Genomic DNA, 144,179 nt, shown 5'->3' on the forward strand with positions numbered 1-144,179 from the left:
GCGTGCCAATGCTGCTGTCATACGTGGATGGAGGCTCCCCGCGAGGCAGGAGCGCAGAGATGGTGGGCCTCGCTCTTCTGGTACCTGGCCACTCAGCTCTTGAGGTTATCGCGGGAGCTCTTGCGCCATCTTGTACCTTCTTGGAGGGTTCCAGAAAGCTTCCTGCGTCACCTCTTCTCACAGTGATCTAGACATCCATTCATGAGTTCAAGGAGATTACCAGAAATCAGCCAGCCAAAACCCTGGCTCGGGGATCCTTGCACCTTGAACATCGGGGGCTATGAATACAAGCAAAAAGAAAGCAGGTCCCTGCTGCTCAGGAGCTAGCGTTCTGCTGGGGGAAGATAACACAGAAAAGGGAGCTAAAAGTGTGTGGGGAAGGGAGGAGGAAGATTCCTGGTGTGGGTGTGTTTTTTTTTGTTTGTTTGTTTTGTTTTTAATCCCTACCTCCTGTCTTAGAGCCAAAACCGTGTATTGGCTCCAAGGCAGAAGAGTGGTAAGGGCTGGGCAATGGGGGTCAAGTGACTTGCCCAGGGTCACACAGCTGGGAAGTGTCTGAGGCCAGATTTGAACCTAGGACCTCCCATCTCAGGGCCTGACTCTCCATCCACTGAGCCACCCAGCTGCCCCCCACAGGTATGTTTTTAAAGTTTCAAGCTAGGAAGGGAATGAAGGCAGGATGGGTCCTTCCCTTAAGATGGAGGGGAACTTCCCAAAGGGGAAAGGAAATGGGGAGGCTTACAGAGGGATATTTCAGCGTGAGCAGGCTGCAGGAATAACAGGAACTACATGAACGTCTAGGATGAGCCAACAGCAGAGGAGGTATGATTTTGAAGTCCTGAAATTCGGGAACAGGGCTGGGGGGAGGAGGGGAATAAGAAGTTCCTTAGAGAGGGGTGAGTAAAAGAATATCTGAGGTCTACAAAGGCCATTACTACACATTACTATGCAGGGGATCAGAAAAGGCTTCTTGGAGTTGGCATTTTTTTAAAAAATGAGAATCATCTGGTTTCATAATGACATGCAAGCAGAAGTCTAGGAGGAGAGGGAGCTGGGTAATTCAGTGGCTAGAGGCCCAGGCCAAGACCTGGGAGGTCCTGGGTTCAAATCTAATCTCAGATACTTCCTAGCTGTGTGACCCTGGGCAAGTCACAATCCTAAATACCTAGCCCTTACTGCTCTTCTACCTTGGAACTAATACTTCATATCAATTCTAAGACAAAAGATAAGGGTTAAGGAAAAAAAGAAGTCTAAGAGAATTCATGAGATCATAGATTAAAAGCTGGAAAGGATTTTGTTGTTGTTCAATTTTTTCAGTCCTGTCTGCCTCTCCATGACCTCATTTGGGGGTTTTCTTGGCAGAGATACTTGGAGCGGTTTGCCATTTTCTTCCTCAGCTCATTTTCCAGATAAAGAATTGGAACAAATAGGTTTAAGTGACCTGTCCAGGGTCATACAGCTGGTAAATGTCCAAGGTTGAATTTTAACTTTCAGACTCAGTGTTCTATTCACTGCTCTACCCCAACTGCCCAGGAAATGACTTTAGAGGCCATCTAATCAATCAGGACAGCTAGAGCACTGACTGTGGAATCAAGAAGCCTCAGCTTCATGAGTTCAAATCCAGCTTCAGACATCTCTTGGCTATGTGACCCTGGGCAAATCACTTAACCTTGTTTGCTTCAGTTTCCTCATCTGTAAAATGATCTGAAGAAGGAAATGGCAAATCTTTGAATCTTTTCCAAGAAAACCCTTAAATGGGGTCACTCGTGCCTGAAAAATGACTGAGCAACCACATGTCATAAACAATTTTTAATTGCCTACGATGTGGCAGGTGCCATGCTAGGGCTGGAGATACAAATAAGAAAGCCGGTCCCTGCCTTCAAGGAGCTTATGCTCTAATGGGGAAAGACAATTAACAAAGGGAAGCTGAGAAGGCAGGAAGGTGCCAGAAGGATGTTCCTGGAGTCCAAAGCAAGCAGAAAATTGATGGGAAATGAAGAGCTATTGGGAATATTCCATGCCCTTGATAAAAGGAGGCTTTGGGAGGAATTTTTTGCTTCTCCCCCCAGTTCTTTAATCAGAGAAGAGAAGCAATTGAAGAGAGGTACTGAAGAGTTGTTGAATATTAGGCCAGCTAGGTGGCTCAGTGGCTAAAGGCCAGGTTGCAAGGACCTGTGTTCAAATCTGACCTCAGACACTTCCTAGCTATGTGATCCTGGGCTTAGACCTTACCATTCTTCTGCCTTGGAATCATACTGAGTATCTATTCTAAGATAGAAGACATAGGGGCTTTGTTTTCTCTTTATTTTATTTTATTTTAATAAAATTTATTTTAATAAATTTACACACAAGTTTTCCAAAGTATAGGTTTCAAAAAGGAAAAATAAAGTTGTTGAATATGAAAGTTGAATCAGTTTCCTTGAAAATGAAATTTCAAAGGATGAGTGAGCTTTTCCTGGGGGAAGCCTGATCTTGAAATCAAGCAGGACTAGCTGATGGGAAATGAAGATCGACTTTCTTATTTTACAAATGAGGAAACTGAAGCTCAAAGTGTTACAAATGACTTATCTTACAGCAATCTTACAGCAAGTGCCAGAAGCGATATTTGAACATAAATCTTCCCGAATCCAAGTCAGTACTTGGACTGCTTCTTAAGGGTACCGATACCCTGGAAGGAAGAGATTAGTCAGAATTCAGGGAACAGGGTGCCCACCTTGTTGATGTGAGCATTTCTCATTTCCTTGCCAAGTACCTACATTCCTGCCCAGGAATTGGGCAACTTCTCTGTACACCCAGCTTTGAGGGCCATACGCTTTCAGCTCATCTTGCGGTCAGGTACGATGTGGTACGATGGGAAGAGACTTTGGCTGGAACCCAGGAGACTTTGGTTCTTCTAGTTCTGCCTCTAGTACTGAGCCACTCCATCATCCTCCTTAAGGCAGTTAGGGGGCACCTTGGATAGAGTGCCAGACCTGGAGTCAGGAATATTCCTCTACCTGAGTTCGAATCTGGCCTCAGACACTTCCTATAGCTGTGTGGCACTGGGTAATTTATTTAACGTTGTTGACCTTAGTTTCCTTATATGCAAAAAGGAGCTGGAGGAGGATATGGCAAACCAATCCAGTATCTTTGCCAAGAAAGCACCAAATGTGTGACCCTGGGCAAGTCACTTGACCCCCATTGCCTAGCCCTTACCACTCTTCTGCCTTGGAGCCAATACACAGTATTGACTCCAAGACTGAAGGTAAGGGTTTTAAAATAAAAAAGAAAGGAAGGAAGGAAGGAAGGAAGGAAGGAAGGAAGGAAGGAAGGAAGGAAGGAAGGAAGGAAGGAAGGAAGGAAGGAAGGAAGGAAGAAAAAGAAAGAAAGAAAGAACCAAATGAGGGGGCAACTGGATGGCTCAGTGGATTAAGATCCAGGCCTAGAGATGGGAGGTCCTAGGTTCAAATCTGGCCTCAGATACTTCCTAACTGTGTGACCCTGAGAAAGTCATTTAACCCCATTGCCTAGCCCTTACCACTCTTCTGCCTTGGAACCAATGCACAATATTGATTCCAAGACAGAAGGTAAGGGTTTAAAAAAATTTTTTTAAAGAAAGAACCCAATGGGGTCAGGAAGAATCTGACATGACTGAATAATAATAACCATCACCCTCCACAACTTTGTGTAAGTCACCAAACTCCTCAAAGAAAACAGGCCAAACAGAACATTAGAGCTGGATGGGACCTCAGAGATCATCTAAGACTGAGGAGAACACTGAAGACAAGAAAGAGGATGTGGCTTGCCCAAAGTCAGTTGCAACTGTTGGCATAGTTGGTGGAGCACTGAGCTTAGGAAGACCTGAGTTCAAATCCAGCTTCTGACTCTGGGTAGATGAATGATTCTGTGTAAGTCACTTTAATCTCTATTTGCCTCAGTTTCCTCATCTACAAAATAGGGATTAATATGAATACCTTCCTCCCAGAGTTTTTGTGAGAATCAAATGAGAGAATTGCAAAAATGCTTGGCACAATATATAAATGTATGTAAATATATATATGTAAATATCCATAAAATTATCCCCTTCCCAAAGTCACACAATAAGCTTTGAGAAAGCCAAGGCTAGTACCTGGAGATGGATGTGAGATCTGAAATCACATTTAGAACATCGAATCTCAGAGCTCAGAGGGACGTTGGAGGAAGCCCAATCCAATTCTCTCATATGGCAGATGAAGAACTGGCTGAAGTCCAGAGAAGGGAAGCCACAGCCTCCTAATTTAGAGAGACAGGATTTCCTGATCCCACTTATTTTTTTCACTGTAAAACGAGGGAGCTGGCAGACTGGTTCACTCCGAGTGGTGGAAAGAGCACTGGATTTGTAATTAGAAAACCGAGTCAGGATTCTGCCTCTCTCTGCCTTTACTAACCACCTAACATTTACAGAGTACTTTAAGGCTTCTAGACGACTTTATGTATAAGTTATCAGTTGATCCTGGTAATCCAGGTGTGACAGTTATTGTTATCTCCATTTTACAGATGATAAAACCGAGGCAGAGAGAAGTTAAGTGACTTTCCCAGAATCACACAGCTATTTTTCAGAGGACGATTAAAAACTGAGGACTTCCCGACTCCATTCAAAGTGACAAAAAGGCAAACCATTTAATCTCTCCAGGCCTCAGTTTTCTCGTCTGTAAAATGAGGCAGGGATTGAGGGGGAGGAAGGAAGGTCAGCCTGAATGATCACTGAGGTTCGTCTCTGCTCTGAACCAAAGCTGGTTAATATTCCTTCTGCCAGTGTGAGTTTCCTTGGAAAGTGTCCAGAGGGAAAGTTACCAGCAGCGCACAATGACCTCCCTCTCCAGGGCTCGCTATCAAGCAGGCCCACCTCTCCCTTAACCCTCCCTCCCTGGCAGGGCCGCCAACAGCAGTCCTGGAACAGGGATACCTCAGGGCCGACATCACTCTTTCCATCCCAAGGTGCCAAAGCTGCTGTCACGGGCTGCCGGGGTCCACCGTGCGCAGAAACAAGAGGCTGAGCTGAGGACACTGAGACTGTCTCCCTCCCAGGGCCCTCCTGCTCAGACCCACTCAGAGGGGGCAAAGGTCAGTGGCCCAAGGCAGACTGACCAAGGCCAGAGGTCGATCCTAGCAACTGCAGCATGTCTAAAGCTGGAAGGGACCTCAAAAACCTTCCAGTCCAATCTCCTCATTTTATAAATAAACCAGCTGGGACTCGGGAAGAGGACGTGATTTGCCCAAGATTAGTCCATCCATCAAAAAGCATTTATTAAGCTACTATTTGCAAGGCATTATGCTGGGTACTGGGGCAGCTAGGTGACACGGTGGCTAGAGCAAAGACATGAGTCCCAAATCTGCCCCCGACATTTACTAGATGTGACCCTAGGAAAGTCCCTTAGCTCTATTTGCCTCAGTTTCCTCAGCTGTCAAATGGGCTGGAGAAGGAAATGGCAAACCATTTCAGTATCTCTGCCAAGAAAACCTCACATGGACTCACAAAGAGTCAGACAGAACTGGAATGACTGAAAGGCAACAACGTTTGCCAGGTATGCAGGCTGTGGTGAGGATAAAGTGAAATGATCTCTGTAAAAATGCATGCAAATCTCAAAGTGCTATGTAGATGCTGGCTGTTGTTATTAGAGGTGAGGAGGTAGTGCATTCTAGGCAGGCAAAGGCTTGGAGGGGAGAGGTGGCAAGCCACGTATCCTCAGAGATCAGTAAGAGATGGAGTGTCATCAGAGAGAGGGCCAATTTGGCTGCACCAAAGAATGCCTAGTGGGGACAAAAAGCTAGGATGGGCCACGTTATGAGGGGATTTAAAAGCTAAACAGAGGAGTTGATAGTTTATTTTAGAGGCACAAGGCTGGGTTATGAACCACCTAAACCCAGCTGCAGGACCTAAAGGCTCAGCCCCAAATGCTCAAGTCTGAAGGAGTGGCCAAGATCACTTTATCCATTACCCATTAGTCATTCCAAGCACAATGGCCCCAGGACAAATAAGCACAGGAACCAGGCCTTCAAGCTCCCAAACCTTCTCCCTGGAAGGTAACAATCTGTGCTTCATTCTCAGGTTCTAGGATCGTGCCCGGTAAGAAGGCATTCAGGAGGGGCAGGGAGGTGGCACAGTGGATAGAGTGTCAGGTCTAGAATCAGGAGGACCTGGGTTCAAATTTGACTTCAAGCTCCAGTTGCCTAGCCCCAGACCAATCTTCCATCACTGAATTAATGCTAAGGTAGAAGGTAAGGGATTTAAAATTTTAAAAAGGCATTTATGAGCCCAAAGACTTGAAAAATTAGGCAGGATGCTTTGGTTTTTCCTTTCATTTTGCATTTTTTTAAACCCTTACTTTCTATCCTAGTAGCAGCCCTAAGACAGAAGGAGGAGGACAAATGAGATTTGAGGGACTTGCCCAGCTTCACACAGCTAGGAAGTACCAGAGGTCACATTTGAACTCAGGTCTTCCCAACTGCAGACCAGGTGCTCTATCCAACGTTACACTTAGTTGCTTCCTGAATGCTTTGCTGATCAGAGAAAAGTGTTCACAAAATCTTGCCCTGTTCCTTCCTGGCAAATGAGCTTCCCGGGAGGTTGTTCATTTGCCTTGTCTGATTAATCTGAGTAACTGTGTCAGGGCCTGGAGAACCATTTTACTAGGCTGATGGATTATTTAATGGATCTGGGAAATCCCAGCCAGTAGCATCCCAAGGAGTATGCAGCTTGGACACAGGAAAAGTCATCAGAGACCGGCCCTGCAGGACCTAAGGGCTCCTTCTCAAATGCTCAAGTCAGAAGGTGTGGTCACTTCATCCATTTTCCCTTTAGCCATTCCCAGCATGCTGGCCCCAGAACTTTTTCTGCTTGTGAGATTCTTTCTGTCCAGTGGGAAAGCTTTCTTCCTTCTCCACTGCTGGTTTTGCCAAAAGGTCCCAGGACTTATCTTCTGGTTTCTTGGAACTGTTTTTTTGCATTTGTGATGAGGAAGAAAATGCTGGAAATAAGCACACTAGGGTGGGAGCTTGTGGGAAGGAGCTCCATTCCCCTGCTCATTGTCTAACTAGCCACTGACAAATGCTTATTGCACATTTACTAGAGACAAATACATACATGGAATGTCAGAGCTGGAAGGACCTTAGAGATCATCTAGTCCAAAGTCCTTAATTTTAGATGGAGGAAACCATGGCCCCTAAAGGAGCAGTGACTTAACCCTAGGCCACACCTTGACTTAGTGGTGGAGCTGTAATTAGATTCCAAGTCTCCTGGTTCCTAGCTCTTAACCATTTTTGTGTCACTGACCCCTCTGGTTGATGTTCTAAGACTTTTATAAAATATCACCTCTCATCTTTCCAGTCACCTTACAGCTCCACCTAACCTACTTACTCTTTGATCCAGTGACATTGTGCTCCTTGCTGATGCTCAAACAAGACACCCCATCTCCTAACTCCCAGCATTTTCTCTGGCTGTCCTCCATGCTTGAAATTCTCCCCTTTCTCAATTTGATCTCCTGGCTTCTCCCACTTCCATCAAGTCCCAAGGCTCAGATAAAATCTCAGTTTCCTGTAATTTTAGTGTCTTCCCTCTATTGATTATCTCCATTTAATACAGTATAAAGCTTGTCCATCTGGCAGCTATGTGGCCCAGTGGATGGGGCAACAGGCTTGGAGTCAGAAAGACCAAAGTTCAAATCAGACCTTAGACACTCACTAGCTTTGTAAGCTAGTTGCAGTTCACTTAACCCTGTTTGCCTCAGTTTCCTCATCTATAAAATGAGCTGGAGAAGGAAATGACAAAATACACCAGTATCTTTGTGAGAAAACCCCAAATGAGGTGTAAACCTCAAATTTCCTTAGACTTATAAATGTTGGAAATTTCACCATTGGGATATTTCATACTTGGAAAATTTCTTACTGATAGTCTATTGGAATGGGAACCCCATTGGCATGGGAGGTTCTTTCTCTTCCCTTCTTAAGATTACTTTAGGACAGAAACCCTTTGCTGAACAATGGAAAGGACTTTGACCTATGCTTAAGCATAGAACAGGAAAAAAAAAATGTAAAAAATAGACTCGAATACAGGACTACAATCCCCATGAGCCTTTGCTCCACTTCCCCAGAATGCCTTGTAATCTCACCTGGGCCGAGATCGAGAAGGGATTTAAGTGGATTCAAAGGCTTTTGAAGGGGTCTTGGCTTTTCTTGGCTCTTTTGGACTTCCGTTTTGGAGCAGAGGCGTCTCTTCCATGATGTGAGGTTATTTTGTCTAGGCCTCTGGCCTAGGCACATGTTTCTTACTTGTATATTCTTAATCTTTAACCTTTAATAAACCTCTAAAAAATATAACACTCCTTGCAGAGAGAAACTAATTTCAGATGCCTCAGTCTCCCCATCTCCTCTATATTTTAATCTTTACAGTTGGCGACCTAATGGAAAAAAGAACTTTCAGTCTTCTGATTTCTTTTCTGATCTTAAATTCAGTTTTAATATCTAGTACCTAGAAAAAAAAATTTTTTTTTGAGCCATATCTCTCTGGCCAAGGTTTTCTACCCTCGCAAAGCTGCTACAGGCTCCGGACCTGCCCCGCCGCTTCCTGCCTGCAGCCTGCAGCCCTGATCATCCTCACCTGGTACCTGGTCCCGGCCTTGACCACCCCCGCAGCCACTCCTGCTCCTGGCCTCTCACCAGCCGCTGCCTGCCTATTTCTGCGCCCCAGACCCACGAGCGTGACCCCAGCCGGCTCATCACCCAGATCCTTGGAGCAGATCGCTCAGGACTCATTGCAACCAGCTGGTAACAGTATTGGCCACGTGGGCGGAGGGGAGAGACCAGAGGGAAAGGAGACCGGGCAATTTTCCCTTAGGCTAAGCCTCCACGTGGCTGAGGTATTGGCCGCAGGGGTATCAGAGAGGGGAAAGAGAGAAAAGACTAGAGAGAAGAAACAGACTTTTCAAACAGAAACTTAATAGCAATGGGCTGTTTAAAAGGATTTTTGACTCTTCTGGCAATTTCATTGATTTTGCCTGCCTATCTGGGAGCAGACTCAGCCCAAAGATTCAACTTTAACTTTGGGGAGGAAAATGGGTGGCCCAGGGAACTGGAAGCCAGGCCCAGAGACGGGAGGTCTCTAGTTAAAATCTGGCCTCCGATGCTTCCCAGCTATGGGGCCCTGGATGGATCCCTTGAACCCCATAGCCTAGCCTTTACTACTCTACCTTCGGACAATAGACATTTAAATGGATAATTAAAAACAAACAAACAAACCAAAAAAAAAAAAAAACCCAAGGAACTTTGAAGAGACTAAAGGCTATATTCTAAGGCATTTCAGACTCCAATGTTTATAAAAAAAAAATCTCTGTATTCTATTGCATTTTTTGTTATGGTTTAACTTTGTGATTTTAAGTTCATATATTACTGGATTCAATATTATTCTGCTTGAACTGAAGGTTGATTGAATTTATTTTGAATGTACTGAGTTTTGAAAATCTGTTGTTTTTCCCCTATAACTATTGAACAAATATTATTGTGAATAAGCCCATATATGAAAAAACAGCTTTTTTCTATTTTGCTGAGGATAGATGGACTTCAGAACTGGTTATAATTGTATTAACAACCTTTGGAAAATTTAATGTGCTAAATACCTCAAATTATTTGATTTTAAGGGTTTTTTAAATATGATTTTTGGAATTTTTTTTTTAACAATCTGGTTATTTTTGCCTGCCTCTACCACGAGGTAAGGCCAATAGTAGCTGAAGTGAAATACATTTTATAACCCCCAACCTTCCCACATGTGAATGGAAGTTGGGCAGTTAATCTCAGGGCATTTGTATCCCTATATATAAAGCCTCCAAGAAAAAGGAGCACCCCTTTATTTATGCTCTTCAGCTCACTATTTTACTTCTACCAGAATGATATATAGATTTATTGATTATCTTCTAAACCCAAGATGAGTTTTACTTTGTTTTAAAAAATATGGTTAAATACCAAGGTTGAAGGATTGCTATGTTTGTAAAAATTGTGACAAATGTCCATCAATTCATAGGTTTTAAAAATGTCATACAGCAACTTATGTGAAATATGAAAGTGTGTTTGTTTGCTATTGTAATTAATTGGGCTATTGAGAATTTTGGGGATTTTGATATCTACATATTTGTACTACTGTATTTTTAAAAATGAAAAATTGTTAACCTTGTTCAATTCATTTGCCTTCTACTCACAGTGATCATGGCCAGATACAAAGAGGAAATGGATCTCATTTTTTGTGAGAAAGCCTTGTATTTTCTGATGTCTTTTTAATATCTCTTGCCAATTGATTCATATACCTCATACCTCAGCCATGCATCACTAAGTGATCCCTTTTTTTTAATATATATATATCACCCTCTTAACGGGGGGGGGGGGGAATGTAAAAAATTATCATTATTTAAATTGCTAAGTTTAAATTCCTTTTGAGAAGAATTTTAGGTAAAGAAGATGCTACTTCCCTGAATTCAGAAACTGAACTGTTGGAGAAGCCATCATGAAGAAGCCTCCAGACCACGAAATGCACAAAAATGAACTTTGGGTGTGGTTAATGAACATTTATTTGCATGCATACTTTCATGCCAAAGGGGACTGCCCCCTAACTGGCTTTCTGTCAATGCGTCCAGTAATTATTGGTTTTATTCTTTTCTCTCTCTTATCCTCAATTATTGTAATCTTTAAATTGATTATGTTTTCATGATCCTTTGAAAAAAAATTAATTTTTTGCAAATGATCAAAGGGGGGAAATGTAAAAAATAGACTCGAATACAGGACTACAATCCCCATGAGCCTTTGCTCCACTTCCCCAGAATGCCTTGTAATCTCACCTGGGCCGAGATCGAGAAGGGATTTAAGTGGATTCAAAGGCTTTTGAAGGGGTCTTGGCTTTTCTTGGCTCTTTTGGACTTCCGTTTTGGAGCAGAGGCGTCTCTTCCATGATGTGAGGTTATTTTGTCTAGGCCTCTGGCCTAGGCACATGTTTCTTACTTGTATATTCTTAATCTTTAACCTTTAATAAACCTCTAAAAAATATAACACTCCTTGCAGAGAGAAACTAATTTCAGATGCCTCAGTCTCCCCATCTCCCCTATATTTTAATCTTTACAGAGGTCATGAAGAGTTGTACACAACTGAAATCACTGAACAACAACAAAAAATAACTTATTTGTACATGGTTCTTTGCATTTTTTGGGGGGGATTTTATTTAATTAATGAAATTTAGAATATTTTTCTATGGTTACATGATTCATGTTCTCTCCCTCCTCTCTTCCCACCCCCTTCCTGTAGGCAATGCACAATTCCACTGGGTTTTACATGTGTCATTGTCCAAAATCTATTTCCATATTATTGATATTTGCACTAGGGTGATAGTTTAGAGTTTAATTCCCCAATTCTGGGGATTGAAGTCCTGGATTCAAGTCTCCATTTTTACTTTCTCCCGTTTGATCCTCTGGGAAGAAGGACTTCCCCAAAGGATCATAAAAACATAATCAATTTAAAGATTACAATAATTTGAGGATAAGAGAAAAAAAAGAACAAAACCAATAATTGATGGATACATTGACAAAAAGTCAGTTAGGGGGCAGTCCCCTTTGGCATGAAAGTATACATACAAATAAATGTTCAATCCACCATACCCAAAGTTCAATTTGGATTTCTTTTTTGTGCAGCTTGTGATCTGGAGGCATCTTCATGGTGTCTTCTCCAATAGTTCAGTTTCTGGATTCAGAGAGGTATCTTTCTTTACCTAAAATTCTTCTAAAAGGAATTTAAACTTTGCCATTTAAATAATGATATTTTTTACATTCCCCATCAACCCGTGTGATCAAGCAGTTGTTTTTCTTCTGTATTTCTATTCCCACAGTTCTTCCTCTGGACGTGGATAGTATTCTTTCTCATAAATCCCTCAGAATTGTTCAGGATCACTGCATTACCACTAATAGAGAAGTCCATTACATTCTATTGTACCACGGTATATCAGTCTCTGTGTACAATGTTCTCCTGGTTCTGTTCCTTTTACTCTGAATCAGTACCTGGAGGTCATTCCAGTTCACATGGAATTCTTCCAGTTCATTATTACTTTTAGCACAATAGTGTTCCATCACCAACAGATACCACAATTTATTCAACCATTCCCCAATCAAAGCCATTCCCAGAAATAAAAAATCATAATCCCTCATTTTCCAATTTTTTTTTGCCACCACAAAGAGCACAGCTATGAATATTTTTGTATAAGTCTTTTTCCTTATGATCTCTTTGGGATATAAACCCAGCAGTGGTATGGCTAGATCAAAGGGCAGACAGTCATTTAGTGCCTTTTGGGAATAGTTCCAAATTGCCATCCAGAATGGTTGGACCAATTCACAACTCAATCTTTGCATTTTTTTAAACCCTTACGTTCTGCCTTAGAATTACTATTATGTATTGGTTCCAGGGCAGAAGAGTGGTAAGGGATAGGCAATGGGGGTTAAGTAACTTACCTAGGATCACACAGCTAGGAAGTATCTGAGACCAGATTTGAACCTTGGACCTCCCATCTCTAGGCCTGGCTCTTAATACACTGGGCTACTGCGAATTCTATATTACATGTGTGGTGTGGATAGGTTATTATTGGAATGAATACCCAGCTGCCCCAAGGTTCTTTGCATCTTGTCTCTCCCATTAGACCTCCATCTCTTTGAGAGTTGCATCCGTCTTTTGCTTTTCCTTATATATCCAAGCATTTTGCATAGTGGGTGACACATAGTAGATGCTTAAAAATTTAAAGTAATTCAATTCAATAATGAATTGAATGAAAATAAATCAAATGACTGACCTTTGTCAGTGTGATAAAGTTCAAAGACCCCTTCTCAGATTATTGTTTTAGAATGCATGAGAGAGAGTGAGGAATTGAGGATGACACTGAAATTCAGTGTCTGGGTGGTTAGTAGCACCCTCAGTGGCAAATAGGATGTTCAGATGAGTGGTGAGTTTGGGGTAAAACAATTTTATTTGGGGGCATATTGGTCTTTGAGATGCCTCTAGGAGATCTATTTGGAAATAGACAGTAGGCAACTGGGAATACAAGCCTAGTCATCATGTCTTGAAGATGACCCTGGATTCTCAAAGGCTGTATCAGCAGAGCTCAACCTCTGATAGGTCCTATCAAGCTAAAAAGTTTTTAAAGTAGCAGCTTGAGGCAGCAAGGCAGGTGCTACAGTGAATTCAGTATTGGACCAAGAATCCGGAATACCTGATTTCAAATTTAACTATAGACATTCACTAGTTGTGTGATCTTGGACAATCATTTAGCCTTGAGAGCAATGAAACCAAGAGTCTCCCCTCACCCCCAATTTGATGACAGACAAATTAGTCAGAAGTACTTGGAAGGGGACTTACCAAGCAGGTTGAGTCCCACAAGTTCATTGAAAGTTCTTTATATACATCTTGTCCTGGGTGTAGATCATGGAGTGAGAAGTTCCAGGGTCCTTCCTGTCTGGCTGCCCCAGATTTGGGTAGTTCATGTAATTTGATCTGTAATTACTATATATAAGAAGTAATTAGAGATGTCTCCACCCCCTCTAATAATGCTTTATATGCAGGGCAGAAAGATTTAACCTGAAAAGGGAGATGTCCAAAAAGCATTTCAAATGGTGAGACATAAATTTCCCCTAGGTCTGCTGTGTAGGTAAAATAAGGCTAAGGGGAGACTATTGGGTCACTTCAAATGAGTCTCAAATGGATAGTTTTCCAATTACAGTTTTAAGGTCTCTGTTCATACGTTCAACTTGTTCTGATTTCTGGGGATGGTAGGACATATGGGATTTAGGAGTAATTCCCAAATAAGAATAAACTTTGATAAAACAGAATCAATAAAATGATTCTCCTTTCTGAATCAATGCATGTAGGTGGGCTAAACTGGGGAACAATCTCCCTCAATAGCATTTTAGCAACAAAAGTAACAAAAGTCTCTGTGGCATGAGTACTAGAGAAAGTTTCTATCCATCTAATGAAATGGTCCATTATAACAAGACAAACTTTATAGTTTTTAGGAATATTGATGAAATCAATTTGCAAATATTCAAATGGTATGTAAGTATATGGATGCCCACCAAAAGCCTTGGCAGGGAAAGCATGCCTGGAAGGTAGGGCACATACATAGGAGGCTATATTAGTAATTCCTAGGGCCACCCAGACTATTTTAATGAAGTCCACAATCCCCTAAATACCAAAGTGGCCACTCCTGTGAATAGATAAACATATCTGATGGTAGAAACTTCTGGGAAGTAAGAGTTTTTCTTCTGAAGACAACCAAACACCATTACTCTGCCATGCTTTAAACCTCTGCTTCTATTTCTTCACTTCCTGTTCATTATAAGAGAGAGAAATTTGGTTCCTTGTTAGATATCAGAGTCAAAATTAACTCAGGTCCTCCTAAGACCACAAGCTTAGCTGTAGGGTCTGTCTGCTGATTTCTCCCCAGAGACAGGGTCAATCCCTCCTGTGTGGGCAAAAAATGAACAATAACCAAGGCTATGGGTAGCTGAAGAGCAGCAAAGAATTCTTTAATACTCTGCATTTTTAATTACCTTGCCAGCAGAAGTCTGAAAACTCCTTTGCATCCAAAAGCATCCCAACAGCATGACAGTCCTCAAAAGTGTACCTAGAGTCTATGTAAATTGTCCCTTTCCTCCCTTTAGGTCATGTAATTCACAATGACATCAATTCAGTGATTGGGGTACTAAAATTTGAACATAATGAAGCTGCCCAGATGGATTTATGTTTTCATACAACTGTAGGGCCAGCATAACATAAAAGAAGTCAGCATAGAGAACTAAATAAGAGTTTTCTAAAGGTGATTCAGAGAGATTATTGTGGGACTTCTTTGCCATGTGCATTACAGTTATTCAGTGGTTCCCTGGACACTGGCAGAGCAGGAAGAAATGTTTCAGAATTAAGAATTAGGCAATGTTTAAGAGTGATATTTTCATTCCTTAACAAAGTTAACTCATACCTAATAAGCCTTTGATCTGAAAATGTCTATGTTCTATGTCAGGGCAGTAATGCTTTGGCCTCATGAGAGCAGAGATCAGTTAAAGGAGAAGCCAGCACTATGTCAGAGGCCTTCTCCATTAAGAGAGCATCATGCCCCACAGTCAGCAGCCACTACATCTAGCTGTACAGAATAGTAGGATCCTCAGCATTGTGTGGGTCTTAAGTCATGAGTCAAGACCCCAGAAGCCACTCTCCTCTGTTCATCTACATATGATGTAAAGGACTTTTTGTAGTCTGGAATTCCTAGAGCAGAAAAGGGCAGAATAGTCTGTTTTAATTCTTTGAGAGCTGACAGATGTTGGGAATCTAACTGAAAGGGTTCAAGGGCTGAATTGTTAGTCAGAACTACAAGGGACTAAGTAATTCCCCTATAATGGAGGATCCATCATCTACAGAATCCTGTGGTCCCCAAGATTGCTCTTTGTTGCCTCTTAGAAGAGGGACAAGAGAGTTGCTAAATAGCTTCAATGTGCTTTAGAGAAACAATGGGTTCTAGCAGGGAAAGCTTCATGGAGGAAGTGGTACTGAAAAAACAAGGGCCAGCTGGTACTTCTAGAATTTTGTTAGCAACAGTGGGTGTGGTATAATGGTTACAGTGCTGACCTTGTAGTCAAGTCAAGACACCCCTCCCTTTCTCTTTCCAGTCCTGCCCCACCAGACTGATTTGATGTCTGTCTCAGATATTTAAAAGGTGTGGATCTAAGGGTGACTTAACTTGTCAAAGCCACAGGTTGTTTTTTTTTTATCTAGCAAATGGGAATGATGGTAATAGCACCTTTGAAAAAAAAATATATATATAATTTTATTTTAAAAATATTTTTCCATGACTCATGTTCTCTCTTTCCCCTCTCCCCTCCCCCCTCCCAGAACTGACAAGCAATTCCAATGGTTTATACATGTAGATATTCTCATTGCCTACCTTACCGGTTGTTGCGAGAAAGGTCCCTTTAAAACTTCAAAGAACCACATGCCTCTAAGTTAGAATAGTCCCCTGTTTGAGTTTTAAAGGACCCCTTGGTGGGTTCTGTTTCAAGAGTCAGATAGAACTTGGACTAGGTGACATCTAAGGCATTTTCCATTTCTGAAGTTACATGATTCTGTTTCTATAACTGAATTAAATCTCTTTCAGGGTGAGAACTGGTCTTATGTGCTTTTAAAAAATACTTCTATAATCTTTTACAGATGTAAATCTTCTACAAATGTAATATAAATCTTTTACAGATGTAATCTACTCCTCTGGAGAAGAAAATGGCAAACCATTTCACTATCTTTGCCAAGAAAACTTCATGGGCAGTATGGCTCACGGGGTCAGACATGACTAAACACATCTTTAAAATTCTGAACTTAATAAACAGCAAATAAAATGAGCCTTTCCATATACAAAGTAAAACAGAGTTAGAGGGTTCTACAGGAAAGATCCTGTATATGTGGGATCCTCTATATATATGGCTTACTTTTCCTTTTAAGCATATGATAATTCAATATGTTTTATCTTCAAAGTTGTCCTGCTTGTCTGTATTTCTTTCTGGCCTCCCTTTTGTTCTTTTCTGGGCAACTAGAAAACCGTTTCAATGACCCTATTTCATTTTGTTTTTTAAATATACCCTCTCCCCTTTGAAAAAAAAATAAAGAAAAGGATTCCCTTGTAACAACTATGCAGAATGAAGTAAAATGGATTCTTATATTGGAGATAGCTGAAAATGAATGCCTCATTGTGCACCCTGAGTCCATCATCTTTCTGCCAGGAGGTAAATAAATATATAATCAGAGAGATGGGCCAGTCACATAGCAAGATAGAGGGATAACCAAAGGGATAATAGCTCTTATGCTCCATAGGTATCCTTGAGATGTTAAGAGTGCAAGATACGTGGACACCCTGTGGCAAGTTTTACAAAATGAATTTACATATATATGTATGTGTGTGTATTAGGGTACATTTTTTACTTTTCTTAGATTTCATCCTGTATTCCTTTCCTTTCCAGAGAATCATCTCTTATAACAAATAATTTTTCAAAAGATGAAGAGAAAAAATTCAGTAAAACCTATAAATATATAAAAAGTCTAATGTAATGTTCCATAACCATGGACCTCTAATCTGTGTAAAGGTAAAGGAGATATGTCTTCTTATGTCTCTTCTTTGGGAATAAGCTTTGTTATTTATACCTTCACAATATTCAGTTTTGACTTTTATGACTACTCTTCCATTTACATTCTTATAATCATTGTGTATATTTTTCCTGGTTCTAATTACTTCACTGTGTATCAGTTCATATATGTCTTTCCATGTCTCATTATTATTAAATTCATCACACTCATTGTCTTTCACAGAATAATAATATTCCATTATATATGTATATAGCTAAACAAATTGTGATATATATGTTAAAAGGAGTTTCTTGATCTCTCCCTCTGTCTCTTTAAGAGGCAGAAAAGGAGGCAGGAATAGAAACATTTCTAAGTAAGAGTTAGCAGAGAGCTGAAGAATCCATTACCTAGGAGATGAGGGTCATATATAAAGAGCACAGTTGAGAGTTTAGGGGCTCCTTTTCTCTGGGTTCCCTAGAGAGTGGGAGTTCTGTGTCAGTCTTTCTCAGTCTAGAGGAACTGGCAGTTGACTTCTGACAGTTTGGATTGAGATTCTGATTTAAGGAAGGTTTAGGAGATTAAAATTCATTGATTAGTTTAGGTAGGTAGTTAGGGAATATATTTCCAGATAGGAGTAGTGGAGTTAAGATAGGTCTGTTCTGGCAGGCAGAAGAACCTGCCCTTGAAGGCAGTTAGAGTTAGGGTTTTTTCTTAGAAATTTAAGTTAGGATTTGGATTTTAGGAATAGTTATAAGATATCAGAGTGATAATCCCACCTTCCTTCCTCCTATTTCCTGTCTCAACTTCTCAGAATAAACTAAGTGTTTGTGTTTTATCTACCTGTTCTTTGAACTTCTGTCAAACTCTTACCCAAAAAATTTTAACCCTTCACAGCCTGGCAATCCAGGTAGGAGTTTGGTAAATCTATTGTTCCTTTTCAATAATAGGAAAAAGCAGAAGTGTAACTATGGTGCTAGATATCATGGTACAGTTAGTGCAGGAGGAGGTTCCACTATACCTCAAACAACTCCCACTACTGGGGAACTTTAGTGAGATATTACATCTCACTATTCTAGATTTGCTCTGGTTATTGCCATTCATAAGATTTTTTGTTTTGTCAGGATTGATTCAAGGATACCAACTTTATCTGATAGTTGGTCAAATTTTCTCAATGAAAAGGAAACAGCTGAAAACTAATTTAGTTGAAACTAGAGTTGCATATCTGGAAGATTGCATCTCTCAGTTGACCACCACTATTTCACAACAAAATGAAATTTTTGCTAAGATTATCAAACCTGCCTCTCCTACTGCTTCTACTTCATCCACCAAAGCAACTAAAACTAAAGCCCAGAAAACAAAGATAATAGCCTACACCCATTAAGAGAAGTGCTAACTTTTAATTCTAAGAAGGAGTTAGTAACTCTTAGGCATCAAAGACCATTTATCCCTGAGGATATTGAGGGATTTAAGCTGAGTACCCATTCATTTGAGGAGGAACCCATAGCAGTTATTAAAAAAGCTTGAAACAATATGTAGACAATTTGATCCAACCTGGATTGTTTTTGAACATCTACTAGAATCTAGTTACTAACTAGATGAATTGCTAACCAAAAGGGAAAAGGATAAAATTATCAGACTTACAAATGAGGCTAATTGGGGAATGGGCTCAGTTCACTGGCCTGAGATGGACCCTCATTGGGACTTTAACAACCAATCAGATTATGTGAGATTGTGCCAAGCTAGGGAGGCAGTACTTAACTCCATGAGAGCATGTTCTGACTGTCTGGGAACTTGGACAAAATCTGAAAAATTAAAGCAAAAGATAGGAGAAAATCCTTCAAATTTTATGAACTGACTTATAGAACTAGGAGGAAGATAAATAGATATAGATTTGACTAGAGAAAAGGATATTAGACAATTGAGAAGGCAGTTTGTAAAAAATTGTTGCAAGGTAGTCAAGTACTATTTCAATACCAATTGTCCTAATTGGATGAATATGAACCTTGATGAATTAAGGAGAGTGGCAGTATATATATATATATATATATATATATATATATATATATATATGTGTGTGTGTGTATGTATGTATGTATATGTATATGTATATATATTATATATATATAATGTACATAATGAAAGGAAAGATGACAATGAGAGTGATTTAGTACATGCATTAAGAAATGAGATTAAAGTATTAAAAGGAAAAATTGAAAAATTTGAAAAAGGAGATACAAATTTTAGGGTAGCTATAGCTCTGGTGTGAGAATATACAAACCAAAGATCAATATGTTACTTATGTGGAAAAAGGGGACACCTAATGATAAATTACAGATGCTGGAATCAAATATTCAGTAATTTTATGAATAATTGGGGGAAATTTAGGAACAACTATGCTAGGAACAATAACTATTTTAGAAACAATAATAACAACAGAAACAATTTCAGAAATAATAATTATGGAAATTATGGGAATGATAGAAATAATAACCAAAAGGAGGCAAATGACTTGTTACAATATATCTGAAATCGGGCATGTCCACACAATAGCTGAAGTATAAATCCTCCTCAGTGAGAGGAATCTCAAAGAGGCATACATGGATTGCTATGAAGGTTTGATGGGGAGAAAGGACTTTGGAATCAAAGACTGAAACATTTGATTTTCCAGACGTAGATATAATTACACTGTGAATTTTAGATTTACTCCATCCTGCTTAGTCTTTAGAATTTTAGCAACCAGAAATATATATACACCTACTTAAGGATTAATTGTGGGGGATGATGGTCTATGACCTGAGTGTGCTAGCAAGTGACAAATCAGAAACAACTGACTGACCCCCTGGGCTGTCCTAAGTCAAGTTTAAGCCACCATTGGTACATGTGAGCCACAGGAAGTGATTTAAAAAATTGCCTTTATACTTCATGTCACTTCCTATGAGAGGGACTTTTGCGGCCTTGGTGGTGGTACTGGACTTGAAGAAGCTCCAGCATGGGACCTCAGACTGCTTCCCTTAGGTGACCATGTGATGAGTGTTAAGGCAGAATCCCCTTTCTCTGGCTTTCTGAAGGCACCAGCCTCCAAGAAGGCCCCTGATCTTGGAGGAGGCCTCATGGCTGGAAGCCAAGCTAGATTTAATCTTCTGGGAAGGCCCCTTGGCTGAGGCCTCTGAACTCCTCCTGGCTCAGACCAGGCCAGAGCAGAACTTCCCCTTTGTCTCTCTCCCTCATTCTTAATTTCTTCCTTTATTGTAAATAAACAACCATAAAATTCTATTCTGACTTGAGTATTTCACTGGGATTTAGAATTTAAATCCCTGGTGACCACTAAAATTTTATTCAGTCTCAACCCTAAAAATTTGCCCTTTACAACAACAGTCATACCAGTCCATTCTCCCCCAGATAGCATTGAACCACTGTGACTCTGAAAGTAGGAAATATGTTATATGATTGTCTTCTAGATACTGGGGCATCAAGATTTGTGCTAATGAGTACACCTGATTCTAATTGTAATTCTATTGGCTCTATTAATGTTGTTGGAAATCCAAAAAATCCACCTTTGTAAACCCAAAAGCTTTCACCACAAATAGTGTCTGTGGGACCTTTATGTATGGAACATTCATTCCTTTTAATTCTTAACTCCCCTATGAATTTATTAGGGAAAGATCTTTTGTGTAAATAAAGAGCCATGATAATATGTACTCAAGATGGTGGTATTACATTAGAACTACCTGAAGAATCTCTAAATTTGTTCCCTGTACTCTTTATAGATAGTCAGGAGATGGATAAAACTCCAACCTTTAAAATACCAACAGATATACCCGAATCTCTCTGGCCTACATCTTCTACCAATGTAGGCCTACTTAAATCACCTATTCCAGTTCAAATTAGAAAGAGAGGTGGCCTACTTCCATCTATTCTGAAATATCCATTATCAAAAGAAGCAACTGAGAGAATTACTCCAGTATAAATTATTTAATCAAACAGAAAATATTAATCGCATGTAAATCAGAATATAATACTCCTATTTTGCCTTTAAGAAAAACAAAATTAGATGAAAATGGAAAACCTTTTTATAGATTTGTTCAAGATATAAGGGCTATTAATAATCATGTTATCAAAAGATATCCTGTTATTCCAAGTTCATCAACTATGATTTCCTCTATTCCTAGCACTACTAAATATTTCACAATGGTAGATTTGTGTTCTGCTTTTTTTTTTTTCCAATACTCATCCATGAAGATTCCCGAAACATATTTGGATTCACCTGGAAAGAGTCTCAATATATATGGTTCCACCTGCCTCCAGATTACGTAGAAGTCCAACTCTATTTTCCGATTCTATTTTGACACAAGATTTGGCAAATCTCGAGTTTAAGGAGAGCCATTTAATACATTTTGTGGATGATTTGCTTTTGACCTCACCAATGCTGAAGCATGCCAAGAAGATAGCAAACATCTCCTGTTGGAATTATATAAAAGAGAACACAAAAATCTCAAAATCAAAGGTTCAGTGGTGTCTCCCAAAAGTGGAGTATTTAGAATTTGTTTTAGCTGAAAGTTGGTGGTTTTTTTTTCTCCTAAACATATTGAAGATATCAAAAAATTGAGTGTCCTATCCACTAAAAGACAGTTGAGAGCAATTTTGGGAACTACAGGATTTTGCAGACAATGGATTCCTTACTGTGGGGAAATCACCAAACCCCTTATAGCACTAACAAAAAATGCAGTTACTGAACCACTTAAGTTGGATACAGAACACCTAGCAGCACTTACTAAATTAAAACAAGCTATTCTATCTGCACCTGTGTTAGGTATCCTAGATTACAAAATACCATTCACTCTGCATGTACATGAACAAAGAGGAGTAGCTTCAGGTGTCTTAACACAAGTTTTAGGACCTGTTCAACATTCAGTTGCATATTATTCAGCTCAACTAGACCAACTAACTTCCAGAGCACCACCATGCCTTAGAGGAGTAGCTGCAACAGCTTTGCTAGTAACAAAATCTACAAGATTTAGTATTGGGATGCCCACTAATGATAATGTGCCCTCATGGTGTGTGTGTGTGTGTGTGTGTGTGTGTGTGTGTGTATTTTTGTATATATATATATATATATATATATATATATATATATATATATATATATATATATATATAAACAGGCAATTGATCTAATGGAAAGAATGCTGAGGGGGAAGCTAGGTAGCAAAGTGGATTGAGAGCCAGGTCCAGAGATGGGAGGTCCTGGGTTCAAATCTGGACTCAGACACTTCCTAGCTTTGTGACCCTGGGCAAGTCACTTAACTCCTATTACCTAGCCTTTACCACTCTTCTGCCTTGGAACCAATACACAGTATTGAATTCTAAGGCAGAAGGAAAGGGTTTTTAAAAAAAGAAAAAAAGAATGCTGAACTTGGAATTGCAGCATCCTGTATGTCCTTGGATAAGACACTCTGAACTCATTTCCTCATCTGTAAAATGGGAATTTGGGCTAGATAATGCATAAGGCCCCTTTTAGCTCCATATCTATAACTCTATGATTCCAAGACAGAATAAAATAATTAGCACTGCCAAGCAGTGTGTAGTCAGTGCCACCTCAGTATCATAGACTGCCAGTGCTATAAAAAGTTAGAGGAAAGAGATTCCCATGAGTCAGTGCAATCAGGGAAAGCTTCCTGAATAAAGTACTTTAGCTGGGCATCAAAGGAGTGATCAGGGTTTAGAGAGGCAGAGAGATGGAGGGAAGGGAATAGTGTGAGGACCAAAGTAGAGGCAAGAATGATAGATATACAAAGGAATAATAAAGTGGAGGAATTCCATGTGAACTGGAATGACCTTCAGGATTTGATACAGAGCGAAAGGAGCAGAACCAGGAGAACATTGTACACAGAGACCAATACCCTGTGGTACAATTGAATGTAATGGACTTCTCCATTAGTGGCAATGCAGTGATCCTGAACAACTTGGAGGAATCTACAAGAAAAAACATTATCCACATTCAGAGGAAAAACTTTGGAAGTAGAAACACAGAAGAAAAACAATTGCTTGAATACTGGGTCGAGGGGATATGGCTGGGGATGTAGACTCTAAGTGAACATCCTAATGCAAACACCAACAAACATGGAAATGGGTTCTGATCAAGGACACATGTAATACCCAATGAATTATGCGTCAGCTGTGGGAAGGGTGGGGGGAGGGGAGGGAGGGAAATAATGTGATTCTTGTATCCAAGGGATAATGTTCTAAATTGACTAAATAAATTAATTTTTAAAAAAAGAGTGATAGAGATAGAGCCAGCTCACTGGCTCAGTGGCAAGAGGGCCAGGTCCACAGGTCTATGGATGGGAGGACCTGGGTTAAGATCTGGCCTCACTTCTTAGCTGTGTGACCCTGGGTAAGTCACTTATGTGAAGATTGGATTTAGCTATCTCCTGATTATAACAATGAAGATACTTAGCTCTTCCTTTATTGGGAAGATTGAATTGTAATCTAATCTATTTGAAGTAGATCTTTCCATTTTAACTACAAAAAGGTGTTAAGTAACTACAAAAGGTGAACTAATCAAAAAAAGATGTTAAGTAACTACAAAAGATGAACTAACAACAACAACAAAAAAGATGTTAAGTAACCCAAAAAGGTATAATCTAACCAAAGAAGGTATGAACTAAAGAGTGAACAGTAAAAGCATCTGCTGTGATTGGTAGACATGAAAATTTAGGGGAGGTGACACAAAAGATATTTATTTATTTTTAAACCCTTACCTTCCATCTTGGAGTCAATACTGTGTATTGGCTCCAAGGCAGAAGAGTGGTAAGGGCTAGACAATGGGGGTCAAGTGACTTGCCCAGGGTCACACAGCTGGGAAGTGTCTGAGGTCAGATTTGAACCTAGGACCTCCCATCTCTAGGCCTGACTCTCAATCCACTGAGCCACCTAGCTGCCTCCAGAAAATGATCTTTAAAAAGATGACCAGAGGCCAGAAGAAGGATATATTCGATTTGAGATTTGTTGGATGGAGGATCTCTGACTCAGAGTTGAACTGGAGGAACTGGTCCCCTGGAGGAACTTGTGCAGGAGACCTCAGACTGCTTTTCTTTTTAGATGGTTACAGTTGGTGAGTGAACAGTTGACTTTGTGACCTGGAGGTGTGAAATCTCCAGGAAAGGCCCATTGTCTTGAGACTTTCTTCCCCTGGCTGGGGCTTAGAATTTCTAACTGGTATCAGAGGCAGCCAGAACACACTCACACACACACACACACACTCTCTCTCTCTCTCTCTCTCTCTCTCTCTCTCTCTCTCTCTCTCTCTCTCTCTCTCTCTCCTCTCTCTCTCCTTCTCTCTTATTCCTTAATATCTTCCCTCTATTGTAAATAAACTACTATAAATTCCATTTACTTTAGTAATTCATTTTGGGATTTAGAAATTAAATTCCTGGTGACCACCTATATAAAATATTCAGCACAACCACAACTAATTTTAACACTTAACCTCCCATTGTTACCTTATACTTAATCAATTCTAAGAGAAGGTAAAGAGGAGATCATTCTGGTTAAGTCAACATTTATTAATCATCTACTGTATGAGAGACACTGTTAGGTGCTGGAGAAACAAAGAAATGCAAAAAGACACAGTCTACTGGGAGAGAGGTTCATGTGGGGAGAAAAGGGAAATAAAGTCATATTTCTGTTTCAAAATGCCTTCAGGAGCACGGAAACAGTTTACATGAACTGAAGAGAAAAAAAAATTCTTTCCATAATTAGATTGAGATCCCTCAGCAAAAGGAGCCAGATCCCAGCTCAAACAACCAATCCTTCCAAATTCCTTAGTGAATTAGGAGAATCAGTTCTTTGAAGCTAGAATCCATGCTCATTAGGATGTTTATGGCGGTTATATCTTGACAGTGTCCACGTGTTATCAAGGCAGCCAGATAAAAGAGTAGGGAAAAAAAAGGATCAGACAGCTGCCTTTGCTTTTTATGGAGCAAAAAACATCTCGATATTTGGAATCTGCTTGGGAAACATCTGGATATTTGGAATTAGGCAACAGATATTAAAACACCTGCTTAGAAGTTGAAATTTCCCATTTTTCTATCTAGATTTTTTTTGGGTGGTTCCTTGGAAGCTGGTAGTTTGAATAAAAAATGGATATGATTAAGTTTCTCCAAAACCTCTTTTCCTTCCTTTCCTTTCTCATTTTCTCTCCTCTTCCCTCCTTCCCTTCCTCTTTTCACCTTCTTTTCTACCTTCCTTCTTTCTCTTTCCTTCTTTTCCTTCTTTTCCTTCCTTCCTTCCTTCCTTCCTTCCTTCCTTCCTTCCTTCCTTCCTTCCTTCCTTCCTTCCTTCCTTCCTTCCTTCCTTCCTTCCTTCCTTCCTTCCTTCCTTCCTTCCTTCCTTCCTTCCTTCCTTCCTTCCCTCCCACAACTTCTCTCCTCAAAGGCACAGAGCTGCGGTAAAAGCTATTTTGATTAATTAAAGATCTGATTCTGTTCAGGTCTGACCACAGACAGAAGACAACCACATCTCAGAAGAGTATTGGTAACTCATTAGATGTGTAACTTACTTCATACTGTACAAAGAACTTTATAACAATTATCTTGTCAGACACCCTGTGGGGCATGCATGATGCAGATCAAGGTCACCATTTGACACATGTAGAAATGAACACTTAGAGGAATTATGAGGTTTACCCAAAGTGAAGAAGCTTGAATTCAAACTGAGGTTTCCCTATAATACTCCAATGTTCTCTCTCTTTTCTTTTAACCCTTACTTTCTGTCTTAGAACCAATATTGCATATTGGTTCTAAGACAGAAGAGAGGTAAGTGCTAGGCAATGGGAGTTAAGTGACTTGCCCAGGGTTATACAGCTAAGAAGTGTCTGAGGCCACATTTGAACCCAGGACCTCCTGTCTCTAGGCCTGGCTCTTTATCCACTGAGCCACCCAGCTGCCCGCTAAAAATATACATATTTTTAAAAAGAGCTACCTCATCAAAGGAAGGAGATATTGTCCATCCATCCCAGGCGGGATGACTTCTTCTCAGGGATGTTGTCGAGGGGGTTCTGAAGCTGGATTGGGTGGGACTGACTTGTCCAAGGTCCCTTCCAGTGTCAAGATTCTTTCATTCCACACAGGACTCCCCCAAGGCTCTATAGGAAGCTGGTGGAGGAGGCAGGATTAGGACAGTGTGTCTCCTGACTTTGGATGGAGGGCCCTTTCCATTGTCCTCCTGCCTCCCCTCATCATCATTATTAGTCTTGGATCTAGCTGGTTTAAATGCATTAGAGAATTCAAGCATTTGCCAAGTGTTTTTATAATCACCTATTGTTGAGATTAGAATCTCCTGACACGTGTCCAGAAGTGGTTGCTGAACTGATGCCAGCCCATAATGAATCCTCATTTCCTTAAGGTTCTGGGACCTGAGGCAGGGGAAGGCCGGCTGAAGGGGAGAAAAAGAATGTGACACCTTTGCCTGCGGGACAGCAGCAACCTGAAAGTGCCCGAGAAGGGGTTGGGGTCAGCAGGCAGAGGGCCCAGTGTGATCCTCCAGTGGGTGGATCCTGCCTTAAGAAAACCCAACATAGGAAAATTCAGGTGAACAAAATAAATACGTTATGGGTAGAAATCACGTATTCAGGAGACAGGCCACTATGCTACATGGAGATTTTTGTTCAGTTGTGTCCTACTCTTTGTGATCCCATGCAACACAGCTATCTATCCAGGAGGGTTTCTTGGCAAGGAGACTGGAATGGTTTGCCTTTCCTTCTCTAGTGGCTCCTTTTGTCAGACAATCAAAGATTAAGTGACTTGCCCAAAACCACACAGCTAGGAAGTATCTGATGTTGGATTTGAACTCAGGTCTTCCAGACTCCAGGTCCAGTGTTATCCAACACAGTGTTATCTAACACTGAGATTAGATACCATAACTTGACAGTGGTTTGAGTCAACAAGGTATTTTCTTCTTTTTTGAACCCTTCCCTTCCCTCTTAGAATCAATACTGTGGTTGGTTTCATAAGGCAGAAATGTAGTGAGACCTGGGCAACAGGGATGAAGGGACTTGCCCCAGGTCACACAGCTAGGAAGTGTTTAAGGCCAGATTTGAACCCAGGACTTCCTGTCTCTAGGCCTGGCTCTCTATCACAGTCCCCCCATGTCAGCATGGCTTTACTGAAATTCCTCTAGTAGTAGTTAGCAGCTCTTGAATAGGAGTGTAGGAAACAAATGGTGGAGGTAACCCTGGGTCAGATTTGGACCAGGCATGAACAGAGGTAGGAGAAAGAGACAAAGGATTCAGAGGAAGAGAATAATGTGGAGTGGAACTGGTTGAATGCAGGGCTGAGTGCAAAGAGAAGAGAAGGAGAGGACTGGAGTGCAGTAGGACTGGGAGGTCAGGGAAAAGTGTAAGGATGAGAGATCTGAGGCACATTGTAGGAGAATGGGGAGAACCCAGGACTTGGAGGTGGTAGGGAAGCCTGGGTTCACACTCCATCTTAGCCACATACTTTGTTTGACTCCAGACAAGTCACTTAACCTTGGTGTGCCTCTATTTCCCTATCTATAAAGTGAGGAGGCTGGTCTCAAAGGCTTCTAAGATTCCTTCCAGCATTAAATCTATGACTCTATGGTATTTGCTAAAAGACAGAGACCTGTTTTAGAATGAGTTATTCAGTGGGAGAGATGAAAGGACTGGAGGTTGGGATGAGAAGTGTGTAATTGAAAATTTGTTACCCTAAAAAAAGAACTACATTTCCCAGGAGCCCACTGACTTCCTATCATTACATACTTCCTGTAGAAAGGGGATATTAGGCAAGGACGTGAAGGGTCCTGCCTCTTTACTTCCTGTCCCGAGCTTGGTGGTGGTAAGGCGGGTGTTTGAACTGGTTGATCAGCAATGGGCACATGGTTTTTATTTTGTACCCTCTTTATTCCTTGATTTCTAATGATCTTTTAGTAAACCTCCTAAACTATAATATTTTATTACTGAGATTTTAATATTTACAGAGGGGATATTCAGAGCTTTGGATCATGGAAGTGTAATACTTTGGACTGAGGGTAAGATCATTCTTGTGTGTAGTCCCAGTGGAGGATAGGTCATAAAAGCTGAGGAGATAGATGGACCATGTATATCAGAGTCTCCAAATATGAGGGCCTTCCAACATATTTCCTTCATTTGTTCATTGGGTACGAATTATCTTTTTGGAGTCAAGATTTCTCTAGGACTTGACATGAGAGTTTCTTGAGTGTGAGCACCTCTATGCTATATATGCTTCTATATGAGATTCATATGAAGTTAGATGATAGAGTTGGAGGGTGCCTGGGATGAAGCTCTGGGCAAGAAGTATAGGACCCGAAGGGCACAGGTGGTATTTAAAAGGAAAGGGCTGCAGAGAACAGATCTGAACAATGAACACCTTTAATAGAGATGGGTGCTTGGGAATGAGATTTGGATTTTTGGACCTTTGCTTAAAACAGGAGTTCTCAACTTTGTGTGTGTGTTTGGCAGTCTGGTGAAGCTTTTGGACCCCTTCCTAGAATAATGTTTTTAACTATAAAATAAAACAAGCTATAACAATTGTTGTTGTTGAATTTCTTTTCAGTTGTGTCAAACTCTTCGTGACCCCATTTGAGGTTTTCTTGGCAGATACTGGAGTGGTTTTGCCATTTCCTTATAGAACTAAAGGATTTACTCAAGGTGTAATAAGTGTCTGAGTCTTGATTTGAACTCAGGTCTCTTTGACTTTAGACCCAACACTCTGTCTGACATACCACTGTACCATTTACCTGCTCCAATAATAACAATACTTACAAGCAATTTTTAAACATTTCCTATATGTCAGGCACTGTCCTAAGTTCTGGGAGTACAAATATGAACAGAAAGAAAAGTAGTCCCTGCCCTCAAGGAGCTAACATTCTAAAGGAGAAAGATAGCATATAAAAGGAATCTGAAAAGAGTGGGTGGAGTTAAAGGTAACCAGCAGGGTAGAACAAGTCTGGAAAACTAGAGCCATCCCATCAAAGGGAGAAGTCAAAGGAAGGGAGCAGAGTCACAATATATGAATTCCAGGGCTAGAGTAAGATTTCCTGATGAAGAGTTGGGGCATTGTTGAGGAGGTCTGGAATGAGGTGTGAAGAGGAATGAAGATACCTAGGACAACAAAGGAAACCAATCATATTGAAATGCAATGATCAGAATTAAAAACAAAAAAGGGCAGAGACCGCAAGTTAAGAACCCATGGATTAAATATAGGAATGGATTTTTGGTCAGGGCTGGACAGAAAGTTCCTTCTAGAGTTGGTAAAGATGTATGTGACTACAGTGGTGTTAATCTCATCAAAAGGACTTTAAATTGAGAATCAAATGAGAGAGTGAAAATTGCCCATTTGTATCTGCCAAGCCAGATAATATATGCATGTGTGGAATGACTAGCAATAGAAATCAGTAATACATTGGAGATAATATCCAAGAGAGAAAGCCACAAAACACACAAACTCAGAAATCTATACCAAAAGAAAAAAAAATCGCATAAATATGGGTAATAAGCAAGTCATGTGTGGTTTCTCCCATTAGAATATGAACTCCTTATAGGTAGGGCTTAAATATCCTGGTACTTTGCACAGTATCTGGCATATAATTAGTGCCTACTAAATACTTGTTACATGTTAACTAGCATTACTGTGCTTTTTCTGTTCTTAGCTTTTCAAGATGTGTTCTGGCATTCTAGACTTGGCTTTTAGTCCAACCGAGGCTTAGATCCTGCCTTCTATTTACTATCTGCCTAACCATAGGAAAGTCAGTTAAAGTTTTTGAGTCTTTTGATTCATCTTTAAAATGAGTATAACATTAATGCAGATTTCTACCTCATAGGGTTATTAGATTCAAATTATATGTCAATTATTATCATTTTGCTCTGCATCAAATTACACAAATTTCTCTTAATTTTTTATGTACATCATTTGTTAGAGGACAGTTAGCATCCCATTATAGACTATGATTTGCTTAGATGTTCCCCAGCTGATGAGAACCCGTTTCATTTCTGGCTTTTCACTAACCCTAATTTATAGGGTTCCTATAATTGTTTTTGTATATATGAGAATTTTCCCTCTGTATTTGATGTCCTTGAGATATATGTCCAGGAATGATTTTGCTGGGTCAAGGGGTAATGCATAATTCTGTGATTTTTCTTTTCTTTTTAAACCCTTACTTTCTGTTTTATAATCAATACTGAGTATTGGTTTCAAGACAGTTGAGTAATAAGGGCTAGACAATTGGGATTAAGTGACTTGCCCAAAGTCATACAGCAAGGAAGTGTAGGAGGCCAGGTTTGAACCCAGGACCTCCCATCTCTTGGTCTGCCTCTCAATCCACTAAGCCACATATCTGTCCCCTATGACTTTTCTAATGTCAATAAACTCTGGACTTAACTCTCCTGACTCACTTATAATATAGATGTGAATATGTCTCATAAAACTGTTGGTCCATGTGTGATATAGATATCTGAGCTGAGATTTGTTTCATCTCATCTCCAAGGGAGACCATGATTTCTATCTTTATGGAGAGTAGGACTAGGAGGCACCAATAGTAATCTAGGAGGAAAGGCACACAAAGTGGGGTCCTGGGCTAAGATTATTTTTATCTAATATCTGTGGTTTAGGAGTAGGATCCTTTTGGGGTTTAGGATAAAAGCTACTCTCCATGGTTTCATTTAAGGGGGGAGGCTTTCTGTCAATTTAGCTCTGTCTCATCAAACGCTTGTCATTTGAAAGACAATCAGAAAAAGTTAGTAAGTCTTTATCAGAGTAAGTAGTGAGCAGAAATATGAGAAGTTATACACATTAGAGTAGATGGAAAGATATATGCAATCCTTGTGCTAATGAGCTTGATTTTGTTTCTTGGAAAATTTTGGGGATCATTGAAAAAAAGAAAATAGTGATCTCTAAGAGCCAACAGAGCTTCATGAAGAATGACTCATACCAGACTAATGAGCTCTTTGATTGGGAGCAAGATAAGAGCTTAACTCAATAAAAAAGATTTCATCAGGAAGTCCTCTCATAGCAGTCTCTGCAATTGTAGGCGCTAGAAGTAAAGGGATATGTCAGGGCTCGCTCCCCAATTTTTCTGCAGCAACAGAGAGATATCCTGTTTGCCATTCAAAAGTTCTCTTCTTTCTTGCCCTTCTCTATGTCAAAATCCCCCTCTACTTCCTTCACAAGATGTTTAAATATGAAGTTTCTTTTCCACTTAAGAAGTATCAAAGATTCAGAGTTCTCTCAATCGGGAGGCATATTTCCCCTTCTTTCCCCCTCCTACCCTATATACAACACATAAGAGACAGACAGTTAGGGGCTGTTTCTCAGAAATCAGACCCAGACTTGAAGAGGGAGTGGAGTTGTATTTATATAGTTCCACATTATTTTTCTGGTCCTGGTTCTGACTAGAAGGGAGGAAACGATGGGAACTTTGGAAGGAAAAGGACTACTATTTCAGAATTTGTGATAGAGGAAAGGAAGAAAACATGTTTCCACTAAAAAAAGAAAAGGATAATTAATCATCTTTAGACTTTTGATTCCTAGAAAAAGTCTAAAAAAAAGTGATAGCTTGTGAGCATTTAGAAAGGAAAACAAGCTAAGGACCAAATCATCTTCATAAAGAGTTGCCCATACAAAACTGACTCCAGTCACAGAGTGTCAGAATCTAAATCATAAAGAACCGAAAAGGTCATCAAATCTTCTCTACAATATACATGGTTGAAATCCTAGATTTTTGCCTTCTAGAATATCACATTCCAAACTCTCCATTTCTTCATAGTAGTGGCTGCTAAATCTTGTATGATGCTGACCATGTCTCTGAGGTACTTGACTTTTTTCTTTCAAGCTACTTACAGTATTTTTTCCTTTACCTGGGAGCTTTCATTTTGGGGTTTCTTTCAGAAGGGGACCAATGGATTCTTTACATTTTTATTTTGCCCTCAGGTTTTAAGATATTTTGACAGTTTTCTTCTATAATTTCTTGAAATATGATGCCAACTCTCTCTTTTTATTTAAAGCTTTTAGGTTGTTCAGTGATTTTTAAATTATTTCTTCTCAATCTATTTTCTAGGTCAGCTATTTTCCCTATATGAGATATCTCACATGTTTTATTTTTTCAGTCTTTTGACTTCTTCAGTAAGATTTTGACCCTCTTTTTACCAATTCTCTTTTCATATATTTCTTTTATAGTTCTCATTTCTTTTCTTGTTTTTCCTCAGCAACTCTCATTTTGTTTATTTTTTAAGCTCTTAACTTCATCTTAGAATTGATATGAATATTGGATCCAAAGCATAAGAGCGATAAGGGTTAAGCAATTGGGGAAAAGTGACTTGCCTGGGATCATATAACTATGAAATGTCTGAGGCCAGATTTCAACTTAGGTCCTCCCAACTCCAGGCCTGGCTCTCTATCCACTGAGCCATCTAACTACTCCCTCTCACTTGTATTTTATAATAATTTTTTGCTCCTTTTAAATTCTTTCTTGAACTCTTCTAGGAATTCTTATGAGCTTATGTACAATTTGTATTTTTCTTTGAGGTTTTACTTGTAGATATTTTTAAGATACTGACATCTATATTTGTGTCTTCTGCTTCCTTTTCATCATTAAAGCTCTTTAGGGCTGGATTCTTTCTGTGTTTTACTCATTCTTATGTTCTACTTCTTGACTTTGGACTTTAAGCTACTGCTAGGTTCTATGCACTTCTGGGGGAGACATCTGACCTGAGCTTCTGTCCTTTTATAACCTTCTGCCACTTCCACAATTCAATTTATATCTTTGGGAAATTTTTCAGTGCTCTCAAATTGGTATGATCTGGAGAGAAGTCTATTCACTGCTGTCTTTGTCTAATCTCAATGTAAGTTCCTGATTCAAGTTTGGTTCTGTTGGCTTGTATGTGGTTGAGTTTCAGTATACCTGGGGAGGTTCTACACATTCAGAACAATTGTACTGCTGGCTCCTCTTGGGTCTAGGATGCTTTCTCTGATTATTCCCCCACAAGCTTATTTGCTAGACTCAAGACTGAGTTTCAGCTCTGCTCATGAACTCAGAGCAACACAGCATAACTACATTCCCCAAACTTGCTCCTTGGTCAGTTCTCAGCTAAGATTTATTCACTCAGGAACTACTTCTCTCTACCATGGATCTGTGACACTTGGCACAGCAACCCCATAAGACTCATTCCTGTACCCAGTGCTAGGTTGGGGATCTGCTAGGATCTCTTTTTACCCTAGTGCTACCTTCTTTGATGCTCTGTTTCATCCTCCTTTTGCCCCTTATGTACTAAAATGCTGCTCACTTCTGACCAGCCCTCATAACCAGTGTTCAAAGACCTCTCTATCCATGCCCAATGTTCGAAGACCTCTCTATGTCCCTAAGCTATCCTGGGTTGGGAAAATGATTCATTTTGACTTTTTCTTGGCTATACTGTTTTTTTTTTTAAGGTCATTGTGAAAGAGGTATGCTGTGTAAACTAGACAATACATGACAAGTAGTCAATCCACTTTTTCTTTAAGACCAGTCAGGAAGGGGGGAGGGTCTATTAGCTAATCAATAAATAGTCAATCAATAAATATTTATTAAAAGTCTACTATGTGCCAGGCACTATGCCAAGTACTCTTTTTTTTAAACCGCTACCATCTGTCTTAGAATTATTATTGTGTATTGACTCCAAGGCAGAAGAGTGGTAAGGGCTAGGCAATGGGGGTTAAATGAAGCCCAGCATTAAACATCTGGGAAGTGTCTGAGGTCATATTTGAACCTTGGACCTCCCATCTCTAGGCCTGGCTCTCAATCTATTGAGCCACTTACCTTTCCCTTTCCTCTTTTTTTTTAAACATTTCATTTTAATGTTATATTTTCTTAATTAAATGCAAATAAAATTTTTTAACATTCATTAAAATTTTTTTTGAGTTCCAAATTCTTTTCCCCTTCTTCCCTGCTTCCTCCCTCCTTGAGAAGGCAGTCATTATATATGTGTGCAATAATGCAAAATATTTCCATAATAGCCCTGTTGCAAAAGAAAATGTAGACTACCCCCCAAAAAAGACTAAGAAAAAAAGTTTTAAAAGTATACTTCAATCTGCAGTGAGACTATCAGACTTCACTCTGGAGTTATAACATTTTTTCAGAATTGCTTTGGATCTTTGTATTGCTGAGGATAGCTAAGTCTTTCACAGTTGATCATCATACAATATTGTTATCATGTATGATGTTCTCCTAGTGCCAAGTGCTCTTATGGTAGCCCTTTCCACTTTTGGATAACTCTACCTGTTTGGGGGCATTCCTTTACATAAAGACTAAATTTTCCTCTTTAAATTTCCATCCATTACTCCTGGTTCTGCCCACTGGGATAAGCAGAAGAAATATAACTCTTCAACTTCTTAGAAAACAGCTATTATATCTTCCTTAAGTATTTTTCTTACCTAGGAGAAATATTCCCAATTCCTTCAAATAGTCTTCATGTGGTATGTTTTCCAGGCTCTTCATCATTGTGTTTGCCTTCCTATCATTGTTCTTCAATTTTTCAACTTTTTTTCCTTAAAGTATGGCACCCAGAACAGAACAGAGAGTTCCAGATGTGGTCTGACTAGGGCAAAGCACTATGGTACCAAGGGGGTAGGGGAAGAGATTAAGCATTTATTAAACACCTATTATGCACCAGGCATTGTGCATAACAGGCACTTTACAAATATTTCATTTGATCTTTACAACCACCCTGCCAGGTAGGTGCTGTTATTAATAGCATTAATATAGTTGAAGAAACTAAGGCAAAAAGAAGTTAAATGACTTGCCCAGGTAGTTATCTGAGGCTGGATTTGAACCCAAGAATTCCTAACTTAAGGCCCACTGCTCTATGTACAGTGACAACTAGCTACCTTAAAGCTGTAACCAGGTTATGGCAATTGAATTTTTGACCAAGGATGGAAAATTTAGAGGGCATTGATAGAACTTTTGGTCCTTGAGCAGCAGAGAAACAACAGAACTTAGTACCTAATTAGCATTGAACTACCAGACAGGCAGACCTGGGAATAACTATAGACATAATATTTCAAAAAGGCTCTTCAACATAGATTTAAACAAATATCTGATTAAACCTTTCATGTTATCTTTGTGGACAAGATGGATAGATGTAAACTAGATGTAAGTTAGAATAGTTAAATGAATTCAGAGATAGTTGAATTCCTAGACCCAAAGAGTAGTTATTAGCATGTTGCTATCACATTGAGTAGTAAATACAGCAGCATGTTGAAGTCATTGATCCTTGCCTCTGTTCTATGGAACATTTGTATTTATGGCTTTTTAAGGCACAGAGAGCAAGCCTAGGTAACTTGACAATGATATAAGGCGGAGGGGGAAAGATGATAACCCATTGATTGAAAGTCAAGATCCCAAATTATTTTAGCAGATAGAATAGATAAAATTTTATAAGATTAAATCAACTGTGGACAAATGTAAAGTCCCACACTGGTTCAAATAGTCAATGGCAGAAAAAAAGTATGGGGAAGTTTAACCAGAGAACAGTTCATGTGAAAAAAGATTTAGAGGTTTTACTGGACTGCAGGCTCAATATGAGTAAATATTGTGATAATTCAGCAAAAAAAAAAAAAGCAAATGTAAACAGAAGTAACTGAGGGGGTGACTTTCCAGCTGGGAATCCTAGGTTCAAGTATCTCACCTCTGATACATATTGCTGAGTTATCCTGGGCAAATCACTTTACTCCTCCGGTTCTAGCGGTATCTGTCTCCCATTTTAAATGGCAAAGAAGGTGCTGTCTTGAATTGGTAGAGATTTCTTTGCCTTGAAGGAAGCAGTGTGCTATAAGCTCAAGGGTCGGGGCAGTGCAATGCAGGGCATCCCAGGGATGGAGGGAGTCCTTGGAAAGGCAAGGAAGCAGGAGTGGAATACTGAGTTTGGGGTTTACCAATTAGGTCAGTAAGGTTGGAACACAGTGAGTGAGTGGAGTGCCTAAAAGACTGGAAGGAGGCGTGGCTTGCCCTGCTAGAAAGTGAGGTAGAATAGAATAATAGCTCACTGTTATTCAAATCACTAATTGTATGGCACCTTTGGCTTCAGATTTACACGTAGGGTTCTTCTTAGCAACCCTGTGAAGCTGGTAATGCAAGAATTACTCCTATACCGAGGTGGTTTGTTTATCATCACACATCTCTTCGTTTCTCACCTAGCTGCAAGGACTCTTCCATTAGTTTCCATTTACGTATTGTCTCGCTTCCATTTACGTACTGTCCCCCCCCCCCATCCCCCTTTAGAACGAAAGTTCCTTGCCAGCAGACTGTTATTTCTTTTCCCCTCTATTTGCGTAGCCAACACTTAACTCAGTGCCCGGCACACAGTAAACATTTAAATATGCACTGACCGACAGTCTAATCCAGGTAGTAAGTTTTGGAGCTAAGTGTGCAAACGCTGGTCTCTCTACTTCAAGCTCATCACTCTTCTACTATTCTTCAGTAAAAGACCTCGGGGTGAGTGTGGGGGATGGGGGTGGGGTTGGATAAAAGCTCCTCTTACTCTAGCAAATGCACTTTCCTTTGAAAACTGGGAGAGCAGCTGGGTCCTGACTTTCACTTGAGGATGGAAGAGCATCGTAAAACTGGAGACGCCTGGGGCGGGGAGTTGGGCTGCTTTTATGAGCTAAGGGGTTTCTTGCTTCCAAAGAACTGGAATGAGGATGGAAGTTTTCTAAAACCCCCACCCCCAAATCCTACCCTTTCCTCCAGGGACCCTCTCAAAAGGCTATTTTGGAAATGGGGAAACCGAATCACAAGTGGCTTCGAGCTTTCAGTAAATTCTTTGAAGGTATGGACTGTGGTACTTCTGTTTATAACCCGGGGGCTACAAGTGCTGAACCTTGCGCACCGCAGATGCTTAATAAAAGTCTGAGGAATTGAGCCTGACTGTCCAGCCCCTCCCAAGTGGGCTGAGACTCAGTTCGGAAAGGAAACCCCTTGGGACCGGGAGTGGGCGGTGCGTGGCTCTGGCCCATAGTTTCAGCTCGGAGGGGGAGGGAGGGTCCGGGAGCAGGAGCAGCACCAGAGGCTCTGGGTTGCCACAGCCCGAGCTTCCACCTGCAGCAGCCAGACGCCTCTGCTTGGTCCCCTCCTCAGCCATGCCGTGGTTCTTCGTGGCCGCGTTGCTGGCGGCGCTGCTCCTGCTGCTGCTCCTGTCCCGCCGGCGGATGCGGTGAGTGGGCCGAGTCCAAGTCATCTTAGACCCTCACTCCCTGTACCCCTGTTCCGCGCGCTCTCCCCTATCCCCCCTCGTCCCTCCACCCCCCCTCCCCCCGCGAGGTTCCTGCTCCACATCCCGGAGCCCAAGGTGACGCGGGATACCCAGGTCCTCAAGCCAGAATTGTCCACTAGAGGAAGGTGCTTAGAGGTCCCGGAATGAGAAGCTCAGTCTGTTTGTAAGGGAAAGGGGATACTGACTGGGATCGGGCCCCGGAGACCCTAATCCTAGCGTCCTAGGAATCCTAGGAAAGGGGACCCAGGCGCAAAGGAAGGCATGACTGGGGAACCCCCAGTCTCACAGCCTTTAGAGAGACTCCTGGACTCCGTGCTTGGTGAAGCGGAGAGCTCACCCCCACCCAATAGCTTAAATTCCATTTTTGTAATATCTATGTGGCTTTGGTCATTGGAGAGAACTTTGTAGAAAGAACTCGTTTTCTCTGTAAGGACGGGGGCTGAGCCAAATGATCTCCAAAGCCCTTCCTTGCTGTTTGGGTCAGTCCGATTCCTCATGAGTTGGAGGGGGCCTAAGTGGAAAGGAAATTGAGACTCCTTTTCTTGGTATACCAGGTTGAGCAAATAGGAATGGAAAGGTATTTCCAGGGGCTGCCAGGACTGGCAGAGTAGGGATCTATTGGAGCCGGGCACCAGGCCTGGGAAAACCATATCTCCAAGAGCAACTGACCGGGAGTCAGAAGGCCTGGCTCTACCATTTAGATTGCTTTGGGAAAGTCACTTACCTTCTCTTGGCCTCAGTTTCTTTCTTTATAGAATGAAGGCGTTGGACTAAATACACTGGAAGGAGGAGGCCCTTCCAGCTTTGGCCTCTTACCTTATGCTTTGTTGTGCTCTTTCCAACTATGACAATCTGTATTTTCATCTGTGCAAAATAATGAGGAATTCCGAGTCTAAATGACCTCTGCGGTTCCTTCTAGGTCTAAATGTCCTCTCCTAGGATCTCTGAAGAAAATTAAATTGAACTTGTAACTTTCCTATGTAGTTTTTCATCCTACTTGGGTTCAACAATTCAATATTTTTTTATTCCAGATTTTCAAAAGTGCCTGCTGGGTTGGCTAAAATCTGTCTAGAGATTTCTCAGGGACCTAGATCTTTCTTTCTTTCTTTTTAGATTTGAAAATTTTTATTTAATTAATTAATTTAGAAATTAATTAATTTTTCCATGGTTACATGATTCATATTCTTTCCCTCCACTCTTCCTATCCCCCCCCCCCACCCCCCAGCCAAGGTGCAATTCCACTGGGTTTTACATGTGTCATTGATCAAGACCTATTTCCCTATTATTGATATTTGCACCGGGGTAATCCTTTAGAGTCTACATCCCCAATCATATCCCCATCGACTCATGTGATCAAGCAGTTGTTTTTCTTCTGTGTTTCTACTTCCACAGTTCTTTCACCTAGATCTTTCTTAAGTTTCACAGCACAGAGTATCTCCTTTACTCTTCTGAATGCCTTTATTCCCTATGGGCTGGTCACACCCCATCGTTACCCATTAATAAACAAGTTAGCCCTTGTTATCTGTTGGTGCAATGTCTGGTGCTTAATATAAACTCCCCCTGCAACCTAGATGATTCTTGGGGAGCCCTTTCCTTTGGGAAAGTATAAACACATTTGATATTAGCCTATTGGGAAGGTTTGACAGGGCCAAATAAATTCATAGGTTCTATTTCTATTTGGTTTGAAAACATATATTTGTATATTTTCCTGGTTTGAGTTATTTACATCTTTAGTGTCCTTAGCATGGAAAGTCCAGAGCTTATTGTGAATGTCAAGACCTTTTCCTTTGAAAACTCCTGTTCTGATCATAATTACACATATTATATGATACAACTCATGAAGCATTCTTTTTTTAAACCCTTGACTTCTGTCTTAACATCACTTCCAAGACACAAAAGTGGCAAAGGCTAGGCAATCAAAGTTAATTGACTTGCCCAGCTTATTCTCAATTCTAAGACAGAAGGTAGGCAAAGGTTAAAAGAGAGACGATATTCTAGGTTGGGGAGGGGGTTCAATAATAGTGTTATGAGAATCACAAGAGTAGTACATTAAGGAAACTATATACTGAAACCCACTAAAGTCTGGTTCACACAGGGGAATGTCATGAAAAGCATTTGGGCCAGAGTCAGGAGATATGAGTTTAATTCCTGGTTCTGCTACTGACTTGCTGCGCGGCCTTGGGGAAGTCAATGACTTGTCTCAGCCTCAGTTTCCTTATCTGTTCATTGAGAGAAGGTGAACTGGAAGATCTCAAAGGGCCCTTTTAAATCTAACAGATGGAAGCGAAAGGGAGCAAGGCCAAGTGGGGACAATTCTCTCTCTCTCTCTCTCTCTCTCTCTCTCTCTCTCTCTTTTAATCCCTATCTTCTGTCTTAGAATCAATACTGTGTATTGGTTCCAAGGTAGAAGAGTGGTAAGGACTAGGCAATGGGGGTTAAGTGACTTGCCCAGGGTCACACAGTTAGGAAGCAGTTTTCTCCTTTTGACTCCCTTTCCCCCAGCTTGGGGAGCTGAGATTGTTTTCCTGTGCCTGGGGATTTGCTTCTTGGTTCCCAAAGAAAGTAAGGGAAAGTGAGAGGCTGACCACAGACCACAGGTCCTGAAATAGATTTGGCTTTCACCACTCACCACACCCAGTGATGGAAACTGAGTTCACTGCCCAGATGTGTCAGAGGCCTGGGCTGGGGATCTCAAGATGGCAGGGGGTGGAGGGGCCCCTTCCTCCCAAGGTTAGGGCTAAGACTTCCAACTTGAAGCTGCCCACTGGTGGCAACATTTCCTGCCTTTGTCAGTAAGTAAACCCCTTGGAAGTTTGTTTGCATTTTCTACTTTTTTTAGAAATGGGAAATAGACTCAGCCAGAAATAATGCTTCGTCTCCCCTGGAAGCTTCCAGCTCTCCTAAGGGTTACCCCATGCTAAGGGGAAAGTTAACACTATGGGTGCCAGCCAGATGGAGTGATGTTAAAGCTCCTTTCTGACCTGTGTTGAGTTGGGGAATAATCAGGAGGCACTTCCACTGTCCATTGGATGAGCCTGAGGGCAAACTATAGGGTAACTGCTGCTTCCAGTATTAGCTCTGCCCCTGGGACCCTCAGCAGATTATTTCTCTTCTCTGGGCTTCAGTTTCCTCATCTTTAAAACTGAGAATTTGGCCTAGATGGTCTCTAAAGCATCTTCTCGATTCTAAGATGACATTTTAGTTCCAAGTTCCCTTGCAAGACAGATATATTATGGTCTATATCTAAGACCTTTCTCAGCTCATGAAAACATTTTCAGAAGCCCAGGAATAGGGTGAGCAACTCCAACAGTTCAGAGCAGTGTGTCCTTAGACAGTGACCTTTCCTCCTCTGAGCCTCATCTTCCATTGTAAAATAAGGGAATTAGACAGCTGATCTTTAAGTTCTATTCTTTTTTGGGTAAACCGTTACCTTCTCTCTTAGAATCAATACTGTGTATTGTGTTTAAGGCCAAAGAGCATTAAAGGCTAGGCAGTAGAAGTTAAATGAATTGCCTAGGGTCATACAGCTAGGAAATGTTTGAGGCCAAATTTGAACCCAGGACCTCCTCTCTCTGAGGCCTTGGCTTTCTTTTCTTTGAGCCACCCAGCTGCCCCCTTTAAGTGCTATTCTTTCTCTAACACTATGTATTCCATGTCCCCAGTTCCCTTTCTGCTCAGACATTGTGTTCCATGATGTAGAGACCTTCCCAAATCTAATATTTGAGGTATTTTTTCCTCTTTTCTTTAAGCACGTTTTATTGATTTCTTTTATACCAAAGAGGATTCTTTTATAACAAACAGAAACAATAAAATAAAACCAATAGACACAACTGTGTCCAAGTGAATACAGCATCCTGCACCCATAGCTCACTACATCTCTACTAAGAAGAGACATTTCATTATTAGTCCTCTGGAAACAAGATCAGTCCTGGAAGTCTTACAACGAATGGTATTTCTGATGTATTTCATTTTTCATCTTCATCTATATTATTGTAATCATTGTGGATATTATTTTCCTATTCTATTGTTTTTGTTTTGCATCCATTAGTTTCTTTCTTTTTTTATTTAAACCCTGACCTTCCATCTTAGAATGATGACTAAACAAACTGGGTTAAGTGATTTGCTCAAGCTCACACAACTGGTAAGTTCTGAGGCCAGATTTGAACTCAGGAAGATGAGTGGCAATAACCTAGCCATCAGCTTTCTCAGTGGATAGAGCACTGAGCCAGGTGTCTGAGTTCAAATCTGGACTCAGACACTAGCTAAGTGACCTTGGGTAAGTCACTTAACCCTGTTTGCCTCAGTTTCCTCATGTATAAAATGAGTGGAGGAGATGGCAAGCGACTCCAGTATCTTGGCCAAGAAAACCCTAAATGGGGTCATGAAGTGTGAAATAGGACTGAAGAACAACGAAAGATCCCAGTAGAATACAGAGGCTATCCTTTGGTTATTCTTTGTTCTTGTCATGTTATTGGCCCATCCCTTTCAAGCACATACCTCTCTAATGACATTTCTTGCTATTGTCTCTCTGCTATCTTTTCTCCTATGCAACCGTGCACTGGTAATGTGTTACAGTCAACTTATGCCAACCACGCACCTTCTCATTGCCCTGTGGGCGACCTTCAACTTAAATTCTCCAGAAACTGTGGTATTTCATGACGGGCAGCCATACAACAACACTGGAAGAATATTTATATTTTTAAAAAATGGGACTTTGTTCCAGGGACAAGCTTGGGGTGGGGTTGACAATTGTTAAAAGCATTACTTAATTTCCCAAATGCAGCCCGATGTAGGACAGAAAGGAGACAAAGGACCTGGGTTCAAACTCTACTTTTGATTCTTTTCTTTTTTTAACCCTTGTCTTCTATCTTAGAATCAATATGAAGTATTGGCTCCAAGGCAGAAGAGTAGTATGGGCTGGGTAATGGAGATTAAATGACTTGTCCAGGGACATACAGCTAGGAAGTGTCTGAGGTCAGATCTGAACCCAGGACCTCCCATCTCCAGGCCTGACTTTCTATCCACTGAGCCACCTAAGCATCACTATCTTTCATACTTACTAGTTGGGTGACCTCAAGCCATTCATTTCACATCCTTGGGACTCCGTTTTCTCATATGGACAACAAAGGGATTGGAACTGATGACTTGAGGGCTCTTCTTGCTCTAAGAATTTAAGATCAAATCCACTTTTCTCTCTGTCTGCACTGTATATGTCCTGATTTATCAGGTCTTTCTGGCTGCACATTCAATGCCATTTTGGTCTGGATTTGGTTGGCATTCCTTTTTCCTCTTGGTTTTTCCCCATGTAGAAAACAGCACAGCAATATTCCATTTATTCCCAAACCACAAGTCACTCAACCATTCCCCAATTGATGGATATTCCTTTGGTTTCCAGTTGCGACATCTTACATTTTCTGTTCAAGGTCCCTTTCAGCTCCATGCTTCAGTCCAAAGGGTCTTTTCAAGAGTGATATTTATGGTCTATCTTCTAAGGTCTTTCTCAGCCCTGACATTTTAATTTCCATCTTCGAGGGTTTGTCTCAGTCTTAACATTTTGTGTCTTGTGTTTTGTTATTATTTTTTAAAACCCCTATCTTCTGTCTTAGAACCAATACTAAGCATCGGTTCTGAGGTTTCAGAAGAGTGGCAAGGACTAAGCAAATGGAGTTAAGTGACTTGCCCAGGGTCACATGGCTAGGAAATGTCTGAAGTCAAATTTGAACCCAGGGGACAGCTGAGTAGCTCAGTGGATTGAGTAGCTCAGATCCAGAGATGGGAGGTTCTGGGTTCAAATCTGACCTCAGACCCTTCCTAGCTGTGTGACCCTGGGCAAGTCTCTTGACCCCCTTTGCCTAGCCCTTGCCACTCTTCTGCATTGAAACCAATACACAGTATTAATTCCAAGATTTTAAAAAATTTTGAACCCAGGACCTCCCATCTTCAGGTCTGGCTCTCCATCCACTGAGCTACCTAGTTGCCCTTTTATCCTATTTTAAACAACATTCTGGTGTCATTCTCTTTTTCTATGACTCTTATAAATGCAGTGAGTCACGTTCTGGATTTGGTTGAATCCCAGTCTCAGAACCTGTCAGTCTTGTTCCAAAATACTTTTACTAATTGTGAGAGAGACCCTGTTTTTATCTTAGACAGCTGGAAGCTTGTAGCTGAAAGCTTGCTTTGTCCTCTTCCTGCCTCCCCACTTTGTGTTTGCTCCTAGTGTCCCTTAGAATCTGTACGTCCCCTGGCCCAGGAGTCTAGGGAGACCCAAACTTGTGATTTGATCTTCTCTTTGTGTCTGGGGATGGGCTGGGGGTGAAGAACAGAGAGTAGAAAGATAATTATTGCCTCCCATGTGTACAACTTCCCTGCTGCGGCAGCTCTACTTTGGGATTTCCTCTGCTCTGGTGTACATGGTGTGTACCTACCAATCCTCTCTCCTCCCCGCCTTATTGATTGAACTTATTGAGGTTCTGTCCATCCTTCAAGGCTTTGCTCAAATTCTGCTTTCTCCAGGAAGTCTTCTCTGATCACTTTGAATTCACAGATATATTTTTTTACTCTGACCTCTTGGGGGCTCTTAGGCTAGAAATAGTAACTGGACCTGTGATGTCATTGGTATAAGGGATTCCTACCAATACTGGATGACCCATCTGCAGAAGTATCTTTAAGAGGTGCCTAGAAAACCAAGAGGTTAAATGATTTGCCCAAGAGTATTATTCAGTTGTTTTAGTCATGTCTGACTCTTTGTGACTCTTTGGGTCTTTCTTGGCAAAAATCCTGGAGTGGTTTTCCATTTACTTTGCCAGCATGACATGTAGAAATGGAAGCAAATAGGGCCATACACTCAGTAAGTGTCTAAAGCTGGATTTGAACTCAAGAAGATGAGTCTTCCTGATTCCAGGCTACCACCTAACTGCCCTGGGTTATATAGAAATTGTCAGAATCAGGACTTGAACTCAGCTCTTCTGGGATTTGGAGACTGACTCTGTCTCCATTATTCCAAGTTGCCCCTATCATGTGACTCCTATAATCATGGAATCATAGACTCATAGAATGGTGAGTTGTGTAAAAATTAAAATTAATATGTAATAATTTCAAACATTATATTTTAAGATATTTATTAATGATCATTAGAAATAAAGGAATAAAAGGTAACAAAATAAAAAAACACATACCCGTGTCTAATAAACCTTTCAAAACCCCTTCTTACTACCATAGTTGCAACCTAGCAAAGATACAGAGACCAGGAACCCCACTCAATATATCCCCCTGTCTATAGGAAGTATATAAGGGTAGGAAGTCAGTGGGCTCCTGGGAAATGTAGTTTTTAGGATAACAGATTTCTAATCACACAGTTGCAAGTAGGTATGTGCTGGGACCAGCTCCCACAGGCTCCCGAAAGCTGATTATTTAATTTTCATTATGAGCATTCTTAGAAATTGGCAAATGATACACATCAGGGATTTGTTTATCACTTTGTTAGTTATCTACGTTTAAGAAAGTGATGGAGAAAATGCTATGGATTGAACTCCCCTTATTTCTGTCTATTAAAGTTCCTTCTTTCAAGATCCTAAACAGATGGCATTCTATCTCATTCATGAAGTCCTCTCTGCACCCTACTTCCCTCTAGGTGAAAAAAAATCTCTTTCCTCTCACATTTCTCCTAGTATTTTGCTTGGATCTCTCCTTTGCCTTAATCACATTCAGGTTCATATCATACTTATTCATGTGCTTGTCCTGCAGAGCCATAACTAGGGTAGAGGAGCTATGACTTTGCCCTAGGGCACAGAATTTAGGGATGCTGAAAGCATTTCCAAGCGTCCATCACAGTAAAAACAACAGAGATTAGCATCTAGTTAGCAAGAAGAATTAATTAAAATAGGAAGCTACTTCCTTGCCCCAAGAAGCACATACCAGCTCTCTTGTCTGCCCATATAACAAACTCTATCCCCACCATTCCCCATGGAAGGAGGTCTCCTTGTTGGTGTCACAGGTGTCAGAACCCCTTTCTCTCTGCTAAATGCAGGGCACTATATTGATTGGTTTGCTCTGTTTACATTATGGTTCTGATGTCTTATCTCTTTCCTTTCCCCAGGATTCTGTTGGCATCATAGGATTTAGAAATGGAGGATACCTTGCAGCTGTAATCTAACCTTGTTATTTTGCAGTTGAGGAAACTAAGACCAAGAAAAGTCAGGTGACTTGTTTAAGGTCACATAGATAACAAGTCGTGTATCTGGGATTTGTACCCACCACTACACCATGATGCCTCTTTTAGACTGTGAGCTACTCAAGGGCAAGGACTATCCATTTATCATCTTGTATCCAACACCTTGTCTCTAGTAGGTCCTTAAAAACGTTTGTGGTGTTGTCTCGCTGTCTGCTCCTTCTAATTGGGTGTGTTTTGCATTTTGGGTTTTCCAGGAGACCTGGTGAACCCCCTCTGGATCTAGGCCTTATTCCCTGGCTGGGCCATGCCTCAGAGTTTGGAAAAGATGCTGCTAGATTCCTCTCCAGGATGGAGCGGAAGCACGGGGACATCTTTACTGTAAGTGTACCTTTGGGAAAGGAGGGAAGGGGTGCCTGGGGTTTTTTTCCTCTCTGTAGCTTGGCTCTCCTGCCTGGTGTCTTCAGGACTCCTCACACGGTGCTCTTTCCTCAGGATCCTGGTGTGTCAGGAGGCTTGGGCTATTGTCAGCCTCTGCCACAGACTCAGAAAGGAACAGGGGGAAGTCACTTCTCTGGTCCACAGTTTACTTATTGGTCAGTTGGAAATAGTCACTGCCTTGTGTCTTGTGGGCTGTTGTGAAAATGGCGGCTATAAAAAGTCTTGGTAAATTCTAAGGTGCTGCACAAACCTAGGACATTATTATTATAATTAGCCAGGGACCCAGCCACTGCCAGCCAATTTAGTTCACAAGGGCCTTTTCATATGGCCACTCTGGATGTTAATTATTCAGTAACTGGAGAGTCCTTGACTGAGGCCTTTGTAATCAGTATTTTTCCAGTGGATATCTTTTTTCTTTCTTTCTTTTTTTAATATAAACCTTACCTTCCATCTTGGGGTCAATACTGTGTATTGGTTCCAAGGCAGAAGAGCTGTAAGGGCTAGGCAATGGGGGTCAAGTGACTTGCCCTGGGAAGTATCTGAGGCCAGATTTGAATCTAGGACCTCCCATCTCTAGGCCTGGCTCTCAATCCACTGAGCTATTAAGCAACCCAGCTGCCCCCTGAATATCTTTTTTTTTTTTTTTTTGCAAGAGGGCTTTTATGACCTTCCTTCTGTTCCTTCTTGCGACCCCTCTTTGTCACAAGAAAAACCCACTCAAGAAGGAACCTATAGATTTTTTTTCTCCTCTTGGCTTCATGAAATCCAAGAAATGAGGGAGGGAATGAGAAATCTAGGAGGTTCAAAATTGGTTTGGACTGTGGAAGAGAGTGTCATCTTCATCATAGGAGATATTTGAATGAAGACTGGTAGAGAGGATGCTTTCGCCAGGTGGCAGTTGAGCTAAAAGACCTTTCCAAATCTATTTTGACGTGAGATGTGAGAGGGGTCCCCAGCTCGCTTCCATCAATACCAAATAACCATTTAGAACTGTGTCTGGTTTGTAGGCATATGCTGGGTCATTTTAGATTTAGAGCTGGAAGGGGCCTTTGAGTTCTCTGATGACAGATCAGGAAACTGAGGCCCAAAGGTGTTAAATAACTTACCCAGGATCAGACTGCTAGTGTCTGAAGCAGGACTCAAAACCCAATGTCTTCCTGATTTGAGGTCCAGTGGGCTAGCCTGCTTCTCAATGCCTGTGATACCTTCAGCCCAGGAATTCTGCACTGACCTTCATTTAACTTGGAGAGCTCACAGTAGAAGCCTTTCTTTCATAGAATAGAATGTTAAAGCTGGCAAGGACCTCAAGGGCTCATGTAGTTTCCTCTCCACTTTATTAATGAGAAAACTAAAGCTGGAGAGGGGAGTAGTTTCTGGAAGGTCTCACAATGAGATCAAGCAATCAACAAGTATTTCTTAATGTGTTTTTTCCAAATTTCTAAATGTGTAAAATTTCTTAATATCTTAACACTGTGCTAGGCACTTGGGTTACAAAGATCAAAATGAAACAGACTGTGATCTCATAGAGTTTACATTCTATTGGAGAAAATAACAGGTGTTGAAAAAATGTTTCTACAAATAAATATAGGTAGGTGGCACAATGGATAGAGTGTTGGGTCTGGAATCAGGAAGACTCATCTTCCTGAGTTCAAATTTGGCCTCAGACACTTCCAAACTATGTAACTCTGGACAAGTCACTTAACCCTCATTGCTTAGCCCTTGCTGCTCTTCTGCCTTGGAACCAATATATGGTATTTATTCTAAGATAATGTAAGGGTTAAAAAAAAAAAAGACTCCTCTTCCTGAGTTCAAATCCAGATTCAGATGCTTGCTAGCTGTGTGATACTGGACAAATCATTTGACCCTGTTTGCCTCAGTTTCCTCCTCTGCCAAATGAGCTGGAGAAGGAAATGGCAAACCCTTCTAGTATCTTTGCCATGAAAATCCCAAATGGGGTCACAAAGAATCTGACATGATTGAACCATAATAGTGAAGAAATAGTCAACAGTGTTAAATTCAAGCAGGGGAGAGACTGAGAAGGATGTAGCCTATAAAAAGGTCCTCAGATTTGGCAATTAAAAGATCATTGATAACTTTGGAGAGAACGATTCCAGGGGAGATCAGAAGCCAAATCACAAAGGGTTAAAAAGTAAGAGGATAGAAAATAAAGGCAACAAGAGGTGATAGGTCCCCCTCCGGAGAGATATAGGATGTGAATTGCTTGAGGAGATGGTAAAATCAAATGAGGACTTTTTAAGGATGGAGAGAGAGACTTTGGCATATTTATATGTAGCCAAGAAGGAACTAGTTAGATAGGAAGAAACTGAAGATATGGGGAGAGAGAAAGTGGAGAAAGTGGAGAAAGGGAGCGAAAGGTCAAAGAAGAGAAGCGGGAAAGAGAGATCGAGAGAGGAGAGAGACACACACAGAGAACAAGAACGAAAATGGAAATGGAAAAGGAAACAGAAATGAAAATGGAAATGGAGTGAAAATGGAAGTGAAATGGAAAAGAAGGGGGGATAGGATTATGATCATACAGAAGGACTGATCTTGACTACAGGAGCTACCTTTTTATCAAAGAATAGTGTAAAGGGGAGAGAATGAGGGATGAGGTGTCAAAGAGTTTTGAAATATAGAGTGGGGAGAAGAGGGACCTCATAATAAGAATAGCTAGCATTTATTTTTTTATCTTTTATTTTATTTTATCCGTTTTGGACCCTTACCTTCTGTCTTAGAATCAATACTGTGTATTGGTTCCAAGGCAGAGGATCGATAAAGGCTAGGCAATGGGAGTTAAGTGATTTGCCCAGGGTCACATAGCTAGAAAGTGCCCAAGGTCAGATTTGAACCCAGGATCTCCTGTGTTTAGACCAGATTCTCAATCCACAGAGCCACCTAGCTGCTCATTTTATCTTCACAACATTCCTGGCAGGTAGGTGCTATTATTATCCATTTGACAGATTGAGGAAATTGAGGCAGACAAAAGTTAAGTGATCTGCTTAAGGTCAATGATCTAATAAATGTTGGAGGCTGGAGTTGAACTCAGATCTTCCCAATTGCAAGTCACATACTCCGTCCAATTTATGACCTAGCCATTCCTAGAATGACTTCTATTTTTCTCAGTAAATTATGAGGGGAGGTCCTCCCTTGACTAGGAGCATAAAGCAAGATGTATTGTAGGAGACTGAAGGAGAGAAAAGAAGGTCTGGGATAGCTGCTTTGACAAGTGCAGAGCTGAGACTTTTTCCCTGTCCTGAAATGACCAGGGAGAGTCCAATTCCTTTCTCCCTCCTTTCACTATCTCAGTGTGTCTCACTAAATACAGAATACAAAGGAGAGGAACTGACTCAGGAGAGGGAGGACAGCATACACAGAAGATCACTGGATTGGAAGTCAGAGGATCTAGGTTGGAATTCTGGATCTGCCATGGGCACACGGTGTAATCTTGGATGGGTCTCCCCTATCTCAAAGCCTAGGTTTCCTCATGTGTAAGATGCATAGAGCAGGCTAGATGGTCTCCCTTGGCTCCTGTGCTCCATTGACTGGACTGATTTCCTCAGGTGCTGGTGGCAGGGAGGTTTGTCACAGTCCTCTTGGATCCTCACTCCTATGACACAGTCGTCTGGGAGTCCAGCTCCAAGCTGGACTTCCACAAATATGCCATCTTCCTCATGGAGAAGATTTTTGATGTCCAGCTGGCCAACTATAATCCCAGCATGGAGAAAGCCAAGATCAAACCGTGAGTGTTTGGGGAATGATCAGTTTGAGACTGGGAAAGGGAGAGGATCCTTTTTATGTGTCTATTCAACATTCATTGTCTCTTGTGTGTCCTTGCATTCCCAATTCAGAGCAGAATAGATAGTTGCTAAATGATTGATTACTCTCCCACCCCTAAAAAAGCTGGAGTCAAGAGACCTGGGTTCAAATCCCACTCTGTCACGCACTAGCTGTGTGACCATTAACAAGTTACTTAACTTTTTTGAACTTCAGTTTTCCCATCTGTAAAATGGGGAGAATAATCCCCATTCTGCTACTGTATGAGACTTTATTTATATATATGCATATATATAAATAAATGAGATATGGTGCAAATGAGATAATGGATATGAAAGTGCTTTTAAGTTAGAAAAGCTGAATAAGGAAGGCCACGATCATTCTTAGGGTGGTCTTCAGTGGGCTCCTAGAGCCAAGTTCAGCTTCTTGCTTTTCCTTCTTTGCCCTCTTCCTCAGGACTCTGCTCCACAAGAACCTCCATGCCCTCACTGAAGCCATGTTTAACAACCTTTGCAACATCCTTCTGAGGGATGCTGGGGACATAGGCAAAGACTGGAAGGAAACAGGGCTGTTCCAGTTCTCCTATAACGTGATGCTAAGGTGAGGCTCTGTCTAGTGTGTCCCCATTCTTGTTATGGTAGGAAAGGACAACCTGACCGCAGGGGCAATTGGGAAAGGAATGGGAGGTAGGGTTTGGGTGTTTATCAAATGAGAGAGTAAATGTAGAAACTTTTAAGAAGTTGAAGTCATCGTATCCATGTAAGGGATGTGCTACCATGCCATGGACTCTTAGAGTTAGAAGGGGACTTTAATAAATCACTTTCTCCCCCTCCACTTCAAGTTTCCTGTAAAATGAAAGGGTTAATTGAGATGATCTAAGGTCCCTTTCAGTTCTAAATTCTGTGATTTTCTATAAAATGTTAGAGCTAGGGGAAATCTTCGAATATAGAATTCCAGAGTTAGTGATAGACCTTAAAACAGAGAACAGAGAATGTCAGAGCTGGAAGGAACCTTAAAATTGAAAAAGAGAATGTCAGATTTGGAAGGGACCCTAGAAGAAAGAATAGGAGAGTGTTAGAGCTAGAAGTGACCCTAGCACAGAAAACAGAATTTTAGAGGTAGAAGGGGCTTTAGAACATTGGACATAGAATGCCCATTGAAAGGGACCCTAGAACAAAGAATTTTAGAACATGATAAAATATTTGATTTCTGATTTGCCAAAAGAATTTAAAGCATGGGCTGGGGTGGGGGGAGGCAGAATTGAATGCTGACCCCCAAAGTGAGGGTGAAGTTTAGTTCATACTAACTATTATGTTGCTATGCCAACCAGAGCCGGCTACCTGACACTGTATGGCACAGAGGGTGATGATCCAGTTAGTCAGGCACAAGATCGGACCCACTCTGAGGAGGTTTTCCAGAGTTTCCGTCAGCTGGATCAGCTTCTGATGAAACTTGCCCGCAGTTCTCTGTCAGCAGGTGAGCACTGTGAGGTGCCTAAGGTGAAAGAGAGAGCCAAACCCTAAGTAGATGGGGAAGCAGAGGAGAAAATTGCCTTTGTACCCAACTGCAGTCCTGGCTCAAGGCAGGATCTCTTCCCTGAAGAGCTTGGGCAAAGAGTCTAGAATTCTGATTTCAGTTACCACTTCCCCTAAGGTTAGGGTACCCCCTGCCTCTCAGAGTCCCTTTGGCTTCCTCCTCATTCATGCTGGTGGCTATGTTGGTCTCCTTTTTTGCCCTCCTTCCATTCCATGAAAACTTGACATGAGACCATGTAGATGGATGTGAGAGGCACCCATCTAGGCACTGAATCCATGGCACTGGTGTATGTTTGGAACAGGACTTCTCTCTTTCCCAACCTTCTTCTCTGAAGACCTTCCTCACTATCAACCTCTCCTCTATTGAGTATTCCTCCTCTCAGTCATATTCTTTGCTTTCCACTGCTTCCTCCAGACCCTTCCTCTGCTGCCATCACTTAGCTGCCTCTCTTCCTTTGAGATTCATTCAATCAATCTATCACCTAATCTAGATTTGTCAGTAATTTACTGACCTGTATATCATTTTCCTTCATGTCTGAAGAAATTTAGTCTTCCTCTGTCTCCTATGAAGATTAAAATTAACTCTCCCCTGATTATGAAGATTAAAATTATAACCCTTGCCTATTTTTATATTTAATCACCAAAAGTGTAAATGCCCTACTTAAAAGTTGAGTATGGAGATCTGCCCTTTAAAAAATAACCCCTTTTCCCAAACAGAAGAAAAACAACTGCTTGATCACATGGGCGGAGTCTACTGAAAAAGTAGACTCTAAAAGATCTCCCTGTTGCAAATATTAATAATATGGAAATGGGTCTTGATCAATGACACATGTTAAACTCAGTGGAATTGCATGTCAGATATGGGAAGGGGGTAGGGCAGAGGAGGGAAAGAACAGGAGTCCTGTAACCATGGAAAAATATTCTAAATCATCTAATTAAATAAAATTAATAAAATAAAATAAAAATAACCCCTTCCCCCCCTTACACTCCTAATATACTAATGAATATAAGGGCTTAAACATGCACTACTCTTATCTCTTTTGCCAAAATTATCTTTCATATCTTAGCTCTGAAGTAGAGTTTCCTCAAGGTCTGGGAGCTCTTTTTCTCTGTAGGAACTCTCTTGATGATTTTATCAGCCCCCTTAGGTTTAATTATCATCTCCACCCAGATAACTCTTAAATCTACATATCGAACTCTACTCTATCTCCTACATTTTAGTCTTACCATCTCCACTTGATGTCCCATGTCACTTAAAACTTAGTATGTCAAAAACATAGCTCATATGTCCCTTAAATCCCATCTTTCTTCCAAACTTCACATTTCTATACCATCATTCTTCCTGTTTACCAGGAGTCATTTTTCATTTTTCCTTCTCCCTTTGCCCTCCCTCATATCTAATTATTTGCCAGTCTTATCCATTCTTCTACAACATCCACATCAATTCTTCTCTTTCTACTCACAAATACACAACTATGACTAAGATTCTTTATCATTTTCTGCCTGGACTAATTGGCATTCCAGCTTCCTCCAGTCCACTCCCATGAAGCTTCTGAATAAAAATTCCCAAGATATGGGTCTTATCATATCACCTCCCTGCTCAAACACTTCAGTGTTTCCCTTTGCTTAGATACAGACTTCTCAGCCTGGCATTTAAAGTCTTCGTGAGCTATCCCAAGGTGGCTAGGTGGTACAGCACTGGGCTTGAAATCAGGAAGACTCATCTTTAGTTCAAATCCAGACTTAGACATTTTCTGGCTATATGATCCTGGGCAAATCATTTAACCTGTTTGCCTCAGTTCATCATCTGTAAAAATGAGCTAGAGAAATCCAATATTTCTGCTAAGAAAACCCCCAAATGGGGTCATGAATTGTCAGAAACTAAACAAAATGATCTGTCTCCTGTCCACTTCCCAGGTTTATTTTCTGCTGATTTCCTTCATGTTCCCTATATTATAAACAAACTAATCCTCATCTCACTAGGCATTCCATCTCCATCTTATAGGCAGCTATATAGTGCTGTGCAAAAAGTGTTGGACTTAGAGTCAGAAAGATCTGAGCTCAACTATAATGTCACATATATGCTAGCAGTGTGACCTTGGGGTTCTTAGTCTCAAGTTCCTCATCTGTAAAATGGGGATAATAGCAGCACTACCTCCCAGGATTGTTGTAAGGATCAAAGGAGGTATTTGTAAAGTGATCTACAATCCTAAAAATCCTAGTTGTTATTATTATCCTATATGCATATGCATAGACCATCTCTCTGTATTCACCATTTAGAATCTCGTTAGAATATCTGCCTTCTTTCATGGCTCACTTCAGATGCGATCTCTTACAGGAGTTCTTTCTTGTTCTCCCCAGGTTTTAATGCTTTTTCTCTCCCTAAAATTTATTTCCATTCTAACCAAACTTGCTTGCTTCCTCTGCTTGGTACATGACATCCCATCTCCTACCTTTGCCCCTTTGTATGGGCTTTCCTTCGTGACTGGCATGCCCCATCTCCTCACTTCAGCCTTGAAGATTCCCTAACATCCTTCAGAGAACAACTTGAGTACCACCTCTTACAGGAAGCCTTCTCAAATCTACCCAAATTAATGCTTTCCATTCTTCCCTCCCCCAATTATTTTGCATTCATATGTGTATATTTTACACATGTGTATACATATATATTATATGTGTGTGTATATATATTTTATATGCTTATATAGATGTACCTTTTGTTTTCTCCCGGTAGAACACAAGCTCCTTGAGGGTAGGGATGATCCCATTTTTGGATCCCTGTGTTTCCAAAGCCTGGCACACAGTTGGTGTTAAATTAATATATGTTGAATTGGATTTAATTATTTATGAATGTGGGACAGCTTGTTGTTTCAGGGGTTAGAGAGCCAAGCCTGGAATTGGAAGGACCAGAGTTCAAATTTGATCTCAAGATACTTCTTAGCTGTGTGACCCTGGGCAAGACACTTAACCCTTTTTGCCTTAGTTCCTCATCTGTACAAATGAGCTGGAGGAGGAGGAAATGCAAACCAATGCAGTATCTCTGCCAAGTGACCCTGGCCAAGTCATTTAATCTCAAGTGCTTAGTCCTTAAACTCTTCTGCCTTGGAACCAATAATTAGTATCAATTTTAAAGCAGAAGGGAAGAGTTTTTTAAAACCTTATTTATGAATGTGTTCTGATACTCCTTCTGCTTCGCTGTTGGATGTGAACTCCTTGAGAGAAGGTATTATTTCAGTTTTGCCCTTCTTTCCTAAGTACCTTGTTCAAAACAGGTACTTAAAGTTTCTGGAATTGAATGCAATCTGGTCTCCTTCCTTACAGCAGGAAGAGGGGATTCCAACCGTGGTCAGCAGGTGGCAATGTTGAGAAAGGTTTTTCTGGCCATTGAGCAGGAAAGAGATGGTCGCAGGGGTGTGCTAGAGCTTCCTAGTACCAGCTCCCAAGGGATGATTGTTAAATTTTCCATGTGAGCATCTATAGCTCAGAAATGGACAAAAGCTGTCCATTTTTGTCCATATTGTGTTTTTAAACCCTTACCTTCTGCCTTAGGATCGATACTAAATATTGGTCCTGTGTCAAGGAAGTTCATCCCCTCCCCTTCCTGAGTAGCTTGACCTGTCCATCCAACATTCCTGACATAACACAGTTGGCCAGGTCTGCGTCCCTGTACGTGCTGTACGTCAATAAAAGTCAAGGCTTTGGGCTTGAGAGAGGGAGAAGCAAGAGAACGAGGAAGGAAGAAGTAGGGAACAGAGCAGGCAGGAGAGAGGGAAGGAGGAGGAGACTTGCAGGCTAGGGACCACGTGGTCAGGTTACTTAGAGGAATGATTGTCTACCCTTTCTAATAAACTTTATAAAATACTTATCTGGGTAGAAATATTATTTCAGTTCTTACAGTTCTAAGGGCTAGGCGATGAGGGTTAAGTGACTTGCTCAGGGTCACTCAGCTAAGAAGTATCTGAGGTCAGATTTAAATTGAGGACCTCCCATCTCTGGGCCTGGGATTTGTTTGTTGATTGGCTAGACTTAAGAAAGCAAGAGGAAAAAAATATTATAAATGCAGATTAAAGGACTTCACATTGTGGGAAGATGGCAGTAGAAGTCAGGAAATTACTTGGCTCTCCCAAATTCCCCTTCAAATAACTGGAAACAATGCTTTAAATTGAATTTTAGAGTGGCAGAAATAATAAAAAGTTGGATTAAAGTCATCATCCAGCCTAAAGCAATTTAGGAGCATGTTAGGAAAGACGACCTGACCAGGGTGGGGCTCTGACCAGGAGTGATACAGAGACCTCCAGGTCAACAAACAGCAAGCCTTGAGGACAACCTTTTGCCTCTCAGATGGTAGGGGGAGTCTGGTGCTGGGCAGGGGATGCAAGAGGCCCTCTGCTGGCACTGAATGAGATGACCCTGGGTCCCAAGCTGGGCCTTAGGGTGAGGAAGAACAGGCACATGCCATTGAGTGTGCTTATACTGGGCCAAGAGCCCTGCTCTTAGTTCCAAGAGGGAGAAGACTGTAGTTACTCGCAGAGAGCCCAGTTCCTGTTTCCAGTTCCAGGGTAAAGAGATGAACTGATGCTTGTGGCTGTGGGAGAATGGAGTCCAATCATATATTTCCTAGACGTCAGAGAATGAGAGCCTTTGGGGAAGCTATGGTTCAGAGTCCTGGTCATGGCTTAGGGATGGAAAGGAGTACCCGAGGTCATTCATAAACCAATCTGAAAGGACAAAGAGCAGTGACCTCACCTGACTTTGGATCAGAGCACATTGGAAGAACCAAAAAGTCAAAGACCCTCAGATGGAGTTCTGAAAACAACAACACTAGAAGAAATAGAAAGATCAGGATTCAAACTCAGAAGAAGACAATGAAGTCAAAATAGCTATCTGTGAAGCTTCACAGAAAAATATTAATGGTCCTAAGCCCAAATAGAATTCTTGGAAGAGGTTTAAAAGGATTTAAAAACCCAAATAAAAGAAGAGGAAAAACTAGGAAAACAAATGAATAACATGAAAATTATGAAAAGAAAGTCAACCAATTGAAAAAGACATCCAAAAATTTGCTGAAGAAAATAACTACTTAAAATTTTGAATCAGGTAAGAGCATACTAATGACTTCATATGATATCAAGAAATACTAAAACAAAACCAAAAGAATGAAAAAATAGAAGAGAATATGAAATATTTCATTGAAAAAAACAACTGAATTAGAAAATAGATTGAGGAGAGATAATGTAAGAATTGTTGCACTATTTGAAAAGCATGATCAAAAGAAGAGTTTAACCATTATATCACAAAAAAATTTGAGGAAAATCACCCTGAAGTTTTATAATTAGAAGATAAAATAGGAATTGAAAGAATCCATTAATCACCATCTGAAAGATTCCCCAAATGAAAACTTGTAAGAACATAATAGCTAAGTTTCAGAGTTCCCAGGTCAAGGACAAAATATTACAAGAAAGAAGCAATTCAGATATCATGGAGCAACAGACAGGAAAACAACAAGATTTAGTAGCTTCTGCCTTAAAAGACTGAAGAGTGAGGGATATGATATTGCAAAGAGCAAAAGTTGAGTTGACAACCAAGAATAACCTACCCACCAAAGCTGAGTATTATTCTGCAAGTAAAGAGATAGATACTTAATGAATTAAAGGACTTTCAGACATTTTTCAGGGAATGACTAGAACTTAACAGAAAATTAGACTTTCAAATACAAGAATCAGGAGAGATGTAAAAAGGTAAGTATGAAAAATGAATTATAAGGGATTTTATATGGTTAAACTATTTACTGTCTTACATGGGAAAATACTATCTGTAAATCTTAAGAATGTTATTATTAGAGTAATTAGAAAGAGTATCCATAGATATAGAGCTTGGCTTTGAGTTGATTATGGTTGAATGGTCCTAAAAAATAAAATTGGGCAGGGAAAGGTAATAGAGCAATATAATAGAAAAATTTATAACTAAAAAAGAGAGAAGTCATTGTGGGTCATAAAATAAATAGTTTTGATTATATTAATTAAAAAAAAAGGGTTTTTAGAAATAAAACCAATGTAGCCAAGATTAGAAGGACAGAAATAGCCTTTACAGCCAATTCCTCAGATAAAGGTTTAATACTTCAAATCTATAGAGCCAAGTCAAATTTATAAGAATGGGAACCATTCTCCAATTGATAAATTGTCAAAGGATATGAATAAGCAGTTTTTGGAAAAATAAATCAAAGCTACATACAGTCATATGAAAAGTGTTCTAAATCATGGTTGATTAGAGAAATGCAGATTAAAAATTTTGGTGCCATCTTCTACCTATCTGACCAGCTAAGATGATAGAAGCAGGGAAATGACAAATGCTAGAAGGGTTGTGGAAAAATTAAGACACTAATACATTTTTGGTGGAAGTATGAATTGATCTAATCATTTTTGGGGAAAAATTTTATTTAATTAATTAACTTAGAATATTTTTCTATAGTTACAAGATTCATGTTCTTTCCCTCCCCTCCCTCTATCCCCCTCCCTTAGCCAATGCACAATTCCACTGGGTTTTACATGTGTCATTGATCAAGACCCATTTTTATATTATTGATAATAATTGCACTAGGGTGATCCCTTAGAGTTCACATCCCCAATCATATCCCCATCAAATCATGTGATTAAGCAGTTGTTTTTCTTCTGTGTTTCTACTCCCACAGTTTTTCCTCTGGATGTAGATTGTGTTCTTTCTAATAGATCCCTCTGAGTTGTTCAGGATCACTGCATTGCCACTAATGGAGAAGTCCATTACATTTGATTGTACCACAGTGTGTCAGTCTCTGTGTACATTGTTCTCCTGGTTCTGCTCCTTTCGCTCTGCATCAATTCCTGGAGGTCGTTCCAGTTCACATGATCCGACCATTTTGGAGAGCAATCTGGATAAATAAATAAAAATAAATAAACTGTGTATATTCTTTGACCTTAGTAATCACCATTACTAAATCTATTTCCCAAGCTGATGGGAGAGGGACAAAGGAAAGCATTTGTATAATGTTCTAAAATATTTCTACTAGCCTCCTTTGTGGTGGCAAAGAATTGGAAAATGAGGGAATGCCCATCAATGGTGGAATGGCTGACCAACCTGTGGTTTTTGATTGTGATGGTATTCTAGTGTGCTGTAAGAAATGATGAGTAGATTGGTTTTAGAAGAACCTGGAGAGAGTTGTATGAAATAATGAGAGTGAAATAAGCAGAACCAAGAAAATGATGTATGCTGTAACAGCAATATTATTCAAAGAATAAGTATGAATGATTAAGTTATTCTGAGTTTATCATTATGTCAACTATGATGGACTTATGAAAGAAAATGTGATCCACCTCCAGAGAAAGAACTGATATGTGGAAGTATGTATTATATAGTTCCACATATATATTTATATCAAATGTTGGCCTTTTTAAATGTGAGGTTGTGAAGGACAGAGGGAGATAACTTGGAATTCAAAATGTAACAACAAAAAAATCAATGTTTTTAAAATAATGCAGATTAAATTTAAAAACATGTTGTGTCTGCCTTTTTTAATTTTATTATTATTATTTTTAAACCCTCACCTTCTGTCTTGGAATCAATACTGTGTATTGGCTTCAAGGCAGAAGCGTGGTAAGGGCTAGGCAATGGGGGTCAAGTGACTTGCCCAGGGTCACACAGCTGGGAAGGGTCTGAGGCCAGATTTGAACCCAGGACCTCCCCTCTCTAGGCCTGGCTCTCAATTCATGGAGCTACCCAGCTGTCCCCTGCTTTTTTTTTTGAAGAGCCAGTTGTTAAACATTTATCAATCTACCCCTGGATGATTGAGAACACCTCATTCAACCTTCTTCTTTGAAAAAATAAGGAAACTGAGGCTAAGATAAGTGATCTACTTGCCTGAGATCACACAGCTAATTAGTGGTAGAGTTAAAACTTGAAAGCAAGTCTCTTGGTTCCCTTTTTTTCCCTATTGAGCAACAAAAACTTTTATTAGCATTTAGCTCAGCTGTTGTTGAATATGGTAATCTAAAATTTTAGTATTGAGTTTTAATATTAATAATAATTAATATTGTGTATTAATTAGTAATGAGTTTAAAGAGCTACGACTGGGAAACGATGCTATTGTTGACAATTTATGTTTTCATAATAAAGCCAACAATGAACCACCTCAGTAAGGCCAGATGGAGGGTGGATTCTTCCTGCATGTTAGAGTCAGACAGGGTGGGACCGTCTTCAGGCTGCTTGCCTGAAAAGTTAAGCCTCTGCTGGTCAGGTGGCAAGAGACGGGATGTTGTGTCTGGGACACAGCAAGTAGGGAGTTTGTCTGGAATGCTAAGTGTGAGAGGGAGAGGAATGGGAAATCATCTGCAAAGATGGGGGAATCTGGGGGCAGCTGGGTGGCTCGGTGGATGGAGCCAGGCCTAGAGAGGGGAGGTCCTGGGTTCAAATCTGGCCTCAGACCCTTCCCAGCTGTGTGACCCTGGGCAAGTCACTTGACCCCCATTGCCTAGCCCTTACCACTCTTTTGCCCTGGAACCAATTTCTAAGTTGTTTTATTTCTAAGTTTTTTTCTATTTCTATTATTTCTATATCGTATTATTTCTAAGATGGAAGCAAGAGTTAAAAAGTAATAGATGAATCCAGATCATGAAGGGCTTTAAATATCAGAGGAGTTTCTGTTTTATCCGCAAACAGTGGGAAGGCATTCAAATCTCTTGAGCAGGGGAGCGACATAGTCGGATCTGTGTTCTAGGACTGTGAACCTGGTAGCTGAAAGGGTGGATGGGAGAGGGGAGACATGGTGGGCTGGGAGCCCAATCAGGAGCCATTGAAGCAGTCCTTCCTGGCCTTGCACGGTGGTGTGAACCTCCGGCACCTCCTGAAGCCTGGAGCCTGGAGTAGGCTGGCCAGACCCAGAGTCGGGCGCCGCGCAGGGAGCTTCCTAAGCGGAAAGTGGTGTCAAAGCTGGCGAGGGTCTCCCCCCTCGTGGGTGCCCATAAAAGCTGGCTAAAGGCTAACTGTCTCTCGATGCTGTGCTCCTTGCAGAGGAGAAGAAAGAAGCCTCCCACATCAAAGCCCGCCTCTGGAAGCTTCTTTCCCCCCAAGGCCTGATGGGGAGGGCCCACAGGAGTGCCTGGCTGGACAGCTACCATCAGTACCTGCAGGACCTGGGAGCTGCGGAGGAGATGCAGGCCAGGGCCATGTTGCTCCAACTCTGGGCCACTCAGGTGAGTCTACACCCGCATATCGACTATCAAGCAGGGCATATTCATCGGGTACCAGCATTCTCCAGGCCGGAGAATGTGCTTAGCCACTGAGCGCAAGGAGAAAGAATGAGAGGATCCCTGCTTTTAATGAGCTTAAATTCTAATTGTGGGTTAGAGGGAGGAATAGGTGGCTCAGTGGATGGAGATCCTGGGTTCAAATCTGACCTCAGACACTTCATAGCTGTGTGACCCTGGACAAGTCACTTAACCCCCATTGCCTAGCCCTTACCACTCTTCTGCCTTGCAACTGATATGTAGTATTGATTCTACGATAGGAGGTAAGGTTATAAACAATTTTTGTGTTCATTTCTACCGAATGACTTTATCTGGTGTCTCATTCCCTTGTCAGGTTGTTGAGTGTTGGCTCTGTAATGTACTGCATATATAGTACCAATATGGCGAGGTGTTGTCTTCTTCTTTAGAATAGAAGCTCCTCCCTAGCTGGGTGACCCTGGGCAAGTCACTGCACCCCCATGACCTAGCCCTTACTGCCCTTCTGCCTTGGAAACAGAGCACAGTATTGATTCTGAAATGGAAGGTCAGGGTTTAAGAAAAAATTCTAATGGGGGAGATAACAAGTACATAAATAAATAAATATAGACCGTATAAACATGAAGGGGGCTTCAGGAGGGCCCATACTAGCAGTTGGTGGGCTCAGAAACAGATTCATGGAGAAGTTGGGGCTTGGCCTGCAACTGGGGGGGGGGTGAATCCAGGCCTGGGAGTCGACCAGTGCAAAGACAGAGAGGTGGGAGAAAGAACAGCAAGCCTGAGGAACCGGGAGAGAAGGGAGGACACTGTCACACAGCGCAGAGGGGAGTGGTGTCCAGTGAGGCTGGAAGGCTGCCTTAGCTTGGGAAAGGCTCTAAAAGCTAAACAGAGAAGTTTACATTTTATTCTAGAGGCAAGTAGAAAGCTGCTGGAATGAGTAATGGCCTGGGAGACAGGCAGCACAAGCCTTACTGCTCCTTATACAGATGTGCACTGGGGAAAGGTAGGATTTTCATAGATGAATAAAGACGGGTAAGAAAGTAGCTTTGACCTCAAGGACACCTTAAAGGGGTCTCAGGGACCCCCAGAGATCTGCACACCATACATTGAGAACAGCTAAATTAGACAGCCTCGTAAGTGCCCCTCCATCCGTAAGGCCTGTGATTGTACAAACTAGAGAAGCGGGCCCTCCTCAGACCCTCTGACAGAGAGAGTGGCTACTGCCATTGTCCCATCCTTCCAGTCCTGTATCCAAGGGGCCTCTAAGAATTGGCAAGGCTATCTGCTCCCCTGAGGGGAAATAGACACCACAAATGATTCCTTCCACAGAATGCCTCATGCTCATCTTTATGCCTGCTCCTCCCCTCCTCTCCCCTCCTCTCCTCCTCTCCCCTCCTCTCCTTTCCCCTCCTGTCCTCTCCTCTCCTGTCCTGTCCTCTCCTCTCCTGTCCTCTCCTGTCCTCTCCTCTCCTGTCCTGTCCTGTCCTCTTCTGTCCTCTCCTCTTATCTCCTGTCCTGTCCTGTCCTCTCTTGTCCTCTCCTCCTCTCCCCTCCTCTCCTCTCCTGTCCTGTCCTGTCCTCTCCTGTCCTGTCCTGTCCTCTTCTCTCCTCTCCTGTCCTGTCCTCTCCTGTCCTGTCCTCTCCTGTCTTCTCCTGTCCTGTCCTCTCCTGTCCTCTCCTGTCCTGTCCTGTCCTGTCCTGTCCTCTTCTGTCCTCTCCTCTCATCTCCTGTCCTCTCCTCTCCTGTCCTCTCCTGTCCTGTCCTGTCCTGTCCTGTCCTCTCCTCTCTTCTCCTGTCCTCTCCTCTCCTGTCCTCTCCTCTCCTGTCCTGTCCTGTCCTCTCCTGTCCTGTCCTGTCCTGTCCTGTCCTGTCCTGTCTTCTCCTGTCCTGTCCTGTCCTGTCCTGTCCTGTTCTGTCCTGTCCTGTCCTGTCCTGTCTTGTCCTCTCCTGCCCTGTCCTGTCTTCTCCTGTCCTGTCTTCTCCTGTCCTGTCCTGTCCTGTCCTGTCCTGCCCTGTCCTGCCCTCTCCTCTCCTCTCTTCTCCTCTCCTCTCCTCTCCTCTCCTGTCTTCTCCTCTCCTCTCCTGTCTTCTCCTCTCCTCTCCTGTCTTCTCCTCTCCTCTCCTGTCTTCTCCTCTCCTCTCCTGTCTTCTCCTCTCCTGTCCTCTTCTCTCCTCTCCTGTTCTCTCCTGTCTTCTCCTCTCCTGTCCTCTCCTCTCCTGTTCTCTCCTGTCTTCTCCTCTCCTGTCCTCTCCTCTCCTCTCCTGTTCTCTCCTGTCTTCTCCTCTCCTGTCCTGTCCTGTCCTGTCCTGTCCTGTCCTCTCCTCTCCTGTTCTCTCCTGTCCTGTCCTGTCCTGTCCTGTCCTGTCCTGTCCTGTCCTGTCTTGTCCTGTTCTGTCCTGTCCTGTCCTGTCCTGTCCTCTCCTCTCCTCTCCTCTCCTGTCCTCTCCTCTCCTCTCCTCTCCTGTTCTCTCCTGTCCTGTCCTGTCCTGTCCTGTCCTGTCCTGTCCTATCCTGTCCTCTCCTCTCCTCTCCTCTCCTGTCCTCTCCTGTCCTCTCCTCTCTTCTCCTCTCCTCTCCTCTCCTCTCCTCTCCTCTCCTCTCCTCTCCTCTCCTCTCCTCTCCTCTCCTCTCCTCTCCTCTCCTCTCCTCTCCTCTCCCCTCCTGTTCTCTCCTGTCCTGTCCTGTCCTGTCCTGTCCTGTCCTGTCCTGTCCTGTCCTATCCTGTCCTGTCCTGTCCTATCCTGTCCTCTCCTGTCCTCTCCTGTCCTCTCCTCTCTTCTCCTCTCCTCTCCTCTCCTCTCCTCTCCTCTCCTCTCCTCTCCTCTCCTCTCCTGTCCTGTCCTGTCCTGTCCTGTCCTGTCCTGTCCTGTCCTCTCCTGTTCTCTCCTGTCCTGTCCTGTCCTGTCCTGTCGTCTCCTCTCCTCTCGTCTCCTCTCGTCTCCTCTCGTCTCCTCTCCTCTCCTCTCGTCTCCTCTCCCCTCTTCATTTCTCCTTTCCCCTCCTCTTCTCTCCTTTCCCCTCCTCTTCTCCCTTTCCCTCTCCATTTCTCAGAAGAGAGCTGTTCCATTGCATCCATGGATATGTTATTCCCTGATAGGGCAGAATGTTTAAAAGTTTCCTCTGAGAGCCTCAACCCCTAATGCCGGTAAGGGCTGGCAAGATGGCAGGGCTTGGCTGTAAGCAAAGGGGGCTGAGGGAATGGGGGGCTATGCTTAACTGGATCCCTGGTGGAAGCAATCAAGCCCCCCATTAGTGTCTAATTACCCGTTTCCCCAAATGACTGTTTTGTGTCTGGATTATTTCCCGAGGCTGTACTTCATAGGAGTAGCTATAGTCCAACTATAATCCTGCCACTGAGAACTCCAACACAATTTCCCCTTAGAAATCATTATGGTCCTTTGAACAGGGTGGTAACATAACTGCATTCAAAAAAGCCACTATAGCTGCAAGAACTCAGAAGAACCTTTAAGTAGCCGTGGTAATATTAAATTCTGAAACCATAGCAAGAAGTTGAAAACAAAGCATTCCTTTTAAGAGAAATGCTTTCAAGATGATCCGATCACATCATGGGTACAGTTAAGTGTGTTTTGTTTTGTTTTAATAAAGTTCCTTTTGCAAACAAGGAAGTAAAGATGCGGTGATAGCTGCGGCTTGTATTCCCTGCTAACTGAGAAGGCCCAGGCTAGGGGATTTCTTGAACTCAGGAGTTCCGAGCTCCAGTGGGCTGAGTGGATCAGGTATCCATCCGTATTGTGTCTGACCTTCACATGGTGGGCCTCCAGGAGTGGAAGACCACTGGGCCGCCTAAGCAGGCTCCAGGAATGGAGCAAATCAAAGCTTTTCTGCTGCTCAGAGGAGGAGCAGGCCTCTGAACTTCCAGCCTGGGTGAGAGAGGCAGACCTGTTCTATGAAAAGAGGGGGAACAGAGAGAGAGAGTGGGGTGGGGAGAGGCATAAAGAGAGGGAAGGAAGGGGAGACAGAGAGACAGAGACAGAGAGAGAAGAAAAAAAGAGAGGAGGGGGAAGAAAGGAAGGAAGATAGTCTAAATTTAATCAAGTTATATTTTTTGTGTTTGGAAAAAATTTTTCAAACATAATAGTGGTTAAAAGAGAAAAAATATGCTACATATTGAAGTTTAGAAATGGAACACCTCAAATCTACAACAGTCCTAGACATTCGAAATAATGAAATCCTGATGTTATGATAATCAAAGCACTCTTTAAGTTGTTCCATTTCAGTGTCTGACTTTAGTATCTTATGTTTATTAAAAGATCTCTACAAGAGAAGACCAGGCGAAAGAATGTGAAAATTCAACAAAATGCTGTCTGCCATTCCTTTGGTCTCATTTGTGACGGGTCCCAGGGAGGGGTCCACAGACTCATAGACTCAGAGAACTTGGAGTCAGGAGGGACTTTCCAGGTCCTGCAGTCCAATTCAATTCAATCCACATTTATGAAGTGCCTACAATGTGCCGGTGCTAAGCACTGGAGATAAAATGAATAAAGCAGTCCCTTATGTCAAGGAGCTCACAACTTAATGACCGGAGAGACAACACACAGAAGAAGGCAGGGTGTGGGGACAATAGGAGGTACCCAATTCATTTATTTTATAGAGAACAAAATTGAAATGCAGAAAGAGGAAATGTCTGATAAGCTCAGAGATCTAGAGCACAAAGGGTCATTGAGTCCTTCTTTTACAGATGAAGAAACGGAGGCCCTGAAAGCTTAAGGGATTTTCCCAAGGTTTCAGTGGCAATACTGAGATTTTAACCAGGTCCTTCAAATCCAGTGTTCTTTTCATTATATGATTCCTTGTCCTTTCAAGTGGCAGGAGAGCCAAAGACAGTAATAATGCTTTGAGAATAATTGCAGCACAAGTTTTTTCCACTAGAATTCTCCTTTGATGCCTCACTGTGATGTGGAGGTAGCCTAGAATTCCTAACAACCATGCCCACAGACAACAAGCTTTGTCACATCCTTCAAGGCTATGCTTGGGAAAGGCCTATAAGTTTGTCATCCCAGGACCAGTCTAACTTATTGGGGAGAGGCTCCTCACCAAAGGGTTGGCCTCTAGGGGATCCATTTTTTCACCCTAGTAGTCCATTTAACTGTGGAATGGTTACTATCTGTATCAGTGAAGGGAATACTCATTCCCAGTGAAATCATGAATCTTTTAAAATAATTTGGACTATTAAAGTTTATATTTCTCTACCTGGGGGGGCTAAGTGGCACAGTGGATATAGTACCAGGCCTGGAGTCAGGAAGACTTATTTTCCTGAGTTCAAATCTGGCCTCAGATACTTATACAGCTGGGTGACTCTGGCAAGTCACTTCACCCTGGTTTGCCTCAGTTTCCTCATCTGTCAAATGAACTAGAGAAAGAAATAGTAAACCACACCAAGAAGACACGAGTGGAGTCACAGAAAGAGTCTGACATAACTGAAATGACTGAAGAACAAAAAAGAGCATTTCAAAGTTTATAAATAATTTTTATAATAATTCTGTGATATGAGTAGTGCAAATATTATTATTCCCATTCCACTGATAGAGTAAGTAAGACCCCGGGAGATAGAAAAACCCAAGTTACATGGTTGGTCAGTCCAAGTGGCAGAATTCAAGCTCGGGACTTCTGATCTATATACTTTATTAATTGAAAGAGAAGCAGAATAATATAGTAGATACCATGCTGGACTTGGTGTTAGGAAAACCTGGGTTCAGATTCTGCCTCAGATACTTATTACTAGATCTGTGACACTGGGGAAGTCATTGAAATCTTTCTGAGTCTTAAAATTTGTTTTTTGTTGTTGTTGTTGTTGTTTTGTAAAATGACACAACTCAAATCTCTTCCAACTTGAAATCTATGATGGAATAAGCCTCTCCTAAAGTAGTTTGGGTAACTTAGTTATCAGAGCATAGAACAATTAGGACATCAGAGATTCAGGATGGACAGAAAGGGGCTGGGGGTCACTGCCAGCCACAACAGTCATGGAAACTGAGCTGAATAATAAAGTAAAATTCTGCCTCAGCTAAGGTTTTCTTATGGCTCTCCTAGATGAGAGGTCAGGAAGTTTTCTTAGGAAATAACCAATGCTATACTTACAGGATAGGGCATTGTACTTGGCTGGGGGTGGGGGCCAGGATAGGGGAAATGATGGGAAGGCACTTAAACATATATTCACTCTGGAGATTATAGAGAAAGGTTGGAAGGATCCATCAGGAGGTGGGATTCCAGGGCAAACTCAGTAATAATAATAGCTGGTATTCATACATTTCTTGAAGGTTTGCAAAAGGCTTTGTGAATATTCTCTCATTTGATCCTCACAACTCTGGGAAGTAGGTTCTATTATTATCTCCATTTTACAGATGATGAAACTGAGGCTAACAGAAGTAAAATTATTTACCTAGAGTCACACAGCTAGTGAGTTTCTGAGGAAGAGTTTGAACTCAGGTGTCCCTGACTTCACAAGTCCAGCACTCTATCCATGTATTGGCCCTCTTTAACCTATGTCTACCCTGCCTTGCTTGGCTCTCCAATCTCTTCCATGGATTTAAAGTTAATGATGGGCTTAGAAAGTTGGAGGAGACAAGAAGGGTCAGAGCAGTTGAATCAACAACACCAAAGCATCAGTTAGTCCTGACGTAAAGAATGAGAAGCACACGGGAGGGAGGCAATTTCCATCTCCATCTTTAAAAGAAGGGTCTATCTGGGACTCACTTGGACAGAAATCTGCAGACCCAGCACTGAAAACCCTTGGCAGGAGCCGTAGGTCTGGGTGATCGATATGTTGTAGTTAGTGTCATTAAGGATGAAAACTCCAAAAGACATGCCCAGTTCCTTCTGTCACATCCATCAGCTTTCATTTTTCTCATTCCTTTCCAGGTTACTTTTAGCCTTTCGCCTTAGGTTGCTTGCCTCAGAAATCTGATATTTCATGGCTCAGGTCCTTGATGGATGGCCATCATATAGGGAGGGGTTAGATAGAGCCTGGGCTTAATCCTCTTTTTTTTTTAAGTGGGATGGGTCATTACAGCTCAATGGGAACTTAGATCAATGTGGTGCAGTTTCTGGTCCAAGGACCAGAGTTTGGGTTCAAAATCAGACTCCAATGCTTATTACCTTTTTGACCTAGAGAAGACTACTCCTTAATACCCTGGAGCCTCGATTCTCTCATTTATAAAATAAGGCCATTGGAATAGGTAATCTTTGAAGTCACTCCTGGCTTCTGATCTGGGACCCTCTATTCCTATAGATCTAGAACGTCAGTGCTGGAGGGACTGTGGAACATGAATTCTATAGGAATCATCATTATTATTTTTTAAAAATATATTTTATTTGATCATTTCCAAGCATTATTCGTTAAAGACTTAGATCATTTTCTTTTCCTCCCCCCCACCCCACCCCCCATAGCCGACGCGTAAATCCACTGGGCATTAGATGTTTTCTTGATTTGAACCCATTGCTTTGTTGATAATATTTGCATTAGAGTGTTCATTTAGAGTCTCTCCTCTGTCATGTCCCCTCAACCGCTGTATTCAGGCAGTTGCTTTTCCTCGGTGTTTCCACTCCCATAGTTTATCCTTTGCTTATGAATAGTGTTTTTTTCCCCTGGATCCCTGCAAATTGTTCAGGGACATTACACCGCCATTAATGGAGACGTCCATTCCCTTCGATTATACCACAGTGTATTAGTCTCTGTGTACAATGTTCTCCTGGTTCTGCTCCTCTCACTCTGCATCACTTCCTGGAGGTTGTTCCAGTCTCCATGGAATTCCTCCACTTTGTTATTCCTTTTAGCACAATAGTATTCCATCAACAACATATACCACAGTTTGTTCAGCCATTCCCCAATTGATGGGCATCCCCTCGTTTTCCAGTTTTTGGCCACCACAAAGAGCGCAGCTAGAATCATCATTATTATTAATAATAATAACAATAATAGTTTACACTTATGTAGCATTTGTTCTGTGCCAGGCACTGTACTAAGAGCTTTACAATTATTATCCCATTTGATCCTCACAGCAACCCTGGGAGCTAGATGCTATTATTGTCCCCATTTTACAGATGAGGAAACTGAGACAAATCTCAGTGCTGGAGTGACCTTAGAGATCATCTTTCATAACCTAGTTCTTCAGAGGAGAAAACTAAAGGGTAAGAGGGGGAAACCCCTTGCTGATCTCACAGAGTACTGGCAAAGCCTGGACCATAACCTGGCTCTCCTGACTCCAAGGCCAGGGCTACATGCACTATGGAATGAAAGAAAAAAAGCATTTATTAAGTTCCAACTGTATGAGAAGCACTATCCCATGCATCCTTTCTCTCCACTGAGGACCAGCCTGAGAAATGGGCTCACTTGACTTAGGATGAACCTGTTTTCAGTTCTATTGGATAAGGATAACCCGGGTCAATGTCACCAGATCATACCCTGCCGTACACGAGTATCCGTGCATGGTCATACATACACGGGCTGCAGTGGCAAGATTCTGGGCTCTGCCCCCCACCCTCTACTCCTACCTCCATCCTGAGGCTCATGACTACAAGCCTTTCCCTGGAAACAAATGAGTGACCAGCTGAGTACAATCTCTGACTTTTTAATTAAAAAGCTACCATCCTGCTTGGAAATTTGGGGAGATCAAATGGCATCATAGATAGTCTAAGTAGATACTGAATTATTGATTGCTTTTCCTTATCTGCTCAAGAGGGCTCTGCAGGCAAGATTGGAAGAGGAAGCCAGCCAGTGAGGTCCAGAGCTGCAGGGAACCCCTCCCCTCCTCCATCACTTCCACAGGCCCATGCAGGCACAGACCCAGAGGAAGCAGAGCTGGGGATGGAGCCTGGGCAGGAGGGCACCCAGGGGCCATACACGTTGCTTTATCCTATTCTCAATACAGATGGAATTTCTTGGTCTGGGTTTGTTCCTCCCTCCTCTTTCCTGATGAGTGGGCTTGGCAGCATGGCGAAGGTTGTCTCTTTGTCCCTTCACCCCTTTCTGGTCCCTGCTCTATGCTCTTTATCCCTTTGGGCCAGGGAAGATGATTGAAGCAATGGATTCACATAGGAGATCTGGATGATAGTCCTGGTCCTGCTGCGTGATAGATGTCCTTGAATAAGTCAGTGATCTCCAGTGAAATGAAGGAGTTGGACTACATCAGGGATTCCTAATCTTTTTTTGTTAAAAGGTTACAAAGTGCTTTTTTCATAGCAACTTTAAAAAGACCCCAAACCCTTACTTTCCATTTTAGAATCAGTACTGTATATTAGTTCCAAGGCAGAAGAGTGGTAAAGGCTAGGCAATGGAGGTCAAGTGACTTGCCCAGGGTCACACATCTAGGAAGTGTCTGAGGTTAGATTTGAACCCAGGACCTCCTGTCTCTAGGCCTGGCACTCTATCCACTGAGACACCGAGCTGCCCCCTTTTTGCTATATATATATTTAAGGAATTTTGCTAATCCCTATTTTATTGCTGAGAAAACTCAGATATAAGAAATAATTTGCCCTTGGGCAATCTGGTGAAGAAACCTATGAACCCTTTCTTAAAAGATTTTTTTCATTTTCTTTTTTTTTATTTAATTGATTAATTTACAGCATTTTCCCAGAATTACAAAAATCATGTTCTTTCCCTCCCCTCCCTCCCATATCCGGTGCACAATTCCACTGGGTTAAAAGAAGATTTTTAAATGCAGACAATAAAATATATCAGTTACAAAATAAATCAGTTATGCTAAAAGAGTGTATTATTTTATTTTATTTTTATTTTTTCAAATTTAAACATTGTTTTATTTGGTCAATTTCAAACATTATTCATTGAATACAAAAATCATTTTCTTTTCCTCCCTCCCCTCCCACCACCCCTCCCTTAGCTGACCATAGCTGACGTGATTCCACTGGATATCACATGTGTCCTTGTTCTGAACCTATTTCTATGTTGTTGGTATTTGTGCTAGGATGTTCATTTAGAATTTATCTCCAATCATATTCCCTCGGCCCCTGTAGTCAAGCAGTTGCCTTTCCTCGGTGTTTTTACTCCCACAGTTTGTCCTCTGCTTGTGGAGAGTGTTTTTTCTCCTAGATCCCTGCAGATTGTTCAGGGACATTGCATTGACACTAATGAAGAAGTCCATCACCTTTGATTGTACCACAGTGTATCAGTCTCTGTGTACAATGTTTTCCTGGTTCTGCTCCTTTCTCTTTGCATCACTTCCTGGAGGTTGTTCCAAGGAGTGTATTATTTTAAAATTGAAATGTAAAATAAAATATAGAACACTTTAAAGCAGCGGTTCTCAACCTTTCTAATGCCATGACCCCACAATACAGTTCCTCATGTTGCAGTCACCCCAAACCAAAAAATTATTTTGGTGGCGACTTCAAAACTGTAATTTTGCTACAGTTATGATTCGGAATGTAAATACCTGATATGCATTATGTATTCTCATTGCTACAAATTGAGAGGTCGAGAACCGCTGTTCTAAAGGAATAAGTTCCCCCAAGTTAAGGGCCTCTAATAGATAATCTCTCAGCTCCCTTCCTGTTCTAACCATCTTGATTCTGAATTCTCACCTATTTTTGGCATTCTCTATTCTTTTAATGCTCCCAGCTCTAATTTTGTGCTCTGAGTTCACTTCTAGCCCCAACTTCCAGTATTCCAAATCCTCTTCCAGTTCTGACATTCTATGGCCATCACTTACAGATTATCCAGACCCTTCTTGAACACTCCCAGTGATGGCAAACTCACTCCTTTCTGAGACAGTCTTTTCTGAGGTTGAACAGCTCCGATTATTAGACAGTGCTCCCTCTACCTCCTGCCAGCCCTTCAAATCTATGAAGGCTGCCCAGGGTACCCCCTGAGTCTTCTTTTGTCCATGCTAAGGTTAGTGAAGAGAAAAATTGTTAATTAGCAATAAACATTTTCACATTTGAATAGCATTTTACGCTGAGCACTTTCAAACATAATATATAATATTTATATTATATCACTATTAATAGTTAATTATTAATGATCAATTAAATAATAATTGATTTAAATAACTAATTAACATTAATTAATAATTTAAAATATATTAATATATTTTATATTATATTACAATATATTATATTGTTATATTATATTAATAATATTATATATTATGATAGCAAAAACTCACATTTACATAGATTTTAAACAAGTTTACAAAACACTTTCCCACCTATGAAGTAGGTAGTTAAAATATTATTATCCCCATTTTGCACCTGAAGAAACTGGGGCTCTAATGAAAGTGACTGGCTCAATAGCCTACACAGCTGGCTAACTCAAGTCAAGATTCAGGCCTCGCCCCTCGTCTCCAGGTCCAGTGCTTTTCTACTCTCCCTACTGCTTTCTCTAATGTTAAAATGATTCCTTACAGCACTGCCACGGGTTGGCCACAGATTTGTTATTATGTCCATCCTAGATGACGAAACGGAGACTCAGAGCAAAGAAGTCATTTGCCCACATATGGTCACGCTGGTGATTAGTGTCAGGCCAGAGCTCTTGTCTCAGACATTTTCTTGGCTCTCTGGATGAAAGCAAGCAGACAAGCAGGGAGAAGAATCTTTCCATCAGCAGCTCAAGAGCTCGGGGCCGTTGGCCTAGTGGGGCAGTGGCCGTCCTAGCCAGTGTCTCTTTCCCTGCCCCTGCTTCCAGCGTAAAGGCCCCTCCAGTGGTGCTGTTCCTGTTCCTACCACCCATTGCCTCTAATGTCCTTCGAAGCATAGTTCTGGGAAGGCATCAATAATTCAGGGGCTGCAGATAGAGATGCTTCTTAGCTCTGGAAAGCCAGGCCTTCCAGAAAGCTCCGGGGGGATTTCACCGAGCTGCTGCCCAGAGCAGCACTCTCAGCCTGCTGGCCAGGGACGTTCGGTTGGCTCCGGAAAACCAAACATCTCCAGGGGAGCTGACGAGTGCCTGTAACAGATGTCTTTGGAGAAGGTTTGGGGAGCCCATTAGCTTCCAGGAAACTCTCTACAGTTTTGACTAGTGGAAAAGAAAGCAAGGGAGATCATAACAACCTGACAATGATGCTAAAAAACAAATGGAGCATTTAATAAATAGACAGATGAGCAGAACATTCCGAAGGGGATACAGAGGAAAGGGGCTGCTCTGTCACTAAAGTCATTTCATTTAACAGGCAAGAAGGACCAAATCTGTGATTTCATTGATATAAGGATCTCCCAGAGGAGGAAACTCCTTCTAACAAAGCAGGTCATCATCCCAATCATTTCTAGCCTAAGAGACCTTAAAGCCTGGAGCCCTGAGATCTTAAAGGACTCATTCACCGTTGAACAGTATATGTGAGAGCTGGGCCTTGAACCCAAGTGTACCTGACTCCAACGTCAGCTCTCTACCATACTGGCTCTCGATGTTAAATTTACTATGCACTTAAAAAACAACTAAATGGGGGCAGCTAGATGTCTCAGTGGAGAGCACACCAGGCCTAGAGACTGGAGGTATTAGGTTCAAATTTGGCCTCAGATACTTCTTGGGCAAGTCATTTCATTCCCATTGCTTGGCCTTTACTGCTCTTCTGCCTTGGAACCAATACACAGTATTGATTCTAAGATGGAAGGTAAGGGATAAAAAAAATTAATAACAAATTCAGTGTCATATACAATTCTCTTTTTTTCTTTTGTTCTTTGCATATTGCAATGTTCATGTTATGTTCACAATAAAAAAGAAAAAATTAAATGTCTAGTTCTATTAGGTATCATTTGATTGATTGATTTTGTAGGTTATGTTTAAGTTCCAAATTGTCTTCCTCTTACCTTCATTGCCCCACATTAGAAAAGGCCGACATTTGATATAGATATATACGTGGAGCAATACAATATGTATTTCCATATATCATTTCTTTCTCTGGAGGTAGATAGCATTTTCCTTCATAAGTCCTTTGTAGTTGATATGAACAATCATGTTATTCAGAATAGTTTAGTCATTCACAGTCTCTCTTCAGACAGTACTGCTATAACAGTATATAATATTCTCTTGGTTTTGCTCATTTCACTTTGCATTACTTCATGCAAATCTTTTTCTTCCTTTGCTCTATCTTCTTCCTTCCTTCCTTCCTTCCTTCCTTCCTTTCTTTCTTTCTTTCTTTCTTTCTTTCTTTCTTTCTTTCTTTCTTTCTTTCTTTCTTTCTTTCTTTCTTTCTTTCTTTCTTTCTTTCTTTCTTTCTTTCTTTCTTTCCTTCTTTCCTTCTTTCTTTCCTTCTTTCTTTCTTCTTTCTTTCTTTCTTTCTTTCTTTCTTTCTTTCTTTCTTTCTTTCTTTCTTTCTTTCTTTCTTTCTTTCTTTCTTTCTTTCTTTCTTTCCTTCCTTCCTTCCTTCCTTCCTTCCTTCCTTCCTTCCTTCCTTCCTTTCTTTCTTTCTTTCTTTCTTTCTTTCTTTCTTTCTTTCTTTCTTTCTTTCTTTCTTTCTTTCTTTCTTTCTTTCTTTCTTTCTTTCTTTCTTTCTTTCCTTCCTTCCTTCCTTCCTTCCTTCCTTCCTTCCTTCCTTCCTTCCTCTCTTACCTTCCTTTCTCTCTTACCTTCCTTTCTCTCTTACCTTCCTTCCTTCCTCTCTTACCTGCCTTCCTTCTTCCTTCCTCCTTCCTTCCTTCCTTCCTTCCTTCCTTCCTTCCTCTCTTACCTTCCTTCCTTCCTTCCTCTCTTACCTTCCTTCCTTCCTTCCTTCCTTCCTTCCTTTCTCTCTTACCTTCCTTCCTTCCTTCCTTCCTTCCTTCCTTCCTTCCTTCCTTCCTTCCTTCCTTCCTTCCTTCCTTCCTTCCTTCCTCTCTTACCTTCCTCTCTTACCTTCCTTCCTTTCTCACTTACCTTCCTTCCTTTCTCTCTTACCTTCCTTCCTTCCTTCCTTCCTTCCTTTCTCTCTTACCTTCCATCTTTGAATCTCTACTATGTATTGATTCAAAGGCAGAAGAATAGTAAAGGCTAGGGAATGGGGGTTAAGTAACTTGCCCAGAGTCATCTAGTTTCTCCCAGATTTCTTTCCAGTCTCCTAGCAATTTTTAGCAGAGAGTTCTTAACCCATTTTTTAAACTTTTATCAAACATGAGCTTACTATTGTCATTTACTACTGTGTATTGTATATCTTTTCTATTCCATTTATTCACCATTCTTTTTCTTAGCCAGCACTAGATGGTTTTAATAATTACTATCTTATAATATAGTTTAAGATCTGGTACTACTAGACCTCCTTCCTTTACATTTTTTCCATCACTTCCTTTGATATTCTTGACCTTTTGTTATTTTTTTCTAACTCAATAAAATACTTTTGGGTAGTTTAATTGGGATGGCGCTGAATAAGTAGATTTGTTTTAGGTAGAATTTTCATTTTTATTATATAAGCTTGGCTCACCCATGAACAGTGAATATTTCTCCAATTGTTGAAATCCGTCTATTTGTATAAAAAGTGTTTTATAATTATGTTTATATAGTCTGGATTTGTCTTGACAGGCATACTTCCCAAGTATTCTATATTGTATTTGGTTATTTTAAATGAAATATTGCTCATGATTTCTTCTTGAAGGGATTTATTGGTAATATGTAGAGATGATTGATGTGGGTTTATTTTGTTTTGCTAAAATTACTAATTAAAAAAATTTTTTTTAAATTTTAAAAACCCTTTCCTTCCATCTTGGAGTCAATACTGTGTATGGGTTCCAAGGCAGAAGAGTGTTAAGGGCTAGACAATGGGGGTCTAGTGACTTGCTCAGGGTCACACAGCTGGGAAGTGTCTGAGGCCAGATTTGAACCCAGGACCTCCCATCTCTAGGCCTGGCTCTCAATCCACTGAGCTATCCAGCTGCCCCATTACAAAATTTTTCAATGAATTTTAGCTGTGTTTCTATGATTTTTCCACATATACCAATATGCCATCTGCAAAAAAAGAGATAGCTTTATTTCCTCATTTATTCTGATTTCTTCAATTTAAAAAAAATTATAATTGCTAACATATTGAGTACAAAATTGAATAACAGCAGGGATAATAGACATATTTGCTTCACTTCTAATCTTATTGGAAAAGCTTCTAGCTGCTTCTCATAACTGATAATGCATGCTGATGCTCATCATTTTAAGGAAAAATTCATTTATACCTAAACTTTCAAGTGTTTTTAGTAGGAACAAGTGTTGTATTTTCTAAAATGCCATTTCCATATCTATTGATATAATTCTATTATTTTTGTTGATTTTGTTATTGATATAATCAATTATGTTAATAGCTTTCTTTATATTGAGCCAGCTTTATATTCTTGGGATAAATTCCACTTGGTCACAATATATATAGTCTTTGTGATGTATTGCTGAAGTGTCCTAGCTTGTATTTTACTTAGGACTTTTGTATCAATACACATTAGCAAAATTTGTCTGTAATTTTCTTTCTCTGTTTTTGTTCATCATGATTTAGCTATTGGCACCATATTTGTTTCATAAAAGGAGATTGGTGGTACTCCTTCTTTGTCTATTATTCCAAATATTTTATTTAATATTGGAATTAGTTGATCTTTAAATGTTTGGGCGAATTCACTTGTAAACCCATCTGGTCCTGATGCTTTTTTCTTAGGAAGTTTATTTCTAGGCTGTTCAATTTCCTTTTCTAAAATAGACTTATTTAGATATTCTATTTCCTCATTGTTAATCTGGGCAGTTTATATTTTTAAGTATTCCTCCATTTCACTTAGATTATTCAATTTATTGACATACAATAGGGCAAAATAATACCTAATAAGTGCTTTAATTTAATCTTCATTAGTGGTATATTCACCTTTCCATTTTTATACTAGCAATATGGTTTTTGTCTCTTACATTTTTAATCATGTTAACTAATGGTTTATCTATTTTATTGGTTTTTCATAGTCAGCTCCTAGTTTTAATTGTTAATTCAATGGATTTATTAATTCAGTTTTATTAATCTTACCTTTACTTTTCACTAATCTGGTTTTTAATTAGGGATTTTTTCCTAGGTGTTTTTTTTTTCACTGCAAACTGAATTTATTAACCTATTCTTTCTCTGTTTTATTTATCTAAGCAGGTAAAGATAGAAATTTACTTTTGATTACCACTTTTGCTGTATTTCATAAGTTTGTTGTTGTTGTTTTTTAAACCCTTACTTCTGTATTGTTTCTAAGGCAGAAGAGCAGTAGGGCTAGGCAGTGGGGGGTTAAGTAACTTGCCAAGGATCATACAGCTAGGAAGTGTCTGAGGCTATCTCATAAGTTTTTGTATGTTGCTTATTATTATAATTCTCTTTAATAAAATTATTTGTTTCTATTTTTTATTCTTTCACCCACTCATTCTTAAAATTTTTATAGTAACCATTTTTTGTAAAAGTGCCATATACTGCTTAGAAAAAGGTATATTCTTTTATATTCCCATTCAATTCCTTCCAGATGTCTGTCTGACTTACCTAAGATTCTATTCCTCTATTTGATTTCTTTCTTATTTATCTTTTGGTTAGATTTATCTAGTTTTGTTTTGTTTTTTAAACCCTTACCTTCTGTCTTGGAGTCAATACTGTGTATTGGCTCCAAGGCAGAAGAGTGGTAAGGGCTAGGCAATGGGGGTCAAGTGACTTGCCCAGGGTCACACAGCTAGGAAGTGGCTGAGGCTGGATTTGAACGTAGGACCGCCCCGTCTCTAGGCCTGGCTCTCAATCCACTGAGCCACCCAGATGCCCCTGATTTATCTAGTTTTGAGAAGAGAAAGTTGAAGTCCCTCACTATTATGGTTTTGCTTTCTATTTTCATTTGTAATTCATTTACCTTTTTCTTTATAAGTTTGGATGTTATAGCATTCTTTGCATGTATGTTTAGTATTGTTATTATTATTTCATTATCCATAATACCTTTGAACATGTAATTTCCCTGCTTTTCTTTTAATGAAATCTATTTTTAGCTTTAATTTTGTTTGAGATCATGATTCCTAACCTTGTTTTTTTATATTAACTGAAGCATAATAAATTCTACTACAACCCTTTATTTTTCCTCCTTTTGTATCTCTCATTTTTAAATGTTGTTTTTTTTTTTGTAAACAACATATTGTCAGCTTGTTGGTTTTTTTAAATCAATTCTGCTGTTTCTGTTTTATGGGTGAGCTCATCTCCTTCACATTCAAAGTTATAATTACTAGTTATGTAGTTCTCTCCATCCTACTTTCTCTCACTGTTTATCCTTCTCTCTCTTTACTATATCTCTCATCAGAACACCAGTTTACTTCATTTGTCCCTAATCTGCATACCTTTCCAAGAGTCCCTTATCTTATCCCCCAGGCCCTCTTATTTCTCCATAAATTAAGACTTTTATACCAAACTAGATGTATAAGTTATTCTGTCCTTAACATAGTTCCAGTATGAATAAGGTTCATCTGCTTAGCAGCCTGGCCTCTACCCAACTTCTCCCCACTGTACAAACTTTTCCATTGATGCCCCTTTTGTGTAAGATAATTTCCTCTCTTTTAACTCTTCCTACTTAATTTTATTTTTTAGGATCATTCCATCATAATGGATTCAAACCCAAGCCTCTATCTATGGATACTCTAACTACCCCCAAAATGATAATATTCATAAGGGGTACAGATAGCATTTTTTCATATAAGATAGGAAACAATTTAACTTTATGAAATTCCTTGTAATTCATCTTGCATGTTTACCTTCTTATGTCTCTTTAATTCTTGTATTTAAAAGTCAAATTTTCTGTTCAATTCTGGTCTTTCCCTCAAGAATGTGTGGAAGTCCTTTAATTCAGTAAATAGCCATTTCTTTCCTTGCAGAATTACACTGTTTTTCTGGGTAGGTTATTCTTAGTTGTAAACTCAACCTTTGTCTTTGGAATATTATATTCCAGACCCTTCAGCCTTTAAAGTAGAAGCTGCTAAATCTTATGTTATCCTGATTGTAGCTCCATAGTATTTGAATTTTCTTTCTGATTGCTTGCAATATTTTGTCTTTAACTTGAGAAATTTGAAACTTAAGCTGTATGTGTCCTGAGAGTCTTCATTTGGGGATGTCTTTCATGTCATGATTGGTAGATTAAAAAAATATTTTGCTCTCTAAATCTAAAACTTCAGTGCAATTTTCCTTAATAATTTTTTCAAGTAAAACATCTAGACTCCTTTTTGATCATGACTTTTAGGAAGTCCAACAATTCTTATATCTAATATCACCTCAATTTGTTTTTAAGATGTTTTTCCGATGAGATATTTCATGTTCTTTTTTCTTTTTTCATTCTGTTTTATTATTTCTTGGTGTCTTACAAATTCATCCTCTTGCCAATTCTAATTTTTAATGGGTTATTTTCTTCAATGAGGTTTTGGACCTCTTTTTCCATTTAGTTGACTTTATTATAATTTTCTTATATTATTTTATTTATTTTTCTAATATTTCTTCTACTCTACTTCTCTTATTTGTTTTTTAACTCTTCCAAGAATTCTTTTTTGGGCTTGTGATTATTTTACATTTTTCCTTAGAAGTTTTACAAGTAACTTTTTATTTCATTGTCTTCTTCTGTGGTTGAATCCTGTTCTCTATCACCATAGTAATCATCATGTTTCTTTTTCTGCTAGTTACTTATTTTGGGGGTGTAAATGGTCAATTTTTTGGCTATTAACTTTTTGTTAGAGTTGGGCTCTGCTCCTATGGTATTGGGCTTTAGGTATGTCTTGGGCTTTAGGTTTTTCATGTTGTTTTCAGAGCGCTACCTAGGGATTTTGCTTCCCATATTCCAAGGCCAGGTGTGGCCACTGCTCTTCCTGCTTGATCTTGGTTTATGAATGTCCTCTGATACTCCTCTCCAATGACTAAGAACTTCTCCCCTGAATTATTGCCACTGAAAATGTTCTCACTCACCAAGGTCCTGGAAACACACTACAATTCTCCTGTAGATATAAGCATTATTCTGCTCTAGAACCAAAACTAGAGATTCAGTGTGACCATGGCCAGTCATCTCTGCCCCAGCCCTCTGCAACCTAATTCACTTGTACATCCTCCTATCCCATAGCTGGTCTGGGACTTTGTCTGATCAACAGATGTCCATTGCCAGCAGAGGGCCATGTAATCTTCCCCTGATCAGTCACCCAACCCCTTCACTATCCTTGGGGCAAAAGTTCCCAAAGCTGGGGTTGCCATTGGCATTGTCACTCCTAAGGCATGCTGGTTATTGATGTCTTCCCATTCAGATGACCACCCTGGTAGGTAAGGCTTTTCCCAATATCTTCCTAAGTTTTTTTCAGTCTAGATGTCTGCTTTATCTCAATATTTTATTATTTCTATTATTCTAAAATTCAATTTGAGGCATTATTTTAAATTATTTGGAGAGGAGTTTGGAAAAACCAGGTAATTTCATACCATCTTCCCAAATTCCCTGTATTGGTTTTAGTTAAATTTAAATATTAAGTGCTTTCTTCATTTGTAATTTCTGACGGTGTTTCTTACTTTTCTTTTTTTGGTAGGGAGGTTTGCTTATCCCTATTTTGGTGCTAAGAAAACTTTAATGTGGAAAATAATTTGCCCAAGAGGACAAACCTATGTCTTTTCTATACTATATATCTCCCCAGAAGTTAGTACACTGCTTTTACACATACTAAATACTTTAGGAAATGTTTGTTTTAGGGGAAAAGCAGGGGAATGTGAACCCTATTTTGAATTTCTAGTCCAAGGCTTGTTTCTGTTATACAAAGAATAATACGCCACCTTGCTTTGACTCAATTTCCTCCTTTGGAAAGGGAAATAATAATTATACTCTTAACCTCAAAGGGTCAAGGTTGTTGAAACATGATAGTATATAGACATCAAAATAGCTACCATTCTTATCAGGAGTGGTGTATAACCTGGTTTTCTTTCTGGGTTGGGCTGGATTATTCCTTCTAGGGCAATGCTGGTCCTGCTGCCTTCTGGCTCCTGACGTTTCTCCTGAAGACTCCCACTGCTCTTGCTGCCGTCCTTGGGGAGTTAGAAAGCACCCTCCAGAAGGAAGGGCAGGTGCTGACCCAGATGGCCAGTATTCCTCAGGGAGTCCTGGATAACATGCCAATTTTTGGTAAGTTATATTTATTCCTTCACTCTGTCCCTCCTATGTGGGGCTCCCATTCCCATTCTTGGGAAAGTCCAAAATGAGGAATGACAGCTAGAGGCTAGAGGCAGTCCTAACCATCAGCAAACTTGCAAAGCAAGTGAAACTGGTTCTTGGGGTCCTTGGTCATTTGGATATCATAGAGGAAACAGACCCCCAGGGAAGGTATTAGTTCTTAAAACCAGCCCAGATTTTTTTTCCTTCTTTCCTCATTGGGGGGGATCCTCCATTTTTTTCTCAGGCTTAGATCACCATCTTCCAGTCATCTTGTTGCCTCAAGAAAAGATCTCTGATTCCTATTTCTGTCCTTTCCTAAATTTTAGGCTGGCTTCTTTCCTTAGGAACTTCCTGCTCTGAGTTCATCAGTTCTCAGAGCATTTTGAGCCTTCTGAGCCTTCCTTCCTTGAAAGCTTCCATCTCTCCACAGTAAAGGAAGGGTGTCCAAGAGAGCTGGGCCTTCCTGGGTTTTGTCACTGAGTGGGGCCACCAAAGGACTGGTGTCTATACTTTAACTCTGTGGCCTTGGTTTGCTCCCCTTGATTTTCCAAGCTCCATGTAAAAGAATTAAGCTAGCTAAATTCTAAGACTGATCTATAAATCACGAAGCCTGCTTTTCCCTTTGAATCAAGGGACCAAGGCTCAAGTTCTACATCATCATTTATTAGTGTGTCCCTGGAGCAAAATTTTGCTCCTTTGACACTTGTTTCTTCATCTGTGAATGGGCTTAAGAATCCTTGCTCTATCTGTCTCACAGATTCACTTTGCTGTTCTTTCCATTTATACTGCTGTAGTCATGGTGTATATTGTTTGTTATAAAAGTCAATAGACAGTCAACAAGCATTTATTAAGTATCTGGGGCTTATGGGTGTTCGAGGAGGACTTAGCACCTCTAGCATGAGATTTTGTGGAGTCCTTTTCGGGGTGCTTATCCACCTTCGTCATCCTTTCACCCAGCTCTCACTTGTGGCTCCAAGAAGCTGCAGCATGCACAGCAGTCTCACTCCAGTAAACCATCTAGACAGCCAGGCTAAATCAGGTTGAGCATCAGTGACAGACTTCAGACCCATCAGTGAATTACAGAGATGTCTACCCCAAGCATTCAAAGAGTTCCCCTGCTGGAATGGGCCAACGAGAACAATTTGTTCCAATGGCCAGCAAGACAACTGAAGCAGGCACTGTGGAGTGCTTAGAGCTTGGAAAGACATCAACGATGCCCAGGTTATCCACTGTGTCCTGGGCCATCACCAGGCATCCTGATGTTTGTTTTGCTGCTAAACTTCCATGACTCTAGAAGAGAGATGGGGCTGATGACCTTGCGCAACTCTGTCTCTCTTAAATCCAATTCATGAGCAAGTTAAGACATCACCCATTGGTCCTCTTCAAAAACAAAGGACAGCTGCCAGGAGAGGTAGTTCTATCTGCCAGTGCAGGTGGGCCCCTTTTCTGCAGCTTAGAGAGTAGAGGTTAAGTGAGTTCCAAAGTCACATAGCCAGTCTATTTCAAGAACAGGACTGAACTCAGGTTTCCCTGGCTTGGTGACTTGCTCTTGATCCACCAGGCTACGCTGCCTCTCCATCATTTTATTTTTTTAATAACCCTGACCTTCTGTCTTAGAATCAATACTGTGTATTAGTTCTAAAGCAAAAGAGTGTCAAGGGCTAGGCAATGGGAATTGTGATTTGCCCAGAATCAGTGTCTGAGGGCAGATCTGAACTTAAGAAAATGAGTTTTCCTGACTTCTGGTCAGACATTTTACCCACTGTACTGCCTAGCTACCCCCAGGGCTATTTAGGTATCTTCTAACCAACCTAAACCTCTCCCCTATCACCCCAGGCTATGGCTCTCTCATTTTTCTTTTTCTACTGCTTGCAGACAGTGTATTGAGTGAGAGCCTGAGATTGACAGCTGCCCCTTTCATCACCCGGGAAGTACTGGAGGACTTGGTGCTGCCCCTGGCAGATGGACGGGAGTACAGCCTCCGGCAAGGCGACCGCCTCCTTCTTTTCCCCTTCCTCAGCCCTCAGAAGGACCCAGAAATTTATGAAGACCCAGAGGTAACAAATGGCCATCCTGCTGACTTACCTGGAAGTCAAAAATGGGAATGAGTTTTTCCTTGCACAGAGATCCTGGGACATGGATTCAGAAGTCCTGGGTTTGAACCCTGCTTGTATCATTTATAAGCTATGTGATCTTAGATGAGTCACTTCTTTTTCTTTCAGCCTCAGTCTATTCATCTGTAACCTGCATTGCCCAACAATTTATTCATCTCTGTATAATAATTTTAAAGTTGGGTTTTTTTTCCCCCTCAGAACAGCAGTTCCTATTTTACAGATACAGAAACATGAAGTTACTTACCCAAGTCCACACGATTAGTAAATATTAGACTAGAGATTTAAACCTATATCTGATTCTAGTAAGGTTAATATTCTTTCCATCATACAATGCTCTCAATAAGATATGAAACACTTTATAACCATAAAGCACAAAATAAGTTGTATAATTATTGTTTTTAATCAATGACCTCCAAAAACAACTTTAGGAAGACAACACCTCTCAGTAGAACCCCGATTTTCTGGGACACAGTGATTTCCATTGGCCAGCAGGACCTCTTCATTCATTCATTTACTCATTTCCCTCTGTTTGCCCAGCCAGCACTTACTACAGGTAGATTAGAGAAAGGAGAGAGATTGGAAGCAATCAGGGTCTACTGCCGTAATCTAGACCAGAAGTGATAAGAGCTGGTTGTGTTTTCTCTGCCAGAAGCTCAGGATGCTCTCCCCAATACCATTTTGTTTCCAACCAAGTTGGCTTTGTTTCCTGCCTCCTCCTCTATTGGAGGCTGATATGTTACTTAGCATAAGTACCTGGGACAAATTGGTCATCATGTCACTCCACTAGCTGCACTCTTCATCCCCCAGGAGGTTCTGGCACTGCCCTTGGCAAGTAGATAAAAGTAGCTGTAGCTAGGTGACTCAGAGGATAGAGTGAGGGGCCTGGAGGCAGGAAAACTCATCTTCCTGAGCTCAAATTTGGCTTCAGACACTAGCTTAACTGTGTGACCATGGGTAAGTCATGTAACCTCATTAGCTTCCATTTCCTTGTCTATAAAATGAGCAGAAGGAAATGATAAATCACCCCATTATCTTTTCCAAGAAAACCCTGAATGGGGTCACAAAGATTTGGATATGACTGAAGCAACAACAATAACAAGCATAAAAGTTAAAATCTCAATAATAAAAAAAATTATAATTTAAGGGATTTTATTAAATGATCATCAGAAATCAAGGAATAAAGAGGATACAAAATAAAAACTACATACCCATGGTTGGTTAGCTATTTTCAAAATCCCCACTCACCACCATCACTGCTGATTCTATATCGGAGAGGAGGAGCCTCAATGCCCACTCCCTTTATCCTCTGTCTACAGGAAGTACGTAATGACAGGAAGTCAGTGGGCTCTTGGGATATGTAGTTCTTTTTTTTAGGGTAACAGATTTTCAATTATTCACAACTCATTATCAGTGTGAACCTGGGCAAATTATTTAACCTTTGTTTGCCCCAGTTTCCTTAACTCTAAAATGGGTACATTAAGATTGTTGTCAAGATCCAATATTTGTAAAGTGCCTGGAACATGGTAGGCCCTTATTGTCTTTCCTTCTCTTCCTTGGGTTGGTTTCTTTCTCATCTTTTCTTTTTTATTAAACCCTTGTTTTCCATATTGGAATCAAAACTATATATCGGTTCCAAGGCTAGTAAGGGCTTAATGGGGGTTAAGTGACTTGTCCAGGGTCACACAGCTAGGAAATGTCTGAGTTCAGATTTGAACCCAGGACCTCCCGTCTCTAGTCTAGTTCTCAATCCACTGATCCACCCAGCTGCCCCTTCCCTGTGCTGGTTTCTGGGAGTTCCCTTAGTCCATTCAAGGAGCCTCTGACTTTCTAGTAGTTGGAAAGAGTCATTTCCAAGTAATGCAGCATTTTGTGAGATTCATTTGACATGGCCAGAGCCCAAACAGGTACATATATATACCCACACCAAAAATCTACTACAGACATATATGTGATCCTAAACATATATGTACATTCATACAATAAACACCTAGACCTAATAAGAGGCAGTAATTTTTTCTTTAAAGCACCGAATTTGGGACCAAAAGACTTGGAGTTTTGTTCTGACTTGATCACTCATTAGCAGTATGACCTCAAAGATAATTTACTCTCTCTGGGGTTTGGTTTCCTTTTCTTAAGGATAAATGTTGACCTAGATGTTATATCAGGTCTGATGGCCTACAATGATAATAACATATACATTCATAAATGTGTATACACATGCATATCTATATATACATAGAATCATAGAACCAGTACTGGAAGGGCCTGATCTCAGAGGTCATCAGTCCAGAACCCTCACTTTACAGAAGAGGAAAATGAAGCCCAGAGAGGTATACTGACTGTACCAAGTCCTACGTGTATTAAATGTATTTAAAGTACTAAATCTACTAAAAGTGTTTACAAGTACTAAATATACTTACAAGTACTAAAAGTGCTTATAAATACTAAAAGTACTTATAAGCACTAAATGTACTTAAGTGCTAAAATACTTGCAAGTACTAAAAGTGCTTAAAAGTACTTAAATTACAAAATGTACTAAAACTGCATACATGCACTAAATGGATTTGTAAGTACTAAAAGTTCTAACTATACTAAAGTGTTTACAAGTGCTAAATGTACTTAAGTACTAAAACTAGTTACAAGTACTAAATGTTCTTACAAGCACTAAAAATGCTTACAAGTACTAAATATACTAAGTGTTTATAAGTACTAAATGTACTTAAATACTAAAAGTAGTTACAAATACTAAATGTACTTAAATACTGAAAGTATGTACAAGTACTAAATGTACTTAAGTACTAAAAGTACTAAAAGCGTTTATAAGTACTAAATGTACTTTTAAGTACTAGAAGTACTTACAAGTACTAAATGTACTTACAAGTACTAAAAGTGCTTAAATACTTAAAATATTAAATGCATTAAAAGTGTTTACAAGTACTAAATGTACATATAATATGTACATTTATATAATATGTACATTATATATATGAAATATACACACACATATCATAATATAATATACATACTAAATGTAAGTACATTTAATATAATTAAATGTAATTACAAGTACTAAATTTTAGAAAGGGGATTAAAATCCAGGTCTTCTTTAAAGCTAGTACCCCTTTCACTAGACTACTTCTCTAAATAAATTAAGTCAACAAGTCTTTTTTTAAGTCAGTGCTAATCTCTGGGGATACAAAGAAAGACAAAAAAGTCCTTGCTTTCAAAAAGCTCACTGTCAAATGAATACATCTATGAGCCCAAGCCAGGTTTTCATAGCCTGTGAACAAAAGGAGAATTGAAACCATGGCTTTGAGGGGGTTTGGGAATTGATATGGCCTTGTTGTTCCATCAACCATCTTTCTGAAGAAAAGAGAAAAAGAATTCTCACTGTATTTCAGGTGTTCAAGTACAACCGATTCCTGAACCAGGATGGGAGTGAGAAGCGAGATTTCTACAAGGGTGGGAAGAGGCTCAAGAATTACAACCTGCCGTGGGGAGCTGGGACTAACATGTGTCTGGGGAGGAGCCATGCAATCAGCAGCATCAAACAGTAAGTTTAGCAGAGGATCCTGCCCTGGGTGCCAGGCCTCACTGACCAACAGTCACTTTTTTGGACACTGGCTCTTCCTGTCAGTGTCATGGGGGACATCATTCATCCACTGGGGTTTTTATTTTGTTTGGTTTGTTTTGTTTTTTACCATTCCCACTTGCCAAACCTCCTAATTCCTAAACTCTACTCAAAACCACCATGTTTCTAATGTAGCTGACTTGGCTCATTGTGTTCAGAGATTGGGCAAACTCTTAGAATTTAGAGACAGAAGCTACCTTGGAGACCGTCTAGTCCAGACACTTTACAGAAGAAGAAAGATGAGACGCAGAGAGCTTAAGTAACTTGCCCAAGGTCACAGGGTTGGGAAGTGTCTGAGGCTAGATTTGAACTCCTTATTCCAGGCCCAGGCCCAGTCTTTCCAAAGCTCATAAAATATCCATTGACCCAGTCTCAGACGAAGCTGTAGCTAAACCTTTCTAAGAGGCAGCTAGATGGCTCAGTGGATAGGATGCTGGGCCTGGAGTCAGGAAGGGCTGAGTTCCAATCCAGCTTCAGACATTCACTCTCTGTGTGACCCTAAACAAATCACTTAACCCCTATTTGCCTTAATCCACTAGAGAAAGAAATGGCAAAATGCTCCAGTATCTTTGCCTAGAAAATCTTGTATGGAGTCATGGAGAGTCAGACACCACTGAATAGCCAACTCCTTAACAAAAACTCCTATAATCTAACCTGGCCCATTACCCCTTCTGGGCCAGGAGCTCCCCATTCCTCGTTCCTGTAGCCCCAGCTACCCCAGTTGCCCATTCAGATGAGCCAAAATGAGGTGACTGGTTGAATGAATCTCTGATTGGAAAGAATTAACCAATCACAAAACATTCTGACAATGAATGGAGGTTTGGTGGTACTTCAGTCCCCCTCTCCTTTTTTCCCTTTTTTTTTTTAAGTACAGAATTGTGATTTCGTTGCTGTAGGGAATCCCTGGTGAGGAAACTCTCTACTAATGTAGATAGGCATCTGATCTGCAATTTATGGTTTTGGAGAGTTGCCTGGGACACTAAAAAGATCAAGAAAATTTCCCAAGAGTTCATAGCTAGGAGACGTCGGAGAAGGAACTCGAACCTCAGGCTTCCTCAGTCAGAAGCCAGCTCCATCTCCCCTACTTCTAGATGTTTCTTATAATAGCCATATTACTAGATTATATATAATATTATTAAATGGAACTTTTCTATAAAATGTAATACTTGAGCTAATTTCCTCTCCTTCTTACCCAGAAAAAAGGCAATACAAAATCCTTGGTGAGGAGCATTCTCTTCCTCTCAAAATTTGTATATATTTTCTGTTAAGTTACATGAACATAATAGAATATAAGCTTCTTGAGGGTAGGGACGATTTCATTTTTGTTTTTGTGTCCCTAGCACCTAGCAGAGAGGCCTGTGCATAGTAAATAAGCCCTTAATATTTGTTAAATTGCAGATTCTTTCTTTTTTCATTTGAGATCTCTTCCAGAGAATGACTAATATAGGGAAATATTTTAAATGATTGCACACGTAAAATCTACATCAGATTACTTACCATCTTGGGGTAAGTGGGAGGGAGAGAATTTGGAACTCAAAAAATTTAAAAAATGAATGTTAAAAAATTACTTTTCCATGTTATTGGGGGAAAATAAAATATTATTTTAAAAACCTGTTGACTTGAAAACAGGTACAAGTAAGTTTCTACCACCTCAGAAAGGTCAAAATTTAGGGAGTAGCTGGGTGGTACAGTGGACTGAGAATCAGGCCTAGAGATGGGAGGTCCTGGGTTCAAATCCAACCTCAGATACTTTTTAGCTGTGTGACCCTGGGCAAGTCACTTGTCTCCCATTGCCTAGCCCTTACCACTCTTCTGCCTTGGAGCCAATACACAGTATTGACTCCAAGATGGAAGGTAAAGGTTTAAAAAAAAAAAAGAGTATGAGCTATTATTATCCTTTGTCTTGACAATCAATTCCAATCTCCCTCCACACTCCCATTATTTGCTTCCTTAAAGGTAGTATATATATATAGCCTCAGACACTTCCCAGATGTGTGGCCCTTACCACTCTTCTGCTTTGGAACCAATATACAGTATTGATTCCAAGACAGAAAATAAGGGTTATTTTTTTTAAAGGTCAGAATTTAGTGTAACATATAGATAATTTCCTGTTTCCCCCAAGTTTGCAAAGAATATTCCTTTCATTATTTCTTTTTTATTTTCTTTTCCTTTCTTTTTTTTATCCCTTTCAGTATTTGTCTTTTTTTTCTTTGCTTTTCCTTTCTTTTTTAACTCTTTTCATTACAACGGGCAGGACTTTCCCCACGTTAAACCCCAACAGTGTCCCAACAACCCCTTTCTTTGACAGAGGATCAAACTGAGGTCCTGAGAAGGGACATGCCTCGTCCAAGGTCACCTGTTAGTGGCAGAGCCAGGACCGGAACCGTGGCCTCTGGGTTCCCTGTACAAACCTCTTTCCTTTGTGCCGTGATGCCTTTCTAAATAAAGTACCTGCTGTCGCAGGGCTGGAGGGGCATTTGGGAGCTTCCACCCTCATTCCTCACTAAGAATGCCTTGGCAGGAGTAATCCCTCATCTGAAACCTCCTTGGCTAAGACATTGGACATACTGTTCAGAGTTCCCTGGGGCAGCTACTTTTGTACATTTTGAACCTTTTAACTCAAGCTGATTTATTGCCATGTTTAAACTATTACAAAGGATGAGCTCAGGGACACTTTGGGCCTACTAAACCCTGATTCCTGGTTCCGTGTATTTCAGCGTCAGATTTCTGAGGCATCTAGGCTGGCCTGAGAACAGGGTTGCAGACTTTTAACTTAGCAAATCCTATGTGTCCAGGCCTGACTTTGGGACGGTGGGGACCTCAGAAGAACAAGACATGATTCCCTGCCCCAGAAAGCTTGGAGAGCTTGCCTAAGGTCACAGGTAGTTAGTGGCAAAGCTAGGATTTGAACCTTTAATCTTGTACTCTTGCAACTGCAACTAGGAGGGACCTTTGAATAACAGGCCCCATTTTTATGATATCTTGAGGTTCCCAAAGAGCTATTCCCACAATGCTCAGGTTGGCATTATCCCCATTTACAAGTGGGAAAATTGAGACCCAAATTTGCTCCTCCTCACACAGAAAGAATCAAAGCTGAGATCGGAGTGTGAGCCTTCAGCTCCACAACTCTTTGCATTATATGACTATGCTTCCCTACAGAATGGTCCAAGCTAGAAGGATTCAATTCCTTCTAATTCAGTTCCTTCAATTCCTGGAATTCAAGCCTCTCATTTTGCAGGGGAGCAAACCAAGTTTCAGAAGGGGTAAAGCACATGAAATGACTTTTATTATTGGTTAGTGAAGTCCTTGGTGAATGCCAGAAGGGAGATGAAGAAGAGAACTCATCCAACTGGCTTCCCTCCTTTTTCCTCTCCTGGCAGCTTTCCTGCCCCTCTTCTTTCTGTTCTCTTGTCTCCTTCTTCCCTCCACACCCAGACCAATATGGTGGATGAGGTGGAATGGGCGAATGAGAAGGGGAACATGAGTTTCTGAGGTTCCTTATAATTCAAATTCCGTGAAATCCTTTGGTTCTGTCATAATAATGAAAATGCATGCTTCAATTGTGCTTTTATTTTTAAACCATTACCTTCTTTTTTTTTTAAGATGCTTATTTTCTGTCTTAGAATCAATACTGTGTATTAGTAAGGGCTAGGCAATGAGGATTAAGGGACTTGCCCAGGGTCACACAGCTAGGAAGTGTTTGAGGTCACATTTGAATCCAAGACCTCCCATCTCTAGACCTGACTCTCAATGCACAGAGTCACTTAGCTACCCCCTTGCATTGTACTTTTAATATTTACAGAGGCTTTTCCTTGCTCCATCCCTGTGAGAAGTAGCATTAAGTATTATTTTCATTTTCCATATGAGGGATTTCCATAGTCAAAGAGATTAAATAACTTACCCATTCATGACAAGTTATTGTCCAAGCCTTTTCAATTCTATCCTTCCTTATTTCAAACTTCAGGGTGAAAACTAACTGTTTAATCAGTCAAGTTAATAAACAAGTATTTATTAAGATTATAGCGACAGCTGGGTTGCCCAATGGATAGAGTCAAGCCTAGAGATGGGAGGTCAAGTGTAGCTTCAGACACTTCCCAGACCCTGGACACAGTCACTTAACTCTCATTGCCTAGCCCTCATTGCTCTTCTGCCTTAGAACTGACATTCAGTATCAATTCTAAGACAGATATTTTTTTAATTAAAAAAAAATTTAAGAGCCTACCATGTGTCACCCTGACACCCAGGACCTCCGTTTGACCGGGTACAGACAACACAAACGTTCTCCACAAAAGCACCGTGAAGAGGGTGGTAAGGGTAACTCGGGTCTATTTTATAGATGAAGAAGCTGACGTTGCCCACTGTGCCATCGTCTGTCCATCTCTCCACAGGTTTGTTATCATTTTGTTGATGCAGTTTGACCTGAAATTGAAAAATCCAGAGGAAAAGATCCCCAGCTTTGACACCAGTAGGTATGGGTTTGGACTGATGCAGCCAGAGCATGATATCACCATTTGCTACAGATTCAAGCCCAGAGAGACACCAGGCTCAACAGGGCTCTCCTTCCCAGCACCTGATGGAATTACAGAAGCCTGAATGACGATAAGCAGATGATAAGAATATATTCATCCCAACTCTCATCTCTCTCCTCTCTCACCAGATGGGAGTTTTGACTTTTCTCTGCCCAGCTTCTTCCTTTCTTCTACCAAGAGTCTTCCCATTGGGAAGAAAGATTCCATTTCTGAAGTCCTAGGATTCATCTGCTCTCCCAGGACAGGGCACAGGAAAGGTCCTCTTCTGGGCCAGAACTCTCCCTGGGAGCGCCTTCCTAGAACCAATACAGAAGACCTTGGGCTTGGCCCAAAGCTTCCTCTTTTCACTGTTTTTTTTTTTTTGGTTTTTGTTTTGTATACTGCTTGGATATTTTTCTGTTGGGGCAGAGAATTGAGTTCAGTCACCCAGGGTCAGACCCATAACTCTAAGTCACGTGTATGCTATAGATCTTTATTTTAGTACAGTCTTTCTGGACTTTGAGCAAGGATAAGCTGACATAGGACCTCTAAGCACATAAATCGACTGCCTACCTATCCCAAAGAGTTGGCAGCTTAGGACCATGTGTGAGAGGGTAGAACTCTAGACCCTACTTCCTTCAGCATTATCTGGATCATTATTATTTTATTGCATTTTTTTAAAGCTTTGCTTTCGGTCTTAGAATCAGTACTATGTAAGGGAGATCATAAGTATCTGAGACCATATCTGAACCCAGGCCTAGCTCTCCATCACTATCTCATCACTGAGCTACCCAGACTACCTGGGTCATTATTGCTATTTTTCTCTATTGCTACAAAACCATCAGCCAAATAGCCGTTGATTTCATGACTATATACCAGTGGTATTTGCAGCAATGATTTCTTCCCAGGCCACAATCCTCTCTGAAGCACAAATAGAGAATTTATCACCCCTTTAAAGCTATTCCCAACACTTCCCCAAACTTCCCTAATTCTAACTCCTGGCCTCGAAGAGCCTAATCCCTCCCTGATTTTCTTGGTTTCTGAAAAGCCTTCTCTCCTTAGCTTAGAAAACAAGCATCCCCAATTCCAAATTGCTTCTCATATTCACTAGCTCCCACTCTCCTGAGCATAGTCCTAGGACCCACTCACCCACTTAGGTGCTAGATCTTGACTTGCTTGGTCGCTATCCAACCTCTGAAAAGTTTGTTCAAAAGCTTATTCCTGTTCAGTTCAGGAACTAATACAACTACTTGTTATTCTGCTCTGGTTCTCCAAAAAAGATGGTGACATATCCTAGAACCTGGGTGCCAAATTGGATGAGTCCACATGAACGTGCTGTACCAGGTCATTCTGTTACAGAATTGTCACTCAGTTATGCAAACCCCAGGCTTTAGAGTCCCTTGTGTCTCTCTCACTCAGGACAGCTGGGTGCCTAAGTGAACAGAGCATTGGGTCTAGGGTCAGGAAAACCAAGCACCAGACCCTTACTAGCTATTTAGCCTTGGGCAAATCACCTCATCCTGTCTGCCTCATTTTCCTCATCTGTAAAATGAGCTAGAGAAGGAAATGGCAAACCAGTCCAGGATCTTTGCCAAGAAAACCCCAAATGGGGTCACAAGACAGTTGGATAAGATTGAACTGAGTGAACAACATATCCTTCCACTCTTTTACAAAGTCACTCATTTCTTTCAAACCTCGTAAGTGCCTACTATGTGCAGTAAGCTCACAGAATACTCACATTCCAAAGGATACTCTTAAGCAGTCAACATAACACAACATTCTCAGCTGTGGAAACTCTTCAAGTTTATTCTAACACCATTCTAGCCTTCTTATCCATTGACCTTTTTAATTGATTGTTATTGGTTTTTTATGTTATCTAGATTTTCTTATGTATTCCTTCTCCCTTCTAGAAAGTCATCCTTCAGAGCAAAGATTTTTTTTTTTTAATAAGAGAAAAAAAATCTAACAAAACCAATTGCTATGCCAAAAAAATCCTGACATCCCATGCAATGTTCCACAGCTCTGGACCCCTCCATCTCTGCAAAGAAGTGGGAAGAGGTGTTTTCTCACACCTCCACTTTAAGGCTGTGCTTGTTTGTGCCTTGGAAGTATATGGCATTTATTTCGGGTTGTTTCCTTGTTCTTTCCATTACATTGTTGTCATTGTGCATATTGTTTCTTGGCTAGCCTTACTTCACTTTGCATCAGTTCATGTAAGTCTTTCCATGTTTTTTTTTTTAATTCCATAGTCATTTATCATAACCAGGCTCCTTTCCAGCTGCTTCCAGACTAGCAGCAATTCTAACCCTGAAACGATCTTCTGATGCCCTTAAATAGGCTTGTGGAATAATTGACAGCTCCAGAGAGCTGGCTGCCCCAGAAACCTCAAGGGCACAGCTGTTCCTCCTTTGCTGGCATCCTCCTATTCTGACACATTCCTCAGCCTACAAGCCCAGGGCTCATTGTTGGCCAATCAGATCAGCTCCCGATTGCTGGTGGCCCTTTCATAGTCCTACATCATCATTAAGTAATCATTTCTTCCTCTTCCCAAGAAGGGGTGGGAGGAGAAGAGAGAACAAGATAATATTATATCCTCCCAGAAAAAAAAATCACCTTAACATCTAGTTCACTCTCAAAATTCACAAATGACAATTCCTTTCATTACAGGAGGCAATGATCCTTTAAGCTCCAGGCGTAACTGAGGGACAGGACAGTGAATAGGTAGCCTGGCAAGTTAGAGATATAGCCAAGGGAGAATTAAAAGTAATGGAATGGGGGGAGATCAAATCTGGTCTTCCCAGCTGTGTGACCCTGGGCAAGTCACTTAACCCCTATTGCTTAGCCCTTACCACTCTTCTGCCTTGGAACCAACACACAGTATTGATTCCAAAGTGGAAGGTCAGGGTTTAAACAATAAAATAAGAGGTTGTTTAGCATGGGGTGAAGTTGGGAGAGTCAGAAACCAGAAGTGGGAGAGGAAAGATAGCTAGCAGACCTGGGTTTTTCCTCAAAATGGAGATCCTAGGAAGAACTAACTAAAAGGAAGGATAGGCAGAAGAATATTTTAGAGTTATAAAACTGCTGGTAAAGTTCAAAGTAGAGCTGAGAGAGAAAAGCATGGTAACGACCAAAAGAATGGATGATTCTCCCAATTCCTATTTGCCCTTGACCTGGTCAGAGGCAAAGAAAAAAACACACACATGCCAATACATGAATTTTCTTACATGGTCAGGCCTCAGTTCTCTCTTGGCTAAGGATAGGTGAAGAAAGAATCCCAGGTTATGTGAGTTTATCTGCAAAATGGGCCATGCCCAGAGAATAGCAGCAGGTTGGGGTTTGCATTGAATGCTCTCTGACACTGATCTCTCTGGTCCCTGAGGCCTTTAGGAAGCTTCTGTGATCAAGGAGAGTTTGGGGGTGATGGGGAAGGAGTGGGCTTTCCCCCTTGGTTCCAAGGAAACCTATCTCCATGCATGGCTGACCATCTTGGGCTCTTGGTTTTGAGACCATTGGAAATCAGGGCCCCTCAGGACTGTAGGGATGGACTAGGTTGCCATAGCAACTGTTTAGCTGCTTTATTCCTGAGCCTAGATTAGAAAGGGAAGCAAGCGATAACCAAATTACATGTTCTGGAGGATAACCAAAAATGGATAGTACTGATATCTTTCATCCAAAACTGTGCTCTTTTCTCTTTTAGGAAGGGGGCTTAAAGGCAGAGCTCTGAAGAGGACCCTTAGGGGCAGTTACTTCATTGGATAAGTGAGAGAAAGGCTTTGAGAGCAGACTTTTTCTATAATATGGGAGGTTTCAGATCTATTTAAATTCCAGTCACTAGGGACTTTGAAGTCACCCAGGGGAGAGCTTGAGGGATGGCCGGGTCTTCTGACATTAAAGCTTTAGGGAAAGGATTCCCATTTTTAATGCTAAAGAGTAGTGAGAAAGGCATCAGAGTATATCAGCATTTTTTAAAAGTCTTGTATTAGGAAGCTACTATTTTGGATCTACAAGGTTAAGTGACTTTAGTAAATTTCATGCTTTGTTGGCTTAGGAAAAATTATATTTTTATAGAAAAAGCACAGAATTCTATTTTTCACACAGTGGTCATTAGAGTTGGCAGGGCCTATAGAATATAGAATATTGGAAGAGATATTAGAGGTCATTTAGTTTCATACTTTTATTTTACAGAAAGGGAGATTTGGGAAAAGAAAGTGGCTTGGGGCGAGGTGGGGCAGGACAGAGAGGACCCTTCCCACAGCTAGTAAGAAAGAGCTCAGTCTGACACTTAGGTCTTCTGAGTGATTCTTGAGCTCTTGGCACTTAGCACGTTGCCTCAACTCTCAATTAGCAAGATGCTTATAAGTTAGGAAGAATAGTGTGTTCTGGATAATTTCCTTTTTCCAGTTTACTGAGGATAGAATAGACCCCATAAACATTTATTATTGGAAAATGCTTCTCCCATCCATTTTCCTGTCTTGGCAAATTAGTTGATAAGCACAATAATGGATAATAATTTTTGTTTATTGAAGGAGGTTCCTACTGAGCCTCAGAGTCATTAGTGTGAAGACTTGAGAGCAGAGGAGATAAAGCAGGCATGGTGTGACCTTAAAGTGCTTTATGATAAATGTAAGTTACTGTGAAAATGAGAATGATGACAATTATAACAATGGTGCCACCCAGGATGGACTGATCTATGGAATGGAAAAGGGGAAGCAGGTTAGGCTAGATGGGAACTAACACGGGCTTGAGATTTAGTTAGCAAGAATTCCCTGCTCTAAATTGGTTTTCTTATAACATGACTCCTGAAATTGAAGAGCCTTCTCTCACCCTTAAATCTGCCTACAGTGCCCAGTTAGCTAGAGCCTTTTGATGAAGGTTTTGAAACTCCACATAGTTGGCTCTGAAATCTTGTGTGTTCTGGCCTGAAGCTCAGCAGACAGGGACAGTGTCTTCTGCTCTTGCATTCAGCACAGAGCAGGACATCCAGTGTGTTTTCATTCTATCTGTTTGCCTGATCCCAAGGCCACATGTTATTCCTCTCCATCTTCCCCACAGAGAGGGGGCAATAGAATAGATTAATAACAGTTATGACTTTGTTGCCATAGATAGAAAGGATGTCAGAACTGAAAGAGCTGACCCTTAGAACATAAGAGTGTTAGAACTAGAGGGAATTTTAGAACATAAGATGTCAAGATTAGAATTGGCTTTAGACCAAAGAATGTTAGAATGGAAGGACTGACACTAGAACATACAACAGCGGAATAGAAGAAGGAGGGGGAAAGGTATTTCTATCAAACATCACCTATAAAAGTCCAATATACAAAATATGCAGGGAATTAACATAACCATATAATATTTTCTCAATAAATAATATGATCAAAGGAACAGCTTTCAAAATATTCCTAAATTATAAATGATAATATGAAAATATGTTCCAAATCATTAAGCATTAAATATCATGGGGCAGCTAGGTGTTTCAGTGGATAGAGAACCAGACCTGGAGACAGAGGATCCTGGCTTCAGATCTGGCCTCAGACACTTCCTGCCTATATGACTCTAGGCAAGTCACTTAACCCCCATTTGCCTAGCCCTTACTGCTCTTCTGCCTTAGAACCAATCTGTTCTAAGACAGAAGGTAAAGGTTGATTTTTTTTAAAGAATACCAGTAAGAACTAATATTACTAAGAACTAAATATATCTCAAAATCACTTTTGTAGTAAGAGAAATGCAAATTATTAAAAATGACATTAACTTTCTCAGTTAAAATAATTTCACCTCATTCCATGCAAATTTGCAAAGACAAAAAGAGATGAGTAGTCAATGTCAAAGGAACTGTGGGAAAACTGGCACAGTCTTGGAGGAGCTGTAAAATGATCCAGCCATTCTGGATTTCAATTTCAGATAATTTTTTAAAAAGGTGATTAATATCTTTTGAACTGTCTAATGGGCATTTACTACAAGTAAGTCAAAATCAGGAACAAAAGTCCAACATATACAAAAATATTCCTAGTAGTATTCTTTGAGATAGCAAAGAACTGGAAGCAAAGTGAATGAGTGCCCATTGATGGGAAAAAGGTGAAAAACCTTGTAATGAGATGGAATATTATTGTGTGATAATAAATGATGATTATATGGATTTTGGAGGATTGTGCCATTATTTGTATGAACTATTGCAGAGAAATTAATCGAACAATGTGTACAACAATGTAAAGAAAAAAATCCTTGGAAACTGGCCTCTGAGTAATGGAAGAAAGAATAAATAAAGATCCTGGAGAAGTGAAAATGAAATGCTTCACCTCCCTCATGGTAGAGAGCACTAGGAATACCACTAGGAATAAATATTATATCCATTTGTCAGGAAATGTTTGTGTATGCTTCCTTCTATATGCAGAATTGTTTTCTTATCTTGAAGGAGGGGATGGGTAGGGAATGACTTTGGTACAAAGGCAAAAACCATCAATAAAGAAGGTTCAGAAAAATAAGATTAGAACGAACCTTGGAATTTGGTTCATAAAATGTTAGAGCTGGAAGGGATCCTGGAGGCTATCTAGTCTAGCTTCTTCTTTCTGGAAGTGATAAGTGAAGTGCTCAAGGTTATACACTGGACCCAGGTTTCCTGATCCCCAGTTGTTGTTTTTAACAGTTTTGTGACATCTCATTTTACAGAAAGAAACACCAATGACCAAAGGGGTGACCAAGACTGAGATTAGAACCTGGGTCCACCAACTCCCTTCAATGACATCACATTTGTAATGCTCTCCTAAGGATAACATTGTTACCCAATTTGGGAAAGCTATGTTGGCTTTTTCTGCATTTTTCTGTGTGGTACATAGGTGGTAGACATAGTGAATAAGAACATGGATCCTAAAGTCAGGAAGACTTCTGAGTTCAAATCCAGCCTGCCTCTTATTAGCTGTGTGACCCTGGGCAAGTCATTTATTCCTGACTACTTCAGTTTCTCATCTGTAAAATGAACTGGAGAAGGAAATGGTAAGCCACTTCAATATTTCTACCAAGAAAACCCCATATAGGGTCATGAAGAGTCAGACATGACTGAAATGACTGAACAACAACAACAAAAATAATTAATAGCGTTTAAAATTTTATCTATTTTTATTTGTATTTATATAATTCTTTAGAGTTTGTAAAGTGCTTTTTAAATGTTTCACTTTGTCCTTACAACAATCCTAAGAGGTAAGTGCTATAATAACTCCCATTTTACAGATGAGGAAATTGAGACAAACCATTGGTAAGGGCAGTGAGAATTTATTATATGGATTTTGGACTTTGTTCCAGACTGGAGTGAGGAAGATCTGAGTTCAAGTCCCACTCCAAATACTGACTGGCTATGTGATATTGGGCATGTCACTTAGCCTCTCTTAGCCTGTTTCTTCATCAATAAATGGAGATAGGAAGAGTGCCTACCTCTCAGAGTTGTTTTGAGGATCAAATAACACAGAAAGCGCTTTGCAAACTTGAAGCATTATATAAATGCTACCTCTTATTACAATGTTTAAAGGTCTACTTTGACCCCTTCTGGAATACTTTGTTCTAAGTTTTCTTCCATATCCAGAATTCTACATCGTAAGAGCCCTGCCAGTGCTAACACAGAATGTGACTGAAGAGTTCTACCCAGTGCAAGGACAAGAGACCATGGAGACTTAATTGTCACTTTTTCCTGAAAGAGTAACAACCCCCAAATTTTTATGAAACTTTTCTTTGACCAAAAGAGACAGCAGTTCATGAAATCATTATAGCCTTGATTTCTTCTTCCCAGGAGCTTTCTCTGTCTTGTCCCCTCTGACACATCCTGGGATTATTGATTTCCTCATCTGGGATTGCATATTATTTTACATCTAATTGCTCCTCTAGAATCCTGTGTCTCAGGATCACATCTCAACTCCTGTATTTCATCATCCTTTGGGCACTGCTCCTGGTACTTGCCAACCTCAGCTTAGTCTGGATCTAAAAGAATTCTTCCCTTGGTACTTGCCAAAGGGGCCAAGCAAGGCAGAGAGATTTTGCTGCCTGTCTCCCTCTGCATCATCAGTATAGTCTGGTGTCTTGGGAAAGGCCTACGTTTGCTTACAGAGTAGTAAGATTTGTGGGTTAATGTTGACTGTGGACGCCAAGGTGTGAGCAATTGGACTTAGCAAGCTGAGGTTACAGAGGAGAGGTGGAGGGTGCAGTCGGTGAAATGAGTCTAAAATCCTGGCTGATTTCTTGAGAATGGGTACACATGGGTTCAGGGAGTCCCATTATGAAGGGCAGCCAAGTGGTACAGAGGATAGAGTATTGGACTGTGATCCACGAGGACTCATCTTTGAGAGTTCAGATCTGACCTCAGATACTTACTAACTGCATGACCCTGAGAAATCACTTCACCCTGTTTGCCTCAGTTTCCTCATCTATAGAGTGATCTAGAGAAGGAAATGGTAAACTACTCCAAGATCTTTTCCAAAAAAAACCTAAATGGAACCACAAAGAATTGGGATTGACTGAAAAACACCATTATTCTTGGAGTCAGAAATGAGGCAAGTAAGAAGCTTCATCTTCTCTCTCTTAGTTTTCCTATCTGTAAAATGGGGGTAATAACACCATTTCCCTCACAGGGTTGTTGTGGGGAGAAAACTTAAAACCTCTGGAAGTGCTCACAAACCTTAAAGCATTATAGAAATATGAGCTATTATCATCGCAGGACAAGTCTACAGGAACAATGACGGATCAAAATGAGTATCAGAGAACTACAGGAAAAGGAGATAAAGAAGGAGTAGGAATTGGGAAGAATTTACTTGCTACAAAGAGGAAAGTAAGGACACATACCATTGTCCTGCTTAAATGGTAGGACTGTCTCTAGAAACTTTCAAGTTGAAAATTCACACAGACAGAATCCCTTCTGTGAAGTCTCTGTCCTTCCCCTCGTTGTGGCTCAGTTTCCTTCTTTATAAAACATCAATTGTCATCATTTAGTTATTTTTTGGTCCTGTCTGACTCCTGATCTCATTGGTGGTTTTCTTGGCAAAGATACCGGAGTGGTCTGCCATTTACTCTTTCAGCTCATTTTACAAACAAGGAAACTGAGACAAACAGAGGTAAATGATTTGCCCAGGCTCACACAGTTAGTAAATGTCTGAGGCCAAATTGGAACTTGAGTTTTCCTGACCCCAGGACTAGTGCTCTCTTCACTGAACCATCTAAGTGCCCTAACCACTGGGGAATCTGGCTGCCCACTATTTGGTGATCTCTAAAATTCATCCCAACTAGGATATTCCATGTTCAACCTTCTAAAGTTCCTTCTAGCTTTAACATTCTAGGTTCTCTGCCCTCCAGTTTCTCTAGAATACTTCTACCTACAGTTTTTCTTTTAGGGACCAAGCCAAAGAAAGCCATGAAAGATCTAAGCCCTCTTCTACAGCTCAAGGATTGTGTGGGCCCTTGCTATAGAGTAGAAAGAGCCCCAGTCTGGAATTCCAGGAGATCTGGATTCTAGTTTTTCATTTCTGTGGCCAACCTGCTGTCTGACATTGGGCAAAGTTACTTGACCTCTGAATATCAGTTTCTTCCTCTGTAAAATGGGTTTCTTGGCCTCACCTGCCTATTACAGGGCTATTGCAAAGATCAGATTAGTTTCTGCCTTATACTTTGGAAAATAACAAGTGCTAACTAGCACAATCCCATGCCTACAGAAAAAGTTTAATCAGTACTTGTTTAAGAGAATTCTAATGAGACCTAAGGGATGCCTATTATGATGGGATCCAATTTGACACCATTTATGTGGCCGGACTTGAGCCTTGTTGCTTTCCAGGGACAAGAAACAAGAGAGACAAAATAGTTCCCACTCACTAGTAAGGGTTAGTTTTCCCTCCCTCCCTCCCTCCCTCCCTCCCTCCCTCTTTCCCTCTTTCCCTCTTTCCCTCTTTCCCTCTTTCCCTCTTTCCCTCTTTCCCTCTTTCCCTCTTTCCCTCTTTCCCTCTTTCTCTCTTTCTCTCTTTCTCTCTTTCTCTCTTTCTTTCTTTCTTTCTTTCTTTCTTTCTTTCTTTCTTTCTTTCTTTCTTTCTTTCTTTCTTTCTTTCTTTCTTTCTTTCTTTCTTTCTTTCTTTCTTTCTTTCTTTCTTTCTTTCTTTCTTTCTTTCTTTCTTTCTTTCTTTCTTTCTTTCCCTTCTGTCTTGGAATCAATGCTATGCATTGTTTCCAAGGCAAAAGAGCTGTAAGGGCTAGGCATTGGAGGTGAAGTGACTTGCCAAGGGTCACCCAGCTAGGAAGTATCTGAGGTCAGATTTGAACTCAGGACCTCCTGTCTCTGCACCTGGCTCTCAATCCACTGCGCCCCCATAAGGGTTAGTTTTCAGAGCACTCTTGATTCATCCGGAAACCATCAATTTGGATGCCCTCTGCCCCTCCCTTCTTGGTCTCATATGAGACATTGCTGAAGTCGAGTGAGGCCATCTTAGTATAATTTGTTCATAGCAAGATTTATGAAAGCTGAGCAGCTGTAATCCTCTTTAGAATTGAGTCAGCAACAGAAGTATCCATGTTAGAACAAAAAAGTCAGGCTCTGTAATACTTGCTATCATTTATTTATAATTCCTCTTGATTATCTGACTTGTGTTTTTCAATAGAGATGTACATAGTTTGATATTAATAAATTTCATAGAATTGTGTCATAAAGACTATCAAGCATTAAAGGGAAGTTGCAATAAAGAGCACTGAAGCTGGAGAGGTCTTAGAACATGGAATGAAGGAGTTCAGTGGTAGATAGACCTTAGAGTCGGTCTAATTCAGCCCCCTCGTTTTTCAGATGAGGAAACCAAGGCCTAGAGGGAATAGTTTCCTCTTTTTATAGAAAGATGCTTTGGAGTTTTAGCTCCTCCAAACTGCTAGAAAGAGGGAATTCTAGAGGTTATTTTATTTCATCCAAATATTTCCACTTATTGATTTATTCATTTAATTATTGAGTGCTTTATTGCATCCCAGGTCTCTACAGGGCTGTGGGGGAAATCAAAAGAAATAGATTACATTATCTCTGCCCCCAAAAAACTTACAGTTTAGTTGAAAGGCTGTTAATAATACGACAGACAACTATTTTATCTATCTGGACAAATGAGCCGAATAATTGGTCAAACCAAAAAGTGTTAGGAGAAAACTGAGACTGAGAAAGATTAAATGGGTGTTAGGATCCTATAGCTAATAAATATCTGAGGCAAGATTTGAACTCAGGTAAGAATATAGATCAAAGCATGTGATTTTCTACTTTAGTTTATTTGTGTTTTTATTTGGGGGTTTTGATTTTATATGACTATTCTCTTATAAAAATGAATAATATGGAAATATTTTGCATGATAATACATGTATAACCCAGACTGAATTGCTTACCAGCTCCAGGAAGGGGAAGAGAGGGAAACAATTTATATCATATAACTTCAGAAAATGTATGTAGGAAATTACTATGTGTAATTGGTAAAATTAAATATCTTTACCAAAAACAAAAAGATTTGAACTGAGGTCCTTCTGGCTCCAAATCCAGCACTCCAACCACTATGCCATTTAGCTGTCTCCTATTGACTATAGAGTATTATAGTTGGGAATTCAATATATCATTCTAGTCAACAAACATTTATTAAACTTATGTTCATAGCACTAGAAATAACAAGGGGGGAAAAACAATTGACCATAGGACTTACCCAAAGTTATACAGCTTATTCATGACAGAACTGGGAGCCATATTATTTCCTGGATACTGTTAAATAACCCATCCTTTTTCTTCTTTTAAACCCTTATCTTCTGCATTAGGGCCAATATTGTGTATTGGTTCCAAGGCAGAAGAGAGTAATGGCTAGACAATGGGGGTTAAGTGACTTGCCCAGGATCACACAGCTAGGAAATATCTGAGGCTAGATTTGTAACTACCCATTCTTCTGGATATGTTCTCTCTTCTTTCCTTCCTTCCTTCCTTCCTTCCTTCCTTCCTTCCTTCCTTCCTTCCTTCCTTCCTTCCTCCCTTCCTTCCTTCCTTCCTCTCTTCCTTCCTTCCTTCCACCCTCCCTCCCTACCTCCCTTCCTCCCTCTCTTCCTTCCTCCTTCCCTCCCTTCTTTCCATTCTCCCTTCTTCCCTCCCTTCCTCCCTCCCTCCCTTTCTTCTTTCTTTCCTTTCCTTCCCCATATATATTCTAAACAGTTTTGTTTTTCTTGTTTTCTTGGCAGTGGAAGGAAGGGAATTTGAAACCTAAAACAATAAAATTGAATCCCAAAATAAATAAACAAACAAAAACAAATGGATGAATGAATAAATAAATAAATAGAATTTTAAAAAAAGAAGTCCTTCACAATCTTCCTTAATTCTAGTGTCTTGCCTCTATTACTTCTTCTTCTTTTTTTTTTAAAATCCTTACCTTCCATCTTAGAATCAATATTAGATTTTGGTTTCAAGGTAGAAGGGCTAGGTTCCTGAGGTTAAATGACTTGCCCAATGATCACACAGCTAAGAAGTGTCTGAGGCCAAATTTAGACACTGGACCTCCCATCCTTAGGCCTGGTTCTCTATCCACTGAACCACCTAGCAGCTCTGCCTCTTTTGCTTCTTTCTGGTTTATCCTGTGCATATCTTGTTTGTACATAATTGTCTGTATGTTGCTTCCTCCATAAAATTGTGAGGTTCTTGGGTACATGGATTGCTTTTTGTCTTTCCTTGTCTCTCCAGTTCTTAGCACAGTGCTTGGCACATAGTAGGCATTTAATAAATTATACATTGCTTGTGGAAAGAGAAATATAAAAGTAGACAATGCTGCCTGTCCCTGAGAAGGGAAGGGATACAGGGAATCTTCCTCTATGAGTCCTTTTATGGGGAGGGACAAGGAATTGAGGAGGCTTTTGTTTCTACTATGGCCTGCCCTCCCGAGGATGGGATTTGGCTTAGGGATAGTTTTTTCATTTCTTCATTTCTCCAAGCTTCCAGCCCTACCTAGTTGTTCTCGTTGTCTATATTTTTGGATTCCTTCCAGTCCTGACTTTTTTTGTTCTCTGTTTTAAGGTCTCTTCAAGGTCCGACATTCCATTTCCTGTATCTTTCCCTAGAATTCTTCCACCTTTGACATCTCTTTTTCAAATGTGCATAGGAAGAGGGTAGCTCTGGGAAGATACAGGAAGGCCAACAGAGTTTGGAAGCTGATAAAAACAACAGATATTTTTAATCCATCTGCAAGGCTTCACTGGAGTCCATAGTACCTCTGAGTATGAGCTCAGATGTCCTCACTTGTTGACACCTATTTTTCAGGCTAGTTCCTTTTGCAGTCTTGCCCTCGGTCAATAGCAAAGGGCTAATTGATTTGAACCTCTCACTCTTCCCAAGTTTGAATTGCTGAGATCTCCATTAGCTTCCAGGTCATATCAGAGAGAATCGAACTTGGAAGACAAAAGAACAGAGAACACTCAGCTAGAAATCAGAGTAGGCACTAGTCTTTCCAGCAGCAGCTGGGGACCAGAGTGGAGGAAGGGAGGTAGAATTAAGCAGAGTCAGGAGACACAAGGCCATGGGACTCCCAGTTAGATGGACCCCTGGTTTGGGGACACTGTCAAATGATCAGGGAAAGTGTAACACACTCAGGCCTCATCCTCTGTAACTGAGCTTGAATTGAGCAAGAATTGACATACTGTAGATAGGATGATCAGGATCTATAGGAATTTTTCTTTAGTCATCTATTTCTCATCATGATTAGGGGACAGTTTAAGATCCAGGAGGGGCTTCCACAGTCCTCTATTGATAGGATTATAGAATTGTAGATCTAGAGTTGAAAGGGGCCTTAGAGGTCACTGAATTCAGTCTCTTCATTTTTGCGGATGGGGAAACCGAGTAACTTGCTCAAGGTCACACACAAAAACAATAAGCTAAGATCTGAACCCAGGTCCCCAGGCTCTAAATTCATTGTTTTTATTACTCTACTAGCTCAGTCTCCTCATTTTCATGAGAGAGAAATTGAGGCCCAAAGAGAAGAAGTGATTTACTCAAAGTCACCCAGAGATTTCATAGCACAGTGAGAGTTAAAACCCAGGTTTCCTGATCTCCCAATCCAATATGCTTAATATTATATAATGACTACTTCTCCTGATTAACCCTAGAGAATTGATTCATAACAACCACCCTCACAAGAGACCAGTTAATAAACCAGAATGCTTTTTGTTTATTGATAAGAACTCTACTTTCTAAATGCCCTTGAACAGTCATGCTAGCTGGTATGTGCATGTGTTTCCTTCCTCACAATGCTAGCTTCTTGGGAAATGGAATTATAGTCAGGATACTGCTTTATCAGAGTCAAAAGAAAGTGAGTTAGTTCTTATAAGCTATTGCCATTAAAATAAGATAGGGCATCTGCTGAGTAACCCTTACCATAGAACACCATAGAGTATTAGATCTGCAATGGAAATTTGAAGAAAAGTGTCCAAATTAAATGAATCTTAGAACAGAGATCAGGAAAAAAATAAAAATGGAAAGGACCATTGATGTCATCAAGTCCAATCCTTTCCTTTTTCAGTATAGAAAAAATCGAGGCCTAGAAAGAGATGGAAACTTGCCAAAAGTTATGGGCAAGTCTTATATTCCCATTGAAACTGGGAGGTCATAGTCAGAGACAGTCTTCTTCTAACTTCTTGAAAGATCAAAGCAGGCCAAGTATATGAGAGGTCCCTCCACAATATGGCATCTTTGTACCTCTTCACCTTTGTCTCATGTTACTCCTTTTCGTATATTCTCTGTCCTTAAACAGGTACCTTACTATCATACCTCCATGCTTTGCTCATGGTGCCTGAACATCACCTCCATCCCCTTCTTCACTTGTTTCTTCACTGTATTCTTTTAAACTTCTCTTTTCCTTTCAGTTAACAAGCACTTTTTTTTATCCTTGCTACCTTCATATCCTTTATATAAAAAAGAAACAAAGAAAACCCTCCTAACAAATTATGTAGTTAACAAAAAAATAAATTCCTGAATTGGTCATGGCCCCAAACTTCTGCCATTTTTAGCATCTTGAGAATATCCCCTTTTTGTCAAGAGGTGGGTAGCATGCTTCATTATCAGTGCTCCAAAATTGGGATTGGTCATTTCAACTGTCATTCTCAAGCCTTTCAAAGTTGTCTTCACAATGTTGTTCTTGCTGTTGTTTAAATTGATCATTACATTCATACAATACGATTTGTTTCACTATTCTGTGTATGTCCTTCAACCCAACAATACCACCACTGGACTTCTATCCCAAAGGCTCACATTTATACTCATTTAGAGCAGCTCTTTCTGCCACACTGATAGCAAAGAATTGGAAACAAAGGGGGTGCTTATCGATTAGAGAAAGGCTGAATACATTGTTATATGAATTTAATGGAATCTCTTGTGCTCTAAGAAAGACAGAAAGGAGAGTTTTAGAGAAACTCATGAAGACTCAAATGATCTGACTAGTAAGGTGAGCAGAACCAGAGCAATTTAACCAATAGCAACAACACTGAGGAAATCTCTTTATTGGAATCTGAGCAGGAAAAATTTTCATTTGGTCCATGTTTCAAAGGAAGTGACCCCAACCTCAATGTTCTCTTCCCTTCTGACTATGGATCATTCCAAGACTGTTTTGAACCCTTTTCTATGAGGGATTGGGAGGAATGGCTTTTTCTACCCCCTATCCCAGCCTCTATGAATCCAGGAATACATGCTTTCTAAAGTACATGTTTTTCCTAGGCAAACCTGAGCCTGGCTTTGGTGTTACCTTTCTCTGTGTTTGTTCTTTCCTAATCTGAATGAGTGGGTCTCCTGAGATAGAGATGGATTGATTTGGAGAACACCTAGTGGGTTCAAGAGATAGATCTGGGACCTTTGGACCAGAAATTTCTGGTGGCATGAGAAGGAGTCTCTGACAACTCCAAAGCATTCATTCAAGGGGTCTTGGAGAAGATAAACACCAACAAGAAAACCCTTGTAACTAACCCTTTGTATAATTAATCAAAATAAATTCTTGAATTGGCCATGTCCAAAAGTCTATTCTTCTTTCTACATCTTGAGACTCTCACTTCTATATAATAATATTCTGGATCCAATCCTGGTTCATTTTACCAGAAGAATTGGAATACAAGCCACTTGGACAATGAAGAAACAAGGTGAAATATTACAATGCTAATTATTCAGCAATCCTGAAAACTACTATATATTGATAGGATTTTTTAAGTTAAGTTGTTTAATTAACTGTTTTATAACTCTAAAATTAACAGGCAGATTTGGTCATTAAAGAGCTCTAATGTTAGCAAAATGATCTTGCTTCCCTTCTGAATCTTTCTTTTAATTTGTAAATATTGGCATCACAATATAAAAGAACTCAAAACAGAGTAATATATACATCATAACCCTCACCATAGATCCTAAATGTTTTGGGACACATCTGATGAAGGCTTTGGATGGATATTGCTTCAGCTTTGACCTAAAGAATGGCCTGACAAGAAGAAAGCCCTTAATCCACAACTGATCACAGGTGGCAAAAAAGTGAAAAAACCTCAAACTATTGTCAAACTCATAATATTTCACATTGTTGGCTGATGACACTGGCTTCAAATGTACAATAAAGCTCATAACACTTTCTTATAGGAATAGAATTATCATGAAAATTCTGTCATGTTTTATGTCCTGAGTTTTAAGTAATATCCTCCCCAGAGAGAATACTTTTAACTATAAGTTTTTTAAAATTAAATCCATTTTAAGTCTATCAACACGTGTTGAGTCTTTTGTATCTTTCGGCATTTCTTTTGGGTGTAGGAAATATATTTTATCTTTCTACTTCCCTTTTTTGTTGAGACTTAAGACATGGACCAAAACCTGAGCCATAAGTAATTTTTCTCAAAGGCAAGGAAATAAGGCCTTAGTGGACTGAAGAGTATGGTCAAATGGAGCCTAACTTAACTCTTCTTGGAGGCCAGACTTCCTAGTAGGGACTGCAGGGTGGACAATGCACAAGAATTTCAGAGTCAAGAGGAACTATCTAATAGAGAAGGGAGATAATTGCCTTTGCCCCATGTGCCTAGAAATGGTTCTCACTCAAGCTAACAAATGACTAGCTTTCATATTAGAAGGAGTAGTACAGAAATATAAGCTTTGGTTAATGGCTGTTTAAATGGTCATTAACACAAATCTTTTACCAAGACATACAATATGAAGAATGTGCTGAATGTAGCACAGTCCTCTGGGCAGAGAGCAGGTAGTCTGTTTTCTACCATTGACCCTTTTGTGATGATGTTGCTCCACATTTCTCATCTCAGTTTCCTTTTGTATAAATTGGGAGGTAATAATAGCATTGCTTTCCTTCTAGGGTCGTGGCAAGAATGAAATGAAGTGATATATGTAAGAATCTTTGCAAATATTACCGCTTTCTTGGACTCTCATAATGGACTGCCACTCCCTACTGCTATCACAAGCATGTAAGGGCAATTTCATTAGGGGGTTGTACACAGGGAATTAAAAAAAATTTTTTAAAGGTAAACATTACTCAAATGTTCAATCAGAGGCAGATAAAGGCACTTAGAGGGCACAGTGGACAAAACAGTAAGCCTGGAGTCGGGAAGACCTGAGTTCAGATCGGACCTCAGACATTTCCTAGCTCTGACTTTGGGCACTTCACTTAAACTCTGTCTGCCTCAGTTTTTCACCTGTAAAAATGGAGATAATAATTGCACCTTCCTATGGGGATTGTCATGAATAAGAAATCTGTACAGTACTTAGAATAGCAGCTTGTATTATTAAATGTTTATTTCTTTCATAAGGGACATTATTTTTATTCCAAGCAACCTAAAGGAGCAAAGACTTAATTAACAATTCAACTTATTTTTTAAATGCAAACAAAAATGAGATGAAATATATATTTTTTGAGACATTAGATTGTGCAAACTTGCCTCACTCTATGTGAAAACCCAACTATTTATTCTGGCATTCTAGGCTCTACAGAATTTGGTTAGAAGCTACCTTCCTAGTCTTCTTTTACTATACTGCCCTCTTCAGCCTTTCTGCAGTTACGCAGGTTGTCCCCCAGATCTAAAATGAAGCACTTCCTCATCATCTCTGCCCTTAAAATCCTTCACCTCTTTCAAGGTCGTCTCCTACTTGAAATCTTTCCTGGCTCTTCAGCTGAAAGTGACTCATTTCAGCTCCAGTTTTCCTTGAGCCCTTAGTCAGGAACTCTTCTTTGCCCTCAACACATTTTACCTTGTATAACACTTATTTGTGTATTTTGCATTCCCCTCTCCCCAACCCCCAAGTTGAATATAAGCTCATACAGAGTAGGGACTATCATTTTTTCACCTTTGCACCTGTATCGGTTAGCACAGAGATTTGTGCAGAGTAGGTGCCTAATAAATGTTTGCAAAATGGTCTTCAATACACGAGCTATTGTTGCTATTATTGGACTCATTGGTAATTGAAGGTAATATAATTAAATATTGAACATTTACAAATAACAAACACATTGGCAGGGTCCATTCCAAAGCCACAGAATGGAATTTCATTCCAGTCAAAATTAATGGCACATTTATTAAATTCAGGGCCCCAGGCTATTGCCCCCAAATCATTTCTCATTTGGGTTGGCTCCTTTGCCCAGGGGTAGCCATTAGCCAGTTTTGTAAACATTTCTAAAAACCACATTATCTTGCGTCTGAGTGCCCCAAAGGCATTAAGGATCCACAACATCACTGCCCTGGGGGCTACTGAACTGTTCCATCAGTCTGGGCATTGAACCAAGAACCCGGATGAACTGGACTGGGCTGGGCTGGGCTGGGGAGGCACTGTGGAAGGCCTGGCAAGGCATGCCCAGGGAGGGCAGAGAGGAGGCAGGCTTTCTATAATAAATAATGATTTTTTTTTTGCTTCAGGCATTCCCCCAAATAACTGATTGGTTGATTGAATTCAACAGTTCCACAAATATTTTTTAAGCACTGACTATGTGAAACCTTGCTGGGGGATGTATCAATGAATATAGTTTTTGTCTTCGAGAAAGAGAAACAGAGAATCAAGGACTGACAGACCTCTTAGGAGGCTAAGAATGTATTAGAGCTGGAGGTAACTTTAGAACAGAAAATGAAGGGAAGGGCCAGAAAGGACCTTAAAAGCATAGAATGTAATATATTAAAGTCACCCACAGCACATAAAATGTCAGACACATTAGGGACATTAGAACATAAAATCTTGGATTGGATTGGAAGGGAACCTAGAACAAAAATCAAATGTTGTGAGATCTACAAGAAAGAGTCCTTGGTATACAACACAGACTGTCAGGGCTAGATAAGAACCTCAAGTCCAACATCATTTGACAGAAGAAATTTACAGTATATTTTTCAAAATGCATGTATTCACCCTGAGAAACTAAGCAGTCTGAAAGAAATCTGCAAATCTGAACATAAAGATTTAAATGAAAATGACTACTATAGTTTCAGTATTGGCCTTCCACAGGTCTCACTGCTTCCCTTGCAGTTAGAGCATTAGAGTGCATTTAGAGACTTTGGAAGGGGTGTTTCATGCTTGCAAATTGAGAGATTAAAAACAAAAATTTCTGCCTCTGCTGGACTTCAAGGTTTGCATTTGGGGGAAATGATGTTTCTCTACTCCCAAAGGCTTAGATGAATAGACAAACAAAATCCCAAACTGCTTGTCTAGCTTGAAGCCCAGGAGAGGATGCTGTCAGATATCTTTTTGGCCCAAGAATCTCTAAGGCAGAGACATCAAATGGGCAGCCTGTGAACTCCATGAAGACAACACTCCCAAATGTTGCCCAAACTGGATTAATATGCAATTAGGAAATATTTAAACACATAAATAAAAATATAACAAAACAGAGATAACATTACATTTAAAAATAAGCCAATACATGACCTATAGTGAGCCTTATATGCAGTTTAATGAGGTCTCTATTTGGGTTTGACATCAGACACTACCCAGGTAGTTTAAGCTTTGGGACAAAGCATAAAGGGAGAAAGTTAACAGGTAAAAATATTAAATCACAGAATCATGGAGTTGGAAGATATTTTAAAGGACTATATAGTCCAAGCTGAACAGAAATCCTTTCTACAATATCCCTGACTTTTGTCTACTTAGTCTCCGCTTGTCAGGTCTTCTTCGCTTCGGGTGAGGGGGAACTCATTACTTCCTGAAATCAGTCCTTTCTACTTCTGGAAAGTTCTAATGTTTAAAGAATATTATCCTTTCATTAATCCTACATCTGTTTATTTGTATAATACCCAGGGCTTCCAGGTTAGACAAATGGTTTCATGACCAAGGAATTGAAGCAATTGATTAACATCATCAAAAGCATTTCTCCAGTACGGTACATAGGCATTGGTTCAACTTATGAGCTTCAATGTGGCACAAAAGGAGTAAATGCTTTCCCATATACACGGAAAAGTGATGAAACCAGCTAGAATTGGCCTAGCAGTCTATGACTGTGGAAGAACTTTACATTTTGTGATACTAAGTCTCAAACCTGTGACAATGATCTCATTCAAGAGTTCTTTCTTGGGTTGTTTTGTTTTGTTGGTAAATGCCAGAATTGGAAGGTCCTTAGAACACAGAATATAGAATGTTAGAACTCCAAGGGATGTTTGAGATCATCTACTTCCCTCATTTCATAGATAAGAGCAAGGAGGAAAGAGCTTGGGGCTTAGGGGAAGGGTGAGAAGTGGATCAGAGAAGGCTTGGTAGAGCAGATGGCATCTGAGCTAGGCCCTTAAAGGATGAGTAGAATTTCAGTAGGCTAAGATGGGCACTGGAGGCACAGGAAAAAGCATTTAGGTTATATGAAAAAAGGGCCATAAACAAGGGCCAGAAAGGGGAAAGTCTTCCACAGATCTGGCATATAGTGAATTGTCCAGTTTACTTGAAACATCAAGTATAGAAAGAGAAAAAAAAAACGCAACAAAATACAGGCTAGGAGAGGGGCAAACTGAATGCTGAGCTAAGGGGTTTGGAATCCGACCTGTTGCTTTTTTCTTTTTCTTCTTTCTTTTTTTGCTGGGTAGCTTTGGAGAGGAAAGAGCAACCAGCAGGCTGGCACAGTTGAAAGAAAGCACGGCATAGCGGGAAAGCACTACTCTTGGAGTCTGGTGACCTGGGCTAGTCTCATCTCTGCCACTCATCACCTTAGTCTCTTCAACTATGAAGTGACAGACTTACACGAAATAACCTCCAGCACCCCTTCCAGCTCTGCCATTCGGTGAGCTCTGGGAATGGAAACGAGCATCTTCCCCCACCCCCATCCCTGCAGAAGAAAACACCATACGCTCTCCTTTCCGCCCGGCCAGGCAAGAGTTAATGCGGCCCTCAGTCTCTCTTCCGGCCTGGAGGTGGCGCTGTTTGGCCTCTCTTGCCTGCTCAACTTCCAAGGCTTTTCCAAACAAGTGCGGGACAGAATTGCAGGCAAGAGCCGAGGCTCAGACCAGACTTGTTGATCTCCGCGAAGAGGCGGCAGGAGGAAAGCCGAGAGAGGAAGTCGAGCAGCCCGGATTGAGTCCCCCCAGCAAGCCTGCAGCTTCGTTTTTTCTCTTGCCTTTCCCCTTCAATTGCATTTCCTCTTATAGCTACATAGACAAATCGAGACACACACACGCATACACGCGCACACATACACACACACACACACACAGACACAGACACACAGACACACAGACACACAGACACATACACACACACACACACACACACACACACACACACACACACACACACTCACCAGACCCAGCACTCGAATATTGAAGATTAAAGACGCGTTTGCAGCCGGGATTGGGCGGAGGGGGAAGCAGCAAGCGGCTGCCCAGCGAAGGGAAGGAGGCCTGGCACAGCCCTGGCCCACGGGCTGGGGGCGAGCTCTGCCCGCCCGGCTCCCACCCGCGTTGGGGGCCGGCAGGGACTATGCCAAGGCCCTGGCGACCGGAGGCTGCCGCTGAAGAGGTAGGGGATGAAGCTGAAGGCAAAAGATGGAAGGAGGTGGGGGGGGGGGGGGGGTCGGAGGTAGGGGGAGAGATCTGCGGGAGACCAGAACGCCATGGGGTGGCGGGGTGGAGGTGGAGTGTTGGGGTGGGAGACGCTTTCCCTCCCATCTGGTCCTTAGTCCAGCGCAGCCCTCCCGGGCCGCGGCTACCCTGCACTGGCCAGGGATTGGGGGACAGTGGCAGGAGCAGGGGGTGGGGGCGAGGGGGGCGCTCCGGGGAGGAGCTCACTTGCTGATTAACCTGAGTCCCCAGCTCCGCTCTGGACCTGGAAGACGATTGGAAGGGATAGGGGGTGAAAGAAGGAGAGAAGGAAACCTGCGGGAGCCCTGGGGGGAAGGGAATACCACCATTCCCAAACAGCCGGGAGCACCCGGCACGGAGGGATCGGGGCAGCTGAGGTCAGAGAGTCTACCCCTTCCCCAGGGTGCACGGAAAGGAAGAGGACAGAGAGAAGGAGAAAAACATTTGAAAGATCAGAAAATGCAGCCCAATTCCCCGCCTTCCTCTCCCTCCACCTCCCCCCCCCCCCCCCCCCCCCCCCAGCTCGGGGAAACGCGCAGAACTGGAGTTATAAAAAGCATCTGCAGGAGGGAAAAAGAGGAGGAGGAGTGATCCGCGGAGGTGGGAGGGAAAGAAAAAGGAAGAGAAATGAGGCTGGCCTGAGAGGACTCCCGCTCCCTCTCCCCCACCCCCTTGTGTGTCTGTGTATATCTGTGCGTCTTTATCTATAGACATCAGAGGTCCCAGGTCCCTTGACTCTCAGTCCCCGCTGGTTGGGTCACGATAGGGCTGGGGCGGCTAGCCCAGGGGTTTAGAGGTCTCTAAGGATGGGGAGGATGCAGGATTCAGAGAGTTTAGAGGTCTTGGAGCCTGTGGGGCGTGTTCCCTTCGAGGAAAATCTAGGGACCTGAGACCTAATGACACCTCTGTCCGGACACCCCGTTTTCCCCCCAGGCCTTAGTGCTTTCTGTCCCTGTCTTATTTCTAGGCAAATTAGAGGAGGGAAAAACCCATTATTTATCCTCTCGTCATATAGTGCTTTCTGGAGCAAAAATTTGAAACTATTAAAAACACTCACACACACACACTCACACACACACACACACACACACACACACACACACACACACAAAGTTTTTCCTTTAATAGGGCCTCTGACGCTTTTCTCAGGCTCTTATGGAAGGCCCCAGTCATTAGGTTCAGCACTTCGACGGGGCGGACAGCGCCCCTGGGCTGAATTAGCAGCTTTGTCCTGCGCTGGAAGGGTGGCTTTTGGAGATCAGGGTCACTTCCCCAAACCTCCTCCACCCGCTCTTCTTCAGGATCCAGGCCACAGACTGGAGGCAGAGCGTACCGCCTCAAACACCCCCCTCCCCCTCCACCTCTGGGTAGGAATAGAAGGAAGGAGGCGGGCTTCAGCACTAACGGGAGGGACAGCGCTCTGGTCGCTCCGCCTCCAGTCCAGAGCCTCTTAGCCCTGAGGCTCAAGCGTGCAGATGACTGGGTGGACAGAGCGGCCTCAGGACCAACAGACAGTGGGAGGAAGGGAGGGGGGCGTCTCTGTCTGGACTGGGGGTCCAGGCCGCCCCTACCCAGGCGAAATGAATTCGACCTCTCTTCCTGTCTTGCAGCTGTCGGGATGGAGGTGAAGGGGGACTCATGAGGAGGAGCCACCGCTGACAAAGACCTCCCTCCAGGGGGCTGGCCCCAGCACTCCCAGCCCCCCTCCGGGTCTAGGGTCGGACTAACTGATCTATTCACTTGGGCCAAGGGGGGGCGGGAGGGAGGGCGAGTGGAGGCGGCCGGACCAGCGATGCCGTCGGGCATGACGAAGCATGGCTCCCGTTCCACGTCCTCCCTGCCGCCAGACCCCATGGAGATCATCCGGAGCAAGGCATGCTCCCGTCGGGTCAAACTGAACGTCGGGGGACTGGCCCACGAGGTCCTGTGGCGGACCCTGGACCGCCTGCCCCGAACACGGCTGGGTCGACTCAGAGACTGTAACACTCACGACTCGCTCATGGACGTCTGCGACGACTACAGCTTGGACGGCAACGAGTACTTCTTCGACCGTCACCCAGGAGCCTTCACGTCCATTCTGAATTTCTACCGCACTGGCAAGCTGCACATGATGGAAGAGATGTGTGCACTCTCCTTCAGCCAAGAACTGGACTACTGGGGCATTGATGAGATCTACTTAGAGTCCTGCTGCCAGGCCAGATATCACCAGAAAAAAGAACAAATGAATGAGGAGTTGAAAAGGGAGGCAGAGACCTTGCGGGAGCGAGAAGGAGAGGAATTTGACAACACATGCTGCGCTGAGAAGAGGAAGAAGTTATGGGACCTACTGGAGAAACCCAACTCCTCAGTGGCTGCTAAGGTAAGCTTGGTCCCTGTAAATTCTCTTTTCTCTCAAGGAAAAAGCTATGGCCAAAATGAGAGTAGGAGAACAGTCTCAGAAACTCTTTTTGGGAGCTTCTAATGAAGAACAGAAAGAGAAATGGAAAGACAGTGATATTTGGGAAGCAGATTGTGAACTGTAAAGTGGGGATGGGCAAAAGAAACAATAGCCCCTCCTTCCTTTCCTTCCTCTTCTTTAAGAGGATGAGCTTCTCCTCATTCATCCATTGCTAGGGGAGAGGACTTCTCCCTACTTTCCCAGATCAGACGATTGTTTCCCAGAAAACATTGGCTTTCTAGGCCAGATTTGAAAGAGAATATTCTTCTCACTAAAACTTAGTGGGGGAAAAGTAAAGGAGGTGCTATGGGAAGTGATCCATTGCCTAAAATGGTTTACTCTCTAGGGACTTCATGCCCCCAAAGAAGAACTAGCCCATGTTAGGGTTAGTTCTTATTTTCATTTCTTACTCTTATGCATTGTCCTCTTTATTTCTGAGGCTGTGACTATAATCCAGTAGCAGGTCCTGGGAAGTTCATGCCTAAAAAGCCTCCAGTAAGATGCTTACTTCGGCTCAGTGGATTTATCTTGCTATTTCAAGGCGTGAGGTAGGGTGTTCCCTTTAGGTTCTGACTTGCCAATAAATCTCTAAATTTCTTATCATTTTGTGCTTCCCCATCCTCAGAATGAGGAAGGGAAGAGGAGAGATATCTTCCTATCTTGGTAAGGGTCAACATTTGTCAGGAGGTCATTAAGCACTTGGGTTTATAAGAGGCATCTTGGGTTAATCCTGTTTTGACCTCTATGTGTTCCTGGAAGAACTGGTTATCTTCATTCCTGATAAATTTGTGTTGTGGAATTTTCTTCAACCAGGGTTAGGCTGAAAAGAAGCTGAAGAAGGAGGATGTTAACATTATACTGGGACCCATGAGATATGGGAATCCCTCATTCTCTATGGCATATGTCTGTCTGTCTATTACACTCTCTCTCTCTCTCTCTTTCTCTCTTCTCTCTCTCTCTCTCTCTCTCTCTCTCTCTCTCTCTCTCTCTCTCTCTCTCTCTCTCTCTCTCTCTCTCTCTCTGTCTCTATCTCTGTCTGTCTGTCTGTTTTCCACCAGTATCTGGACCAGCTCTCTTTTCCACCTTCTCTATCCTTCATTCTCTAATCAAATGTTTAAGGGTTTTAGAAATCTAGTGTAAATTCTGGGAAGCTGTATGGTGGGAGAAAACAAGAGTGCCTAGTCTATGCCTTTGAGAGGGAAGTGACTTTGATGAAACTGCTAAGCTTCCTTCCTGATGGTAAGTCTGGTCCTCCCCTTTCCTTGAGCTGCTAGAAGTATCCATAGCTGTCCAGGGAAGGGGGTCAGGGATATTTTGGTATCATAGAGATGAACTAAAGCAGAAAGCTCCTTGCTGTCAAATCCATTAGAGATGACAACTGCTGCTGATTTCCACCAGCAGTCAGTCCCACTCAGCCAATCTTCTTTAGAGTATGTAAGTAGCCACTACTAAATAGGACTTTGAATTCCAGAGAATCATAGAATCACAGAAAATTGGAAGGGAGCTCAGAGTCTATGTAGTTCAACTAGTACCTGATCAAGAGTCCCCATTACCAAATATTGGATAGGGAGTAAGCCAAGCAAAAAGCAAAGGTCTTCAGTGAAGGGGGAAGGGGGGCACTACTTCCAAGGCAGTTCAATCTACTTCTGGACAGTTCTGGTAATTAGGAAGTTTTTTCCTGACATCAAACCTAAATTTGCTTCTTTACAACTTCCATTTTCTCTAATTCTGCCCTCTTCAGCCAAGCAGAACAAGTCTAATCTGTTTCCCATGAGAGAGAACTTCAAATATATAGAAGCTATTATATACCCCCCCCCAATGTTCTTTATCTCAGGATAAACTTCTCCAGTGTCTTTGATCAATCTTCAGATAGCAAGATCTTCCCACCCATGCTAAGAACCATATAGAGAGCTTAATATAAAAAATTCTGACAGGCCATTCCAATTTTTTCTTTTCAAAGTTTATTATTCTATGAAATACCAAAGTACCAGGGCCATTCTGAAGCAAGAAAGGAAAGGAGGTGAGTTGTCTCAGAAATCCAGAATTCAGTTTTATTGGGAATCATTAATGAAGCAAGCAAATCCTGTGACACAGCTGTATGTCACTTCATCTCTCTGAGACTGGATTTCCTCATCTGTAAAGCGAAAACAACACCCATACTAACTACCTCAGGGTTTTGAAGAAAGCACTCCAGATATCATTTTAAGTCCACTGGCCAGAAATGTCTTTTTGCTCTCTGAAGAATCTTTAGGAATCATAGACATGTAGAATAGAAGGGTTGGAAAAGACTTCAGTAATCATTTAGTTTGATTCATCATTTTATAGATGAAAAATACTGAGGCTCAGAGAGGAGAAAGAATTTGTTCAAAGACATATATATGTAGGTTAGTGGAAGAGCAGGGACAAAAACTCAGATTTCCTGACTCACCGTCCTCTATATCACGATGATTCTCATTACAAAGATGTCCATTTTCCTCCATGCTTTCTCAGCCTTATCAAGCCAACATGATAGTTTCATCTTGCTTCAGAGTCTAAGGAAGCAGTCCCATCCCCTTCTGCCAACCTCCTGTGTGACCTTGGACAACCTGCTTCTCCTCAGAGATCAGTTTCCACTGTAAAACAAGGGGATTGGACTCAGTCATCTGTAAGGTCCCTTCCAGCTCTAAAATTCTGTGATCAGTCAGCAGCTGGCAGGCCCAATTAAATTAGAGCCCTCAAGGTGTTCCCTTGCTCATCTCAGGCTAGTCCTTAGGCAGTGTCAAGGCTGATTCCTGCCGTCATTACTCACTGCTGCCTTACTGACTGCCATTGTCTTTGGGATAATGATGCTGTGTTTGCCAATTTCTCGGTGTCTCACATCTTCGAGGTATTTGACCTGTTATCAAAGAGCTGCTAAAAATAACGGGTAATATTTCACTAATTGCTCTCTTCCTGTCCTCCTTGCAGAACATGAGGTACTAGGTTATTTGGGTCCTGTCCCTACGACTGTCAAATGGTTGTCTGGTTTTCTCCCAAATTTCCCCATCCTTAGCCACTACCAATCCAGCCCTGTTTCCTCTTCTTATCTGACACATTTGCTATAGAAGTGATCCATTCTGAATTCCTTTCCCATAATGCAGCAGAAACAAAAATAAAAAGAAAGAGGAGTGTCTGACAAACCTTCTTTCTTATCACTTATCTCTAATTCTCATTACCTCTTGTAATGGATCAGTTTTCTCTTTTATCTCCTGTTGGCTATGAATATATTTGCACATCTTCTTGCTGTTCCTTGAAATATTCACTGTAATTTTTTCTCACCATTTCCATCCTTCTTCTGTAATTCTTTCTTTGGCTCCTATGTCTACTTTCCCCCCAGTTTCACCAATCCTTCCAAGCATGAGAGTGTTTGAATGTTCATACCAAAGCTCCCTGTTTGGGGGTCATCTTTTGGACCAACAGGGATGGCTTCTGGTTCACTCTGGGATCTATATTGCCTTTTCTCTTCAATAGATGTAGCTCAAGTCTTCAGCACTAAACGGGGAGTCAGTACTCCTGGGTTCCACTTCTATCCCAGTTATTAAATAACTGTGTCACCTTGAGCAAGGTATTTCCTATAAATTAGATCTCAATTCCCCCCTCTATAAAATGAAGCATGTAGTCTAAATAATCAATCAGTAAACATTTTCCATCTATAAACATTAATTAAGGGCCTATTATGTACCAAGCACTATGCTAAGTGCTGAAGACCCCAAAAAGAAGTAAAAGACAATGCCTGCTCTCAGGAAGCTTACACTCTATGGGGAGCCAACATGTACACACACACACACACACACACACACACACACACATATACACATATATAAAGCAGGCCATTTACAGGATATATAGGAAATAATTAATAGGTGAAAGGCACTAGAATTAAGAAAGGCTAGAAGAGACTTCCTAGAAAAGATGAGATTTAATTTAGAACTTGAAGTCATGTAAGTCAGTAGGTAGAACTGAGGAAGGAGGTAGAGTGTTCCATGTGTAGTGGGACAGCTAGAGAAAATGCCCAGAGCTCAGAGAAAGAGTGTCATGTTTGTGGAACAACCAAAAAGCCAGGGTCACTGGATCAAAAAAGTACATGTCAGTGAGTAAGGTGTAAGAAGGCTAGAAAGGTAGGAGTAGCTAGGTCGTGCAGGACTTTGAAGGCCAAACAGAGCATTTTGTATTTTGGTCCTAAAGGCAAAGAATTTATTGGAGAGGAGGCAGAATAGCATGACTAGATGTGCACTTTGGAAAGATCACTTTGGAGGCTGAATGGAGGATATATTGGAGTAGGGAGAATCTTTAGGAAAGAAGACCTGGCTATACAAACCCCTTCTTCCCTCTGCTCATGGTCTTCATTGTCATCATGCCCTTCTCCTGTATTCCAAACTAATGCCTGTGGTTATGTCCAAGCTTTTGAAAAGGAAAGGTATTCCCTTTAAGGCGCCAGAAAGGGAAGAGACCAGATGATATTTAAATCTTTGGAAACTAGATGATTTAGAGAAAGGCCTCTAGAAGGGCCAATAGAATATTGAATGATAAAAAGGGAAGGGGTTGGAGGGCAGCTAGGTGGCTCAGTGGATTGAGAGTCAGGCCTAGAGATGGCAGATCCTGGGTTCATATTTGGCCTCAGACACTTCCTGGCTGTGTGACACTTCCCAGGTGTGGGGTTATGGGGACACTAGAGTGATGGCCATGTCAGAGGGGAGAAGGGGCCTATTTGAGAGATATTGCAAAAGCCAAATGGATCGGCCTTAGCAACAGAATGGATGGGATGGGGTAGAGATAATGAGGAGTTGAGGAAGCTCAGCTCTAGGTTGCAAGCGTGAGGAACTAGAACAATGGTGTTGCCCTCTATGGTGTTGTCATATGGAAGGGTAGGAGGGAGGGTGGTTTTAGAGGGAAAGATAATGAGATGCATATTAGTTTAAAATGCCTATTGGACAACCAGCCTGAGATATCTGTAAGCAGTTGGAGATGTGATATTGAAAGTCAGCAGAAAAATCTAGGGCAAGATAGGTAGATTTGAAAATCATTAGCATAGGTAAATAAGTTCATAGGAACTGATATGATCACTAAATAAAGTAGTATGAAAGAAAAGAAAAGGGCCCAGTACAGAACCCTGAAAGACACCTCTAGTTCGAGGGCATGATCTGGAAAAAAAGCAAAGGAGATAGAGAAGAAGTCAGATAGGTAGACTAAGAGCCAGGAGGGAGTGGTGGCCTGAAAACCTAGAGAGAAGAGAGTATCAAGAAAATGATTGGTGTCAACAGCTGCAGAAAGGTCAGAGAGAATGCGGATGGAGAAAAGGCCATTGGATTGGGTAACTAAGAGATCATTCATACTTCTGGAATCTTAGAAGCCCTACCTTCTAGTTCAGACATTTTATGTTCCAAGGTCCCTTTAAAAAAAAAATATTACAGTGTATTGGTTCCAAAGCAGAAGAGCAGTAAGGGCTAGGCAATTGGGGGGGGGGGGGTAAGTGACTTATTCAGTGTCACACAACAAGAAAGTATCTGAGACCAAATATGAACTCAGAATCTCCCACCTCTAGGTTTAGTTGTCAATCCACTGAGCCACATAGATGCCCTCCACTCCCATTCTTTTTTTTTAACATTCAATGTTCTATGGCTTGTCTCGAGGCCTCCCTCTAAAATATCTAGTCTTCAAAGATTAAGCTATCATCTGCTCTCACCCCTTCCTGGTACCCTAAAGGGAATACCTTGCATTTTCAGAAGCTTTGGCATAACCCCAGGTATTAGGTTGGGATGCAGAAGAAGGGTGTGATGACAATGAAGACCTTGAGCAAAAGGGGAAGATGGAGTGACTCCCTAACCCACTAGACATCTCAGCAAAATTTGGGAGGGTGGTAGCAGTGAGGGGGCAGACAATGGCAGCTAGAATGGCTAACCAACAAGTAACATTTTGAGATTTGTCTCTAGATTTTGGCCCACTAATTGGAAACTGAAGGATTATTCAGTTATTCTTACTGGAAATTGGAGAGTATGAAGGACAGAAATCACATGACTGGAATATTGTTCAGGGGCAGCAAGAGAATGAGTCAGTGAGTGTCTGTGTATTTATTATACAAGGAAGAGGCTACAATAAACTGCCTTACACCTTGGGGCCCACCCTTAGTAGGTACTCAGTTTTCCTCAAAATCCATTGCAATCTGGGTGTAATCCTTTACAAAGACCAATTAATATTGTTGTGCTTCAAAAGATTATTATTTTTAATACTTGTGATTACTTCCTCTAGTAAAGCAGATCTTCAACTAATCAATCTACAGGTATTTATTAAATACCTTCTCTATGCCAGTCCTGGAGCTCCAAAGACAAAAATGGAACAGTTCCTGACCTCAAAGAGCTTACATTCTATCATAACAAAAGTGGGGCTGGTCTCCTAACATTGGGTCTTATTCAGCATAGGGTAGTGGGGAAAGTATTATTCTTGGAGTTAGACGATCTTCATTCTAAGCACAATTCTAATACTAGCTGGTAGTATGATCTGGAGTAAGTTCTTAACCTCCCGGAGTCATCATTTCCTCCACTACAAAATGGTCAAATTAATATTTACATTCCATATATCACTTGGGTATTGTGAAAAAAGATCTTCATAAACTTTAAAGCATAATCAACACATGAATTATTATTATTCTCATTGTTTTATGGGGAAGTGGCCTCTTCCTACAGAGTGAATCCTTCAAAAAGATGGTCTTGAAGCCCATCAAGAAGCTGGCTATCAGGGGGCAGCTGTATGGCTTAGTGGATTGAGAGCCAGGCCTAGATGTGGGAGGTCCTGGGTTCAAATGTGACCTCGAACCCTTCCCAGATGTGTGACCCTGAGCAAGTCACTTAACCCCTATTGCCTAGTCCTTACCACTCTTCTGTCTTAGAACCAATACACAGTATTGATTCTAAGATGGAAGGTAAGGGTTATTATTTTTTTAAGAAGAAGATGGCTATCTGATGGTCAAAGATATTAAAGAAGCAGTTCATAGGGGAAGGCAATATTCTTTTTATTTTTAAATCCTTACCTTCTATCTTAGCATCAATACTAAGTATTGTACCAAGGGAAAGGGGTGGGAAGGGCTAGGTAATTGGGGCTGAGTGAAGTGGCTAGGGTCACACATCTAGGAAGTGTCTGAGTCCAGATTTGAACCCAGGAACTTCTGTCTCCAGGACTAGCTCCCTATTCACTGAGTCACCAAGCTGCCCCCAGAATGTGATGTTCTTGGGAACTGGAAAACCAAGAGGAAATAGGTTCTCAGCTAAAGACTCTTCCTGGTTGAGAGTCATGGGTCCAAATGCCTAACACAATCTAACCTCTGTCAATATTCCCTTCTGCTACTACTCTTTTAATGACTTGGCAATTCAGTGACCAATCTCTTAACCTTCCAAGGTGGGAGATACAACAGATGTGATGAATTACCCCTGGATGACCTGAAGAGGTCAACAGGCACTTTAATCACTTAGCTTTCAATGGGGCTGGAGATGACTCAAATGTGGAAATAGGTGTATCATGGAGAGCACCTCCGTTCCCTGGAGGCTGCTGACAATCTCACGGCAACCAAGGAAATGAACTTTGGCTCCGTTAAAGACACTTCCAACAATTAGAGGTATCTAATAATGGAATGAGCTGCCTTGAAAGGTAATGAGTTCTCTGTCACTTGAAGTATATAAAATCAGAAGGGACATCAGAAGCCATCTTTCTAAACCAACCCTCTCACTTTAAAGATGAGAAATCTGAGGCCCAAGGAGGAGAAGTGACTCGTCTAAAGTCACAAAAGTGTCAAGAAGCAAGGCTGGAAATTGAACTAGGGTCTTCTGTGCCATCCTCAAAAGCCCCTCATTAAGGAAGTTCCAGGCAAGATTTGTGCTTTAGTTAGAAATTGGAGTAAAAGCAGTTCATTGTGGGAAAGACTCACTGAAGCTTTGAACCAGGAGACCAGAGTTCCAGTACTGGTGCTGCCTCTTACGAGCTTACTAGCTGTGACTTGTGAGCAAATCAATGGACGTCTTTGAGTTTCCGTTTCCTATCTGTAAAACAGGATTAAGCAGAGTTGTAGCATCTATTTCATAGGAGTCCTGGGAGATTTATAAACCTGGAAGGACTTTATAAATGTGACTTCTATATGTATGAGTCTAACTTGATCATAATGGGATTACCTCTGAGGGCCTTTCCAAATCTAAAGTTCTGTGTTTTTCCAAAGTCCTTGTTCAGAGTGAGCGGCTAGGGTAGTCCCTGACATGGGCTACATGCCATGAACCAAATTCCCTGGGCAGAAGGGAGTTTACCAGATGGTCATGGATTTCACTGATCCTTTCCTCCTTTCCTTCCCCTCCTTCCCCCAGCGAAAGTGATATCTCTTCTCTCTGATCAAATTTCTCACTGCCCGGACTTTTCTTATCTTGCTCTGCCTTCTGTCAAAAATATTTGTGTCCTTTCCCTTCCCCCATTAGATAGTTAGTTAGAACCAGGCTCCTGGAGAGCAGCTCCTATGCCATAACTAGTTTTTGCATTCCTAGTCTGGAGCACACAGGGATCATGGCAGCACCTGTGACTTTACTGGGCTAGGGAGCTCCTGGGGAGGAACTTTAAAGAAGAGAATATTTGTAAAGTGCTCGGCATAGTGCCTGGCACATAGTAGGCACTCAGATAATACTCCTTCCCGTCTACCAATGAATGTCAGCATCTTCTCAGTAATTTTCTTTAAATCCTTCCCTTCCCTCCTGTCTTAGAATCAATTCTAAGAGAAGAGCAACAGGGGGTAGGTTAAGTGACTTGCACAGGGTCACATAGCTAGGATGTGTCTGAGCCAGATTTGAACCCATGTCCTCCTGACTCCAGGCTGACTCTCTATCCACTGAGCCCCCTTCTCAATAGCTTCTCATCTTTGAGTTGCCTAGAACAGTAAGACATTAAATGACCTCTCTTGAGACCCTTGGTCAGTGTATGTCCAGGATCAGACTTGAACCTAGTTCTTCCTGGCCCCAAGGACCACTGTACTAGGCTGCTTCTATTAGTATATAACTTAATGGGTGTTTTTGAATTGAATTTCTTTTCAGTCTTCCATTTTCCAAGGATAAAGTCTACTGCTTGGAAATTCCCTTTTATGGGAATGGGAGGCTGGCAGGACATCATTGTAGGGTAGGGGAGAGAGCACTTACATGGAGTCAGGAGACTTGACTTTGCTTTGTAGCTCTACTACTTATTAGCTGTATGAACCTGGCCAAGTCATTTAACTTGTTCCTTCATCCATAGACTTTCTAGCCAGCTGTAACTATGGCTGAATCGCAACAATGGGAGTAATAGTTTCTATGTATTGGGTACTTGTCAGGCGATATCTGGACTAGCATATCTAGTTCTGGGCGCCATGTTTTAGGAGAGCACTTTGATCAACTGGAGGGTATCTGGAAGAGAATTATCTGTGGCCAAGGGTCTTTCTATCATGCCACATGAGGCCTTGAGAAAGATTTGTGTAGTCAGAAGAATAAGTTCTATGGGAAAGACAGCTAGGTATAACACAGTGGCTAAAGAGCCAGACCTAGAGACAGGAGGTCCTGGGTTCAAATATAGCCTGAGATACTTCCTAGCTGTGTGACCCTGGGCAAGTCACTTAATCCCCCCCCCCCCATTGCCTAGCCCTTGACACTCTATTGTCTTAGAATTCAGAAAGTAGAGTTTAAAATTGTTTTTAATTAACATTTTTATTTATTTATTTATTATAATATTATTTATTTGTATTTTAAATTTTAAAATTAAAAACAATTCTACATCAGACACTTGGTAGTTGAAGCAGTTAGGTGGCTCAGTAGATAGAATGCTAGCCTGGAATCAGGAAGACCTGAATTCAAATCCATCCTCAGATACTCATTAGCCAGTGATCACATGGATAGTAAAGAGGAAAGCTCAGATTTGACCTCAAGTCCTCTGATTCCAAATCCAGGTTTCCTTCTGTTGCACGAAGGCAGAAACACTGATATTTGCAGCTGGAATTCCACTTTGGTATTCAAGGACAACATTCTGATGTTTCTAGTCAGACCGGGAATCTCATTCATTCTATGATGTTAATAGATAGCTCATGCTAATCACTGTGACTCTTTGCGGGGCTGGAGGGGTGGGTTGAGGGTGGTTGGAAATAGCCTGGATAAATGAAACGCACAAATCATTCTAAAACTTCTCTGTGGAGAAACAGATCTTTGTAAAAAAAAATTAATCCTTACCTTCTGTCTTAGAATTGATACTAAATATCACTTCCAAAGCAGAAAAAACACAGAATAAGCATGATCTACACATGAATTATTATTATTCTCACTGTTTTATGGGGAAGTGGCTTCTTCTTACAGAAGGAATCCTTCAAGAAGATGGCCTTGGGGGACAGCTAGGTAGCTCAGGCCTAAAGATAGAAGGTCCTGGGTTCAAATCTGACCTTAAACACTTCCCAGCTGTGTGGCCCTGATCAAGTCACTTGACCCCCGATGCCTATCCCGTATTTTCTTCTGCCTCGGAACCAATACACAGTATTGATTCTAAGATGGAAGATAAGGGTTTAGAAAAAACAAGATGACTGATCTGATGGTCAAAGACATTATAGAACCAGTTCAGAGGGGGAAGACAATATTCTTTTTATCTTTAAACCCTTACCTTCTATCTTAGAATTGATACTATGGTGGTATAATTGAACATAATGGACTTCTCCATTAGTGGCGGTGTAATGTCCCTGAACAATCTGCAGGGATCTAGGAGAAAAAACACTATCACAAGCAGAGGACAAACTGTGGGAGTAAAAACACCAAGGAAAAGCAACTGCTAGACTACAGGGGCGGAGGGGGTATGACTGAGGAGAGACTCTAAACGAACACTCTAATGCAAATACTAACAACATGGCAATGGGTTAGAATCAAGAACACATGTGATACCCAGTGGAATCACTGGTCAGCTATGGGGGGTGGGGGGAGGAAAATAAAATGATCTTTGTCTCTAATGAATAATGCTTGGAAATGATCAGATAAAATATTATTTTAAAAAAAGAATTGATACTATGTATTGGTACCAAGGCAAAAGAGTGGGAAGGGCTAGGCTATTGGGGTTGAGTGACTTGTCCAGGGTCACACATCTAGGAAGTATCTGAGGTTAGATTTTAAACCCATCTTTGTAAAATTTTAAGCTAGTTATAGCTAGTGAGTTGTAGCCAGAGGTATTGTTGTTAAGCATTTAACAACTGGCTCTCTGAAAATGTTGAACACACTTTCTAATTTAATCTGCACTGTTAGCATTTTCTTTATCACCTCCTTAAGATTAGACAATGAGCAAAACAGCTCATCAAGCCTTGACTTGTGGTGTTTGCTGATTTCTGATATATAATGTTCATACTGAAAATTCAACAATCGGGTCTGGAGAGCCAGTATGAATTGGCTCCAGCACAGCTCAGGCTGTCGTCCGATTGTTTTTCATGCTTGTATGTTTTGTGCTGTCTTTTCATTGAGAGAAGGAGAGGTGGCATAGTTCTCAAGGTGGACACATGTGGTTATATATCAGAGGAGTGCCAGGGACCAGTGAATTCCTGGTATAGCTTGTGGTGTGATTATAAAGTTTTAAACAAATAATATTAGCAGGGCAGCCAGGTGGATCACTGGATAGAGAGCCAGGTCTGGTCCAAATCTGGCCTCAGACACTTCCCAGCTGTGTGACCCTGGGCAAGTCATTTAACCCCCATTGCCTAGCCCTTACCACTCTTCTGCCTTGGAACCAACACACAGTCTTGATTCTATGACAAGAAGTAAGGGTTTAATCATAATTGCAATAATAGTAGCAATATGACCCTACACAAGTTAGCCAACCTCTCTGGCCCTCAGTTCCTCATCTGTAAAATGAGGGGGGTTGGACTAAGGTCCATTCCCATTCTGAATCCATGATCCTATAATAAAGAACCTAGAATTTGGATGGGATTCAGGCCAATATGAAGGGGAGAGTAGAAAGGGAAGATGCCATTCCAGAGGGAGAGCTTGGGAGGAAAAGGGTTGATGGAGCAATATAAGAAAAGGAGGGACGTTAGACGAGGGTTTATTTCGGAAGCCTGAAGTCATCTGGTCATCTGGGTGGGGAATTTGACTTCATTCACATATCAATTTCAATTTGTGGATTCATGGTTTTTCCTTGTAAATAAAATTTTTTTGAAGCTTTCTTTGGTAGCACACAAGAAGGGATTGGCAGGGAGACTTACACAATCAGTATATTAGAGCTGGAAGAGATGTCAGAGGTCATCTAGTCCAGCCACCTGAAGCATAGATTCCTCCTTCATCATCCCCAGTGAACAGGCATCCAGCTTCCTTTTGTACCCTTCCAGGGACAAGTGGCTCAATTCTTGCCAGCACAGCCCATTTCACTGTTGGGAAGCTCTGATCATCAGAAAATTCTATCTAGTTTAAACTCAAATCTGCCTCCCATTTCCTCTTCATCCATTTCCTCTGAGGCCACACAGAACAAGTCAAAGAAAAGATAGATTTGGATGGAGCAACATCTAAGTACAGAACTAGAAACCCCAAATAGGCAGGGCTGAATGTTGAACTTCAGGCCGGATGGGACTCTGCATCAGAGTGGGAGCAATCTGGGACCGACCTTTCCTTTTCCTCATCTCTCTTAAGATGTCTTTAGTCATAATGGACATCCTTTTGACCTTTTAGCTAATGGCTTTCATCTCCTTATCTTCTCTGACCTTCAGTTTCTTTATTTATGAAATGGGGATAAAAATACCTGTGCTACCTGTCTAATGGGACTATTGTAAGCAAAGTACTTTGTTCAATGCAGAAGCTCCAGAGAAATGGGAGCTGTTATTGCCTGGTGGAGTTCAGGACCAGATACTGATACTTGTTGGCCAATTGAGCTTTAAATAAGTCATTTAAACTCAATGCTACTTAGTCTTCCCTTCTGTAAAATGGAGTAATAACATATCCATACTCTAATTTATGAAATTGTCGTGAGGAATATGCAGAATAAGAATATGAAGGGTTTTTGGTCTGGTTCTGTGATTTCATTGATGTAAGAGACTTCTGTGTAAAAACTCTTTACAAGTGCAGCTTTCTGTAACATAATTATGAAGTTCTCTGGGACATAGAGGAGTTTACCCAGAGTCACCAAGATAGTATGTGCCCAAGACAGACCTTGAGCCCATGTTTTTCTGACCCCAAGCCTCGTTCTGTATGCCTCTCAGGCATTATTATCATTATCAGCATTATTATTACATCCACCCCCGCAGAGAGCTGCCCATCTCCTGCTTTTTCCCTCAGCAGAACTCCAAATACCAGTAAATGACCCACCCAAACACTGCAGAAAGGATATAAGCCAAGAACTGAGCTCCTGGAGAATTGACTTGAATCATAGCATTTTAGAGCTGAAAGCAACCTTAGGGATTCATCTAGTCCAACTCCCTGACTTTTCATATGGGGAAACTGAGATCCAGAGAGAGAAGAGACTTTTAGAATCAGAGTATCAGCTCTTCTGACCCCCCACCCCCACCCCAGCCCAGGTCTTTCTGTATCATTCCTCTTCACCCACAGGAGTACTCAAAGCCCTGTGCTACAGGAAGAACCCAATTATTCCAAGTTATCTCTTTCAGGATGGAAGAAAGAAAGCCCAGGAATCCCCGTGGGGTGAGGGGAGGTGGGACACATGCCATCCCACTGTCTTATTACCCCATGAAAAGAAGGTTCCTGTTGGCCACAAAATATAGCAAACTCAGCCAAATAAAGGTCATAAGTGATTGTTCTAGCACCCATGAGCCCAGCCTGAGTAATTTATGCAGAGTTCAGGGGAGCTCCAGTGACATTTTGGGGGTGGAGGGAGGAGCCTGTGGCTAGTTGCTGTAAACACATGGAATATCTGTGCCGACTGAGATGGTTGATTGGGCAGGGATACAGAAATAACATTTAAGCTTTCTACCGAGAACATTTCTCCCAAAGGGAATCGAAGTGCCTCAGTCACCGTTCAGGGGCTCCTCATCTCTGAGGTCTTCAAATGGAAGGTGGATGGCCACTGCTTGGGACATTCTCTGGTGACATCCTGCTCAGATCTGTGGGTTGTCCTCTGAGATCCTTTCCAGTTGTGAGCGTCGGTGATTCTGTGATTCAGTGTAAATCAATGAGAGTCAATTAATAAGCCTGTGATGGCAGGAACCATTTCCCCTTGCTAATGAGACTAATTTCTTATTCTTAGATGTTACCCCATCCTGAGAGCCTTCTAAAGGCTAATAAATTCAATGGCAGAGCCCCTAGGGACTGCTGGCTTTACCTGGTTTGTGGAATAAATGTCTTTGGATCTTGTTGGGGAAGGCTATTCATGCTTTCATGGTCTGTATCTTTCATTGACTTCAAGGAGGCCATGCAGTAAATGGTATAGGAAGCCTGACATCCCACAGCATCACAGCATTTTAGAGTGGAAAGAGACCTGAGAGGGCAGCCTAGCCAGCCCCTACTTGTCAAGGATCCCTTCTACAGTATCCTTGATGAGCGATTACTTAGCCTCTAGTGATGGGGAACGTCCTACTAGAGAAGGCATTTCAGGGAAAAATAAAAGAAAGAAATAGAAATAATCCAAAGATCATCTGCTGGAGGTGGGAAAGGATTGTTTTAATCCTTTGCCCAAGAGGGCTGGTCTCCTGGTTTTACTCAATGACTCCAAAAACTCAAGATAACATTGTATACCAAAAAAAAAATAACGTTATATACAACAGAAATATTGGGTATGTCCACCTCCAGAGAAAGAATCGATAAATAGAAATAAGCGAGATATAGTGTATATATGTCATATATAAATATATATATATGTCAAATGATGCCTTATCTACTGCATGGAGGGAAAGGAGAAAGTGAGATACCTGGAAACTTTAATGGAACAAATAAATTAATTTATTAAAAGTTTTTAAAAATAACTGAAAAACAAAAACAGGATCTGGTGCTATAATGTCTCCTGACATAACTGAAGCTACCTTAGCCCAAGGACCACCAAGGCTTCGAAGGACCACTTAGAGTTATCCAACATGATCTGTCTTGAACAAAATTATATGATTAGCAAAGTATTTTCCCATACATTCTCTTATTTGGTCCTCAAAATACCCTGTGAATTAGTCAAGAAAAGCATCATTGTCCCACTCTATGGATAAGGAAATTAATACTGGGAGAGTGAAGTGACTCGTTCAAGCAAATGGCAGAACTTGAAACCAAAGACCTTCTGTTTTCAAGTTCATCCCTCTTTCTACTATGTCATGGCCCTAAAGTCAGAGGTAGAGTTTCTAGCGTTGTTTGGAAATAAAGAGCAACCCTATCTAGCCTGGAGGTGCAGCACTTGTAATAGTGTAGGTGGGACCCCGCCTCCTGGGTTCCTGACTCACATGCATCTGGTTCAGGGGTCACCACTGAGCAGATGGGGGATATCTACAAGACGTCGGGTCTCACCCCATTCTGGCTTCAGTGAGTGACCTGACCAGGTCTCTAGGTCTCCTGTTCTACTATCAGCTCTGGCTACTTTAAAGCTCATATGTTGCTACTTTGGTTTATCCATTAACAAAGTGGAACTGGAAGATGTGGCTCTTAGTAGGGAAGCATCTTTATTGAAATCCTCTGACTAGAAAGGGCTTCCAGGAGATCAAGGAGCCCAGCCCCCTGCCTCGGGAAGCCTCACCCTGATTTGATACAATTCTCCAATGTTCTGTACACTGAGAAGGAAGTGGCAAAGCCCAAGGGCAAGGAAATAGCAAATGGAGTCAACTCTTGGCTTCATGCCAGAAGGGAGTTAGAAGGTTTTTAAAGTACCTGAGATTTGTTTTAATAGTAGGTTATGGGGGTTCCTTTTCCCACTTGATACTCTACACCAGGGGTCCTTACTTTGGGGGTCTATGAATTATATTTTTATATTTTGATAAAATAAGTTTCAATACAATTGGTTTATTTTGTAGTTCTCTGTATTTTATTTTATACATTTAAAAACTGTTTTGGGGACAGCTAGGTAGCATGGTGAAAAGAGCTCTAGGTCTGGAGCCAGGAGGACCTGGGTTCAAATATGACCTCAGACACTTCTCAGCTATGTGACCTTGAGCTAGTCACTTAACCACTTAACTAGCCCTTATTGCTCTTCCGCCTTGGAACTGATACTTTTATCAATTCTACAACAGAAGGTAAGGGTTAAAAAAAAATCCAGAAGACCAGACCCTAGGCTCAGCTTTCTAGTAAATGATGCTGACTGAGTCATTAAGTCCATCTCTTTGCCTCCAAAGTTAGAATGAATAAGCTCAAGGGACAACTAGGTAGCTCAGTAGATTGAAAGCCAGTCCTAGAGACAGGAGGTCCTGGATTCTAATCCGACCTCAGACATTCCTAGCTGTGTGACCCTGGGCAAGTCCCTTAACCCTTGTTTCCCAGCCCTTACCATTCTTCTGCCTAGAAACCAATACATAGTACTGATTCTAAGATGGAAGGTAAGGGTTTAAACAAAAGGAATGAATGCATTCATTCATTATGTCCCCCCCACCAAACCCTCCATTTACCATTTATTGAAATCCTCCAGGATCCAGCCCCCAGCCAGCTTTCCAGTCTCCTTACACATTACTCCCTGGTCCTGTGGCTTTTCTCTTTCCTCTCTCTTCCATCAAGAGCCAGATCAAGCATGGTGGGAAACCCTTCCAGCTCTGCCAGTCTGTGTTCTAAGACCCCTTCTGGCTCTGCTATTCTGCATTCTGAGTTCTACGCCCTTGCAGTTCCGTTATCTTTTGCTGTGTTCTAAGGGCCCTCTCAGGCTCTAGAGTGATGAGCTGGGTTAGAATGAACACCCACAGCAGCCTGAGGAGGTAGTCTGGGAGGACAGAGGAGATGCTGTCATCTTTCAGCCCTCTCACCCTTGCTGAGTCCATCTCGTGCCTAAGTGGCAGTGGGTGGAGGATTATTGTCTCCTTGTTCTCCCAGCTACTCCGTTCTTATTCCAGTGCTGGGAGAGCTCCCACAGTTCCACTCACCTAGACTGGTTCTGCCCTTTAATTAGGGGATGTAGAGTATCTCTCTGTGCCCATGAGATGAACTTGAGGATCTGTGTGCTGTCCCTTTCTGGCTGGTAGACGGCCTCCTCCCTGAGACATCCAAGTTTCCTGGGTGCCTCTCTGGCTCCTCCAGGCTGGGGCTCAGCCCATTAGCAGGGCAGTCCTGAGCTGTTTCTCCTACTTTCCTCTGCTCACACTCCCCCAGAGCCTTTTATAGCCTATAACTCAACTGGAAAATTTTAAAACTCCTGAGAACAGCATTGGAATCAATAGCCCCAATTCAAGAAGAAGGCCATTCCTAGAAAGCCAGAGACCTTTGTTGGCTGAGGCCAGGAACTCCAAGAAGGTGACAGACAGTGAAATTAGGTGGGAGCAGGGGGGGTCCCTGAAGGACTCAGCAGAGGTGAGAAAGAATTTTCATTAAAATCTCAGCTTAGCATGTAATTTCTCAATTTTCTTTGCTCGACATTCACTCTGGATTATATAGAATACATTTTCTATCCGGGAACTGATGAGTCTTGCAAGTGTAGCTGAGGGTGGCCCAAAACTGGGGGAGCTCCTTTGCATTTTCATTGTCATCTACTGTCCTTTCTGACACAAAAGCTTGGAGTTTAGGAATTCCAACTATCATGAGGCAGGGAAAGAGGATAGATAAGCCTTGGCTCAAGGTGTCTTTCTTTCCTGGAATAGAACCTTCCCAACTTATTTTTATCTGTTGAAGTCTTTCCCTTCCTTCAAGCCCCAAGTCATATGCCACCTCTCCCATGAAGCCTTCCCTGACCTTTTCCTCCTCAAATAGCTTCTAGCACTTTGCCCAGCAAACTTTCAAACTTATCTCACTCTTCCAGAGAGCAAGATTATTTGGATATATATATATATATACATTTTCCCCACTGATAAATTGATTATAAACTCCCCGAGAGCAAGGTTCCCTACTTTCTGGCTATGCTATCTTGTTATCGTTCCCTATTTATATTCCAGTTCCCATCTCTTTGCCTTTACAAAGGCTTTTTCCTCACTCTTAGAGGCAGCTGTGTGGCTCAGTGATTAAGAACACTAAGCCTGGAGTCAGGAAGACCTGATTTTAAATCCAGCCTTTCTGGCTGTGCGACCCTAGGCAAGTCACTTAACCTCTGATTGCCTGACAAAAGGATCCACTGAAGGAGGAAATGACAAACCAATCCAGTATCCTTGCCAAGTAAACCTCACAGAAAGCTGTGGTCCATGGAGTCACAAAGAGTTGGATATGCCTGAATGACGACAATAATTCCTCATCACTCCTAAAATCTCAGCGTAAGTGCCCCATCCTTCAGGAAGCCCATCATTATCCCCCCCATAAGTTGCTAATGCCCTCCTACTAAAATTAATATGTACTGGAATAGGGACTGGGCCCAGGATTTTTTTTTTTGGTATATTGAACTCCCAGATAAGGAAATTCCTTCTACGCCAGGGACATTTAACCCTTTTTGGGTTATGGGCCATTTTGGGGAGTCTGATGAAGCCTATCTTGGAAGGCCATGCTAAATTTCAGTTAGAAGTGAGTAAAAATAAAGATCTAAATGTATAGATCTTCTGAAATCTATCCATGGCAGTCCATGGACCCCATGTTAAAGACCCCCACTCTACACAGTGCCTGGCACACAGTAAGTCTTACTAAATGTTTCCCGACTGACTACTTTGTATATATTTTGCATTTAATTTTCTATACCATACCGTTTCCCCCAATAGAATGTAAGCTCTCCAAAGGCAAGATTATTTTGTCTTGGCATTCCTAGTACTTAGCATAGAACCAGGCTTATAATGGGCATATAATAAATGTTTGTTGCATGAATAAAATCCCAGAGGAAGAACTCAATGAAATAGTTAGACTATCTGACATTTAAGGTCCCATCCAACTTTAAATCTATGAGCCTATGATTTTTAAAGGTTTACTGTCAGTATTGGGGATTAATATCTTGGAAATGGCCATAAATCTGAAGCGAGGAATCACTGAACCTGGGACAGTAGGATTCCATTTGGTTGGTGCCCCATGTGACTCAGGCCAATTATATTTAGAAGAAAAAGAAAAAAAAGTTAATGGGGGATCTCCCAGGCTGGACAGTTTTGTCTCCTATCTCCAAGGCTGCTTAACTAAGTCAGTGGGTTGATGTTGCTGGAGATGGGGAAAGAGCTAAGCTCCTTTGAGAAGAACAGAGTGCTAGGAGATCAGAGGACACCATGCAGTTAGTCTCCTCCTTGTTTAAACCTTACCTGATCTTTGGGTATGTTGTGCAAACAACTCCTAGGACCTGCAGGTCTAGAAATACCCTCGTGCGTGTGTACTTGGACATGGGGAAAAGCTGAGGTGCATAAACTCATTTCTTTATACATGTACCAATCAATATTTTTCTGCCCTTACATGGAAGTCATTGGCTTGTCTTTAAAAGCTGTGCCCAGTTTGTAATCAGCACTGGCTGGTCACAACTGCTTGATGCCTTGGTGTTCTAATAAATGATCTTTGTCTTGCTTCTTTTTTAATAAACTCTGACTTTTGGTCAGAATCGATCCTGACTATTGGTTCCAAAGCAGAAGATCGGTAAGGTCCAGGCAGTGGGGGTTCAGTGACTTGCTCAGCCTTGCTGAGGCCAGATTTTAATGCAGGACCTCCTGTATCCAGGTCTGGCACTCTCTCCACTGAGCCACCCAGCTGCCCCCTTTGCCTTGCTGCTTGAATTGTCTTATTGACCAGGTGAGATATGAAATAAGATTCCTCTAGACATTGTTTTTGTTTTTCAGTCATATCTGACTCTTCCTGACTGCATTTGGGGTTTGCTTGGCAAACATACTAATTTGCCATTTACTGCTCCAGTTCATTTTACAGATGAGGAAACTGATGCAAACAGTGAAGTGACTTGGCCAGGGTCACACAGCTAGTAAGTATCTGAGGCCTAACTTGAATTCAAATCTTCCTGACTCCAGGCCCAGCACTGGATCCACTTCATTGCCTAGTTGTCTCTATTAAGTGTTTTCTTCATGCCAGATACTGTGTAGATCATGAGACCCATGAAGACAATGTGAAATAACCCTTGCCATCAAGGTTCTTACATTCTAAAGAAGATACAACACAAACCTATATATAAAACAAATACAAAACAGACAAGATAATGCCAAGAGGATGGGCAGCTAGGTGTCAAAATAGATAGAGTACTGGGCCTGGAGTCAGGAAGACTCTTCCTGAATTCAAATCTGTTTGTGTGACCCTGAGCAAGTCACTTAATATCTAGCTGCCTCAGTTTCTTCAACTGTAAATTAGGAATAATAATATCACCTACTTCCTAGAATGAATATGAAAGGAGATAAAATACCTGTAAAGTGCTTAGAATAACCCCTGGCATGTGTTTAGTCATTTAATAAATGTTTGTTTCCTTCCTAAATTCCAACTGATTGAATTGATTGATCAGACACCACTGGGGGTGGGGGTGAGGAGGGGAGGGTGTGGAATAGAATATCAAAGATTTCCTGGAGGAAGTTAATGGTAGATTGGATTTATATGTCATGGATATGAACCTAGGGGAGTTTGGGAGTGGGGACAAGGGACTAGGAATAGCTACCTCCTTGTGTGGCCAATGGCACCTTCCTAGGGGAATGGTCTTCTGGGTCATGCTTCAACAACTGGAACAGGAGGGGACGGGAAGAAGAGTCATTCCCCAAATCCTTTTGGCTAGGGGAGGTGGGTCTATGGGCTGTGATACCCCAGCAGAAGTCTCTAACCCAGGGAGGAGTGGACAGCAGCCATCAGGAGCACCATGTAGCACAGATGAAGTTACAAGGTGAAGAAAGACGATTCTCCTCGGCCAAGTCTCTGGAGAGACATGAGGATGGGGAGATATGATCCTAAAGGAGGGGACGTGGTGGGGAGGATGGGGAGAGGGCAATGGACACCGTGCTTGGGGCAACCTTGAGGAAGGTGATGCTTGGGTTGTGAGTATCAAGAAGCAGTCAAAGGAGGTTCTCTGTACCTCCAGGGTTAATTAGAGGATTTGTGGAAAATAATAAATAAGGGCAAGGCTGAGGAGGGAAAGTCTTCTGGTCATGATAATGCTGCATGTTTATGTGGAACTTTCAGCTCTTCAAGTAAGATTTATAGCTGGAAAGGACTTTAGAAGTCGGCTAGATCAGCCCTCTCACCCTGACCATGCAGATTGCCTCATGTGTCATTGTGCTGCCCACCTTCCCCCCTTTATCTTCTCCCTAGGAATCTGGGGCTCTAGTTTCCTTTCTTCAGACACTTCTAAAGCCCTAAAATTTGGGATGTTTTGTTTACAGGGAAACCCTGTGAAATAGATACAATATATTTTTTGTGCCTATTTTGCAGAAGAGAAGACTAAGGCATTGAATGGTTAGGTGGCTTTGGTGTTCTTACAGTTAGAGAGCTGGTACCCTGATCTTTTCATTCCCAACCCTCAGCAAGGGATCCTTCCAGTGTGGAGTCATTCATTTTCCCCCTAGCAGTGGAAGACTGTCAACATGGATCAGGATGAGTTGCTGTGCATTTTAATATTACTGCTCACACTGATTCTCAATTAGTAGAGTAAAGAGAAATTGTTTTTATTTCTACAAATGGCCAGAGGGAGAACTGGGCTGAATGAGGACACTAAGATCTAGTCCTGAGACAGCTCAGTGGGGAGACAGGACCACTGGGGGCTCTCCCTAACTCAGTTCTTTCTTTCTGGAGGATTTTCTTTTTTAACCCTTCCCTTCCATCTTAGAATCAATACTGTATATTGGTTCCAAGGCAGAAGGGTCATAAGAGTCATAAGGGGTAACAGAAGGGTTAAATGACTTGCCCAGGTTTACCCAGCTAGGAAGTGTCTCAGGTCATATTTGAACCCAAGACCTCCCATCTTGGCTCTGAATCCACTGAACTCCTGAGCTTCCCCATTTCTGGGAGACTTTGAACAAATCTCTTCTCTCTCGGCCTCAGCTTTGCCTTCTGTTGAATGAACATAATTCAATTGAACAAACATTTACTTTTTTACATGAAACTGAGAATTTTTATTATACACAGCATGCTTTTTTCTTTTAAGTATTTAATAAATTCAGCATATAGCTTTCTTTATTAAAAATAGATTTTATTTTATTTTTATTTTTTCCCAAGGTTCCATGATTCCTGTTGACTCCCTCCCCTCTTCCCTCCTTCCTCCCAGAACTGACATGCAATTCCACTGATTTATACCTGTGTTATCACTCAAAATCTATTTCCATATTACTTTTTTTTGCAATAGAGCAGTCTTTTAAAACCCAAACCCCAAATCATATACCCAAATCAACAAGCAAGCAATCAAGTGTTTTTCTTCTGCATTTCCGCTCCCACAGTTCTTTCTCTGGATGTGGATCGTGACTTTCTCATAAGTCCCTCAGAATTGTCCTGGGTCATTGCATTGCTGCTAGGAGCAGAGTCAGTTACATTTGATCATCCCACAATGCTTCAGTTACTGGGTATAATTGAACAAATATTTATTAAGCACTTATGTGCAAAACCCTGGGCTAGGCTCTGGTGAATAAAGCAAACATTTAATAGACTCTATTCTCAAGAAGCTTACATTCTTGTAAGAAGATAACATAACACTTCTGTCTATGTTGGGAAGATCTATGAGGGAGCATTAAAAGTTTAGAGAATATTCTTGCTGAAGACCCTATGTAACTAGAAGCTACTACATGGGAGACTTGGGTTGAATTGAGATCTTGGTGTTATAGTGTAATTAAGATTTGCTTTGTTGGAGCAGCTGGGTGACTCAGTGGATTGAGTGCCAGACCCAGAGATGGGAGAGGTCCTAGATTCAAATTTGGTCACAGATTCTTCCCAACTGTGTGACCCTGGGCAAGTCATTTAACCCCCATTGTCTGACCCTTACTGCTCTTCTGCCTTGGAATCAATATACACTGTTGATTCTAAGATGGAAGGTGAGGTTTTTTTAAAAAAAGAGATTTGTGTTGTGGTCAAAACTGAGATCGGAGTAGGGTAGATTTGGATTGATTTGGAGTTGGGTTGAGTTTATCTGGATTATTCCAAATGAATGGATCAGAGGACCACAGATTTAGAACTCAAAGAGAGGGGACTAATGGGTAGGTAGCTCAGTAGATTGGAAACCAATCTAGAGACAGGAAATCCTGGGTTCAAATCTGACCTCAGACACTTCCCAGCTGTGTGACCCTGGGCAAGTCACTTAACCCCCATTGCTTAGCCTTTACCACTCTTCTGCCTTGGAACCAATACATAGTATTGATTCTAAGACAGAAGATAAGAGTTAAAAAAACAAAAACAAAAACCTCAGATGATCTAGCCCAGAGGGGTCAATCAAAAGCTACATATGACCGGATCATATGATTCTTAAGGGTTACTAGAGCCAGACTAAAATGTAATTGGAAAATATTTAACAAAATAAGAAAAATAGAATAGACTAGAGACAATGTTACTTTGGGGTTTTTGAAGCCAATAGATGGCCAGCAGAGATTCTTATGTATTGGTTAGTGACTATTTCTGTTTGAGTTCAACAGCATTGGTCTAGTCCATCTCCTTCATTTGACATATATGGAAACTAAGGCCCAGAGGAGTTGACTTGCTCCAAGTCATATTAAGTGGCAGAGGTGAGATTTAAACTCACGGTATTTTTACTCTGAATTCAACTTTCTTTCTACAGTATCTTGTAGTTGGGCTAATGTTAGAGCGGGTTAGAGGTGGGTTGGCTTGAATTAGAGCTGGGTTGAGTTGGGGTGGGGTGGATCAATGTTTATTAGAAATGGAGGTTTGTTAGATTGGGGAATCCGGAGGAGCCTAGTATATGCCTAGCCATTTGGGCAATTGTAGCACTGATGGAACTGATGTGAGGAGAGTTCTGGTTGTTGATTGGACGTCTTATGTTTCTCCTTAGCAGAGAATCCACCACTCATCAGGGTGGCACATTCTCCCCCAAACAGGCTGATCCCACTGAGAGAAAGCAGGACCCCTGCTCCCTCCAAAACCCACACTTTCTCTCTCTCCCAATCTTGACTCAACTCTCAGGCTTCTTGAGTGTACACACTCCATTGTATTTGAACAAACAAGACACAGCTGGTCCAGAATTAACATTCCTCTAGATCAGAGGGGAAGAATGAGAGAGGGGCATGAGGGAATGGTTGGCATAACATGGCACTGCAGTCTGGAAAAAACCACTCCAGACTGCAATGTGTGATTCAGTGTAACAGTCTTTAAGGTGGTTTGGTGGTTTCCACGGGGTCCAGGAGCTATCACGAACTTGTCATATAATTTGCTGTTTTCCCTCTCTAGTACTCAGTTTCTTCTTCTGTAAAATGAAGAAGTTGGTTCAGATGTTCTCTAAGGTCCCCTGTAGCTCTAAGGTCTATGTTCTCACATCTTTCCAATAATATTAAGGAACATTTGTTAAGTACCTACTGTGCAGAGAACACAGTGCTAGACTATGGGGAAGACACACATTTTTTAAAAAATGGTCTTTGCCTTCATGGAATTTGGAGTCTATGAGTAGAATGGGCTACCAACAGATATAATTATAATGCACAATTTTGTTTTATTTTTTCTGGGCTATACATGTATTATCATGCAAAACCTATTTCCATATTGTTCATTGTTATAATACTTATATAAAATCAAAACCTCCAAATAAAAACCCAATTAAACTAAAGTGGAAAATAGTATGCTTTGATCTAATGTACAATTTTATGTAAGTCTCATTAGAAAGGTACCAAACTGGGGCAGCTAGGTGGCTTGGTGGATTGAGAACCAGGCCTAGAGATGGGAAATCCTGGGTTCAAATCTGACCTCAGACACTTCCTAGCTATGTGACCCTGGGCAAGTCACTTAACCTTCACTGCCCAGACCTTACCACTCTTCTGCCTTGGAACCAATACACAGTATTAATTCCAAGACAGAAGGTGAGGGTTTAAAAAACTTTTTTTAATTGGAAAAAAAAAGAAAGAAAGGTACAAACAACATTAATTCCAAGGAGAAAAAGTATTACTAACAAGGGGGAAGAGGGCATCTGGGTATGTTTCCAGGAGGATAGGCCATTTAAATTGGGTTCAAAAGAATGTATGGAAAGGCTTCAGGGCCATTTTCTAAGGGACTAGGCCATGTGTTCCATGTGGGTTTGTCTTCTATGTTCCAAGGTCTCTTCCAGATCTATGATTCAGTGGTTTATGCTCCAAAATCCCTCCTAGGTCAGATAATCTATGATTCTATAAAGCTCTGCTATTACTATGCCTTTATTAACATATTAAATATATTAAAGCCTTTATTAACATACCAGCTTACATTGTTGAGCACTGTGTGCAATAATTTAGGCTTAGCTAATGCCTGAGCATTTGCTGGCTAAGAGAGACACAGGAAAATGTTGTAAGGCAAAGGAAGGCATCCTGGCCATTGGTCCCTACAGAAAGGATTGAATAATATCTTCTGCCATCACCCCACAGAGAATTCCCAGCCAGATTTGTTCTTTCTTTCTTTCTTTCTTTCTTTCTTTCTTTCTTTCTTTCTTTCTTTCTTTCTTTCTTTCTTTCTTTCTTTCTTTCTTTCTTTCTTTCTTCCTTCTTTCCTTCCTTCCTTCTTTTCTCTCTTACCTTTCATATTTGAATCTCTACTGTGTATTGGTTCAAAGGCAGAAGAACACTAAAAGCTAGGGAGTGGGGGTTAAATGACTTGCCCAGGGTCACCCAGCTAGGAAGTATCTGAGGTCAGATTCAAACCCAGGACCTCCTATCACTGGGCCTGGCTCTCAATCTACTCAGCCACCTCACTGCTACCCCCTTTCTTTTTTTTTTCTTAAAATTTTTCTAAACTAGCATTTATTTTTCTTTCCTTCCTATCTCCCCCCCACTGAAAAAAAAAAGAAAGAAAAATGGAACCCATGTAACAAAGATACGCAGTCAAGCATTTCCTTACATTGGCCCTCTACAAAAATACATGTCTCATTCTCCATTTTGAGCCAAACCCCTTTCCAAAGGCTTCAACTGGTGCCGATCCTTCCTTTTGGCTGTCTCTTTGCCTCTGGACCAAAGCTCTCTTCCTGGCATCCAGGGGAAATAAGAGTCAGTATCAGTGGGCTTAGCCCAGCCACACCCCAAACTAGTTTAAATTACACTCTTACCACCATCTTGTATGAGGAAGGAAGACTAGGTCTGGCACTGGGGAAAACCAGCCTATTTTCAGCTGAGCCTTACCTTCCAACTTCCACTCCTACCCCAGCTGGACCTAGGTATGATCCTTCAGCTCTAACAGTTGGAAATTCCTGGCAGATTCCTCTCTGGTGGCTAGACCTGTCTCTGTCCAAATGAAAGCACCATGGAGAGCTTTAGCATCTGGATAATAATTATTTTTTCTATCACTGTTGTTCAGTAGAAGACAGAAAAGCGTTCTGAACTCCAGGAGGGCATTGATCCTCAGGAGAACACTACAGACTAAGATGGGTCAAGAATCTTTATAAATTGGTCTTAATGGGAGACTCTGATTGCATGGATATATCCATCCAGCTTAAACTGAATAATAATAATAATAATAATAGCATTTATTAAACATTTACATAGTGTCAGGCATTGTACTAAGCATTTTACAATTATTATCTCATTTATTCCTCACAACTCTGTGAAGTAAGTGCTATTACTATCCCCATTTTACAGTTGAGAAAACTGAGGTTAAGTGACTTTCCCAGGGTCACACAGTTAGTTGAACTCAGATCTCCCTGACTCCAGACCCTGCACTCTAACCATTCTGCCATCATAGAAGGGTAAAGCTGGGGAAATCTTAGAACAAAATATTAGAGACAGAAGGATTTTAGAATATTAGGGATTAAAGATCTTAGAGACCATCTAGCCCACCCACCCCCAACCCCAAGGAAGATGAAGGGCTCAAAGCCATGTTACATTTGATAGAGGATCATTTGAAGGAGCCAGGGATGGTTAGCACAGAGAAGACTTGGGGGTGATGTGAAAGCCAACTTTGAGTAGATGAAGGGCAGTCATATGGGAGCTGCTTTAAGCTTGTTCTATTTGGCCCCAGGTATTAAAACGAGTGTGGGTGTGTGTGTGTGTGTGTGTGTGTGTGTGTTTTGCAAAATGGCAGACTTCAGATCAAAATAAAGGAGAACATCCTAATAATGATGGTTGTGCCATAATGGTACAAACTAACTTTGGGAATAAAGCTCCCCCAATCAGAGCCTCTTCTTAAAAAAAAAAATAATCCTAATCTTTCATCTTAGAATCAATATTATGTATAGGTTCCAATGCAGAAGAGTGCTAAAAGCTAGGAAATAGGGGTTAAGTGACTTGCCCAGGGTCATATAGCTAGGAAGCATCTGAGGCCAGATTAACCCAGGACCTCTTATCTCTAGGTCTGTCTCTCAACCTACTGAACCACCCACCTACTCCCTTTAGAGACTCTTCTAATAAGAGCTAGATGGTACTATCTGTCAACACCTATCTCAGAGCCTTATATGCAGTAGACACTCAAATATTTGCTAAGAGAATAAACGGATGGATGGATGGATGGATAGATGGATGGATGATGGATGGATGGATGACTACAGGAAGGAATGTTGTCATTCAGGAGATTTTTTTAAAACAAAACCTTATTTTCTGTCTTAGAATCTTTACAAAGTATCAGTTCCAAGGCAGAAGAATGATAAGGGGTAGGCAATGAGGGTTAAGTAACTTGCCCAGGGTCACACAGCTAGGAAATTGAACCCAAGAACCTCCTATTTCCAGGCTTGGCTCTCTAACCACTGAGCCACCTAGCTGACTTTTTTTTTCTTTTTTCCATTTGAGGGATTCTTCTACTGGGAAGAAAGCTGTACTAGATGAACCCTAAGGTCCCCTTTCACTCTGAGGTCCTAAAAGAGAGAATGAAATTATATCCAAGTGGGAAAATCTCTAGAAAAACTGGTTCTGTATTCCATAGGCAATGATGGACAGAGCACCGCAGAAAGTCAGGAAGATGTTTGCCTAATCATTGTAGCTGTCCATCTAGTGGTGCTGGAGGATACCAAGGAAAGATGGGCTGAGAATTAGGCTTGGGTTGGCCAATTAAAGATGGAAGGCGAAGGGAGTCGGGGACAGCAAGAGACGAGATGGATCACGTCATGGAAGCAATGAACAAGAGCTTGGTTAGACTTGGAGGTTCAGCGCTGGCCTCCGACCCTTCCCAGCTCTGTAACCCCCACTGCCCAGCCCTTACCCCTCTTCTGTCCTAGAATCGATCTGGAGACAGAAGGTCAGGGTTTAAAAAATAATCACCATTATCGTGATTGCCCTCCCTCCCTCCCGATAGAGGGCTCTTGGGAAGAAAAGGATCTGTCAAGTAGAAAACACTCTAGAAACGGAAGCCATCCCTCAGCCTCCAGAGTGGCTGTCAGTCAGGGCTCCCTCTGTTCCGTTCTCCTAGTCTTGCCTTCAGTCGGAGTCGCCCATGAGGCTGGCAGGCCAGGCGCGCGCACACGCGCTCGCTCGCTGCTCTGTGACGGGCGGGCGTTTATAGGTTGTTTCGGGGCGCCCCCACCCCCACCCTTTCCGCCCGCTGCCTTTTGTTGTCGGCGCAGCTCCCCATCTGCAGTCGGAAAGCTCTAGGCCTGGCCTGGCTTTCTGTTTTGCTTTCTTTTTTTCTGAAGTTTCCCTTGGCTGTGTTCCTTGCCGTTGATTGAGTGGAGTGTGAGCCGGTCCTTGGACGGCTTAATAGAGTTAAAAGGGAAAGGATGCCAGGGCTCCATTAACTCAGCGCTTTGAAAGGGCTGGGGGCGCCTCCGAAGGACAGAGGGAGCCACCGA

At 41.3% G+C, this 144,179-nt stretch overlaps 2 protein-coding genes and 1 long non-coding RNA gene across 3 annotated transcripts in view; 2 read left to right on the forward strand and 1 right to left on the reverse strand.

Moving 5' to 3' along the window:
- The first annotated feature begins 37,175 nt into the window (after positions 1 to 37,175).
- On the forward strand, positions 37,176 to 97,254 carry PTGIS (prostaglandin I2 synthase). Its single transcript, XM_056812960.1, has 10 exons — positions 37,176 to 37,351; positions 45,836 to 45,959; positions 49,580 to 49,758; positions 50,250 to 50,393; positions 51,124 to 51,269; positions 60,365 to 60,546; positions 80,444 to 80,612; positions 82,518 to 82,699; positions 86,158 to 86,309; positions 90,776 to 97,254. Exons 1-10 carry the CDS (start codon positions 37,278 to 37,280, stop codon positions 90,978 to 90,980), a joined length of 1,557 nt encoding a protein of 518 aa, XP_056668938.1. The 5' UTR covers positions 37,176 to 37,277; the 3' UTR covers positions 90,981 to 97,254.
- Positions 97,255 to 112,275: 15,021 nt separating this feature from the next.
- The window catches only part of KCNB1 (potassium voltage-gated channel subfamily B member 1), a 137,657-nt gene continuing 105,753 nt past the window's right edge, over positions 112,276 to 144,179 (forward strand). The window contains exons 1-2 of the mRNA XM_007475755.3: positions 112,276 to 112,841; positions 114,514 to 115,262. Coding sequence (XP_007475817.2) covers positions 114,696 to 115,262 — 567 coding nt within the window. The 5' untranslated portion in view covers positions 112,276 to 112,841; positions 114,514 to 114,695. The remainder of the gene's footprint in view (positions 112,842 to 114,513; positions 115,263 to 144,179) is intronic.
- Positions 143,291 to 143,856, reverse strand: LOC103099187 (uncharacterized). Its single transcript, XR_458590.3, has 2 exons — positions 143,653 to 143,856; positions 143,291 to 143,428 (listed from the first exon to the last, which is right to left on the reverse strand). It is a non-coding gene; the product is annotated as an uncharacterized LOC103099187 (long non-coding RNA).

Source organism: Monodelphis domestica, chromosome 1 (assembly GCF_027887165.1).
Source record: "Monodelphis domestica isolate mMonDom1 chromosome 1, mMonDom1.pri, whole genome shotgun sequence".
Classification (NCBI taxonomy): domain Eukaryota; kingdom Metazoa; phylum Chordata; class Mammalia; order Didelphimorphia; family Didelphidae; genus Monodelphis; species Monodelphis domestica.

Bases quoted from the DNA above. Each gene is read 5' to 3' on its own strand.
- PTGIS (XM_056812960.1), top strand. From the start codon at position 37,278: ATGCCGTGGTTCTTCGTGGCCGCGTTGCTGGCGGCGCTGCTCCTGCTG. The intron at 50,394-51,123 runs GTGAGGCTCTGT...TATGCCAACCAG, and splicing joins TCCTATAACGTGATGCTAAG to AGCCGGCTACCTGACACTGT. The intron at 86,310-90,775 runs GTAAGTTTAGCA...ATCTCTCCACAG, and splicing joins GCAATCAGCAGCATCAAACA to GTTTGTTATCATTTTGTTGA.